The sequence below is a fragment of the Vigna umbellata genome, chromosome 4, assembly GCF_029865625.1.
Source record: "Vigna umbellata cultivar VRB3 chromosome 4, Vumbellata_1.0, whole genome shotgun sequence".
In the NCBI taxonomy this organism is placed as follows: domain Eukaryota; kingdom Viridiplantae; phylum Streptophyta; class Magnoliopsida; order Fabales; family Fabaceae; genus Vigna; species Vigna umbellata.
In genome coordinates, this window is record NC_142168.1 from 37,620,772 (window position 1) to 37,764,950 (window position 144,179).

Below are 144,179 nucleotides of genomic sequence, written 5' to 3' on the forward strand. Positions count from 1 at the left end.
CATTCACTATTTAAATATAGTATTTCACATTTGACAACTTGGGAGAAAACTTTTTGACGTTTTAAAAGAATTGTTCCTTATTCCAAATTCGAAAATGATATTTCTTATTATAGACCCCTAATTGTAAATCTGAACGGTCAGAGTGAAAAATATGTACAATGTTGAGTTGGATCTAACAGTTAACAAAGTTAGAATTGAATTGTTTCTAAAGTAATTTAAAACAGAACATAGGTGACTCTAGTTCAAACTATGTAAAGTGTTTTTCTAACCACCAACTTTTAAATGGAAATCTCGGCGTTCAAAATAAAATACTATATCTTATGAACTTGAGATAAAAATTTCATCTTGATCTAACCGTTAACAAAACACGAATAACATTTCTCAATTTACTTTTAAAAGTACATTTAAATAAAAAATTTAAATATAATTAAGTCATAAAACAAATGATGTATACATAAAATATTATTTATATTTTAATGTCTTAATGTTATAGTTATAAATTATTTATCTTATAAGATAACAATTATTTATATAATATAATTAAGTTCATTCGTAAGAAAAATATTTATTTTATTCAAGTATTCTTCAAAAGTTAAATTTTTTTTTATATTAAATATTTAATATAAAATTTAAGTATAATTAATAATCAATATGAAAATATATAAAATTATAATCGTAATTAAATATTATAAATATCATATAATTAGTTATTTTATTTTATATTTATGTTCAATTTATTTGTGTATTTACTATTATATAGACAATATATATATATATATATATATATATATATATATATATATATATATATATATATTGATTTAATAAATGTTTTATTTTTTATGTAATATAACCACTAGTGCAGCGAAGGGCTTTTACCGCGGTTCATTTTCACTATACGTCGCGGTTCTTGAACCGCGGCATATTCAGCCGCGGTAGTAAGTCAGACACTTTATACCGCGGTTCGAACCGCGGTATATAGGCTGCGGAATATGCCGCGGTTGTCTAGGGAACCGCTGCCTAAACCCTAAAAAAATTTAAAAAAAAAAATTAAAAAATGCACTATATGCCGCGGTTCAACCGCGGCATATAGGCCGATGAATATGCCGCGGTTAGTGTCAAAACCGCGGCCATATGTCTCGTTTGTAAAAAAAAACGAAGCACTATATGCCGCGGTTGTGGTTAGAACCGCGGCATATTCCCCTGCAGTTTTTTAAAATTGCAGGTCTGTTTTTGTGATATCCATTACCACAAAAACAGACCTGCATATAAAAACATTTTTTTCTATCTGACCATTATCTTCACTATTGTTTTTTGACTTGTATCGTGATAAGCCACATTTTGGACACTTTGTCAAAAATTCAAACTCTTTCCTATACAAAATGCAGTCATTGGGACAAGCATGTATCCTTTTATACTCCATACCCATTGGACAAAGAATTTTCTTCGCATCATAATTACGAGTGGGCAGTGTATTTCCATCTGGCAACATTTCATTCAACAACGTCAACAGTTCTGTAAAACTCTTATCAGTCCATCCATTGCTCGCCTTCAAATTCATGAGCCTTAACACCGCTGATAAACGTGTGAACTTAGTTGAACCGACATACAAAGGTGTTTCTGCATCAGTCGACATCGTCTCATACACATGAGCTTTGGCAAAATTTTCTGCTCCAACATCGCGGATCATGTCCTCCAATTTGTCTTCATCCGGTCGATCTTCTTCCATGGTGGAATCAGTAACATTTACACTTTGAGAGTCAGTGGGAAAATCCATTTCTTCGCCGTGCCAGATCCATGTTGTATAGCATCTTAGAAAACCATCACATATAAGATGTTCTCTAATTTGAGTTGCGTTCAACTTTCTCCCATTCAAACAGTTCACACAAGGACATCTAAACTTCACTTCATCATCAGTTCTCCCCTCATTACGTTGCGCAAATTGTATAAATTCCTCTACACCTCTCTCGTACTCAGCACTAATACGTGGTAAATTAATCCAATTTCGATCCATATTCCTAAATATTACATAAAAAGATAAGCTACTAAAAATCAAACTTCCAATTACATACAAGAACTACAACACACATTACCAAAACTATAGCAAAAATCATACCATACATTACCAAAACTATAACAATTTCATGCATTATCAAAATTAAAGCAAAAATTATACCATACATTACCAAAACTATAGAAACTTCATACATTACCAAAATTATAGCATTATGTAAAAACTAATGAAGAAACCACGTTAAAGATGCAAAAGGGCATAAATACCTGGAAGAGGAACGGCGAAAACGCTTGGTGCAAAAAAAACGAAATCGCAGCGGAGAGGGAATGACGCGTTTCAAACGATTTTGATCGGCTAAAACTGTTTTTTCTCGTCAAAAATCAATAATGACCGAACAATATGAAGTTTAAACGGTGAAAAATGATGAATCGGAGATGAACAGAGACGGAGGGAGCGAAAACGCGAAACAGAGACGCGAGGAAGACGACACTGTTCCAAGTTTTAATTTTTAACTCTGAACGGGGGAATCTACCGCGGTTCAATACTTAACCGCGGTATAAGAGGGGTATATGCCGCGGTTTAACTCCCAACCGCGGCATATACTAATTTAAAAAATTATCCTAAATGGCATTTTTGAAATTATTTTCAAACTATATGCCGCGGTTCAGCGGGCAACCGCGGCATATACCTCGAAATATTTCAAATTAATATTAAATTAATTTCAGATGGGAGAATATGCCGCGGTTGCTCGTAGAACCGCGGCATATACCCCTGTAACGTGCTCAACACAACTGCCCCCCAACTGCCTTCTGGGGAATTTCAGAAGTTACAGTGGGTATATGCCGCGGTTCTCTGGGGAACCGCGGCATATACCCCCTGTAACTTCTGAAATTCTCTGACTGGCAGAGAAGTTGAGACGTTACAGGGGTATATGCCGCGGTTCCCCAGAGAACCGCGGCATATACCCACTGTAACTTCTGAAATTCTCTGACCCAGTCAGCACCTGCAATAAATTGGCTGGGTATATGCCGCGGTTGTGCAGAGAACCGCGGCATATACTCTGTTATTTAATTTTTTATTCATACGTGGTGTCAAAGGCAATTGTTGACTGGGGTATATGCCGCGGTTCCCCGTAGAACCGCGGCATATAGGTTCGTTTTATTTACAAAACTGCCACCGCGCACCATTATGCTGCGGTTTTCGTTGAACCGTGGCATAATGTGCGCTGTAAAAACCCTATTTTTTACTAGTGAACTAATAATATACTATAAAAATGTATTATTATAAATGTGTAGAGAATATAGTTTTATATCATAGTACGTGGTCAAGATTGAATGAAAGACGTGTCAAATCATATATTTATTATATGTAAAACAGGTGTGGAATTGATAATCTAGATGTGACATATAATAATATTTATTTTCTTACTTTTATTATCTTTAACGTGTTGATTTTGTGCTTATTAGGAGGATATCGAAATAAGGCTCTTATTTCCTACCTTCTATAATTACTAGTAGATTTCATAAATTTTAAAATCATTATTCTCTCCTTCATGTTATATTTCAATTATGATTTCGAGATTATGTATTCTGAAAATCTTTTGAAACAAATTTTCAAAATAAGATTTTTGAAGTAAATTTTCTGAAAATGATTTATAGAATAAACTTCCAAAATATGATATTTTTTGGATTAAGTTTTTTAGAATAAGTTTTCTAGATTTATTAAATGCTTTATATAACAATTTTTGGAACAAAATTTTCAAAATATATTGGATATTTTCTTAAACGAGTTTTCTATCGAAATTAATGTTTCATTCTTTTTCATTTTCTCATTCTTTAGAGTATAACAAAGAAAGATTCATTAGCGACAATGGTGGTAACAAAACTTAAATATTCATTTGGTTTTTATTTTTGTTGATTTTATTTAAGTGGAACTTCTTTTTTTTTGGATATTCATTATGATGGTTCCAATTTTGATAATATATGTTCAATATGATCTTTTTCATGATGTCCTCTAAATTGTTAATGGTAGATTGTACATGTTGATAGTGTTTGAATGAAGTGTTCAATTTTTTCTTGTGTTGTCATGCCAACACAGTGTGAGTTGCTTACGTGCTTGACGAGACCGATTCAATAGAGGCCATGACAAGATTATTGGTAGCAAGCTCGGCCAACCGAAGCTCGGCCAGACAAGCTCAACCACAAGAACTTAACCACAAGAACTTAGTCACATGAGCTTGGTCACATGAGCTCGACCATAAGAGCTTGGTCGTCATGCACAATGTGAGTTGAAATTAATTTAATTAATCATGTTTGAATAAAAGTATATGTGTGGGGTTCACAACTTAAGGTTTAGAACGCTCATGAAAATCACATGGAGGTTGTTCAATTGAGCTCGTGTGACTGAGCTTCGATTGACCGAGCTTGCTACTCGTCATGGTCTGTTGAACTAGTCTCGTCAGTCGAGTAAGTAATTGTGCAGGATAGGTCATCTAAGCAGCAATCGAACAACTAATTCAAACATTGCTAAAATGTATAGTTTGTTGTTAACAATTTAAACGTCGTCATGAAAAATGACCAAATTAAACAAATTACCAAAAGTTGAACCACAATGAACACCCACAAAAAATGAATCTCACTTTGAATAAAGTCGAAGAAAATAGGAACCATAAGAATATTTAAGCCTAAAATGTTCTGGATTTTTTTCTCCTATCCTAGGCTTTTCTATAATGCTCTAAAATTTGCATTACATTTTAATAATTCTATCTTACACTTTTCTATATTGTTCTAGAATTTGCATTATACTTTAATAATTCTCAAGGGGGTAGAGTCATAAAATGACATGAGTGCATGAAAAGAAAATCTATGAATTGTATAAATAATCTTTTTGATGATTTCATACCCAAAGTAACAAAAATTAGAGCTTAAGTGTTGGTTAAAAATGAATTTGCTGAGGGCACAACAAAATCAAAAGAAGTATGTTGAAAAGAAAAGACAGGATGTGCAATTTGAAGTAAGTGATTGGGTGTTGGTTAAGTTGCAACCACATTAAATACATTCTTTGGCTCTAAGGAAGAATAAAAACTTGGTTTGAGATTTTGGCCCCTTTGAAGTTATGGAGAAAGTAGGGAAGGTTGCTTATATATTAAAGCCTTCGAATTTAGCTAGAATTCATCTAGTATCCCATGAATTGACGTTTCCACCACAAACCCTTCAAATACCTCTCATGTAGATTTTTAAATCAACATTACAACAATCATAATGAGATGCCAACCATTAAGTCTCAAACCACAATCGCCCATATTGATTAAACTATAATTGTATTGTATGTGGCCAAAGACTCTTTGACCTTATAACTATGACCTTAAGATGATTGACTAACTAAACATAACCAAGATACCTCATATTAGATACCTAATATTGAATAACTTGTGGCCAGAAGAGGTCAAGTTGCCTAGCGAAAACTGAGTACTACACACCAAAGGAGTAAGATGAATATGATTATATAAAGAATACGGATGGTTGAATGTCAGGTATTGTGTTCCCTATAACAAAAGATTACATGTCATTCGTTGATGGACGAGCTCCTCACTAAAGCCAAGTACCGCCTACCGGTACCTATCCCTACTTGCCGAGCACATCAATACACTTCATAACTTAGTCAAAGCTGTCTGCATATTGTTATAGGTAAAATTGCTATTAGGCTAATGGGTCAATGAGCCTCCTGTAATCTAGGTCCATCCAGGTAAGGGCCCATGGTTAGTAAAATACTTCTATAATGCCCATAATTCAGGTCCATCTAGGTAGGGGCCCATGGTTAGTAAAATACTCTTATAAATATTACTTTAATCGATTTTTGACGTCACATTTTCACATTAGTCATATTTTGATTAGAATCTCTGACCCAAAGTATTGACTTGAGCATCATAGAATAATATGCAAGACCCTACCCATTCATTCTCTAGAAGGCGAGTACCAGAAGGGCGAAGAGGTTTGGCGGATGAGTATATGACACATTCATGGAGTGGGAGAAGACTCTTTCCAAGGTATATTCGACTGTATAAGTACAATTGGGACCCACCGTGGGACCAAGAAGTATGATGTAAAGGAGTTCAGTGTTTGAAGAAGAGTAGCTCAAGCATGGTTTCCAAAAGGAGTAGAGTTGCTGAAGAGTTGGGCCCTTCTATGGTCAGCATAGCTGCAATCCTTGAGGCCCAAGTAAGGATGCAACAAGAGTTCACAGATTTCAAAAAAGAGAAGTGTTGAAAAGATTGACACGTTGAGGGAAGAGAACACTAGACTAAGAAGGAAGATTGAGGTTAACATTATGGCCAAGAAAGGCAAGGAGAAGGAAAACGAGAAGGAGATTGTTGATAATATAGCCTTAGTACTGAGAACTCATTATACCTGCAGTGCCTGCTGGAATGAAGAAAAGAGTGAGTGTCATCCTGTCTCGAGGTCTTACCATTCTTTGTTTGGTAGGGGGTGAGAGGCACCGTCATCCATTCATTGATGGCATTACTGATACCCCTCTTCCGAAGCACTGGAAGTTCCTAGCCCTGCACTGTTATGATGGTACCACAGATCCAAACGAACACATCTTTGTTTATGTTACCTAGGTCATCTTGTATTTCACCAACAATGTCGTCATGCGCAAGGCCTTTCCCACAACTCTTAAGGAGACAACCCTAGAGTGGTGGACCGCTCTCCCTCCTTACTCCATTAACTACTTCGATACCTTAATGAATATTTTCAATATCCAGTTTGCCACAACCTGTCGTCATGACCTCACCTCGCCAGCTCTCCTAAACATCAAGCAAAAAGAATGATGAATTGCTACAAGCCTTTATTGAGAGCTTCAACAAAGTTGCATTGAGAAGAAAATAGGTACATTGAATCTAGATCTTGACGTATGAAATTAATGATAAATTAAGGTAATTAGGAAACTAGAATTATTAACGTGAACAATTAGGAAATTAAGATAAAATATTCTAGAAACGAGAGGCACCAAGTTTAGGGTTACGATGGTGTGATCTTAATATTTGGTTAAGTTAGAGACCTAGCACCTTGAAGAAACAACATACCAATGAGTGAGTTGTGAGTTTTAGTAAAATTTTTGTTTTTTTTTTAAGTGAGGGAGCAAGGAACATTTGTTGTGGTGTTGGAAACGTAATGGAGCTAAAGAATATTTCTAGAAGAGAGGCAAGAGAAGGTGTAAGACTTTATGTTTTTTGTTTCATGTGAACCCCTTATTTTTCATGTGGGTGTTCAAATTTACTTTCTCTTGATGGTTACGGTTCTCTCAGGGTTTCGACATGAATTTTTGGTATAGAGTACACCATTTGTATATTTCACGTTTTTTGGTTATATGCTAAGTGTGTTGATTTGTTCCCTTTTTAAATTGTCATGCTAAGATATGGTGCAGGTTGTACCTAGGAACCTAGGTAAGTGTTAAACTGTTATAAACATTGCCATAATATATTATGCTATGTCGGGTTGTATGAATTGTTGCTATAGTGTACTATTGCGGTACCAATCTTTTTTCATATGATGTTGGGGGTTGTGTAGTATGTCTTCATATTGTGCCTAGTGTTTGTAGGTTTTTTCATGTTTTTTCAAAGTTTGGTCGGGTTGTTATATGTTGTCATGATGATTCTCGGGTTATGTCATGCTGTTTTAATTGCTTATACATAATTATGGATTGTTAAACTTGAGTTACCATGTTGTTTTTATACTCGTTGGGTTGGTTAAATGTGTTGCCATGATGTTTAAGGTTAGTGCCATGTTGTTTTAATTATTATGGTGATGTTTTAAGAAGCAAGTGTCGAGTTGCTTAATATGTTGCCAAGTTGTTTAGGGATTTACATAGTGCATTTTATGTTGTCATGTTACCTTATTGCTTGCCTTGATGTTTGGGTGTGTTTCCGGATTGTTGCCATGTTGCTTGGGTTTGTTGCCATGCTTATTTTTGTTTGTTGGTTGGACTAGGTTGGTTAAGTTATGTTGGCAAAACTGGGTTGACGAAGCTATTTATGACCGCGTTGTTCTAGACCTCAATTTTGGGGTTCTAAAGCACAACCTATGTGTTCTAGAGGCCAGCATGGAGGTTTATGACCTTGGTTGAGCTGTTTGTGATGGTTGACATGCTATTTGTGATGACTATCAAGGTCTTGGTGATGAATGTTGAGTTGTGTATATGTCGACTAAGTTGTGTGATTGATTGTTGATGTTCTTTTTGGACTGTATTGTTGTGGAATGATTTGTTGTGATGATGGTTGGTGTGATGTGACTCGTTAGTCCCAATTTGTATTGGGATACGATTTTGTGGGTTGTCTTGTCTGTCTCAATTGGTATTGGGATACAAGTTTGATGAATATGTCTTCTTGTCGTATATTGTAAAGTCGAGGTTGTTTTTTTCGCTTGTGTGAGAGAGTGGAAATGAGTTCTCTTCACCTATGTAAGGCAGTGGAAGAGGAGAGGTTTGAGTGCTGCACCTTTTTTCTTTTGAGGTAGTGGAGAAGGGAATAATATTTCACTCGTAGGTTTCCAGTTCATTATTGAGTATAATGCTCGATGTGTAACACATCAAAGTTTTTACTCGTAAGTCCTTGAGAAGTAGGGGAGACAAGGCCTTGCTATGACGGCAGGACGACACAAACTGTTTTGTTTCGGTAAATACATTTTGTACTGTAGGGTACGAGAGAATGACATATGGTTTAGTATCACTTGAAGGTGATACATTTTTTGTATGGTTTTAGATTTTATCACTTGGAGGTGATGTGAATCTTATGACATGTTTGTGATGTGAACTATATGCTTGTAACAAATGTTTGAGTAGAATGGGTGAGTATGATTATTGTATATTATCTGACTTTGTTCTGGTATCTCACCCTTGCTTGATTGTTTTGTGTTATGCAATGATTTTATAATTTGTATTGTTATGTGGGAACAAATATTATAGATGTTGCCGGTGTTGAGTAGAGTAAGGAGACGCGTGGAAAAATCTTATGGGGGAATTTCTAAAGGCATTTAAGAGAATGTTTATCTTTTATGTAATATAATGTTTTGGATTACTATTTTTGGTTTTAAATTTGGAATAAGGTGATTTTCAGCTTGGTTTGTTTTAGTATAGATAAATAATTAAAGATTTTATTAACTCACTTATTCACGATGGTATCAAAGTTTGAGATTTTCACTACCCTTTCCAATTGACGTGCAAATTATAATTATCCATTTAAATTTATTAAGAGCTTGTTTACCTTTAATTCCTTAGATAGGAAAAATTATCCATTGAATTCTAACCTCCAATTCCTTGGGCCACTTAAAAAATTTAATAAAATCGTGAAGAACAATTATTATCTCAATTGCAAACTAATTAGCTATGCCCAATTTCCACATTGTGACAACATCTAATCTATTCTATTTATAATCGCAAACAATCTCTAATTTCCCAATTGTGAAATTGCTTATATGATAGACATTAGAACATAAATAAAACACCAAGAGAATTAAAATTAACTAAACATCAAATGGAAAGGTTCAAAAATTATAATATAAAGTATTACATCAATCCTGTAACAAAAAGGAAAATTACTTCTGCATAAGGTAAAATTCACAAGAAACTAAAGGAAGAAGAAGTGTAGAATTCATTCCTTGCTCTGTGATCTCTATGTTGCCCTTCCTAATTGTCCAATCCCTCTTTTCCTCTAATTCCCCCTTTCCAGAGGAGTGGTTACTCTCTTCAAATAAGTGTCTTCAATTTCTATTTTTTTAAATCTCTTTAAATCCATGTAATATAAGAGGTTAGTAATTGCTTTGAAAATTTTCATTGTTGATAGAAAAAATCCACAATCTGCTTGTGCACTTCTCTGGTTTCAAGTTTGCGCTCCTAAAGTAAATTCACAAGTTGTGAAAAAAGTCACAACTCAATTGTTGAACTTGCTGGTTTTCATTTTTTGTTTTTCTCAAGACAAATCCATGGATTGTGGAAACTTTCACAGCTCAGATGTGAAAATCTCTGGTTTCAACTCTACCTTTTAGAGCAAAATCCACAGGTTGAGAAAACATTCACAGCTAAGTTATGATTTTAACACTTTAGAAACACAATCTACAAGAAAAAAAGATAATGCATGATAAAATCATTCAATTAATACAATGCAAATGGCCTATACTAAGATCTGAATGCAATTACATTTTATTCACACATTACCGACAGAGAAGGAGACGAAAAGATAGACTTGCAGGCAACAAGCCTCTCTTGAGGGGCACTATTAGCACTATATCTAGAGACTTTACAGGAGGAGGAGCGTAGTACCGCTTACCAGTACCTATCCCTTCTTCCCGAACACGTAAATATGCTTCGTAACTTAGCCAAAGCTACTGTACATTGTCATGGGTAAAATTTTCATGGCTGGCCGAACACATTAATACACTTCATAACTTAGCAAAAATTTCCTACATATCGTTATAGGTAAAATTGTCATTGGATCGCACATCGTCACAGGTAAAATTCCATTGGATGGTGCTCTTGAATTCTTTTATTCACGTCTCATATACACAACTTGCAATCTTTTACCTTAAATTTCATCCAGTTTCGTTTCTGCTCATGGAAAAGTCCATTGTTCAGTGTCATGCTGAGAATCCAGGGCCAGCTGAAGAGGCTGTTTTCTACTACCTCCAGGCATAAACACGGATAATGTAAACAAGAAAGCGATATTAGCACAGGGCTCTTCTGCTTCCATTTAAATCATTAACTTAAAAATCAAAACCCAACAAAAAGAATGAGCGGATCCATCAGCATACAAACTTTGTAGAGCTGCATGTTCAGATTTTTCCAATTAAATGGCGATGCTAAAGCTTCACAATGTCAACTGCCATGACAACAAGCTGCATGTTTAGATTAAAAATGTGAGATATTAAAAGACCAAAGATAAATTATTGTTCAGACATATCGATTTAACAGATAACAATAGCAAAAAGACAACTCTTAGAAACTGTTTGATTTGGAAAAGGAATTATACTATTGTCAATTAACAAATCATTCATTAAAACTCATCTCACCATTTCCTATAAAACTCGGTGTTTCTGTTGTTTTAGTAAATACCGATTAAGATTGAAATATTTGCAACTAAGAAAATTGTAATTGAAAAGGTAGAGAGATATTGTGGAGAATTAGCACCTCTTGAAGAGACAGACTATTGGGAATTATACACATCTAACTTTCTTCTACTTCATCTTATTATCCAATAATCAATTCTTCAATATGAGCAATCTTTACCCAGTCTTGGCCTTTTGGCTTCTGACAACGCAGTTGGAGCAATGGGCAACCCCGAATTGCGAGAGAAGAGATGGATTTGGGTAGACCCTCCACCGGTAAACATTGAAGGTTGTGGCAGTGAAGAAGTGTGAGAGAAGAAAGGTGACAGAGACCCTTGTAGTTCAGCTTTTTAAGATTTGGGCAATCAAGGATTTGTAAAGAGATGAGAGAGAGTGGCAGCAAACCTTCATTTGGAAAACACTCCACATCCACCTTTTCAATGCACAACCGTTCAAGACTTGTGTTCCCATCAAAGCTCTCTCTCAAGGATGCCATAAGTTTTAAACTTGAAAGAGACACATATTTTACATTTCTTGGCAAACCTTCGTCTGAGAGCATCTCCACTTGTGGACAATCAATTATCCGCAGGTTCTTAAGAGATTGAAGCAGGATTTTCATGCGTTTTGGCAACAACTTCAAATTCTCAGCTCCTTCAATTGCAATTATTTCTAGACACGGCGCAGATAATCCTTCACTGGGGAATGATTCAAATTGAGGGCAATCGGTAATTGTCAGTTCGTTGAGATGATCATGAGCGTGCTCTTGTGAAATTCTTCGCAAGTTTTGGCACCTTCGCAATCGAAGTAAACGGAGCTTTGGAAAGAAATCTAGCGGAAAGATTGTAAGAGAGTCGCAGCCACCAACAATCTGTATTACTTCAAGGAAATCATTATGCGTAGAGGGAATACTCACAAGAGGACATGAATAAATATGCAAGATTTCAAGCGACGATGTGTTCATACTATTTTCACTAATGATGAGCTCATCACAGGAATTAATAGTTAGTTGCTTTGAATGAAGAAGTTGGTCTGAGAGACCTTTCAGCTTAGGACATCTATCAATTGAAAGATGTTGAAGACGTGGAAAATTAGCAGTTTTACATTCCCATTCTTCCCATTCCATCATGTTGCAGAATACCAATGTTTTCAACGACTTGAATGAAGAAGAGCTGGTCCCATAAAATTCAGCACCAATGCTCACTATTCCATCAAACCCCATAATGGTGAGGCTCTTCAGAGATGACAGAAGTCCAAAGGGAGGCAAACATAGGCAATATTTACAGTTAGCCAACCATAAAGACCCCAAATTTGATAATGAATTATCGAATACCCAACTTGGGAATTGTGTACCACCATAGTTAATGATTGACAAATGTTCCAAGTGTTTGGAAGGATGTAGATTCTCAAGTACTTTATTTTCTTTTACTGGATCATCAGAGACATGATTCGAATTCCATTTTAACTCTAGTACCACAAGGTGTTTATTTTTCAAATTTGCTTCTAATGCATGCAAAGGATTCACAATATTTTGCACCTCCTTAATTGTTAGCCTTCCATGATGATTGAGTTTGAGTCTTCCTAAAAGCCTAGTACTGAATTCACTATTTCTATCGATACAAAACGTATTCAGTACTTGAAGATTCCTCAATTTTTCAAAATGCATTGGCATCTTAGTCACTTTTGTACTTTCAAATTCTAGGCAGCTCAATTTGGCGAGTTTATGCAAATTTGAGGGCAACTCCTCCAGATTTGAACAATGGTTCAATCTCAGTATTAGCAAGTTATAGAGCAAGCATATTGAGTCAGGCAGTTTCTGTATCGAAGTACCCGTAAGGTCCAACGAATGAAGATGTTTAAGATCACCAACAGAATCTGGGACCTGTCTAAGTCCTGAACAACAAGACAAAGATAACACACGTACAAACTTAATCTTGGAGAAGAAATCGTGTAAAGAAATCTTGAACTGCCAAGCAGAACAGGTAAGGTTCCAAATATGCCTAATCGGAACAAATGAACGCAGTCTTTTAGCATCAGTTAAACTCTCAAAACCATCAAAATATCTTACATCATTGAATGCAAATGAAAAATGACGGGTTGTTTTGGGTATACAGTTTCCTTTATCAAATTTCAGCCTGAAACAGAAGTCTCCACAAACATATTTTGCCAAATCGTTCAGAAGGTCATGCATGACGAATATCATCTCGAACCTTGATTGAAGAAAGAAAGACCTCGTTAATAAATTTCTTGTTCGGTTGAGAATGATGGAGAAAACCTTCAGCCATCCACAACAAAATCAATTCCTTCTTGTCAAATTCATAATCTTTCGGAAATAACGCACAATAAGCAAAGCACCTCTTAAGGTGAGAAGGAAGATGCTGATAACTCAATAATAGAGCAGGGATAATTTCAACTTCTTTCGGTAAGTCCCATATGTCGCTTTCCAATACGCTTTGCCAATCTAAAATGGATGACTTTGTATGGAGAAGACTTCCAATTGTTTTCAAAGCAAGAGGTAGTCCTTTGCACTTCTCAACTATCCTTCTACCAATCTCCTTTTTCTCGTCATTCAATTCAAGATCATCATCTTTCAAAGCTTGTTTGTTAAAAACTTTCCAGCATTCATCCTTTTCTAATTGCTTTAGGTGATGCACTTTAGATCTCATGTTAGAAGCAACTTTCTCAACACGTGTTGTGACAAGAATTCTACTTCCTGGAGCCCCATAGCTAAGAGGAGTTCGCACAGCTTCCCATTTTTCTCGCCTTTCGTTCCAAACATCATCCAAAACAAGAAGAAATTTCTTTCCAGATACGTTTCCTTTCAATCTTCCATGAACCATTTCTAGGTCTGCGCTATCATCTTTAGATTTAGTGATTGCCTCAAGAATTGTTTTTGTCACTGTGAAAACATCAAAATGATCGGAAACACACACCCAAGCTCTGATATCAAATTTAGCCTCCTCAATCTTTGGGTCATTGTATACATGTTGGGCGAGTGTGGTCTTACCCAGCCCACCCATTCCCACAATGGAAAGTATTGATGGATGGTTATGATCATCGGTTTCAGATGTGAGCCAATCAGAGATCTTTTCTTTGTCCGCATCTCTGCCATAAATAACACTTTCAACCACCAAAGAAGATGATGGCAATTTCTGTGACACTTTACTACCTGATCTATCATCAGAATAAGTACTCTCTTTCAAACCAAGAGCACCCTTTTGCTTTGCAAGATATTCTAGTTTTTCAAGGATTTCTTTCATCTCTGATTCAATTTTCTTGTTAAATGAACTGAAAGTAGAGGTGAAGAAATTTGATACCTTGTGAGTAAAGGTTTGAGGTTCGGATTCAGCTTCCACTTGGCATCTGGTGAGTTCATAATCTATTTCACCCAAGAGATCTTCTGCATCAAAGACAGTCTCTTTGACAGAAAAAAGTCATGCTTTAACGTTTGAATCAGTGAACTGCTTCTGTTCTGCATCTTGAGCGAGAGAATTGATGGAGTGCAGCATGATGTTCAAATTGCCGAGCAGCTTCTCATCAAGTTTTCTTCCACGAAAGAAGTCTACAAATTTAGGAGAAGCCAACTTGTCGAATGCAACCTGAAGAAAAGCAGAAAGAAGAGCACCACCAACAATTTCTGCTGCCATGGTATAGTTGTTGCAAAATGGTGAATGGAAATGTGTAATTTGAGATGGAAGTTTACCACAGGGATTCCATGCAGGGATGCTATAATGAAAGTATGAAATCCTAACATGGAAAGAGGGTTGTGGGCCCCAGTGAAACAATAATTGTTGAGTCTTTCTGATCATAAAAATGTTCACAGCTGTAATGCATAAATGGATGTCTGACAATAAGAAATCAGTAGTGACATCTGACTTGGTATACATTATTTTGAAACCAATGTTTGGATATTCTCAGACTTAAAGGTATAAAAGTAAGGAGACAAAAGCTGCTTCATCTCGTGACTGGTGTGAACCCTGTTGTCAATGAACAACATGCAAAGCTAAAGGAGATTCCTTTGATTCTGCAGAACGTAATTGTCTGTCTAAGACTCTTGTTGCATTACGTTCAACAGGAAATATGGGGCTACTGCCAGGTCTGAAATGTCCGCATCATGCCAGTTTTGACAAGGCAATAATGAGTCAATATGACGTTCATTGTATAATCTAAATCTTCCTAGATTATATTTCTAATATAGAGAGTCAGTCTATTAAGGGAAGAATCCAAATTATAAAATATACGAAGGTGATATGTTTTTAGATAAAGTTTATTTTGAAATATATTCACTCAATTGGGTTTTACCAAAATTACATCGACTTGAATGTCGAAGTATTTACAGATATTTCATGTCGAAGTAAGGATATCTCGGACAAAAAAGTCGAGACGTACCAGATCATGGTTTGTTGTTATTTTTATTGTATTGTTAATATATATTTTTTAATTTGGGTTTAATTTAATTTTTATCAAACTATGTAATCAATATTTTGAGTTTAATTACCTAATTAGGTTGATTAAGCTTTTAACTTTATTTGTTTTACGATCTTACAAATTAACTATATTGGTACAATAAATATGGTGTGAAAATTTTCAAAAAATAAAAATTAAGTCAACTTATGATAAAAATACAACATATTAAAAAATAAAAAGTACAAACAATCAAGTATTTTATATAAAGGAGGTTTTAATAGTCTTTTAGTATTTTTTTTAATCAACTTTATTTGATATAAGAGTCTTGAGTATTTATTATGATTTTAATTTTAGTAATTTATGTTTAATATGGTTTTTTTTATAAGGTTTAAATTGTTAACGACAGAATGTAAATGTTGACAGGAAACGTTTGATGACGTCCTCTATGGATGTAAGGAAGTCCTTCCACACTTGTGTTGAAGTTGCACAGAGCTGATATAAGTGGATGGGAGCGAGATTTTCAAAAAATAAAAAATAAGTCAACCTATAAGAAAAGTACATTGTTTTAAAAAATAAATAGTACAAACAATTAAACATTTCATATAAAGGAGGTTTACCTACTCCTTTGATATCTATTTTTATAGATTTCTCAGTGTGATCTCAATTTTAATAATTTATATTTAATTTGGTTTTCTTTATAACAATGTTTAAATTTTTAATATATATTGTATACATTGGTAGTATTTGAATGAGTTGTTGGATTGTTGCTTAAGTGAACTGTCCTGCACACTGAGAATTACATACGTGACTAGCAAGACTAAACCAATAAACCACAAGAACACGAGCATAAGGGTGTCTCAATTTTTATACAAATCATGATTTACATTGAAGTCTTCTTATTAACCAAATTCATCCTAATAAGTGTGTATAGCAAAATGTTTAAAAGTAAAAAGAGGTCTTTACATATTCAAAGTGCAACTAAATTAAAAGTACGAATATCCTTTCCATATAAAAAAAATACATTCTCCTATTCATGATGATATGGAAGCATACCTGAATTTGCCATTGAGAGTCATGAAGTTGATGAGATTAGAAATGAGTAGTCATCTTGCAAATGTAGAGTACCTTATATTCCTTTTTGGGTTTCTCTTTTGATGGAAAAGAAGCAAAAAATATTGGAATGATGTTATGTCTCCACAAATGGGGTCATAACCCTTTTACGTAACTTCTAAAAGTTACATTTAGAATTGTAATATTTCTAATTTTGCCCTCATCAAATTAAAAATAGTGCTTATGGTATTTACACTATTTGCCTTTCATGACATACATGTCCTTAACCATAATTTTTATATTAATTAGATTACTTTCATATTTTTGGCTAATAAAATAATGTCCCAAAAAAGTATTTTCAAAACAACAGTAACTATCAATGTCTGTTTTCAAATCTTCATCATCCACATCTTCTATCTTAGATCACAAATACACCTCAAATTTATCAAAAGAAGGATTGTGGGAAGAGTAATAATGGCGTTTTTAGGAAGAAGACTCTACAGATCTAACGAGAAAGAGAAAAAAAACTCATACAAACGATTTTTAGTTGTGGTTGTATAGAAAGAGTGAATAGATATAATACCTTTATCAATGCAACTTGGTGACCAATGGGTAAAGGAGCTTGAACAATGGAAGAAAAAAAGATGAAAATGACAATAGGACGTGGCAGAAGCGAAAAGCTTTGTATCCAAAACTCTAATGACAAGCTACGACAGCTATGATGAAAACCATGATTTGCAAGGAAGAAGAAGAAAACAAGACAATGTCTAGAAGAGAAAAGAACAATGGAGGACATGAAGGAGGAAGAAAAATCCCAAGATGTTGCTACAAAAAAGGAGGTATGTTCCAAAACTAAAAAGGAATCTGATTTCCATATAAGTGCTTTTGACTTTATGGTATATTCAACAAAGGTTGAGAATGTGTTGATGAAGGTGACAACAAGAGCTTCTGTAATTGCCAAAAGGTGATCGTGTTAATGGCTTATACATCTTCGATGAATCCACTATTATATCTCATGCAGTTATTGCAAGCCAGTCCATGGAAGACAAGAAAAGATTATGGCATTTGAGGTTGGGCCATACAAGTGAGAAAGGGCTAGTCGAATTTGAGAAACAACTGCTTATAGAAGATATAAACTTCATAAATTGGAGTTTTGTGACCAGTGTGTTTTGGGAAAAGCTCATAGAGGGAAATTTGGAGCAGGCAAGCACACTTCCTCAAGACCTTTTGAGTATGTTCATGCAAATTTATGGGGTCCATCTAGGACCTAAACTCATGGAGGAGGATCATAATTCTTGAGTATTAGTGATGATTACTTAAGAAGGATATATGCTTGAAAAAAAAAACAAAAAAATTTAAAGATTGGCATACTCAAACTAAAATGCAGCATGGATCCAAGTTAAAGGTATTAAGGACTGACAATGGTTGTGAATTTGTCTCTGATATCTTTAATACTATTGTGCTAAACATGGAATTAAGAGACATAAAAATGTAGCTGCAACCCCACAACAAAGTGGTCTTATTGAAAGGATGAATAAAACCATTCTTGAAAAGGTTAGGTGCATGATTTTAGGTTCTAGATTACCCAAGGTATTATGGGGTGAAGCTATTGACATAGTAGTGTACTTGATAAATAGGAGTCCATCTTTTGTAATGAAGAATAAAACACCAATAGAAGTCTAGAGTGGTAAACTTGTAGACTACTCAAATCTAAAGGCGTTTGGAGTTTTGGCTTATGCTCATGTAAAGAAAGACAGGCTATAAGTTAGAGATGAGAAATGTGTGTTTCTCGGGTATGCAAAAAGAGTTAAAGGATACATATTGTGGAGGCTGGATCCAAAATCATAATTAGTAGAGATGTGATCTTTGATGAAGCAAGGATGTGGATGCATACTTTAAACCAAGAATTTGAGAAAAAGAAAACATAATTCAAGGTGGACACTCTTATTGATAAATCTCAACAAGATCTTGATAATGACCCATAAAGTTCATCAAGTGACACTGAGAACCCAGTTTCGAATCCGAGGGATTTAAATCGAGCCACCAATGACTATCAACTTGTCTATGATAGGGAGAGAAGAATTTTCAAACCAACTGAAGGTTTGGTCAAGTGAGATTCTGAGGGTTCAAAAGGCTCGATTCAAGGTAAGATTAGTGGCAAAGGGGTTTAATTAAGTCAAAGGTATGGACTACAATGAGGTTTTTGCACCAATGGCTTTGATGATGCTTCTTCAACAAGAGATGCTCTCCAACGTGTGTTGATGAAGCTCTTCAAAGGATGGACTCCATGTGAGATGATGAATGTTGTAGAAGCTTTTCAAGATTAAGAGATGTGGTTGACGGTGTTGGATAGTCTAGGTAGAAGTCCTTCTAGGAGGTGAGGCCAAACTTGAAGTAGAAGGTAAGAAGAAGTCTAGAGAAAGACATTTCTTAAAGTAAGAACTAAAGATAAGGAGACTTGCAAATTTGGCAAAGAAACCCTAGCATTCAAAATAGTTCTAAAAATTTATACAAGGTTGTCTCTCCTTTTATATGTGAAGGAGTAGGATAGCATTCAATGCATTAGAAAGGAACTAGAAGCTTCCTATGGTAAGGGAGGAGAAATGGGAGCCTTCCCCCCTAACTATCATCCAAGTTCAACGTCTAGGAGCCTCCCTTGATGTTGACATGTTCCAAAGGCTTCCAAAGGCTTCCTATGACCCATTTTAGGTGCATATTCACCTATATCTAGGTTTATGGTGTGCTACTTTACTCTAAAAGCTACTAAGCTTCTAAAACAAAGTTAAACAAAGTGTTTTAGCCAAATACAAGGCCTTTAGAAACTATTTTACATATTTACAAAAAATGTTTTAAGATAAAGAAGAAGATTAAAATATGATCCTCCATAAGAGTAGAATCTTTCAAGCTCCATCTTTTTCTTCCATCTTCTTTGATCATTACTTTTTTGAGAGATCCAATGTCTTCTAAGACTTGAGGGAAAGCAATAACAAGTTTGAAAGTCTTTCTTCTTCTTCCAATCTCTTAGCATTAGTTTAAGTTCATGCTTCCTTCATGAATTTTCATTTAATTCCAAAATGGATTCCATCATGTCAAGACCAATTGGATGTCAAGACTATTTTCCTACATGGAGACTTGGAGGAAACAATATATATGAGCAACCGGAAGGATTTGCACTCGATGATAGTACTAAAGTCAGTTTTTTCTTCAAATAGTACTTCCACTTTTTTGACTGTTAAAGTTTGTTCTTTGTAGAATGATGTAGATAAACTGTACAAAAAGCTTACCAATCTGAAACAAAAGAATGATGCTCCTAAAAGGCACCGGCGAGATGGCTATTTGCGAATTTGTGGCCCCAAAGTCGATATTGTAGATCACTATGAAAGGAGATTGGGTGATATAAAAGATAATGTGAGACTGGAACAGTCCTCTCTAGAAGCAAGGTAAACTATCTTGTTCAGGCACTAAGAACCTACATTACTGGAATTCTGAGAAAATAATTATGTTTCCTCTTAAGTGTAAAGTTGTTTAATGTCTGGTTTGGATTGTAAGCTTCCTAATAGCGAACTGAAATGCTTGGATTATCATTTGCATAAACCAGATTGGCTCTCACAGCATATTTAACTTGATTTGTGATATTAAGACTTAGTTTTGTTTATTATTGGCAATCTGGTTAATAATACAATACAACGTGGCAGGAAGCTCAAACGAGATTGGCGAAAGAAAATATGGTAGGGAAAGAAACTCAAATGAAATTGTTTCCAGAATTCTCAACCATTTTAACTATGATTAACTATGTGCTGAACTAGAAAACATTTTGTTTTGTTAGATAAAAGAACATAGTATACCCATTTATTACTCAACACCAAAATAAACAACAAATATATTATTTGATTTACTAATGTAACAACGAATATGTTAACAACAGCAATAGAACAGTAGTTCCTGTAAACAATATATTCTCGTTTAGTAACACATCGTTTTATAAAGAATAATGTTTCGAATTCGTTCTAGATGGTTTTTACGATTAAACGCATTTTTAGTAAACATTGTTTATAGAAGAGTATATCATTTTACACATGCTTTTCCCGACGTTTTGTTTATAAGAAAACATTTCGTTTAGATATTTTATTTAGAAAATACTACTTCATTGAAATTTCGTTGGTTAAACTTCAAGAATTGTTAAACAATTTTGTCTAGATCTTGTCTTAACTAATGTAAATATCAAAAGACAAAACGAGTGATAAATAATTTAAAACATTTAAAAATAAAATTTAAACCATATATATATATATATATATATATATATATATATATATATATATAACAAAAAATCATCAAGAATATAAAGAGTTTTATTTTTTTCATTCTGTCACGCCCCAATAATTACTCCGCTGAGTCACCACTGTGCTCCCATAAATGCACCGTGACACGCACACCATCCCATTAAAACGCACTCACCCTCACACTGCATGCATGCTGACAAGTGTTACTTTGGAACGTTCTAAAACGTTAATGGACTCCAAGTGGCAGCAGGCGGTTGGACGATCGTCCTGTGTGGGGAAAGATTTGATTTTCTGAAAAACACTCTTCACATTCCTTTGCACGCTTCATCTTCTTCCTCAAACTTTTGATTTCCAGATTCTCTGCCTTCTCTCTAGAACCTCCACCTTCTCTCTACCATAACTCACTTTCTTCTTCTCCGATTACGTTTCAGAGACCACAGAAACGTTCCCTGCACCGTGAGCTTCACCTTGAACCGAACCATTTCCAGTTCTGGTAAGTTTCACTTGAACGCTCGTCTCTGGAATTTCTGCAAACCGTACTCATCTGCATGCATGGGCGTGAACTCAGTTCTTTCGTTTTCTTTTGTAAATTTTAGTTGAAGAGTTTAAGAGGAACGTTGAGAATAGAAAGTCACCTTGGACGAGTAGAAACCACTCATCTTAGAACGTTCACTACTGAATCCGGGTAAGGGAAGCTTATTGGTTTAATTCATGCGATTTCTGTACTGCATGTGCGTTATGTGATGCTTGAAATATGATTTATGATATTGGACTTCTGAGTTTATGAATATGATTCTGAGATGATATGAGAAAATGATGCATGTATGTACTGGAAATTATATGCTGAGTGAATGAATGTTCTGTAAAGTTGTATGCGGTATGATTTTGATATTAATGTTAGTATATGATGTTGATTAAAAGCTTGAGAAGTATGGAAAATACTATAGTATGATTGATTTAACACTACAAAAAAGTAGGGCATTACCGAAGGCCAAAAGCCCTCGGAAAATGCCATAAGCCGTCGATAAAGGGTGTTTACCGAAGGCTTATCGACGGCCAAAAATCCTTCGGTAAATCTCTTGTCGCTAACAATTACCGAGGGCTTTTGCCCTTCGGTAATTACCGAGGGTCAGAAGCCTTCGGTAATTACCGAGGGTCAGAAGCCTTCGGTAATTACCGAGGGCCATTAGCCTTCGGTAATTACCGAGGGCCAGAAGCCTTCGGTAATTACCGAAGGGCGGAAGCCTTCGGTAATGACCTTACGTGGGCATTTACCGAAGGGCAAAAGCCTTCGGTAAATTGCAAGGCAAGTTTTAGAGAAATGGTATTTCTTGTGCAACCCAGACCTGTATAACAAATTTCAGTTACAAATAAAAGTATACTAAACCATCAAAATTTAGTCAAAAATGGGAACTGGCAAGGTGTTTTTTAGTAACAGTTTGGATGGACCAACACTGGAAACTAATGTATATAATATGTGAGATAAACAATAATACATAACTTTAACTATATTTTAATGCTTGAGGGATTAAAGTAGTATAATATTATGAATAAAGGAAAATTCTGAAACATCACGTGAAAGTGGAAAAGCATGGAGAAATAATGGAATGCAAAATTATGAATAAAGGAAAAGGGTCCAGTACGTACATTAGAGGGAACCCAACTACCACCCAAATTAAAAGGTATGGCTTTCACGTGAAAAGCAAAGAGCAACGGTGTGCACGATTGGAAGACATTCACGACTGGAATAAAAATTAAATGCAGATGCCAATTCACTTAATACAATTATCATGGGCATCCATCATTCACATTATCAGCAACCACCGAGAAAGGAGAGCTGCTACACTTGAGAGGCAAGCATTCCAGCAAACATCACAAGACCAGAGAAGAAGGAAAAGCCGTGAAGCAGCAGCACATGAAGACCTGACGGCCTTGGCCCACATAAAAGGTGAAATTGTTTGTCACAGCTTGGAGTAAAATCAGCAAAGGCTATTGGAAGCAGCTCACGGATCCATTCTTCACCACCTCCTCACCAACCAGCAAACATCCATCCAATAATCCAGCAAGAATTTCCATCACTTGTTGAGCTGGAAAGAAGAAACAGCCACGGTAAAGCAAGGAAGAGCTGAAAAATGAAGGACCCTTCTTGTTCTTGTTTGGATTGAAGAAGGATGGAAGAAGTTGGGCACACCAGACGGAAAAGAAGGCAGCAAACACATATGTAGTAATGACAAACTTCAATCATCTTTTGGAAGTGAAGGGGGGAATATAGCAAAGTGTGTCACGGCCAGAGGAGGGTAGTTCAAGTTTTTAGAGTTCAGTTTTCTGTTCAGTTCTTTTTGGGTTTTTCTCTTTTTGGTTGTTGTCATTTCTTTTGGTACTAAGTTTGGATGTGAGGCAGAGAGTAGAGTTTGGAGAGGAAAGAGGCCGAGAGGTTCCTAGCTTGGAAGGAGGCCGTGAGCAACCAGGGAGAGTTGAAAGAAGGAAACCAATCACTGCTGGAAGGAATGGAGGATGATGTAGCTTGAACTCTTGCTGTTTTCTCATCTGGTTTTATCATCTTTTTATTAAGTTTTTGTTGATTTGCTGTTACATTCTTGTATGTATTTCATAAATTGTAATCTGGACTTTGTTTGTGCAAGTCAATTTTATTTTGGAAGCATTTTCTTTCCTTTGATTTGTGCTGGAAAAGATCACGGTTGTTTAGTTATCCTTTCTTCATTTACTTTTCTGTGATGAAACTTTGATTGAATCCTTGTATGGTTTGTTATTGAGTGTTCACGGCTGTTTAAGGGTGTAAGGAATAATTGTTCATGAGTTTCTTTTAATAATCTTAAGAGTAAAATGAGGCAAAGTAAAAGAGGATTAAAATTGGTAGAAGAAGAAGAAATTGATCTGTTTTGGATGTGTCTGGTTATCTGTGAGGTATATCCAAAGGTCACGTGGCTGCCGGTTATATGTGAGGTATATACATAAACTAAAAAAGTTAAGTACACTATCTAATATGTATTGCAGAAAGTGATTCTCCCATGATTGTTGAGCTTTCCAACTGCAACAACTTAACTTTTTATGGTGTGGTTCTCCCATGATTATTAACACACCAATGTAGGCTATACAGATTCACCAAGGATATAAAATATACCTATTACTGTTATCATTTTAAAGATAATTTATGTAGTTGTTCAAGTTTCAAACTGCAATACTTTGAATAAAATGTACCAAGTAATTAAAAGAACTTATCCATTGATCTAGAATAAACAAAAAAATTCTCTAATTTATTTAACAATTCAATTTTCTTCCAACTAAAGATTGAATCTTACTCTAATTTTGTGGCAGAGATACAATCTCTGAAGGGGCCTTAAGCTCTGGTTTTCTTCCGAAGCTCTTATGTAGTACAGTACTTCCAATTTTTCTTCCTAATCTTTGCTCGTCTCTCTCTTTTTGCTTTATCCTTGTGACTGGTATGCCAACATTGGAGAGCATCAACTGAAAAGAGAAAACGGTTTCATCATCTCTTTTACCTTGAGTTTATTCAGTGAAAAAAGGCATTTGGTTTCATTGTGGTGAGAAATTCCACCCTCTACTTAACTGTACTAATAAACAGTTTAAATTGATAATTCTAGAAGAAAATGACTGGCCTTGGTTGGAGAGAGGACAGGGAAAGTCAAACCTGTTCTACTGCTATCTCTTTAGGGTTGGCCAGGGAGATGTCCAGGACTTTGTGAGGTCCTGTGATGTTTGTGAAAAGAACAATTATGAGGCTACACGTGCTGGATTCATAGACTCGAGATTCCAACGGACACAAATTTCTTGGGTTTACATACTATTAGAGGCTTATACAACCTATTTGCGTTGATTATAGGGGTTTAGTTACAATATAGCTCTTTTTTGGTTGCTTAAGCCTCCTGGTACGGACAAGACAGTCACTGAGCTATTCTAAAGATATGCAATAAGGCTAAACGGTATTAAGAAATTGGTGGTTAGAGACTCATTCCTTTTTCATTAGCTATTCTTACAAATAATTGTTTAAGTTGAGGGACATTAGTTAGACGAGCTCTCTCATCATCCTGATTCAGATGGTCAAACCAAGTCTTAAATAGGGATTTGGAAACCAACTTGAGCTGCTTTAGCTCATTGATGAAGTGAGCTTAGCAATGATGAGAATCCAATAGTTAGTTGAGATAGGCACTGTTCAAAGCTTCCCAGACAATCATTCTGAGTGATGTCCTAACATAAATCAATTCACTATATTCAAATATCTTTCACCCAGTGTACTACACTCTCTGAAACATGAATAGAAGGTATAATCATTTTCTATCTCCTTTGAACGAGCTTTAATTTCAACTTACCTAGATCAGACCTAATAAACGAGATAATCTAACATCTTCCATCAAATTCAACCTAAGTAGTTAATCTTTGATAGCATCATGGAACTGTGACCCCTGCAAAACACTATAGTTGGGATCTCAAATGGCTGGATGGCCTCTATTGTGAAGTTTGGAAAACAATATGTATATTTAAAAATAATATATCACACACATGAATATTGAAAAAAGGGAACAAAACTCTTCACGTTCACACATTATCGTACAAAAGGGGGACTTAACAGGGGAGACTCAAAAGTGTTACACTTCAGAAAAAAAGAGAGGAAGAAAGAAACATTACAAGGGGCATTTTTCATTATCCTCTCTTCATTAATCTTATGTAATGGCTATTACATACAGGAGCCACTTTACAAAACAAACTACAAACACTACTCTATGCATCATGGCAGATTCATCAACAGAAAACATGAACATTTTGGTCTTATAACAAGGGCTAATAGAGTTCTCCCTCATGGAACAATTAATGTTGATGAGTTCATTTTTGAAGTATCCTATTTGCATACTGCTAGAACGAGACACTTACCAACTTTGCGAACGATCCTCTACGAGTCAATGGGTCTACCTCTACACGTGAGGGAAGGAGATGGACGCTCTGCTAATACCCTCCAACAAACCCTTAGTCTCGAACAAACCCTCCAACCAAGCGCCCCTGTGCGAATCAAGTGACGATCGTCAGCCCCTGCAACCTCAGAACGAAGTGCCACGGAAGACGGCGTATGCGAATGGCTGTGCGAAGGATGGAGACGGCGTCCGTGAATGAAAGTGTGCCAAGGAGCTTCGAAGCAACCAATTTGGGGGAAAACTGACAAGGGTTCAATTCCAATCGAAGAAGAAAGCAAAATTATTTGGCTCGAAAAATGAAACATGAGTGAGGGAAACCCGTTTTGGGGTTTAGTAATAGAGCATCTTACCGACGCTCATATATCCTTCGGTAACTTAATTTACCAAGCCAATACCGACGGCCTAAAAGCCTTCGGTAATTTTCCGCCGGAAATCACGTGTTTTCCTGTAGTGTAATGACTGTAAGTATTGCTGGAAAATGGGTTACTATAAAAGAAGATTTTATATAAAAAGGATATGAAATTGAACGTTCGTTATCGAAACGGTCTTTGACCGTTCGGTATTCGTAGTAAATCCTTGGAATGAGTCGAACCCTTTCATTCGGAAAGGATTATCCTTGAGGACGAACGCCCTCTATTATAACTTTACGTTTGTGCGTTCGGCTAGACGTAAACATCTTGAGTATTGTGTGAGAATTGAGAAGCCTGATAATATCCCTTTGAACACTTAGTCAAATTGTAAGACATAAATTTTAAGTATCCTATCTTATATAAATCCCAAACTTCTTTGATTTTGAATCAGTGAAAAGTCTTGACCTAAAAGCGTACGTCCTTAAGTGGCGCTAGGTATTATACCGAACGCTCGTCCCAAAGAGTAAGTAATAAGTAGCGCTCGGTCTTATACCGAACGCTCGTACAAATGAGTATGTGGTAAAAGAACGCTCTGTACTATACCGAACGTTCGTTCCTTCCTAAATTATCAACGAGCGGTAATAGCGTTCGTCCCAAATTTGAAATAGTGTTCGTCCTTAAAACCTAAATAGCGGTTGTCCAATAATCCTAGTAACGTTCGTCCAAGATTTCAGTGACGTTCGTCCAAAAGTTTCATTTTAACGCCCGGTCATTGACTGGCGGTTGACTCTTGAATTAAATCGTGTTCGGATCCTTTATCTAAACAATTTGTGATATATCTATCCATTTGATTCGTTCCAGAGTTATTGAATTTAAATTATTCTAAGTATTATCCGGGTCGTACTAAAGTCAGTTCATTTAACTGATTCAAAGGAGTCTTTCTCGATTTCGCTCTCGACGTTCGTCCTCGTTATGAAGGGGAGTGAACGTTCGTCTTTTTATGCAAGTGGAACATAGAATGAAAATGTATTTAAGAGGAAGAATTAAGATGTGCGAACACTATAAGAGTTGAAATTGTGATTATGGTTTTTGAACGAGCGTTCCAGGGAGGAACGACTCTTGAATGGAAATTGAGATTTGTTAGTATGAACGTGGTAAGCTTAGATGGTGGTTCATCCTGATATTCCGTGAGTGCTCGTTCTCAGGTAGAGATGAGTATGTCATGCGTGGGAATGGCAGGAGGTCTAGTCCATAACTGTAACTTGGACAGAACAGACTAACCTCAGGTGGCTACTGATGAGCATTCCAGTTACCCCACCTGAGTGCACAGACGCCTTAGCTACACAGGATTCATACAGTCCGGACGGTCGGTCTAGCATCAGGATTTGGATGGAATTATTGTATGAATTGAATGTATATGTTTGTGAATTTACTTGCTGTATTTGATAAGTATGAAATATACGTTTGATGGGAATTAAATTCAATAAGCTTACCCTTGCAATTTTCATTGTGTTGTCTTGTCTATGTATATCCGTCTTGTCAAATGCAATGATCATCCGTGTGGATGTGAGCAGAGGGTGATGCATCTTTGGAGCAAACACTTGAGGAGGAAATCATTGCTGAAGAAAACTTAGTAGAAGTCGAGGTGAAGGCCGAACCGTAAATGCGTTCGGTTTTAGTTAGTGTAGATAGGATATCGAGCGAATGTGAGCGAGCGTTCTTTTGTTACTGTACATATTTGGACGTTCGGTCAATTTTTGTAAACCGTTCGTCCTCATTCCTTTTGTAAACGCTCGTTAATTTATACATGAAAGGCCGTTCGGCCAATTATTTTAATCTGTTTCCTTCACTTTTAAAACTGTTTTGAGTTATTGATACGTGTAATTATTCTAAGTATATGGTTGATGACTGTATAATTTTGGGATGTTACACATTCAATTTAGAAAATTAGTTACTTATAGTTAATTATATTTCGTTATCTTTCCATTATATTTTTTCCTCAAAAAGTCCCATTACAATTACGTTAAAAAAAGTTTAATGTCTCTTTAAGTCCATATTTTCGTCCAGAATCTCAAATAGGTCTTCTTCTTTTTCGGTATCTCAATTGGGTCCTTATTTTTATAAAATTGAATCAAATAGGGGCTTTCCATCAAATTGAGAAGACGTCGTTAAAGAGGGCATTATGCTGACAGTGTCTTTTTAAATGATGTGACATTATAAACGTGTGTGAAGTGTATTTTTTCATTTTTAATTAAAAAATAGAGTGCAAAGAGGGAAAATAAAAGTTAGGTTTAATTGCTTGCATTGTCCACAGTTTGGCTGCAACGTGTCAAGTTAGTCCATCTTTTTAAAAAAGTTTCAATTACGTCCAAACTTGGTTTAAAAGTGTCAATTTTGTCCAAACGTATGTAAAATTTGCTTCAATCAAGTCCCTTCCGTTAAATCCCATAAACGGACGTTAATTTTTTTTTCTCTCTCCTCTGCTTCTCTGCTCTACTGCTCTGCTGCTATGCTCTGCTGCTCCTTTAGTAAAATGTTTTTCACTTATATTTAATATTTACATAAATTAAATCATGATCATGATGTAACTAAATGATTTTATCTAAATTATTATTCCACTTTTTTTTTACCAATATGCTACATATGATTTATTAATAGAGAATTGTGCCTGTTAATTGAAAGAAAAAATTAAAGTTATTAAGTATCTATTAATTAAAATATGTGTGTATTTTAAAGTAAAATAATTTTATTAATCTCAAATATAAATATCTATCTTATATTTTATTATCTTAAAACTATTTTAGTAAATAAATTAATTAATAAATTATTTTAAATATATATGATTTATCCTATTATCTTATATATATTTTTAATATACTTTTAATGAGGATAAATTATATATATATAATTAACACAAAACGTATAATTCTTTTTTAAAGAAAATGAAAATATGTAGAAACAGTTCAACCAATATTATACCAAAATAAATAATTTTGTAAATACCTTTTTAGTTAAAGAACAGAAAAATGAATTATTTGATTTTTAGATAATATTTTACTACGAATTATAATATTTTAATTATATTTATTGTTATTATTTTAATATAATATTTTACTACGAAAAACAATTATCGAATGAAGCAGAAAATGGGTGTGAAAAGAATACTTTTTGTTTAGATTTAGTTTTCATGTTTTTGTAAGATAAACTAAAACCAAGTATAAATATATGAGAAATGAGAGTTTCATCCACAATCATTACTCTGTGCAGAAGTTCTGTATAACTTAGTCCACGTATACTGTTTTTTTCATTTAATATATATGCATAATATTTTCAAATTTTCTAATAATTGTTTAATGTATTATTTTATATTTTATATTATCATTATATTATTTTATAATGTCCAGAGGAGCAGAGCAGAGAAGCAGAGGAGAGAGAACTAAAAAATTAACGTCCGTTTTGGTGAATTTAACGGAAGGGACTTGATTGAAGCAAATTTTACATACGTTTGGACGAAATTGACACTTTTAAACCAAGTTTGTACGTAATTGAAATTTTTTTAAAAAGATGGACTACTTTGACACGTTGCAGCCAAACTAGGGACAATGCAAGCAATTAAACCTAAAATTTAAATAAGGGCAAAGTAGTCATCTTATTTCAAAGAATGCACTGCCAGCACCAAACATTGCTCTTGGAATGTCATCCTTCATCTTCTCCGATAACCAAATCACGCATCCATGACAGCCACCGTAAACAGAACTACAAATTGCAAGAACCTAACCATTTTGGGTGTTGCCTCTACAGAAAAAAAAATATAGCTCTTGGAATCATTCAACTAATAGAAAAGAAGTATAAAAGTTCTATATTCTCTTCAAGATTTGATAATCAACAAATATATATTTTAAATACTCACTTTCTAGTCATGAAAACCTTCTACCTCCAAAAAGTTTTCCAGAATCTGAAACGAAGAACAACCAACTTCTCAAAAATTAAACTCTTGTACCTACCACAATCACATAGTTTGCGATTTACACCACCAGTAACAAACTAACATTATCATGAACACTAAATGAAAATAATTGATAATAAATAATTAAAACACGTATCAACATCCAAATGCTCCTAGAGAACAGCCAAAGACATTCAGCAAACAATAGCATTACATTTACAAGTACCACAACAAAAATTCAGAACCCCAACTTTTTACTTCTTTTGAAAGAAAAACATTTCATCAGACAAACGAAGCATGGATGCGATGAGGATAAGATGCCGCATCCAGAACAAATTCTAGTACTATACCTAAATTCATGTATCGACATTCATTTAGCAGTCAAATCCAGAACATAATTTCAGCACAACACAAAACTAGATCCAGAAATATTTCATCATCCGAGAACCCTTGAGAGAAGAAAAAAACTCATACCTGAAGAAAACCTGAAAACCTAATAAAGGGGAAGGACAGGAGTTTCAACATCGTCAGCGTGAGGCATCTTGCCTTTGCCTCGCCGTCGTGAACTCGACAGAGGAGATCAGATGAGCTTGCAGCGACGGGAAGAGAGATTGGAGATGAGCTTCGTTTCTCTTGAGGGGGGAGGCAATTCGTTCCTGTGCTCGGGTTGTGTTTGTTGCACCTTCCAGGACACCACTGAGCCCTCCCACGCACTCCTCAAGACCTTCTACCTTAACCTCCTTGCCTCCAAGCATGCCTCCTTCATCCCGCTCTTCCGCAACAACCTCTCAGAACACTTTGCTGACCTCGAGGACCAGCTCGCTGGAAGATTCTCTAAGGCCAACTCCAACTCCTCCGTCGGCTCCGCCTGCTCCGCCTCCTTCAAGCCGACCTTCAACTTTTTCTCACGAACCCTAATTTCGCATTCCTTAATTGCAGAGAGAGGGACTGATTTAATTTCTTTTTCCCAATTTACCCTCAATTTTTTAATTTAGAAATTATAAAATACACGTTAATCATGTATAAATTGTCACGTCATTTTAAATAATAGACTGACTATACCACATAATCCAAACTTAAACCCAGTTTGTCCAATTTGACGGAATGTCTCTAATTACTTCAATTTTACAAAAATAAGAATCCAATTGAGACGCCGAAAAAGAAAGAAACCTATTTGAGATTCTGGACGGAACCTAAAGACACGATAAATCTTAAAAAAAAATTCTTTTACATCATAAACATCTTTATTAGTTAAATTATCAATATTAAATGTCATTTTTGATCCTAATATATATCTTTCTTATAATAATAAAACTTTTATGTTACATATATAAAAAACAAAAAACAAATTATACTCTAGTATATAGGTTTGAAAATGTCATTTTTTTTCTTAATAAATCTTTCTTCAAAAGTTTCATTACAATCTAGGTTGAATATATTTTGTTTATATCATTCAAATCTATCTTTATTGGTTTTCAATTTTAATTTTTTCAATGACTTTTGTATGTATGTGATAATAGGTGGTTGACATGCATATAACATGTCTAGAAATGAGAATGTGAAATGTATGATGAGTTGATTTATAAGAAGTAAAACATTACAAAGTGGGATGAAGATTTCAACCAAAATGCAAGTTGAATTATAATCTCATTTAACTTATATACTTTTTTCTTAATGTTTTCTTATTATATAAGGTTTATTTTAATTTTTTTTCATTATTTCATTAATATTATATATTAAAAAATAAATTTATATATTTATTCTATATTTTTTATTATATACTTGTTTTTTTTAATTAATTTTTAAGTTTTTCTTTTATTATTTAAAAAAATCCTTATTGATATATTTTTTTATGAAATACTGGTTGATTATTTTTTTATTTTTTTTAAGTTGAATTATAAGAACGCAAAATCATTGCTTATACATATTAAATTGGACTTAATAATTTGCAAGTCCTATTTTCAATAATCATTTTAATAATATATAACTTACCTAATATAAGTTACACTCTTATATCTAACCTACAACACAGTTTTAATAAATTAAAAAATAAAATAAAATAAAACTTATATTTTAAAATAGGATTCTAGGAAAGAAAATATTTATATTTGATATTTATTTTAAATAATTATTATAATTTCTTTTTCAAAACCCTAAAATAAATGAAAAAATATCTTTAAAGCTATTTGAAATAAATCTTTTAATATGATAATATACTAAATTCAAAAAGATAAAAATAAAACCCATTACTCATACATTTTATAAAATATAAATTCTTAAATAATGTCTTTTTAAAAATCTTAACTTATTTTAATTTTAATCTCTTTTATAATTTTAATAAAGAGTTGAAAATGTCATCGAGAAATTATGGCTTTTTCACAGTCAACTAGGCATTATTCTATGGAATGTTAGTTTCGTTATTCTATGAAAAAAAAAACAAAGTTTCAAATAAGAAAAAGAAAGTTTCAAATAAGAAATTAAGAAAAAAAATAAAAATAAAATGGTGAAAACTGTTTTTGATCCAAAAAAAATTTAATGTCTATATCATTCATATTTTATTTTACATTTCTTTAACCCACTTTATTTTATTTTTATCTCAATACCCACTTTTTTATTTTTTTTATTATTTCACCCGCTAATAGTTGTGTTTTCTGAAATAATTGGAAATGCATGTTGAGATCGCCACTATTAATTTGCACACTTTGTATGAGGCACAAACACTCAAACATTCCAGTAATGAAAACTTGAATTAGTGACATTTCATAATAGCAAACAATAAAAGGAAAAGAAGAAAAAAAGAGTCTTAAAGTCTAATTTAACTTACACACTGCGTGATGAATATTGAAATAATGGCATTTGGATTATTTTGTATTACATAAATTATTACAGTGAGTAAAGAGTTTATTGAACTTCGTGGGTTTATATAAATATTTATCCACTTTAGAAGTAAATTGTATTAAATTGTTCCATTTAATAGTTTTGCTTATACTAGGGTGAAAGCAACCATCAATTAAATAATTAAAATCAAATCTCTATTAAATTTTGTGTTTATAACTTCAAGGCAAATACTTTTAATATTAAGAGTATGTCACTATGTATATAACAATTTAGGACTTGAATCAGGAAAACCTGATTTACAGTGGCTCTTACCTCCTTCAATTTCAATTAAAAAAAAGTATGTTAACTATTAAGGGATTAGGGTATAAATTAATCTCTAAAATTAATTTAAAATAAATAGTAAAAATTAGTTAAAATATTGATAATTAATGTTAAAGACCAATTTAAAATTTAATTTAAAAATTAATTATAATTTTTTTATTAGGCTTTCTTATATGTAAGAAACAATGAAGAAGGAAACATGATCCCAGAAGGTGATGACTTTTATTCCTTTTAATCCTCCAAACAATATAGTTTCTCTACCAAAACAACTAATTTAAGAAATCTAGAAAAAAAGACTTCTTCCTAAGTTGTAAATAGGTAGACTCATAAGAAAAGAAAACAAAGTAGAAAACCAGTTCATTCAAAACTTGTGTATTGAAGAAAATAGTTGCAAGATCATTGGATTGGTTGTCTTTGCTACAATAAAACTGTAAAACACAATGAATAGAAATCAATACACAAAAGTAATTAAAACAAAATGAGGCATCTCAAATGTTCGCTAGAAAGGAATTAAATTCAAAAGAATGTCTGTTCTAGCAGCACAAGCTATATGCCCTCTGTTTGACTTCATCACTTTCACAGTTTCATGCCTCCTTTTTTCAAAGGAATCTCCAGTGACATGCAGGGAGAGAAACCTCATTGGGTTTTCAGCCTTTTATTTTTTGTTTTGGTTGAGCCTCTTCATGTTTTTCTTTATCTTTGCGTCAAAGGACTCTAATTTTCTTTTGTCTAATAAATTTGTTCTTTTATAAAAAGAAAAGAAGACTACATGAAATATGATTTATCACAATAAGAAGTAAAAGCAAAGTGCTTTAGCGGTGTTTTAATCTCTCATTCCCTCCTACTTAGGTAGCACTGAAAACATGTTTGTTTAGTAAGAAGGAAAGAACTGGGTGAGAAATAAATGAGAAATAAAGCGAAAATAAATGTGAAGATTAGGATATAGATAATTAAAATTCAGTAAAAACAAAATAAATATGAATCACGTCTAGAGGACAAGGCTCTTACATTTACATAATTCCCATACATTCCAGGAGGTTGAGGACATTCAATACCAGTTATTAACACAGTAATGTACATGATAAATAGGACTAGTGCAGAAAAGACTTTAACGTCACCTTTTAGATGTCTAATCACCAAATATCCAACGTAAAAAATGATCGGTGACATTGTTGTAATTAAAATCACTATTTAGACGTTGGTTGGGGGATCCCCGACGTCTAAAGAATAATACACGTCGGCCCCTGCAATTGGACGCCAAAAATAGACGAATGAATAAAAAATATTAATATTTTAATTGGCTTTAGACGTTCAGGTTCAGGGTGCCCGACGTGTAAGACCTATTTCGGGCCCAACCACTGACACCAATGAGGTAGTAAGAATTCCAAAAGTTACCATTTAGATGTCTGATCCTGCCACATCGACGTTTAAAGTCTTATTTAGACGTCGGCCCCCATCCCCCTGAAGCCAAATTTCCTGAAAAAGTGATTGTTCTATTGTCCTTAGATGTTTGTCAGTCAACACCGACGTCTAAATAGGTCTTAGACGTCAGCCCCTCCTAACTCAGACGCCAAATGTGTCCACTAAAATTATATTTTAAACCATTTAGACGTCGGTTCGAGAGGGGGCCCGACGTCTAAACATCTGCTATTACAAACACCGCGAATGCGAGGCAACAGTTACACACAATCAGTGTTCATCATCTTTCTCACGTTTTCTCTCCACGGCCAAAGCTTTTGAGGTTCGTTTTCTCTCTTTTACACCGTTTAAAATTAGTTTTACTCCGATTACATTACTCTTTGATGAATTATCTTCCATTTGAACCGATTATAATGTGTTTTGGTGCAGTTTTGCGCGTGTCCTTGGCCGACGATTTTGAGAGTTTTTGGCCGACGATTCTTGCACTTTCTAACGGTGCACTCCTCCATTTCCCTCCACTGTGTTTTTGAACGGTGCACATGCAAACGACTAACGGATTACATAGCCAAGATTCATCGAGGACATTAAACGTCGGTCGCCCACAGTTTGATGTGTATATAGACGTCTGACCTGTACTATCCGACGTCTACATTGACGTCTCCCAGTAAGACTTCGGTGCGAGATCAGACGTTAAAAGCCTTAAATAACAGACGTTAAAATCCTTTTCTACACTAGTAGTCCATCTTCTGTAATGAAGAATTAAACACCAATGGAAGTCTAGAGTGGTAAACTTGTAGACTACTCAAATCTAAAGGTGTTTGGAGTTTAGGCTTATGCTCATGTAAAGAAAGATAGGCTAGAAGCCAAAGCTGAGAAATGCGTGTTTCTCGGGTATGCAAAAGGAGTTAAAGGATACATATTGTGGAGGCTGGATCCAAAACCATCTATACTCATAATTAGTAGAGATGTGATCTTTGATGAAGCAAAGATGAGGATGCATACTTTAAACCAGGAATATGAGAAGGAGAAAACACAATTCAATGTGGAGACTATTATTGATAAATCTCAACAAGATCTTGAAAATGACCCAGAAAGTTCATCAAGTAACACTGAGCACCCACTTTCAAATCCAAGGGATTTAAATCAAGCCATCAATGATTATCGACTTGTCTATGATAGGGAGAGAAGAATCTTCAAACTAATTGAAGGTTTGGTCAAGTTGATCTAATATACTATGCTTTAAATACAACTGAAGAGATAAATGAACCTGATGAACGAAGAAACTTCAAAAAGGCACTTCAGAGTGAACAAAGAAAGCTTTGGTTGTGTGCCATGTGTCGCAACCGAGATCGCGACGGGACGGCGACCCGAAAAACAAACGGGTTTGAGAAAAAGATTCGTGGAGTCGCCACCATAATTTATTATGGAAAAACTATGGAAAACCAAAAAAATAAGACATGGTCTGCGAAAAGAGATTTTCAGGTTCGGGAATCGGTTACGCGTAAGGAAGGTGTTAGCACCCTATCGCGCCTGCCCAAAGGCAGTACCTTTAATTAAATGTATAAAGATTGAAGTGGTTTTTTAAATGTTTAATTTTCCCTAAAAAAAAATAATATAAATAAACTATTGAGAGACAAAAATATATTTTTTGTTTTATGAACCCGACAAGAATTGATCTTGGTCCTACGTACATCCATTTAATGGACAATCAGGGATCACGTAGTTCTTTATCTAGAAAAAGGTTTGTGAGTTTGTTTAAAAAAATATTATAGATTGATTTGGATTTTTGGAGAGTGAACACGAAAAAAGATTTGGTTTAACAAGATTGATATTTTTTTGTTTTAAAGATTTTGTATTTTTTATTTTTAAGAACGGTGGGAAAAAAAGGAAAGAAACCGACCATATGTCGACGTGTATCTATACTTCAAAAATCATGATTTTTAAAAGAACGTCATTTGTATATAAAAAAATAAAACCTTTAGAAAAAACCTTCAAATTGCAACAAAAAGAAAAAAAAAAGAGGGTGTGAAGATGACGTACCTTTTCAGCTTTCAATACTCTCTAATTCTTCTTTGGTAATTTCTGTTGGCAGAGTTCCTCTAGCATGATAAATTACTTTTCTCTATACTCTCTTATACCTTTTCTATCTCGATTATTCCATAGTGTCTCTCTCTATTTTTTTCCTCTTTTTTTTATGGCAGAGTGCGTATTTATATACACACATTGCAATATTATGGAAACCTTGCCTTAATGGTGAATTAATTCACAATAAAACAAAATAGGGAAATAATTGCCATGGTTGCTAGAAAACAAATTAAATAATATTCAAAGCATTGATTATCATTATTGTCAGAAAATCATAATTTCCTCTTTAAAAGCACCTGATGCAACAAATTATGTTAAAATACTATTTTAATTATTGCTTATAATTATTAGCAGAATATTAATTCAAATTATTACCATATTAAACTAACAATTCAAAAATATTGTATTAAAGTCATTATTTTATCCCTTTTTACCCACCATTAATTATTATTATCTTATTTTTTTTATTATTTTTAAATATTTACTTACCCGGACGAAATTGGGTGTTGACAGCTGCCCCTCTTTATTTGGATTTTGCTGGATAACATGAACCTTAGAGTTTTTGTGTTATCACAGTAAAAGCTAAATAAAGATAAAGACGCTAATTTCGTTCGGGTCTAAAGAAAAGGAGAGAGGTTACCTCGAAGCTTACCTGGTAGAGCATGTGGCAACCTTGTGGACCTCGCTGAAAAAGCCGTGACACGTGCGGAGGGTGTGTCATACCCTATGAACTTTGTTCGTATAACTTGATGGTGAGGCGCAGGAACCTCGTAAAATTAAATGGTGAGGCGCAGGAACCTCATAAAATTAAATGGAGAGGGCAGGAACCTCGTAAAATTTGATGGTGAGGGCAGGAACCTCGTAAAATTAAATGGTGAGGGCAGGAACCTCGTAAAATTAAATGGTGAGGGCAGGAACCTCGTAAAATTAAATGGTGAGGGCAGGAACCTCGTAAAACTTAGATGGTGAGGGCAGGAACCTCGTATAACTTGATGGTGAGGCGCACGAACCTCGTAAAATTAAATGGTGAGGGCAGGAACCTCGTAAAACTTAGATGGTGAGGGCAGGAACCTCGTATAACTTGATGGTGAGGCGCACGAACCTCGTAAAATTAAATGGTGAGGGCAGGAACCTCGTAAAATTAAATGGTGAGGGCAGGAACCTCGTGGAGGGGGTACCACCTTTGATTTCGCTTAAGAGGTGTACTTGCCCTATGAATCTCGCTGTGGAGGGGGTATCACCTTTGATTTCGCTTAAGAGGTGTACTTGCCCTATGAATCTCGCTGTGGAGGGGGTATCACCTTTGATTTCGCTTAAGAGGTGTACTTGCCCTATGAATCTCGCTGTGGAGGGGGTATCACCTTTGATTTCGCTTAAGAGGTGTACTTGCCCTATGAATCTCGCTGTGGAGGGGGTATCACCTTTGATTTCGCTTAAGAGGTGTACTTGCCCTATGAATCTCGCTGTGGAGGGGGTATCACCTTTGATTTCGCTTAAGAGGTGTACTTGCCCTATGAATCTCGCTATGGAGGGGGTATCACCTTTGATTTCGCTTAAGAGGTGTACTTACCCTATGAATTTCGCTGAAGAGATGCATAAACCTTTTTTTTTTTTTGAGTTCTCTGGTGCCAGAAAGAAAACTGGGCTTTGACAATCTCGAAACAAATATTTTTTCCTTTTGTTCTTTTTTATTTGAAAATTCTGAATTTCGCCACTGATGTATTTTCCTTGAACTGTATGCTATCGAAAATACGAATTCCCGTTGAATGTTGGCGATGCATGGTGTGCCATGCTTTTCCTATGATGATGCCTACACTATGATGAATGTATGAATGTATGGGTGAAAAATCATGTGAGACCCAAATATTGTATTATATATTCTGTTTTTGTTTTAAATCCACGACATCCCTTAAGGACAAGCTCGCACCCTGTGAATGCCTGTGATGCTTATTATTTTCGGGAAGGATTTTGAAAAATGAAAAAAAGATTTATTGAATAATATAATATTGTCAATTCCACTTTAAAAGCATTCCCTATCATGGAATCATTAGAAATTTTTTACTGCGCCAGAATTAACTGGCAAAGGTAACCCCTTTCCATCCATTCTGGTGAGAATAAATGCACCACCACCAAGAGTCTTCTTTACTACATACGGACCTTCATAATTTGGAGTCCACTTGCCCCTATGATCCTTTAGTATTGGCAAAATCTTTTTTAGGACCAATTCACCTTCTTGGAATTCCCTTTGCTGGTATAGTTGCCCATGGCATGTTGCGGTCAATTTTTTTTCAATGAGATTGAGATGATCAAACCGGTTTTGAACTCCATCTGCTTCTTCTAACTGGTTTCCACTAACACTTGTAGGGATGGGATTTCTACCTCGAAGCGTAGTACTGCTTCTGTTCCACATGCCAAAGGTATTGCCCCAGTCGATATGCGTACCGATGTGAGGTAACTGAAGGTATATTCCTCTGGATATCCTTTTATTAGCGGCCTTGACTGTCCCATTCATCTTTGGACGACGATAGGAAGTTTGATTGTTCAAGTTTGCGGCAATGAGAAATTGTCTTTAAATCATGATAGTTGACATGCATTTGCTCATTATAGTCCTTCTTCAACACGATACTTGCCACCTATTGGGAGTATCTTGCCCCAGCTAGAAATCTCGCATCGAACTGCTTTTTGCACTTCATCTTTGATTCTGAAGACATTTTGGCTTGAGTAGTAACTCGAGTTGAACTCTTTCTTCGTGCTAGTGTCGACTTTTGCCTTTTTTCTCTCGCTTTCTTCTCTTACACTAAAGATTTCAACCTTTACTTGATGGGGTTTTATTTCTTTAGAATCTTGCTTCACAAATATCATTAATTTTGGAGAGGGTTCCGGGTCAGTCATAATCATCTTCCATGTTATTGATAGGGTGCTCAAAATTAGGAAAAACAACATTATTGTTTTCAAAACATTCATTGTCATATCCATGTTATTTGATAAAATATTTAAGACTCGAGAAAAAATGAAACAAACATGATTTAATATTAAACCAAATGCAAAAGAAAGTGTCAACCCTAAAATAGGAACCCCAAGGCTCCGGGCAAAGCAGTGAGGTTAATTAAAAATTATTACATTTCAATAAGCATCACAGGCAAATTCTTTATCTTTCAGTTCTTGGGTCTGTAGATACTTCTTCTTTATTCTCGTAGTATATTTGTAAGAAACTTCTGTCAATCAGATCTTGGAGAAAGCTCCTAAACCTGGTACACTCATTAATGATGTGTTCAGCTCCTGGACAAATTCCACATGCCTCACCGAGGCCATCTCCCCCCCTCGATGGCATTTGTTGAGGTATTTCCATGCTCGGCAAGGGGATTGACTTCAACACTAGGTTCGTCTTCTTGGAACTTCAGCCATCCTGCATCAATTAGAGATTGTACTTTGAATTTAAGAGAGGTGCATCCTTCGGTTGAATGGCCAGTGGCTCCCCCATGAAAATCGCATCTCGCATTTGCATCAAAACTTTTAGGGTATGGAGGTTGTAAGGGTTTCATTGGACGAATAGCGGCCAAACCCTTCTTAAGGAGTTGAGGTAACAAATCTGTATACGTCATAGGAATGGGAGTGAAAATTTTCAATTGGTTCCTCTTGGCATTAGCATTTTGACCAACATTCTGATCTGGACCTAAACCAGCTCCAGTGCCCCTGGCATTAGCCTGTTGTGGTTGATAATATCCTGGTTGTCGAGGTCTCATTTGGGGACCAGACACTGTATTATTCACATAAGGAGGATAACTCGGGCTTGGTTGATAGCTATGTGTGGGTGCATGACCTCCCCACATGGGTATTGCTGATGTTGCATGCACTCCCCCTTCTTTCTCTTTCCCTGGATTAAAAATAGATTTCTTTGGAGTGGTGGCTTGAGATATAATTTTCCCACTTTTCAGTCCGATTTCGATTCTTTCCCCTATGATGATGATATCAGCGAAATTGGAAGACACGTTGCCAATCATATGCTCATAAAAAGGTGGTTGTAGTGTGCTTACAAACATTGCAACCATCTCCTTGTCATATAGAGGTGGGTCAACCTGCGCTGCCAGCTCTCTCCATCGTTGTGCGTATTCTTTAAAAGACTCCTCATCTTTCTTTGCCATATGGTGCAATTGTAACCTGTCTGGCGCAACATGCATGTTGTATTTGTACTGTCTTACAAAGGCATTCGCCAAATCTGTCCAAGAACGGATATGAGAGGATTCCAGATGCGTATACCAACTCAACGCTGTTTCAACCAAACTATCTTGAAAGAAATGAATAAGTAGTTTATCGTCGTCTGCGTAGGCAGCCATTTTTCGACAATACATGGTCAAATGGTTCTTAGGGCATGTGTTTCCCTTGTATTTCTCAAATTCTGGCACCTTAAACTTGTGTGGAATGGTCACTCCTGGAGCCAAACTCAACTTTGCCATGTCACCAAACCCGTAACTTTCAAACCCTTCTATGGCTCTCAGTCTACCTTCTAGAACTTCAAGTTTATCCTTCGCTCCTTCTACATTCGCATGCAAAGTAGCATCTTGTGCGACAATTGTGTGGGGAAGCTTGGATGTTTCATTCAGTTTTGCCTCAGTTGTGAGGATAGGCCCCTGGGTACTAATGGGAAGTACATTGCTAGTTACGGGAACAACCAAAGAAGTATGCTCTGCCTCTGAATGATCTCCAATAGGCGGTGTGTAACCTGGTGGTAAACCATACATTGGAAATGTGAATTGTGTGCCCACAGCGTCATGTATTGGAGTGTGAGCATTATCATCAGCCTTTGCAAACAAAGTCTCTCCTGCGGTTTTCATGGCTTTCAACGCTTCTAAAATTTGACCAACCTGATCCTTTAGCTGACTAATATCGGCCTTTACAGTTTCACGTTCCTCTTCCCAATCTTCCATAGCTTTGGAGTTTGCTCGAGTCCTATAAGGATGTCGTGGAAGTTTCGCCGTTGTTTTTTTTTTTGTTTTAAACTTTATACTGTTTTTATTAACTTGGATTAGATGAAAACGAAATATGCGAAAATGCAAAAATGATGCCTGCTAAAAATAAACGGAAATCACAGAAAAGTTGAAAGTGGTAAGGATTTAAAGGACACCGGATAGCCACGTTGGCGTGTAATAAGTGAATGAGATATGTACCCATGAATGTCAAAGCTGCCCCAGTTTTTAGGCATGGGTTTTGAGTAATTTATTATCATTTTTTTGGCGAAATGAAAATGATAAAACTTTTTTTTTTTTGAAGTATATTTTTTTTTTTATATTTTCCTCTTATCGCATTCGTTTGTTTTTTTTTCAAGAAATTGAATTTGAAGAAAACTATCAACCAGGCCCAATGGGCTTAAAAAAAAGTTCTTGTTACAGTGAAATGAAAATAAAGTTTGCCATTTTCATTCTTTCCTTATGTTTTGAAATTTTGATTTTTTTTCAAAAAACAATTTTTTCTTAAATAACATGATGTCAACCTGACTTGTTCAAAAACATTTTTAATTTTTTTTTTTAAGACTCAAAATAGGTTACAAAGAATGATCATTTTTTTTATGAAGAAATATATCTTCCCATTAAATTATTTTCGAAAATCTTAACTTAAATAAGTTGCCCCTATTTTTTTTCATTTTCAATTTTTTATTTATTTTTATTTATTTTTTAGATAGTGTCCCTTATAAACTGATTTTTTTTGGATGAATTATAGAAAAAGATGAAGAAGAAAACTATTTTCATGATTTCATATTAATAAATGCTTCAAAAAAATGAAAGTTTTTATTAATTCATTTGACTAGAAAGTGCTTATTTTTCCTTATTAATTTATTCATTAAAGCATAATATTTTTGTTCTTGCTCTTTTATTTCAAGAAAAACATGACACATTTATTTATTGTTATTTATAAAGAAAATGAAGGAAAAAGGATGAAAATGTTGCTAACGGATGTGATGTATGAAGATGTCTATGCCAAAAAAATAATTAAGAAACATGTTTTTATTATGCTTCAAGGTAGGTCCGATGTCTTAAAGTCTAAGCACTGTATATGCAATCTCACAGGGAAAGCTTCCTAAACTTAAAATTAAGGCCACCAGAGCTATGGTCCTTTTCACAGCATCTTCCACAACAGTTGAGATGCAACTAGGTGTGAAATTACATGTGAAGAGAACAGACACTGGCTGGGATTCTCACGATAGCCAAACTGGAAGTAGTCCAGACGTGACACCGCTACGCAACCCCTCTAATTCTATGTTGCACTCAGACCCGGGTATAGGGTCCCACTCATGATATGCACAATGATAATAATAATAAAAAATGAATATAAATAAATTACCAAAATAAATAAAGACAATCATATATAATAAATAAAGGAAAAATAAATAAATAAAATAAAATAAAGAAAAACCACATCAATTTTGCACATTTAATTAAGAAGGCCTGATTCTCTAGCGTCCCCAGTGGAGTCGCCATCTGTCGCAACCGAGATCGCGACGGGACGGCGACCCGAAAAACAAACGGGTTTGAGAAAAAGATTCGTGGAGTCGCCACCATAATTTATTATGGAAAAACTATGGAAAACCAAAAAAATAAGACATGGTCTGCGAAAAGAGATTTTCAGGTTCGGGAATCGGTTACGCGTAAGGAAGGTGTTAGCACCCTATCGCGCCTGCCCAAAGGCAGTACCTTTAATTAAATGTATAAAGATTGAAGTGGTTTTTTAAATGTTTAATTTTCCCTAAAAAAAATAATATAAATAAACTATTGAGAGACAAAAATATATTTTTTGTTTTATGAACCCGACAAGAATTGATCTTGGTCCTACGTACATCCATTTAATGGACAATCAGGGATCACGTAGTTCTTTATCTAGAAAAAGGTTTGTGAGTTTGTTTAAAAAAATATTATAGATTGATTTGGATTTTTGGAGAGTGAACACGAAAAAAGATTTGGTTTAACAAGATTGATATTTTTTTGTTTTAAAGATTTTGTATTTTTTATTTTTAAGAACGGTGGGAAAAAAAGGAAAGAAACCGACCATATGTCGACGTGTATCTATACTTCAAAAATCATGATTTTTAAAAGAACGTCATTTGTATATAAAAAAATAAAACCTTTAGAAAAAACCTTCAAATTGCAACAAAAAGAAAAAAAAAAGAGGGTGTGAAGATGACGTACCTTTTCAGCTTTCAATACTCTCTAATTCTTCTTTGGTAATTTCTGTTGGCAGAGTTCCTCTAGCATGATAAATTACTTTTCTCTATACTCTCTTATACCTTTTCTATCTCGATTATTCCATAGTGTCTCTCTCTATTTTTTTCCTCTTTTTTTTATGGCAGAGTGCGTATTTATATACACACATTGCAATATTATGGAAACCTTGCCTTAATGGTGAATTAATTCACAATAAAACAAAATAGGGAAATAATTGCCATGGTTGCTAGAAAACAAATTAAATAATATTCAAAGCATTGATTATCATTATTGTCAGAAAATCATAATTTCCTCTTTAAAAGCACCTGATGCAACAAATTATGTTAAAATACTATTTTAATTATTGCTTATAATTATTAGCAGAATATTAATTCAAATTATTACCATATTAAACTAACAATTCAAAAATATTGTATTAAAGTCATTATTTTATCCCTTTTTACCCACCATTAATTATTATTATCTTATTTTTTTTATTATTTTTAAATATTTACTTACCCGGACGAAATTGGGTGTTGACACCATGGAAGAAGAACTTGGAGAACTCAAAAAGGATAACACCTGGAGACTTGTAAAGCTACCTAAGGGCCAGAAGGTGATTAAATGCAAATGGATCTTTAAGAAGAATGGTGAGATTCTAGGGGTTCAAAAGACTCGAATCAAGGTAAGATTAGTGGCACAGGGGTTTAAACAAGTCAAAGGTGTGGACTACAATGAGGTTTTTGCACCTGTGGTGAAACATTGCTCAATGAGAATTTTGATGTTAATTGTAAACCAATTTGATTTATATCTAAAGCAATTGGATGTCAAGACTGTTTTCCTACATGGAGATTTGGAGAAAACATTATATATGAGCCAATCGGAAGGATTTGCACTGATAAGGTATGCCTGTTGTAAAAATTCTTGTATGGCTTAAAGTAGAGTCACAGGTAGTGGTATAAGAAATTTGATGACTTCTTAATGAAATTAAATTTCAAGATATGTACCTATGATAGGGTTGTATACATACTTGAAAAAGAAGATTGGTTGTACCTATTGTTGTATGTAGATGATATTCTAGTGACAAGCAAAAACTAAAGGATGATTAATGATCTAAAGTTTACCCTGAATTCAAAATTGAAGATGAAGGATCTTGGAAAAGGTAGTTGGATCCTTGGAGTAGACATCATCTTGGATAAGCTACAAGGTACCATGTTTTTGTCTCAGCAAAATTATATGAAGAAGGTTGTGGAAAGGCTTAGAATGTATAAAGCTAAACTCGTGAGCACACCTCTAGTCCATCACATGAAACTCTTAAAGATTCAAGACGTCATGTTTGACGATGATAGGAAGAAGATGCAATCTATTCCTTATGCACGTGGAGTAAGTAGTCTTATGTATGAAATGATTTTCCCGAGAATAAACCTTGCACATAGTTCATGCATATTGGGAAGCCCTAAAGTGGATACTCAAATACTTGAATGGATCTCTAAATTCAAGACTTTTATATCATAGGAAGGATCATTTTAGATACATCATTGAAGTCTTTGTTGATGATGATTATGTCGGATGTCCTAATACTAGAAAATCTCTTGTAATATATGTGTTTACTCTCTTTGGAATAGTTGTGAATTGGAAGGCAAATCTCCAATTTGTCATATATTTGTCCACCACAAAAGAAAAATATAATGCATTGGTTGAAGAAGTAAAAGAAGGTTTATGGTTGAAGGGAGCTCTTTGAACTTGGATTCGAATAGAAGAGTGTCCAGATCTGCTGTAATAGTCAAAGTGTTATCTAGCTAACCATCAAATGTATCATTCGAGGACTAAGCATGTTGATGTTAAGCTACATTTCATTATATATGTGATTGATTCATGTGTCATAGAATTTTGCTACTAATGACAACCCAACATATATGTTAACCAAAGTGCTATCTAGGAATAAGTTTGAAAAATGATTAACTCTGATAAGTTTTAGTCATGTTTGAAATCATGAAAATAGTTATTTTGTACACCCTATGAAGTATCAAGGTAAAGAATTGTTGCAATTTCACTCTTTATATAGGTTCACCTCATAATCGTTTTAACGATTATGTTTGTACCTAGTGGCATTCTTTTGTAATACATATATATTCTCTTTTTGGTTAACAAATACAAATCAGTTTCTCTGTATATCTTTCTCTTGTCAGGGATTCCTGTTCTCTATGTTTTTGTGTCTTGTTTGTACATGAGACTTAACAAATTCCTATCACAATTCATTCACATGATAGAGAAAGCATATAAAAGCATACCATAAATTGGATTTCGCACTGGAAAGAAAAATAGTCAATACATAGGAAAATAATTTATAAGTTAAAATCATAATTATAGTCCTTTAGAAACTTAAGAAAAACAAAATAATACAATAAAATCATAAATCTAACTAGATTTTTGTAACAATTGTTAGAATATGCTTTTCATATATAAGAAAACAGATACGTTCTCCAATTCACAATGAAAATAGAATACAAATAGATACCTGAGTTTGTTATTAAAATAATGAAAGTGATGATATTAAGAATGGGTTTGTCATACATATTGTAATCACTATTTTTTTTTATTTTGGAGAGGATTTTATTTCATTATTATAATTATGTATTATAAAACAAAATTAAACGTGTATTTAGATATTTCTCTTCAACCTAATAAAAATTGATTTTTTTTTACATACATATAAATAGTTGATGGGAACTCTTTAAACAAAAAATGAATTATGAAATGTGTGACTTGAACTATTTATTTGTCTGTGTAGATATGACTTTTCAAATATAATCTTCAAATGTAGAGCATCTTAAATATTTTTGGAATTTTTATTATTAACTGCTTCTTCTTCTTTTTTTGAATATAGAATGAAACAACTTCTTGCTTCTATGAATACAGGTAATCATTTTTACCATCATTGTGTAACTCATATATATATATATATATATATATATATATATATATATATATATATATATATATATTATTTATTTTCTATACATTATATCACCTTTTTTTCTCTTTTTCAAATTCAAAAATGGAAACTTATAAAAAAATAATTTTATTTTAACCCAAATTATTCAAAATTGATTAATGAGGACCAAAATTGAATTTAAGAAATTTGGAATAATTTAAGGAAAATTGCAGGTGTTCTGAAATTGTTCATCCCAGAGAGAGTAAAATGGGTCACAAACTACAGAATGAAGGAGTTCAACAGTTTCTTAATCACAGCTTTATTGATTCAGAATCAGACAGATCCTCAAACAATGACTCACAGTATAGGTTACAATTTTAATTGAACTGTAATCTATATACTTTTATAAAATTATAAAAATGTTACTGCATTTTATAGAAATTATAAAAATATTATCATATTTTTATAGACTATCTTTTTCTTAAAATCGTAATCTATCATAAATATCTTAAAATTACAAATAGTTAAATGTAATTTTTACAACTAATGTAGCCTTCAACATTTCACATTTTGTTTAGAAATTGTTGAAGACATTCACTTAAAACAATTCTAAAGGTGTTATTATCTTAAGATAAATTTGAGAAAGTAGGTAGATGAACTTAAATAAATTTAAACATAAAGTTTGTTATTTCTTTTAAGAAATCTAGATGTGAAAGAAAATAAATTTGAAAGTGAAATTTATGGATGATTTAAGTAATGAGATGGATAAAAAAATTTAATAGATAAAAAAATTATAAAATTATTCTTGATATTAAAAGTAATATGAAACTATTTTTATGTTAGATTATTTTAAAAACAAACTATTAATGAATAATTTAAAAAAATTAAGAATAATAATAAATGAAAAATATAATTTATTTGATATAAACATAAAATTAAATATTTAGATATTAATTATTATTATAAAATCTCACATAACCCACCTCAAGCTACTGAAAGCAAAAACAACACAAAAACATGACACAGAACAATGCATATTACTAATCCTCGCATATAGATAGAATGGGAAAAAATTACAATGGCAAATCCGTCCTTTCCAATTTCTCTTAACACTAAATTCTAAATCCTTGAAAGTGTCATTTTCACTGTAGAAAGTGTCTAAGTAAAAGAACAAATATCTTGATTAATGACATTACTATGAGTGTTTGGTGATATAGCTATGAAAAGAAAGCAAATAAATTGTTTTTGCAAGTAATTTCAAGATAATAACAAGGGTTAAATATGTTTTTAGTCCCTTAACTATCAAGCGGTTTTGTTTTTAGTCCATCTTTCAAAGTAAGGTACATTTTAGTCCTCCTCCTTAGAAAAGTTTAATTTTTGGTCCTCCAAAACTAACACCGTTAAAAACCAGCTGATGTGGCTAACGATGGTGTGTCACGTGTTTTTTTTTTTGACACCCGTTAATATTTCTCAGCTCCTCTCCCTCCCTCTCCCTCCGACTCTACCATAGCCACCTCCGGCGCCACCTTAAACATCCCTGGTGCCACCATCAACCACGAAACCTCCATGCACAACCACCCTCCACCATGCTCACCTCCATAGCCAACATAAAACCTCCATCTCCACTGCCCAGAAAACCCCCAAACCGTGGTACATATGCTTCTCGAGGTTAACCTTTTTGGTAATTGTGTCGTAGATGTTTGTGGGAGAAGGCCAGGGAGGTTGAAGCAATTACGAGGGAAGTGTAGAGATCGAGGTCCTTTCTGAGCTGAACGTTGAGGGAGCTTACTACCCACCCATCGGAGTCCTCAAACCACCCTTCAAGCAAACCTTGTTCTTTCGAATCGAATCCAGAACCTCCTCCAGCACACGTCTCATGTCTCCGTGCACCTCGTACTTCTCAAAGTAAAGAGGGGCGTGCATGGCCTCCATCACCTGCTCCACTGCGTTCGTCACCAGAGACCCAATTCCGTCCCCCAGTATTAGCGTCACCCCCCGCGACGCTCCGTCCCCCGGTCGAGGCATGTACGTCACACTCCGTCTCATTTCCCTCATCGTCGCCTTCATCACTGATACTGACATTCTCACCTTACCTCTCACCCCTATCTCTCTCTCTCTCCTCTCCGATCTCACACACTCTTTCTCTCTCTAACAACAATCAAAACAAAAGATCCTCTTTGCAATTTCCACTCATGCCCCCCGAGATAAATAAATAAAAGGGAAGGATAATTTATTATTAACTTATTTATTATGAAATTAAAATAGGATTAAAATTAGGGGAAGAATATCAAATGTCAATTGCGAAGAACAGGTACTGGATTTCTGGGCAGTGGAGATGGATGTTTTATGTTGGCTAGGTGAGCGTGGTGGAGGGTGGTTGCAAATGGGGGTTTCGTGGTTGATGGTGGCACCAGAGATGTTTGAGGTGGCGCCGGAGGTGGCTATGGTAGAGTCGGAGGGAGAGGGAGGGAGAGGAGCTGAGAAATATTAATGGGTGTCAGAAAAAAAAACATGTGGTAGACCACCGTTAGCCAACTGGTTTTTAACGGTGTTAGTTTTTGAAGACCAAAAATTAAACTTTCCTAAGGAGGAAGACTAAAATGTACCTTACTTTAAAAGAGGGACTAAAAACAAAATAGTTTGATAGTTAAGGGACTAAAAACATATTTAACCCTAATAATAATAATTGACATGTAGAGTTGAACTGAACTGAATTCAATCACAAAAAGAATTGAATTATTTAAAATAAAAATTGTACTCAATTATGTTAATTTGGTTTTTAAAGTTTCAATTACTCTTAAATAGCACTAAATCGAACTATAGTTTAGGTGAAAAATATATAGTAAATAAGACGTCTAGAGGTAATAATAAAAATTCATATAGTTCAAACAATTTAGAATGGTTAAAAAAATTATGCTATAGTTCAATTCTTCCTTAAAATACTTTTGAAATTTGGTTCAATTTTACAATACTTTAATTCAATTAATCTATTTTATCCATTCCAATCAAATATATTGCTTAAAAATAGAATCTTAAATAATTGTATGGAATTATCATATACTTATATCAGTTTTTTTTTTCACAAATACTAATGAAATAAAAAAAAATACCATTTCTTTACAAGTTAAAATTGTAATTAAAAACAATTATTTAAAAATTATACAAGAATCTGTATAAATTAGTTTATACTCATTAATTTTAACTTTAAGAAAAGAAAATATTATTTTCTTGTGTTTGTTTTCTTTTAAATATGCAAAGTTCATTTAAATAGATCTTAACATAATGAGATTTTTTTATTGAATATTCGATTGTTTTTTACTCACGAGTGGTGGTTGATAATTTTAGAGTTAAATATGTTTTTAGTCCCTGAACTATCAAGCGTTTTTATTTTTCGTTCCTATTTCAAACTTTGCACGATTAGATCCCTGTCCTTAAGGAAACCATTATTTTTGGTCCTCCAATACAAACGGCGTTAAAATTCGGGTGATGTGGCTAACGTATAGGCACGTGGGATGACATGTATCGTTTGTAACATTTGCCACGTGTGTTTACATTTTAAATTGAAATTGATTAGTGATTAAATGAGCTGACGGAGATAAGGGCTTATATACTTACTAAGGGACTGGATCTTCTTAAGTGAATCAAAGACGAGGGTTGATAAGCACATAATTTCAGCTGGGAAGAAGGTTTCGGTGAACCGCAAAAGGTTGGATTTCATCTTCTTCAACATTGGTGTAAATGGTCACGTAAGTTGATTTTCGTCTTTCGTTTCGTCTGAATGGATGGATTTGGGATATAGGGTTTTTGTTGGGAGTAGTCGAAGTTGATTTACTTTGAAAATTACTGTATCAGGGAAATGGAAGCTGACAGAGGAGGAAATGGTTGCACGCGAAGGAGTATTGGTTCTGGAATGTCCCAAACATGTGGATCCTCCTCTGACTTAGCTGCAAGAAATTATGGTTGTGGGGAAAGATTGTTGCTGTTGAAGGCAACTACATTGAAGAACAAAGGGAGACTGTTTTATAGATGTAGAAATTGGGCAGTAAGTGAGATAATGTTTTACTTATTGTGATGAAGTTTGTATTCGTGATTTGTAATTTCTTTTGCAGAGTAATTCAAGTTGTAACTACTTTGAATGGGTTGATGAAGGAGACTCGAAAATTGAAGGAAGCTTACAAAGGAGGAGTGAAGAAGTTGAAGTCTGTATTGAAAATGTTGTGTTGGATCTAAGGAAGAAGAAGGACAAGTTGAAGAGGAAATTAGAGCAAGAGAGAAAAAAGTTCAAAATGATGTTGGTCTTGTTTGTATTGTCATTATGGGCATTAACAGTGATGTTTTGTTTTATGTTTGTGCTGAAGATAAATTGTAATTAGATTGGTAATGTTGTGTTGTGGATGTACTTTCAAGTTTTAAATTGAATAAAATGTGGACATCATACGTGATTACGTTGTGTTATGTGCATTTCTGTTATGTGATTATAGTTGTTATTTTAAATCAAAGAGTTTTATAGCATAGTTTATAAAAATCAGTTACACTCAAAATGTCAACTAGTAAAAGCATTATACTGGTATGCGTAATTGAACCAGTAAAAGCATTATAAAAATGAAGTCTTGTACCAGTAAAAGCATTATAAAAATGAAGTTGCCAAGACATGTGAATGAAGTCTTGAACCAGTAAAAGCATTATAAAGAATGACCAAGTATCATTGGATGTGGATGGTTTATATAAAAATGTGACAAAAATACTTATAACATCAGAAAGCACAATGTGACAGCAGAAAGCACCAGTGTTGAACCTGATAAGGTTTTTGACTTATAACATCAATCTTGCAAGATTATTATGAGATGCCAACACCCTACTGCTTTGAAAAAAACTAATCCAACAAAAGTAATTTAAAGCACAATGACTGAAATGGACAGGGGACAATGAAGTATTCATGTGCTTCACCAACATAACCATCTTCTTTATCCACTGCATCATCTTCTTCAGCCACATAAGCATGTGGTTCACCAACATAACCAACTTCTTTATCCACTACATGATCTTCTTCATCCACATAAGCATGTGCTTCACCAACATAACCAACTTCTTCATCCACAATAGCATCTTCTTCAACAACATATGCATGTATATCTTCCACCTCTTCTTCCACATTTACCTCTTCCTCCGTCTCCTGTACTGCCTCTTCACCAAAACACAAAAACTTAACTTCATTTGGCTGACTAGGTTGTACATGTTGGACATAGATTTCAACCTCATCATTATTTGCCTCTGCATAGTTAGCCAAGAACAGTGCTTCCCTGTCATCACTGAGTAATCTCAGGTTGTTCATCGCCTTTTGTTTTGCCCCCTTCCACCATAGCTTGAACTCTGCATCATACTTGAATTCTTTAACATATCCCACTACTTCAAAGTAAGACCACCTGTCCGGATCAATTCCTTTTATAACATGTATTTCTCCTCCCACATATTCTATTCCCTTATTCTTCACGAACTTCCCCATGTGATGCAGAGAAAAATCAAAAACCATTGCTAATCCTACATTGTAAAATGCAAATTTTACTCACACAATGCACAACAAGCAATGGAGTGACAGTAAACATAAACGAAAATAACAAAATTACCTTCTTCGAATCGCCTTCCTGACACACACAATGCAAACGAACACTGGAGCAACAAAGTTATCAACCCTAATCGCGACTCACGTTCAAGATAAAACAAAGTTATCAACCCTCGTCTTTGATTCACTTAAGAAGATCCAATCCCTTAGTAAGTATATAAGCCCTTATCTCCGTCAGCTCATTTAATCACTAATCAATTTCAATTTAAAATGTAAACACACGTGGCAAATGTTACAAACGATACATGTCATCCCACGTGCCTATACGTTAGCCACATCACCCGAATTTTAACGCCGTTTGTATTGGAGGACCAAAAATAATGGTTTCCTTAAGGACAGGGATCTAATCGTGCAAAGTTTGAAATAGGGACGAAAAATAAAAACGCTTGATAGTTCAGGGACTAAAAACATATTTAACCCATAATTTTATTTATGACATATGTTGGAAGTCCCACATTGATTAAAAATAAAGTTAATTTAAAATATATAAGTGGGTGCAAACTCCACTTTAAAGGCCGGTTTTATGGGTTTGAGTTAGGCTTAAAGTCCACTTCTTAATATGGTATCAAAGCCACGTTAGAGTCTATTCTAGCGATATCGGTTGTTGGAGTCTATCCTAGCAATATGTGTGGATATATTTCCACATCGATTAGAGATAAGGTCAATTTATAGTATATAAGTGGGGGCAAATCTCACCTTACAAGTCGATTTTGTGGGGTTAGAGTCTATCCTAGCGATATCGGTTGTTTGTTAGACATTTGTTCCTCGCTATCGGCTCCTATCGAACCACCCATTAATGTCTCGAGATGATGTCAAATCTCACCTTACAAGTCGATTTTGTGGGGTTAGAGTCTATCCTAGCGATATCGGTTGTTTGTTAGACATTTGTTCCTCGCTATCGGCTCCTATCGAACCACCCATTAATGTCTCGAGATGATGTCAAATCTCACCTTACAAGTCGATTTTGTGGGGTTAGAGTCTATCCTAGCGATATCGGTTGTTTGTTAGACATTTGTTCCTCGCTATCGGCTCCTATCGAACCACCCATTAATGTCTCGAGATGATGTCTCTATCTCGGCGTGAGGGAGATATGTTAGAAGTCCAACATCGATTAAAGATAAAATAACACTTTGATGTTCAACTCCTACTTATCAAAGGTCTTTCTTAGACTAATAAGATGATTTACTATGTATAAATTTGCTTTTGTACATTTGTTATGATTTCTTCGTACTACATTCTAAATAGATTGTATTCTTTTGAATCAATGCATTTGTAGAGTTTCACTTAAAACTCTAAAAAAATTCATCAAAACTTAATGCATATGCAATAATATTATTGGTTATATGATCATGTTGAGCTTTCTTATTTTCATCTTCAAACTAGGAAGACCAAGGTTTTTCAACATATTTATTATTAGGTTTAATGTCTCTTTAGGTCTCTATTTTCGTCTAGAATCTCAAATAGGTCCCCTACTTTTTTGGCGTCTCAATTGGGTCCTTATTTTTGTAAAATTGAATCAAATAGAGGCTTGCCGTCAAATTGAGAAGACGTCGTTAAGGAGGGTGTTATGTGACATGCTGATAGTATACTTGTGTAAGGGAACTTGACATGTTGACGTGGCATGCTGACACCCTGGTGGTCGGCCACTCAGCTTGGTGGTCGACCACTCGGCCTGGTGGTCGAGCTGGTGGTATTGAGACTAACCAAACAGAAACCAAACGGTCTTTAACACACGCCAAACGGTAATCAATGTCATCAATGTATTGTTGAGGAACAAATTGAACAGTCATTTAACACAAGTTGAACGATCATCAATGTCTTGTTAAGGAACAAACCATTAGGTCGACCACCAGACTGAGTGGCCGACCACCAGGCCGAGTGGCCGATCACCAGACTGAGTGGCCGATCACCAGGGTGTCAGTATGCCATGTCAACATACCAAATTCCCTTACACATGTATACTATCAGCATGCCACGTAACACCCTCCTTAACGGCGTTTGATCAATTTGACGTCAAGCCTTTATTTGATTCAATTTTACAAAAATAAAGACTCAATTGAGACACCGAAAAAGAAGGAGACCTATTTGAGATTCTTGACGAAAATAGAAACATAAAAAGACATTAAACCTTAGGTTTAATGTCTCGGTAGGTCCCTATTTTCGGCGTGAATTTCAAATAGGTCCCTTTTCTTTTCGGCGTCTCAATTGGGTTCTTTTTTGTGTAAAATTGGAGCAATTAGGGGTCTGCCGTCAAATTAAACAAACGACCGTTTAAATTTGGCCTACGTGGCATTAAAAATAAATTTTGTATTAAAAATATGGATTGCACAAATGTGGATTCAAATTTAGGGAAGGGCAAAGTGGGCAAAGCATATTGGTCGAAGCATGTTGGCCGAACGGATCTCCCTATTTTCTTCTCCCATTTCCCTCTTATCGTTTTCATTGTCGAATTAACAGGTTCCACACAGTTTTTCAGAGTTCTCAGCGTTCCGCTGCTATCGTCCTTCTCATCGTCGTTGGTGGGAATCTTTAGCTCAGTGGCTGCAGGCCTAAAACATCTTTGCTAGGTGTCGTGAAAGAAAGGGAAAGCAAAGCTGGCAGTCATGAGAGAGGAGAAGCAGACAGGGATGGCTGGAGCAGGAAGCAATGGAGTGTCAGGGTACAACCCTCAGACTTTAACCCCTTCACGCAAGGTAAAAGAAAAAAGAAAATTCAATTGCGAGAAGAGGCAGAGAGACTGATCAAGAAGACGAGGAAAGGAGGGGATAAGGGGATTCTCTCTAACACTGCTATGAATTCCTCTGTTGACTCAACATATTAACCTACTCAGAAACTCATCACTTCCTCCATTCTCTGTCAACACCGACCACCCATATCCAACCATCATCACCATCTTCATTCACTCATTTTTTTTCCCAGTCTCTGCCTACTGCAACCATACAAACTCCAACCTTTGACTCCTCTCATCCGTAACCACCTCAACGCCTTCATCATCTATCATACACTTCTCACACTACTCTCCACCCCTCACACTACTCACCTGTATTCACTAGGAACCATCAAGAACCACTCGGGCACAAACAAAACAAATTTTGAGTTTCTCTTCATGTCTCCAACAGTCAAAAAATAGGAACAGTGAGAAGCACGGTGAAGTTAGGTTGTCGGAGAAGAGCGAAGAAGGAGAAGGTCGCGTTGACGCTGGTAAATCTTCCTCCTATGGTGACCGTCATCGCCGGTGGCTGTCCTAGCTTGACGGAGCGTGGTCGCGCAACGGTCACCTGACTGGAGATCTCTAGGGGTCGCGACGGTTGTGGACGCTGGTGCAGGAGTGCTTTGCCCGAAGTGAAGCAGGGCGCTAGGAGAAGCCCTGGTGGTGACCGGCGTCGTCGCTGGCGGTCCTGATAGCGAATAGCATCGTGACCTCTTGTAAGTTCTTCATTCGGAAGGGATTTCCCCTCCGCGCTTCCAATCGAAGAAGAAAAGAAGAACCGCGCTTCCAATCGAAGAAGAAAAGAAGAAAAGGGGTTTGCCCCAGTTTGCCTTTTTTGCCCTTGAAGAACGTTTGCTCAATCCATTTTTTAATACAAAAATCAATTCAAAATCATTTTTAATAACACGTAGGCAAATTTAAACGGCCGTTTGTTTAATTTGACGGCAGACCCCTAATTACTCCAATTTTACACAAAAAAGAACCCAATTGAGACGCCGAAAAGAAAAGGGACCTATTTGAAATTCACGCCAAAAATAGGGACCTACCGAGACATTAAACCTAAACCTTATTATTAACATGTTTAGGAATGAATAACATCCTAAATCCCTTTATCAATTGACTCAATAAAGAATTTGACTCTAGCCTTCAAAAATTGATAATTGACACCTCCAAATGGGTTGCCTATTTATAAAAACACCTTCAACAAAAAGTAATTTGTTCTCAATCATTTTTAAAAGACATGATCACGTTTGGAGTATCTTTCAATAACTACCACTTGCTACAATTGTTAGAAAGAAAAGCTAAGTTCAAGAGGGGTTAAATGAATTACCACTATTGTTTGAAAAATTTAAAGCTATAGAATAAAAACCTTATGAATCGGATTGAATGATAAAATTCAATTGTTCTTTTAGGTAAGCTTTTCACGTCAAAATATTAGTACACTTTAACCACAAGACAATAAAGATCAAGATAGACAATAATATGCTAAACAAATTAAATTGAATACAGAAAGGAAAGAAGAAATTGCACAAAGAATTTTGCATTGATTCAAACACAAACCGACAAAGAACACAGATCTTGTATCTTACAAGATGAATACCTAACACCAATAATACCTTGTTATTGAACTACTACTATAAAAACTCTATCCAAAAATAACTACACAACACAAAAAGAAAATTTCAACGAACAAAATCACTTCATCAACAAATACAACCAATAACAACACAATCTTAAGTGAACAAAACTTGAGTTTCCCTTTTCGCAGCTAAATGATCTTCAAAACACCGACAAAATTACTCCAAGAACTTTGTTTTTTGATCAAGTGTTACTCTCTCAAAAGTAAAAGTGACTCGAAAAAACCTGTTCAAAAACAGTATTTAAAGGAAGCCAAAACGAGAGAAATATAAAAATTTAAAAATTCAGTTTTAATAGATTAAAACTGAATTTTAATTTATTATTTTAACTTACTTGCGAAATTCATTAAAACTACATTTTAACAGATCATAATAAAGTATCCTAAAACCTTATGAAATCATATAAAAGTTTAATCTAATAAAAAATTGTTTTAACATATTACAAACTTTTATTTAGAACTAATCATGATTGTAAAAAGTAATTTTAATTAATTAAAAAAATATATTTAATTAATTATAATATTATTTATAATTATATAATATATATATATATATATATATATATATATATATATATATATATATATATATATATATATATATATATATATATATATATATATGGATATAAGTAGCGGACCTTCAACAAAATTTTTAAGAGTGTTAAAATATTTATATAGATAGGTAAAAGATTTTGAGATACTGAATATATAAAATATATTAAAATTAAAAAAAAATAGTTTAAATTATATATGAATTTATATAAATATAAATAAAAAAAATTGGAGGGAGCGCCAAGGTCTTTCTATGTTATGAACATTTTAACAAATTAAAAAGATCTTTTAATTAAATAAAATTTTCTTAATACCATGTTAAGTTCTAAACCAAATTCAAGAAGTTTTCTAACAATAATGACAAGATCAAACTATGGAAAAAACTAATAAAAATACAATCTAATCAAAACACACTCCCTAATCAACCAAGTCTTTATAGTCTTCGAGGTGCGATAACATGATTGGATTATCAAATCTATATGCAACACAACAAAAATATCAAGAGTACTCATCCCTATTTTAAAACACTAAAAACATCATTAATTTATTAGATAAAAAAACAACTATTTATACTATTTTCCTTAGTCCTTGTCTCATTTCAGTTTAATAGCATTTTTTATGTAATTTTTTATTTTCTACGATTAATGTATTCACAAAATTTACTTGTATCTAAAGGCAATTACATTTTTTTTTTCACATTTGTGTAATTTTGTTTAAATAATGTATTACATTTCAAAAAAAAATACAAATCTTTGATTAAATCATTTTTAAAACACACATTTAATCATTTGTTTTTATTTAAATATTTTTATTTATTATTTATTTTTGTCACTAGGAAATATCTTAGTATTAAATTTAAGGATTCAATCGTGAAACTATTATTTAATACTTTATTTTAAAATTATACAATTATAATTTTTATCTTAAAATTTGAAATTAAAAAAAAATACAATAAACCTTTTACATTAAACTTTTTGTAATATATATTTTTATTGTAATTTTTATTTTTTAAATAATTTAATTGATATCCAAAACAATACAAGAATATATATATATATAACGGAAAGAAGTTTGGGGATCTAACTTAGAATTATTTCTTATATTGCATAGTATGAGTGGTACGCTAATAATGATGACTTTTGTCTGCTTGTTAACACATGTGTGTCAGATCATACTTTACCATTTTCGTTGTTGCCAACTCGCAAGAACACGCCATCACCTTATAAATAACCAAATTAGGGTTTCCCACAACACATATTTCCACTTCTGTTTGTTTAATAAGAAAATTAGTTATACCAATGTTAGATATAATCAATACAAAAACTGTTTCCTAACATTTAGGTAAGATATAGATATATGAATACGGAAACTGCCACATAACTTAGACATAACTTAGAGTGGTCATCACATTAGTTTGTAAATTTGGTAATTATTATTATTATTATTATTATTATTATTATTATTATTATTATTATTATTATTATTATTATTATTATTATTATTATTATTATTATTATTATTATTATTATTATTATTATTATTATTATTATTATTATTATTATTATTATTATTATTATTATTATTATTATTATTATTATTATTATTATTATTATTATTATTATTATTATTATTATTATTATTATTATTATTATTATTATTATTATTATTATTATTATTATTATTATTATTATTATTATTATTATTATTATTATTATTATTATTATTATTATTATTATTATTATTATTATTATTATTATTATTATTATTATTATTATTATTATTATTATTATTATTATTATTATTATTATTATTATTATTATTATTATTATTATTATTATTATTATTATTATTATTATTATTATTATTATTATTATTATTATTATTATTATTATTATTATTATTATTATTATTATTATTATTATTATTATTATTATTATTATTATTATTATTATTATTATTATTATTATTATTATTATTATTATTATTATTATTATTATTATTATTATTATTATTATTATTATTATTATTATTATTATTATTATTATTATTATTATTATTATTATTATTATTATTATTATTATTATTATTATTATTATTATTATTATTATTATTATTATTATTATTATTATTATTATTATTATTATTATTATTATTATTATTATTATTATTATTATTATTATTATTATTATTATTATTATTATTATTATTATTATTATTATTATTATTATTATTATTATTATTATTATTATTATTATTATTATTATTATTATTATTATTATTATTATTATTATTATTATTATTATTATTATTATTATTATTATTATTATTATTATTATTATTATTATTATTATTATTATTATTATTATTATTATTATTATTATTATTATTATTATTATTATTATTATTATTATTATTATTATTATTATTATTATTATTATTATTATTATTATTATTATTATTATTATTATTATTATTATTATTATTATTATTATTATTATTATTATTATTATTATTATTATTATTATTATTATTATTATTATTATTATTATTATTATTATTATTATTATTATTATTATTATTATTATTATTATTATTATTATTATTATTATTATTATTATTATTATTATTATTATTATTATTATTATTATTATTATTATTATTATTATTATTATTATTATTATTATTATTATTATTATTATTATTATTATTATTATTATTATTATTATTATTATTATTATTATTATTATTATTATTATTATTATTATTATTATTATTATTATTATTATTATTATTATTATTATTATTATTATTATTATTATTATTATTATTATTATTATTATTATTATTATTATTATTATTATTATTATTATTATTATTATTATTATTATTATTATTATTATTATTATTATTATTATTATTATTATTATTATTATTATTATTATTATTATTATTATTATTATTATTATTATTATTATTATTATTATTATTATTATTATTATTATTATTATTATTATTATTATTATTATTATTATTATTATTATTATTATTATTATTATTATTATTATTATTATTATTATTATTATTATTATTATTATTATTATTATTATTATTATTATTATTATTATTATTATTATTATTATTATTATTATTATTATTATTATTATTATTATTATTATTATTATTATTATTATTATTATTATTATTATTATTATTATTATTATTATTATTATTATTATTATTATTATTATTATTATTATTATTATTATTATTATTATTATTATTATTATTATTATTATTATTATTATTATTATTATTATTATTATTATTATTATTATTATTATTATTATTATTATTATTATTATTATTATTATTATTATTATTATTATTATTATTATTATTATTATTATTATTATTATTATTATTATTATTATTATTATTATTATTATTATTATTATTATTATTATTATTATTATTATTATTATTATTATTATTATTATTATTATTATTATTATTATTATTATTATTATTATTATTATATTATTATTATTATTATTATTATTATTATTATTATTATTATTATTATTATTATTATTATTATTATTATTATTATTATTATTATTATTATTATTATTATTATTATTATTATTATTATTATTATTATTATTATTATTATTATTATTATTATTATTATTATTATTATTATTATTATTATTATTATTATTATTATTATTATTATTATTATTATTATTATTATTATTATTATTATTATTATTATTATTATTATTATTATTATTATTATTATTATTATTATTATTATTATTATTATTATTATTATTATTATTATTATTATTATTATTATTATTATTATTATTATTATTATTATTATTATTATTATTATTATTATTATTATTATTATTATTATTATTATTATTATTATTATTATTATTATTATTATTATTATTATTATTATTATTATTATTATTATTATTATTATTATTATTATTATTATTATTATTATTATTATTATTATTATTATTATTATTATTATTATTATTATTATTATTATTATTATTATTATTATTATTATTATTATTATTATTATTATTATTATTATTATTATTATTATTATTATTATTATTATTATTATTATTATTATTATTATTATTATTATTATTATTATTATTATTATTATTATTATTATTATTATTATTATTATTATTATTATTATTATTATTATTATTATTATTATTATTATTATTATTATTATTATTATTATTATTATTATTATTATTATTATTATTATTATTATTATTATTATTATTATTATTATTATTATTATTATTATTATTATTATTATTATTATTATTATTATTATTATTATTATTATTATTATTATTATTATTATTATTATTATTATTATTATTATTATTATTATTATTATTATTATTATTATTATTATTATTATTATTATTATTATTATTATTATTATTATTATTATTATTATTATTATTATTATTATTATTATTATTATTATTATTATTATTATTATTATTATTATTATTATTATTATTATTATTATTATTATTATTATTATTATTATTATTATTATTATTATTATTATTATTATTATTATTATTATTATTATTATTATTATTATTATTATTATTATTATTATTATTATTATTATTATTATTATTATTATTATTATTATTATTATTATTATTATTATTATTATTATTATTATTATTATTAGTATTATTATTATTACTATTATTATTATTACTATTATTATTATTATTATTATTATTATTATTATTATTATTATTACTATTATTATTATTATTATTATTATTACTATTATTATTATTATTATTATTATTATTATTTGGTATTTGAAAAACAATAATTTAAGTAAGATCTTCTTATAAAGTGTAAAACCCAAGAAAATGGTATTTTTAGAAGTGGTGGTATTCTAAAAATAGTGAGACTCGATTATTTTAATATTAAACGGTTTTATTATGCATCTCCTACATGTTTTTTATTTATCTAGAGTTCTAAAAACTTTGTCCGTTTCTAATTTGGTGTTTCATAGGTTCGTCTAGGAATTCCTTGCAGTTCAAGTAATCGACGGAGCGTTTTGAGAAGTTTGGCAGTTGGTTTAGAGATAAGGAAAGCTAGATTTTTCTTTAATTAATGTTCTATATGAGTATTTAATTGTTTGGAGTGAAAAGTCTGTGATATGTTAGTTATAACCAAGTTAATTGAGTATTTTAGGTATGTGATGATGAAATGTTGTTGTGAATTGTATTGTAAGTTGATTTGAAGTGGAATTGAATGTTGATATGTTAAATTGTCTATTTGGAATGTGTACTATGAAGTTTAGAGATTAAAGAGTTGAACCGTAGGAGTTTTAATGGTGTTTTTGAAGAAAAGATGAGATCCTAGGTAGTGAAATTGTGAGGAAGAGGTGGTGAACTGGTTTGATGCAATTGAGAGTGTTTAGGAGATGTTTTGTGACTTGCTGAAACATTTAAAATGGAAAGAATCTGAGTTATGAGTATGTGGTGGTAATTAGGTAGAGTCAATGTTGGTTTATAACTAAATTCTTGGGATTGAACTAGTGAAAACTTGAATTGGGGGTTCTGTGAGTAATTGGTCATTTTGGTTGATGTTATTGAGTCTTATGGGACTTGTTAGATTCCCTAACTTGTTTAAAAACAAGCTAGAACTAGTAGAATCCAAGTTGGGTCTATAAAGTGAAATTTTGGTCAGTTATGGAGTAGAACCTTATAGTAGTCACTTAAAATGAGTTGAGGATGGATTGTATGAAGTTGTCTAAGTTTAATTGATGGTATAATACAATCCATGAGTGTTAGAAGTTGGGAAAGGTGCATAAAAGTGGTCAGGAGTGGTTGAGATGCGCAAATTCTGCAGTTTTGGTGCTGCAGAATTATGCAGTCTCGTTGAGTGAACGAACTTGGTGTGCTGAGCGAATGGGTTTTAGCTAAGCGAACATATTTGTTGCGCTGAGAGAGAGGTGAGTGATCAAAACCCACTGTTTGTTTTCGCACAACAAGTTTGGTGCGTTGAGCGATTAATCCAGAACCTGTTTTAAGTATTTCTTTCTTTATGTTATGAGAACTTTAAGCTATGTTTTGAGTTTGAGGATGGTGTAGAAATATCTACAGTATTTTATGATGATTTATTCTTGAAGTTATGTATGTATTTGATGTATGATTAAAGATGATATATCTTGGTATTCAATGTAAAAGTAAAGTGACATATGTACATGGTTTCAAAGGTGTTCAAAGTTATGTGTTGTGATTCAAAGTGAAAGTATGTGATTTTCAAAGTATGGTTTCAAAGTTGTGGAAAGAGTTCCTGAATATCTTATTGGTGATTTTATGGGAGACTAGTATAAGTTGTAAGAAGCCGATATGCTGGTTATCCTGAATCTCTAATGATCATCTGTGCTTAATTAGAGAGTGATGAGTCATGTCGTGAGAGGAGCATGAGGTCCTAGTCTGGGGCCATTCTTCATGGTGGCAAAGGGCATTTTTAAGGACTAACCCTGTGTGGCAACTTTGAGTGAGTCTGTTGTTTCACCACACAGGTGCACAACTATTCATGGTTTGATAGTTATACTAGAGGCTAAAGGGTTTGGCCAAGCCTGAGACAGTATGGGTGAAGAGAAATAATGTGAAAAATTTTGGTGTGCTTGAACTTGTATATTGTGTTTACTTTAATATGAATGATTATTTTTCAACTAGCTTACCCTTGCTTTTGTTTGTCTGTCTTTGTGTGTTTTCTCTTTTGCAATGATCGCCTTAATGGGTGTGAGCTTAGGGATGGCATATTTCAGGGGATCCATCAGTTTGTTGAGAGAGAAGCAACCAGATGGAGAGTTTTACTCTTCAAGGATATAATCTTCTACTCTAGTAGTTTGTAGTTTTCTGGTACGTTATCATCCATGTAATGTTTTATTTTGGTAGTTTTATTCTACTAAAATGGGATGGTACATAAAGTGGATCTTAAAATAAATTGGATAGTCTTAATCTCTCAATCTCATCGGATTTATATTTCTTAATGTTTTTCTTAGGATAAAGACAAAGGCTGGAATGTTAATGAGAATAACATGGTTTTTTTATTTTTTATTTTCACTACAAGATGAGAATAATTTTAAAATATAGGAAAATATTAGAAATCACTAGTACAAAAATAGCTTATAACGTCACGCGTTCAACGTCCAGCCATTGAATAGCCAACTTAAAAATGACCGGTGACATTTTTGAAAATAAATGCAAGTATTAAACATCGTTTAGAATTGTAATTCGACGTAAAAGGATATAAAACGTCGAATGCCCTAGCGTTAGACGTCAAAAGGTTAGTGAATTCAATAAAAATTTGTGCGGGAGATTGAAAATTCATTACTTTATCTTAGCGCGCGAGACCCTTTTCTTCTCTCAAACTTTTCTCAAACGAAGTCTGAAGACCATCACATGTAATCTTTCTTTCATTTGATACAAATGTATGTTAATTAATTAATTTATGTATGATTTTAGTTTGTTTTGACCGATTATTTTCGTGCTCTTATCCTTCATAGGCGCATTCTGTTTTCTCTCTCACATGTGATGACACTTTATTCTGACGAACCCACCTTTTGAAGGTTAGCTTTCATTTTCGTTTTGAAGAACTTATTTGTTGAACTTGTTTGCTGTTTTTTTTTGTTGAACTTGTTTGTTGTTGTTGTTTGGTTGAACTTGTTTTTTGTTGTTATTTGATTGAACTTGTTTGTTGTTGGTTCTTGTTGTTTGTTGTTGATACTACAGTATACATTCATAGTTCATGCTTTATAAAATACCAAAAAATGAAATTTGTTGTTTTTTTGCTTTTCAGGTCTCGTAGAGTTATAAAAAAGGATCACAATTAATTTTAAAAAAGCAAAAAAAATTGATTAATGTCGTATATTGACAAAATTCGACGTTAAGTTAACGTCGTATATCGACAAAATTCAACGTTAATTTAATGTCGAATTTTTTAAATTCGATGTCAATTTAACGTCTCTTGATATGACGTCGTTCGCGAATTCGTCGTTAAAAGCCCAAAATATACAACGTTGTACGCGATTTTTGTACTAGTAAATGGGAGTTTGAATAATGTTTTAAAATCTTTTGCAAACTAATGTTTAATAACTATAGTAGGAGTTGGACAATCTGCAATAATTATTAGATGTATGTTTTAATAAAATATTTAGAAAAACGTTTTAAGCAAGAAAAACAATAGCATAATATTTTTGTACGAGTTTGTTTAACCTGAACTATGTATGACCTCTTAAGGGGTTTTTACTAATCTTTTACAAAGATTATAACGAGTACATACCACTACTGGTATATACCGAGTATTATCAACAGCTCATGGTTCCAACCCTAGTCAACCTAACTAGAACATATCCACACTAGACAACTCCATCTAGAACATTTAACTTCACTGAGTTAAACAATACAAGTATTTGAATTCACTTCTAAATATAACACAACAAGTGTTTTTAGTTTCCTTACAAGACAGAATACAACTCTCGTAGAGAGGATATATGAATAATACAATGAACTTCTAAAATCTTGTAAAAGTTCTTTCTCTTTAAACGAAGGTTTTAGACGATATGAACTTAGAGATAGAGCAGTGTAATGATTCAAGGACTTGTTCTCTTTTCTTTCTTTTTCTTGTATTTTTTTCTCTTCTGCGAGTCCTCTTTATATAGTCTTTCTCGAGAGACGATCGTTACTCAGAGCTTTGACTTTCTTCTAGGTATGTAGTCTTTATGATAGAGTCAAAAGCTATATTGTTTTCTTGTACAACAATTGTGCTATGTACGAATGAGACAGACAAAAGGCATGTATGAAACTTTCTTTGAATATACTTATGTCTCTAAACATTCTTTTAATTATGAGTAGGTTTTGAATAAAGTTGATAATCTACACAGAAAAAGATAGCACAACACAACAAACAAAAAGTACTTGAACATACATGCATTCAAACTGTTTGGATAATAAATCTTGATATTCAGTATTAAGTTAAATATTTACTTAAATGTTTTCGTTATATCAGACATTGTATGTTAAACAATATATATGTTAAAGTGCTATATTTATAAAAACATTGTAAATTATTATTTCGTTCAAAACACTTTAAATAAACAATTGTATTGATAAATATTTCATTTACTATTATTCTTTAGCTAATACAATTTGTTAAATACTTCATTTAATAAATAATATTTCATTGAATTGTACGTTAAATTTTAAAATATAATTTAGTCTCGATTTTGTTTAACAAATTTAATATGTATATGAACATAAGAAGAAAAAAAGTTGTAGTTTTAATCTATTAGTTTCACGAATAAGTGAAAATAATAAATTAAAATGAAGTTTTAATTATACGTAACTTTTCATATTTTTTTGTGGAGAAATTTGCTATGTTAATAAATTAATTAATTTGATTTTTATTCAAGTGGATTAATGTTTTATTTTTATGAATTATTTATATCTTTTCCTAATAAATATAGTTTACATATCTTTCACATGTAATTTTTTTTATTAAAGGCTTGTTGTGATTTTCATGCTTTGTATTTATATTTTTATTTTAATAAATTTTTATATAAATAAATTTTAAAATATAAATATATCTCACACATCAAAATTTATTATAATGTTTAACAAAAATTTATCTGGAATGGTAAACATAATACTCTGTAATATGTGAAAAATAAATTCTAATGTATATAAATTTAACATTAAAATTATATTTATTTTTAAAATAATAGTATATTCATTTCAAAATTATTAATTAAAATTCGTCCATATCCTTAATAATATATATTACAATCAGAATTTTATAAAAATTATAATAATTTTGCTTATACAAAATAGGGTATGTGGTCCAAATTTGGGAAGATATTTGAAAGCTAACGACGATCTACCAATCTTGCAAGCTTTTGTTACCATTCTAGCAAAGGTACGCGATCCCTTAACCAACCCGTAAGTAATTCTGAAAAGTCTTCGTTTACATTTTATTTTCTAGTGTTCAAGTCACAAACTCTGAATATATATAATCATTTAATCTGTATGAAATAATATATACGAAAAAAAGTTTATTTCTCTAATTACATCTTATTATTTTTACAAATAAATTATTAATTTGGTCAATAAAATTGTATTTCTTTGTTATATTAAATTTTTAAACTAATAAAAAGGGTTATTAACTCTGTAAATTAATAAGAAGGTCTTTCGAGTCAGAAATCAAACATTGACAAATTTCATGAAATTATTGTTTTAGTTTTAAAGAAGAATAAGGTCAGTAGGATAAAACTAATATTATTTTCAAAAACATGTTATTAGCACCAACTTGTTGAATCATTTTTAATAAATCAAAAAAATTAAATAAATCATATTAAATAAATCTCACAAGATCAAAATACCAATTAAATTTTAAATTATTATTTTATTTTAAAAGAGTTAATATATCTATTTTCATTCATTTTGTTTATTGTAATTATATTTTAAATGTTTAATATAGTTCTAATTTTGATAATTTATGTTTAATTTTATAATATTTATGGTAACAAAATTCAAGTAAGTAACCTTGTGATCAAAGCATAAAAGAGTTCTGGTAAAGAAAATTAAGAATGTTAGTTGTTGAAGTGTAATGACCGACAATTATAACTAATTTCCTTATACCATCTATTATTAACAATTTAAATAACATTATAAAAATATTAAATTAAATATAAATTATCAAAATTAAACATTAAGAAAAATCTCGTCTTAAACAAAATTAAATATAAAATATAAGTTAAATTTCTTTAGTGGTCTCTGTTTATTTAAATTTTTAGTTTGATTTCTATTTTTTTAGTTTGATTTCTGTATTTTTAAAATTTCTAATTAAGTTCTAAATAGTACTAATTGAACATTAGTAACAATTCAAATTAACACTGTTTAAAACACAATTCAAGATTTTAAATGAACTAATATCAAACTGAAAAAACCTACTAAGAAGGACAACTAGTTTAACCTAAAATATATCCAATTATTTAATACTGTATATTAATATATGAGTGCAACTTGGCGGCACATGTTCCCAAAAAGGAAAAATTATCGTACTACGCCTGAGATAACACGTGATTTGTACGTAAGGATGACAACGGGTCGGGTTGGGTACGGATAGTGCCTATCCGCAATCCGATCCGACAAAAAAAATTCATCCGTTATCCGCACGGATACCCGCTTAAAAAATATCCGCGGATATTTTAAAACCCGCGAATACCTGTGGATATTCGTGGATACCCGCAAATATTAAAAAATTATATATTTTAATAAATTATTAAAATAAAATTTAAATAGAATTACAAAAAATATATAAAATATAATATAAATTAAATTAAATTTAAATTTAAATTCAATTTTAATTAAATTTAATGTTGTAAAATATAAATTAATGTTAACTTTAATTAAATTTAACTTAATAAAATATAAATTAAATTTTTATTTTTATTTTTTGCGGGTAGCGGGTATCCGCAGGTACGGATAGTATAATACCCGCACCCGACCCGTTTATAAGCGGATATTAAAATATCCGTTACCCACGGGTTGCGGATAGTAAATATCCGCGGATATCAACTATCCGTCGCAGATTTTATCAGCGGATATCCGCGGGCGCGAAATTTTTTGCCATCCCTATTTGTATGCAAGGAGGGTCAGTTTCACTTTTCTTTTTTTGTTTTAAAGTAAAATTTCATAATAATCCTTTTAATTATGAACTAAATAAAGCTTCATATTTATTTTCATTTGTGTCTTATTTCAATTTTCTTGAATAGTGGTTACATTTATAGTTTGATCCTTATCCACTTAAACATTCATTAAATGATATTTAAAAGAACAACAAATAAATATAATACTACCAAACGTTCAATATTAAAAAAATACGTCTCTTCTTCTCTAAACGTTAAATAATAATATGAAAGAATTATAATTATATAAACTTCAAAATAAAATATAAAAAATTAAAAATATGTTAATAACTTAAAAAAAAGCAAGATAAATATATAAATATCCATTCCTACTAAAGTTAGGTAGACAAATTGAAACCACTCCATGTACATAAATACCATTATGTGTGTACACACATCAACAAAGGCAAAGAGTGTAAAATAGAGAATACTTTGCTGTGTTGAAGAGACATCATCTGATATATATATAAAGCTTCATTTATTCATTCATTGTGTGAAGTCATCATCGTTATGGCAACCCTTTTCATGGTTCCTTGCCAGCATCAATTGCTGAAGAAGTTGCAGAGCCATTGCCATCCAAAGCCAGCAGCACCATCAAACTCCATTATTAGGAGTGAGAAAAGTTCTTCATTCAGTTTCAGAAGCAATGCCAATGTTCCTTTTCATGAACTTCCTGGGGTGACATATATATTCTCACAACTATATGAACATGAATTTTTAATTTTTTTGTTGGGTTTTTCTGTACTATGTTTCTCCTATATCTTTAAAATATACTGATAGATACTGAATTTGGTATATATTTTAAAATAATATATCAGTATTTTTAATGTTCAGCCAGGACAACATTAAAAGATTCAACAAAAACTTTCATGATGAATCTAACAGGAAAGTGGCAATGTTCTTTGCAGGCTTCCTTTGATCAATACATGGATGACAAGCACAGAGTTCTGAGAGCTGTGTTTTCTGGTGACAAAGGAACAACTATACAGATAAATGAGGTACTTGGGCAAGTTTCGTTTCAGATGAACTTTTGAAAAAACAATGTAAGAAACATGAATGAGATGGAAAAATGGATTTGAGTGATGATGATGATGAGAAAGTGTTTATGGTGTTATACATGTATGCAGGAAGAATGGAGGATAAACATGCCTACCATACAATGCCTATTTCTGAGTGTGAAACCAGTAGCAGATGTGAGATTAACATTCAAGTCTAAAGGGGAAGATTATCCCCCTCACATTCCTCATCATGTCACCAAAGTTCTTGAGCTTCACTTTGTAAGCCCTTTTCTAGATCAACTTCTTCTCAAAAAGTACTTACAAACAAAAGAAACAAGTTTTAGATCAACTTTTCAATTAAGTTTATACACATTATTATTATTGTTGGAAATTTCAAATCGATCAAAAATAAGACTAATTTATAATATATAACGTAAATCTTAACTCACAATTCGTATTTATCGGTTGAGTTAGACTTAAAATTTAGTTCTTTTACTAGTCAGAAAGTTTGTAATTAACTAATTTTGGCTTGATTCATTCTTGTTAGCTATTTTCTTGTTCTTCTGTGTAAGTATTTATGTAGAAGTTTATTGAAATGCAGACAAGGTGGAAGCTAGAGGGTCTGAGTGCCCTTTACAAGGACCCTTACCAGATAAACCTTGATGTTAGAGGCACCATATACCCAGAAAGGAAGGGAAAATATAGTTGGCTCAAGAATCAGATGGAGATGGAGATAGCATTTATTGTTTCTCCAGCAACAGCTTTCATTCCTGAAAGCGTCTTGCATAATGCCATAGAGCTGGTTAGATTTACGTTTAAGATTTTGATCAATTAAAAAAATGATTCCAATCTTTAATATGAATTATGAATTGAATTAAATATTTTTAGGAGGTGTTGTTGATTAATCAATTGATTAACAGGTTTTCAAAACAGTGTGGGATGAAATGAAGAAGGAATTCCATGGTAGATTACTGCAAGATTATAACAAGTTCAAGATAAACAAGAACAAGAAGATTTCTGTATAAACTTAGTGTTCTATCTTTGTAATTCTGATAAACTGTCATGAATCTCTGTAAAGGAAAAAGAGAGATTCAGATTTCTCTGTCTAGCTTTCAACATTTTCAGTCTGCACTTTGTACATATGCATGGATTATTTTTTCCAAATCATTTTTCAATAAAATAAGTAAATATGCTATTAAAATTACTCTATTAAATTGAATTTCTTTTCTCATTTCTTATTTTAACAAATAAGAATACGATTATTTTGTTAGAACAACTTAGGAGTTCAAATGAAATGAAATACTTATTTAGTGATAGTCCTTTTGTTTTTCTTTCCCTCAAGTTCAAGCATACAAGCAACATATTTTGGTAGGTACTTTCAAAGAAAAATTTTCATATACTAAAATAATAAAATAATTTGGTATTATCATTTAATCATAATTTATTATGTATTAAGTTTTATAATAACTATTTTAAAAATTAAATAAAAAATTATATGTAATTAAATGAATATATATAATTGATTAACTCTGTTTTTTCTTACTTAATACAGTTTGGCAAGCAAGAAATTTAATTAGTTGATTTTGTCTAAATATTTGTGATATAATCGTTGGATAATAAACAAAGAACATGGATATATACCAAATGGTCCAAGACGTGTCGGCAGATAGATAGATATTGCGTGTGGTTTTAACAAATCACATTCACAACGCGTTTTTGTTTTGTTTTGTTTTCTTCCTAACATGTTTTTGTTTTTATTTTCTATTTCGTATTAATTTTAATTTCGGCGTAAGTACTTTTTGTTCGTGTCAACACGCAATTTTATCCCGTATAATACTTCAATTACACCTTTTATTTTCTAGGTTTTAAAATTATGAAACTTTAATCTTTTGCTAATATATCATTAGTTTGGATATATATATATATATATATATATATATATATATATATATATATATATATATATATATATATATATATATATATACGTCGTATGTTGATTACTTAAATTAAAGAGACTAAAAAGTGAGTTAATAGATTCTTTATGAATTATGTAACATCCCAAAATATAGTATAAACTACATAATATAATATTTACATAAATTGATATATCCACTTAGTAATAAAGAGTTATTAATACAGTTATCCCAAAATATTTATAAAATTTAAAACTTTGAATTAGAGACCTATTCTACTCAAAACTATATACAAGATCGAACGGTCTGTACTAAACTTTTGCTCACATCCAACGGATGATCATTGCAAAGGATAAGTTGAACGGTAATCATGGCAAAAACAGAAAAGTATGGTAAGCTAGTGTAATTTAAAAATCAGGTTAACATATAATTCAATAAACAATTCCAACACTTATACATATGCATAAAACACATACAGACAATATTGACCGAGCCCTCTACTTTGACTGTCCGAACTAGTATGAATATGTAGTTATGGTCGTTCATGCACTCGTGGGTGTAATAACTGGAAATCCATCAGCTGCCACACGAGGTTAGCCCGTTATACCTCACCTAAGGTCTTCTCCCTTAGACTAGGACCTCATGCTATTCTCACGACCTGAATTACCCATCTCTAATTGAGATTTGGTAACCATTAGAATGTCAGGATGAACGCCGTGGATTTCACTATCCATATTCATACCATACTATTACCTTGAAAAACCGACCACCGGGACATTCCTCCTTGGAATTCTCTTTCATATCTACCTTTAAAAATCTCATGCCAGATTACAATATCAACATTATTTCTCATGCATAATACATTTAAACACTGAAATAAACACTCACAATACAATATAACCATAATCCTTTACAGACCGAAAACTTATTATTAATATCAAACCGAACGATGACTACTACCACCCATGAATATGACCAAACGGTCAATTGGAAGCATAAGGCTCAACCTGAGCCAAATATGATTTGAGATGCAAACACTATGTTAACGGACACTTAGAGGTTAGAACAAATGCTTATAACTCAAATCAAACACTTAGTGTAAGACCGAACGATCTTTCACTGTCTAGGACCTAACGGTCCATACTAGATAATGTTGAAGAAGTGGTCGATGTAACATCCCAATATCTCACACTAGATAATTCATAATTTATATATTGTAACATTACATTTACGGTAACATCCTGTAATCTCACACTTAAAATTTCATAGTTGATATATGTCTATACATATTTTAAACTCAGATTTCAACTATAAACTCCTAAATATAACTTGAATTCTTCTAACTTATTCTTCGATCTCTTTCTTCATTGGTACTGGATCAGACGACATTCCTTCATCTACTCCCGTATAACGAATTATACGATCATCGTACATACCCAAACACAAACAAGTAGGGTGAGCTAACATGCAACAAATCATTTATAAAACATGCATAATTGCTTTGATACTAACATCATATAATAATTATGTCATACACCCTCAAACCATCATACCACAATTCCTATTAGACACTCGTTCCACAATACCCAATGAACACCACAATGCCCAAAAGACACTCATCCGGATGATACGTTGATGAGCGGTCACGGGAGGTTATGCACTTGTGATGACTTCTACTTTTTCTTACAAATATACTTCCAAAATACTTCATACCATTCACAAGGTAAATCCTCAACACTATGTCCAAAACCGGCACATAGACCAGGACCTCCTGCTCCTCTCACCACATAATTCATCACTCTCTACTTGAGACTAGATGATTATTAGAGTATCAGGATAACCTCCAACTACAGGACCCTCAACATCAACATATACACAATTACCACATCATTACAGAATCTCTCCACGAGATTCATACAATGCTCACATTCCTCAACTCATCTTATACCATTACGAAATCTCCCCATAATACTCATATCATGTTCAAATCCAATATAATAAATCACAATTAAAATTCATAAATTTCATATCTACCACAATAACATGAATTCATTCCAACGAGATATATTGCACAATAGTTTAACAGTACATAATCTGTTCAACAAGAATTAAGTTAAAAGTTTGTCGAGTAGGCTTCCAGGAAAGAGAGGTGCGTCACAATGGACAACTTAAGTACCAAGTCTTTCCTTAGCCAAAGTGTTCCTCAACTAGTTTTAACAAATTTCTTATTTACAGATTCAAAATAACAGCATATAATATTGACACAGAAATTCAATATAAATAAATAGTAAGCATTAACAGTATTTACACAGAATTTCAAGACATGAATAGTAATAAAACAATATTAAATCAGAACATAAAAGCTTAGAAAAGTTAGCTCCCCTACCTCTATTCCAGACTTCTCTTGCTCTGAATTTGTTTTCCCGAAAACTCTTCAGAACCTCTACTCTAAAATTTCTTCCTACTCCAAAAACTTCCTAATTTCTTCTTTTCTCATAATTCTCTCTACTTCTTGGTGCAAAAATTTCATTTCCCAAGCTTGCTATTTATAGGCAAAAATTTGACACTATTTAAGTTTTTTTTTTTCTATTCAAAAAATAATATTTTAATCATCCACCACCAAATCTTCTTATCTGCTTCATCAATGCACCGTAGGAAGCCTTATCCACTGAACACTATTCATTTTATTATTATTATTATTTTTTTTTTATTTTACTATTCACTTTTTACTATTCACTATTTACTATTCCCTTTTTACTATTCATTTTTTTTTCAAAATCTTCTAAAATAAATTTTCAAAATTTTAAACTCCTTCCTCTGAAATTATTATAATTATCTCATAAATTTTAATTTTTCTTGCCATAATTTTATTAATTTTATTTTTATCCGTAAAAATTAAAAATTACTACTATTTATTAAATCTAAATATTTTTCATGAGTCTTACAGTCGAACATGCTTACTGACCGACTACTAGAAGTTAGATATAATACTATACTATTCCGATTCTACAGCAGGGCCAAAATAAATACTATTAAACCAAACACCCCCAACGAAAATCGAGTATTAATGTAGACCGAATTCTAAAAGGAAGTCGAGCTACACTAAGGGTCGAACTCTAATGTAGAACCAAACAGTACAACAATATAACCGAACGATATAGTAAGACGAACACCAACTCAAACCGAACGGTCATTAACTGGTACGGCCCATAAGAGACCGAACATAGTTAAGACCGAATACCCATATTGAGACTAGACCGAACACTATTTTAAAATCAACTACCAGTACAAGACCGATCGGTCATTAACTGAAGTTTCACATAAGCAGAACTTAGTTAAGACCGGACACAAGGAGAAGGTCGAACGGTCAACGAAGGACCCTCAATGAACTGCATAATTCTGCAAAACAACTGCAGAATTATGATCAACACCAAATCTTTACCAATTTCTTTCATTCTTCTTAACTTCTAATCCTCCCAATTTATATTATCCAAACCTATACACTTCTAAAGAATATCTAAACATTTCTCATATAGATCAAACTCATACCGAACACACAATTTCCCTTTTTACTACCACACTTCCTCCCAATATCACTTGGCCACTGAACCAGAATTATGCAAAATCACAATCAACATGATTACAACACTTAATAGTCTTTAATAATAATACCGAACACACAATCATTCAGTTTCACACACATGCAGTACCATCAAACATCAATTTCATACATCATTAATCAAGCAATTAAATTAACTAGTTTCCCTTACATTTTTTACCGAATTGAACTATAAACACAGCAGAACCCGATCACCACCAAAATTCCTAAGAACCTAAAATTTACCGACTCATAAGAATAAACCCACCAAAAGATCAGATTTATGATCAAAAATGGGAAGAGGAAGTGGATAAACACATGCAACTAGAAAATTGACTTGCATGTGTCAAAAGTTTTGGAATTTCACAAGAACTCGAAATAGAAACTTACCAGCTCTAAACAGGACTTTGATCGATGGAAAATGTTGTTTTGGACTCCAAGATGACTTAAATTTGGTCTGATTAGAAAGTAGATGAAGTAAGATGACAGATGTTTAGAGAGAAGGAGGAGAAAAGAAGATATCAGAACTTTGGGGAGAGAGATAGTGCATGCAAAGAATGGAGCAAAATTTTGAAACTTTCACTTATATACTACCGTCAAAAACCGATCCTCCACTCAAATGCATACACCTGTCTTTTCACTTTCTATGAATTTCTCAGTTCTGACAAATTGAACTAAAAATAAATTATTTTTGACTTATTTTGTGTGAAACATAAATTTTATAATTCAGTTTTATTTATTGTGAGTTTGTGAATTAGTTAATTGAAGTAATTAAGGATATTTTGTTTTTTACTTATTTTATATTTAGTATATTTACTTTATTTATTATTTTATAGCATTTTAAATCATTAAATATTATTAAAAGATAGTAGTTAAAAACTAAAATATCATTTTACATAACTTATCTACGTAACTTAAGACAAATAAATAAATCAAATATCAAAATTATTTAAATATTATTAACAACATTCTACTGCTTAAAAAATTTAATATTTATAATTATAATAAAAGACTTATAAAAAAAATAAAACTTAGGAAAAGATGATAAAAAACTAATAGAGATGATTGTGGTTGGTGGATTACATATCAATACACCTTCAATCTTGTTCGAAATCGTTGCAGATTAAATAAATCGTGTTTAGTTTAACTCACATTCAAAGAATTTAATTTTTGTCAATTCAACTTTACTCAAATTCGTGTGGGAAGTTGAGTTAGCTCATAAGTTATCTCTATTTAAATGTTTAAAATTTATTAATTTTAATGTTTTTTCTACAATTAAAATTTAATAAATGATTAAATTCTACAAACCTATTAGAACTAGAAGTAGATATAAGAATTTAATTTTTTTTTTCTCTCCTAAATATGAATTATATATAGAGAGAGATTTTGTTTGAAGAAAATTACCCGCACTAAAAATATATTGACTTTGCAAATTAATAAGAAGCTCTTTCGAGGCATAAATCAAACATTGACAAATTTCATGAAATTATTGTTTTAGTTTTAAAGAATAATAAGGTGAGTAGGATAAAACTAATATTACTTTCAAAAACATGTTAACACCAACTTACCAGGCATTGAATCAATTTTAATTAATAAATTGAAAAAAAAATCATATTAAATAAATCTCCTAAGATCAAAATACCAATTAAATTTTAAATTAATTATTTTATTTTAAAAGTGTTAATATATCACATGTTCCCACAAGAAAATGAATAATTGTACTACATGTCAGATCACACGTTATTAAAGTAAAATTTCATAATAATCCAAGGACAATTTTTTGTGTGGTAGTAGCCTATACCTTCCCTACAACCCCGTACAATATAAGTGCTTCGGTAGAGATTTTATGGGATCGAGACACTAACTTTTCAATGCTTGAATTACGTGTTTCACTTGCTCCTTCCGTCTGGACCATTCGACTTTCATAGTCTGACCGCTCGGTTGCTTTCTTTGTAGAGAGGGAAGGTACCTGCAAAAGGCACTCTGACGCCCAAGTTAGGCATGTGATTGAATAGCCTTGGCTCTTGATTGAATATTTAGTAAATGATTATCACTATTTGAATATTTGAGGATATGAGTTGAGTGTGAGTAGACCCTCAATGGAACGTACCTGACTTTTGGCCCTGCTGTTGTATTTATAAGTACATAATCAAATAAAAACAAACTTACCTGAAGATTCGATCAGTTACTCATAAATGATTTTATCAATATCTTCAACCAGATATCTTTGGTTATGAATATCTCTAATGAGATATTTTTGGTTATTTTAACCGTTTGCTGGACCTGTGGCCTAATAATAATATCTTAAATGTTAGCCCAATTATGACCTAACATTGATATAGCGATTTGGACCGAACGGTTCCCAGTGTTGACCGTTTGGACCTGGGCCTATACCATACATATGCCTCTCAAGTCCGAGTTAACCCTAGTTAACTATAGGACTTATGATGAGGTATTTGGGGAGGCTGTGTTCAATGCTCCTTAAGCTTTCATTTCTCCTTGGGCGATGGCAGACTCTAGGGGTTAACTTAGAACATTATGTAGATCAATGAAACTTGAGTGAGAGTTCACGGAGAACGTTCCTCACGGAGAACGTTCCTCACTGAGCAGTTGCTCAAAGTTTATAGTGGTTCGACCGTTTAGTTTGGCACTAGGAGTTCCCGGAGAACATCCTAGTTAGAGGGCTTACTTCTCGGCTTTGAGCTAGGAATTCTTGCTAGTGAACGGGCTTTACTGTTTAGTTGTACGACCTAGGAGTTACGGAGAACTTCCTAGTGGACGAGAGTGACCGTCCATCGGGGACTGTCTTCACCGCTCGGTTTTACGACCTAGGAGTTACGGAGAACTTTCTAGTGGACGAGAGTGATCGTCCATCGGAAACTGCCTTCACCGCTCGGTTTTACGACCTAGGAGTTACGGAGAACATCCTAGTGGACGAGAGTGACCGCCCATCGGGGACTGCCTTCACCGCTCGGTTTTATGACCTAGGAGTTACGGAGAACTTCATAGTGGATGAGAGTGACCGCCCATCGGAGACTGCCTTCACCGCTCGATTTTACGACCTAGGAGTTACATAGAACTTCCTAGTGCGCGAGAGTGATTGTCCATTGGGGACTGCCTTCACCGCTCGATTTTACGACCTAGGAGTTACGGAGAACTTCCTAGTGGACGAGAGTGACCGTCCATCGGGGACTGCCTTCACCGCTCGATTTTATGACCTAGGGGTTCCTAGAGAACATTCCCTAGAGTAGGGGTTCCTGGAGAATGTCCCTAGGTTTCTTTCGATGGTAAGCTCTCGTTTGATCAAGAAGTCAGTACATCGGATATTTGAGGCCGAATGGTCGAATGCCTATGAGACCCAATGGCAGAATACCTGTGAGGCCGATTGGCCGAGCATTTGTGAGGCCAAGTGACCGAATATCTGTAAGGCCGAATACCTGTGAGGCCGAAGGGGCCGAACATTTGTGAGGCCGAGTGGCCGAGTACTTGTAAGGCCGAATGGCCGAGCAGTTGAGGCCAAAGGTGCCGAACATCTGAGGCCGAGTTCCCGAGTACTTGTAAGGTCGAATGACCAGGTTCTTGATCGCTTGATTAAACAAAAATTGTTCGATATTATTTATTCTAACAAAAGAATTTAAACAATAAAAGTCTATGTTTTAAAAAATTGAAATAAAACGTGATAGTAATTGTTTCGGCTGAAGTAAAATTTGAGATGAATCGCTTTCCGAGTGTTAGGGCCAGCTTTCCCATTAAGTAACTCAAGCCAATGAATTCCTTTGACAAGGTGTCGAGATTATCCTGTAGTTGTTTCTGCTTCTCTATTCTTTTCAGGGGGAATGAAATGTGTGACTTTTAAGCTATCGATGTAGCATTTTCGAGCTGTTTGTTGATCCATCCGCACAATACATATGGTTCCTTTGCCGGATGGAAACTTCATGGTCAAATGAGGAGTGGAAACCACAGCTCCGAAGGCGTTCAAACAGGGTCGTACTAAAACGGCATTATACGGAGTAGGTGCTTCTACTAATAAGAATCTTAGTCTGAGCTCTTTCGCTTCTTCGCCCATTCCAAGCCGAGTCTTCAAATCTAAATATCCACGAGTATCGACTTTTTCCCCTGAAAAACCCATAATCTATTCATTAAATGGGGCTATTACATTCGCGGACAAATCCATTCTCAAGAATGTCTTCCAGTATAGGATATTGACCGAGCTGCCTTGGTCAATCAAGATCTTGGTGATACTGTACCGAGCTATCTCGGCTGTGATGACCATGGGATCATCCTGATCAGGGTCCGGAGCATGAAAGTCAGCATCAGTAAAGGTAATGGGTGGCCAGGATTGGGGCTTTCTCTCCACCACGTGCACTGTTTTCAAATTCCTTTGGTGTTTTTTGTGGACCGAGGATGATGCACTTGCTCCAGCAAAACCTCGAGAAATGGTATCTATACACCCACGGACCGAGCGGTCATGCTCATGATTGCGACTGTGGCTACGATAACGACTCTAACCTCGGTCGTCCCTCTGATATGACCGCTCGGGGCTTCTTATTCGGCCGCTCTCCTGTTGTACATATTTTTAGAGGTGGTCTACTCGAACGAGTCTTTCTATTTCATCCTTTAATGTGTAGCACTCATTTGTGGTGTGACCACGGTTCAGATGAAACCGGCACGTATTTCTCTCATCGACGTTCTTGGGAGTATGCTTTTTTCGTACGGTAAGAAGTTCGATACTAAGGGCTTCCTCAAGAACCTTTGTCCTGGGTGCATTAAGGGTGGTGTAATGATCATACCTAGGCGTTCGAACGAAATCCCTCTGAGGAGGACCTTCACTTTTCTTGTTATTGTTGAACGGTTGTTTTCCTTCCTTTTTGTTCCCGTTCGCATTCCTCGAGCATCTTATATCTTCAATACGAATAAACTCAACCACCCTTTCTTGGAGCTCGTCCATAGTTTTAGGAGGACGTGCATATAAATTTTCAACAAAGGATCCTAACCTAAGGCAGGAAGGCAAATTGCTAATGATGAAAGTATAATTGACATCCTTAACTCGCCGAGTGATTTCGTTGTACCTCTTCATAAAGGCTTTCAAAGATTCATCTTTCTCTTGTTTAGTATTTACCAGTTCCGCGGGCGTTAACTCCTGTATTCGACTAGATGCATACTGCCTCCCAAAAAGGGTTTGTACAGTGGCAAAACAATCTACTGTATTTGGAGGAAGAGTGTTGTACCATGACAATGCCTCTCCCTTGAGTGACAATGAAAAGGCTTTACACAAGACTGGGTCATTGTTGGAGTAAAATGACATTGCATTAACGAATGCTCTCATGTGATCATCCGGATCAGTCGAGCCGTCATACTTGTCAAATGTGGGTGGAGCTTTATCTGGAATGGGTTCCCACATGATTGATGTCGTGAAAGGCGGTAGACCGATCGGTCTTACGGTCTGTAGAAGTGGTGGCTCTCTTCTTCATTGGTTGTCATTCGGATTCCCATTCGGATTATCGTTGGGATTGGTATTACCATTGGTATTACCGTTCGGGTCGGTGTGGTGAGACTGCTCCTGGTTATGACGGGTTCCATGGTTATTTTCACCATTATGACCCCGTTGGGCTAACGACGCCGAGTGTTGTTCGGATTGTACCCGACGATCCTGCTTAGTTCTTAGCATTGCGATCTCTTTTTCATGCTTTCGCTGCATCTTCTGCTGAGCTCGCGTTTGAGCTTGCAGTTGTTCTTGCGCTTGAGCCTGCATTTGTTCTTGCATTTGTGCTATCAGATCTCTGGTGTTATGCTACTTGTCCATGCTCCTTGTGGTCACCATTTAGGCTTTGTTTGCTTGCTCTTGGCCCCACGGTAGATGCCAAAATGTTTCGGTAGGGATTTTATGGGACCGAGACACTAACATTTCCAAAACTTGAATCACGTGCTCTATCTGCTCCTTCCGCCTGGACCGCTCGGTTGCCTCATTGAGTGAGGGGGGGAGGTACATGCAAAAGGTACTCTGATGCCCAAGTTAGGCATGTGATTGAAGAGCCTTGGCTCTTGATTGAATATTTAGTGAATGGTTATCACTATTTGAATATTTGAGGATATGAGTTGAGTGTGAGTAGACCCTAATAATATCTTAAATACTGGTCCAATTATGACTCGAGATTGATATAGCGGTTTGGACCGAACAATTCCCAGTGTTGACAGTTCGAACATGGGCTATACCATACAATAAGTATTTAAATTAATTTTAAATTATGAATAAATTTATTGTATTATTTCTTATTTATATTTAGGATAAGTGTTTCAACATATGTATTATACACCAACTGCTGAAAGCTGCATGTTAATTAAGCGAAATTGAAGCTTTAAAATAAATTATATGTTTTGAAAAACATTGAACAAAAATATGATATACATTTGTCAAATTTTCCACACTTTTGTTTCTTAACACGTTGGTCTTGTTTATAATAATTACGAAAAATTGGAGATGCGGGGGATCGAACCCCGTGCCTCTCGCATGCAAAGCGAGCGCTCTACCATTTGAGCTACATCCCCAGTTGAAATTATCTTTACCCTACACTTAGTTAATGTTAGTTTAAAGTTAATTATGAGAGATTAGAATTTGAAAATGGATTTGATGTATGATTTCGAATCTGTTTCTTACCATCAACCTGTTTTGTTTTAATATTTTCTAAAAATTATAAGTTTGTTGAACTATTTTGTATTGATAAAAAATTATTCAATAAAAATATTTTATTCAAAGAAAGAAAGAAATAGAAAATTATAAAAATATGTATAACATATCATTGACAAAATTACAGAAAACATTGCCCAGAAACTGTCATTCTTAGTCCTGATCGATAAGACTTAAATTTCCTGATCCAAATGGTGGCTTCAAGTTAAAAGTGTAATTCACCAATAGTCAGAGCAAGAACAAGAGCCTTGCTTGAAACTATGAAAACGATAACGATCTCGAACAACAATTTCACGTTTATATACATGAGAAGCAATCTTAATAGCAGAATGACAGTCCTGGCATATCCTCAGGTTCTTGAAAATACAGAGGGGAGAACCGAGTGGTGTGGTCATTAGGCCAAAACAAAGTGCAAGCTTCTCACTATGAGTGAACAACACTTGTTCTACCTCCTCCAATGCTTCCATGCAATCATCTCCATTGGAACAACCAAACAACACTTGACAATTCGTGTTGGGAACATAGCCAGCCAACCTCAGCTTGCAAATCATGTCATCAAGCTTCATGTAAATATTTGCAGTTCTTGGGTGAGATTTATCCCCAGCAATGAACCGATGAAGTTGGCCATCAACATATATAGAACTCATTCCTGGCACCTTTTTGATACCCCTATTCTTAAGAACCTTTCTAAGGGAATTTGCCTTGTCTGCTTTCCCACTCAATGCAAACATGTTTGAAAGCAGGATATGATATTCTGTGTTGAGGGGATCCATCTGAACCAATTCCCTCATAATCTTCTCCCCCAGGTTCAACTTACCGTGTGCATAACAAGCACCCAAAAGGGACCCCAAAACAACTTCATTTGGAGGAATTGGCATCTTCCTCACGAAAACATGAGCTTCTTCCAACAGTCCAGCTCGACCAAGAAGATCTACCATGCAAGCATAATGCTCTATTTCCCGTCGCACCCGATAAACAGACTCCATATCATGAAAACACTGCCAACCCTGTTGAACGAGACCCGAATGGCTGCAAGCACTTAACAAAGCCATGAAAGTCACAGCATCAGGCTTCACCTCTTCCACCATGGAATCGAACATCTCAACTACAACTTTCCCCATCCCATGCATGGCCAACCCACCAAGTATGGCATTCCATGCCACCACATTCCTCCGTGGCATGTACCTAAACACCATCAACGCAGCACTTACCCTCCCACATTTGGCATACATGTCAACCAAACTTGTCCCCACCATAACACCCAAATCCCACCCCATAGCCTTAACAGCATAACAATGAACCCACCTTCCCACACTCACATCGCCAGACTGAGAGCAAGCAGATAAAACAGAACACAAAGTAACCCAATTCAACCCAAGTCCACAACAATAAACCGTCCCCTTTTCGTTTTGGTTTTCCATAAGTATCTTTCTACGAAAGGAATCACGTTCAACATATTGTCGAATACTACAAGTAGACATCTTTTCCCGCAAGAATTCAATTCTTGATTCGCTACATCGTAGGAGGCTAGCTCTTTCCACATGACAAAATGCATCTTGGTTATCAAAAACCCGCTCTTTATCTTCTTCAAGCCATTGCCTGGCATTATCTGTGGTTACCTCTCTCAAAGGAGATTTAAACTTCGGTTCACCACGTTGTGAGAGACTAGCTCCTTCTGCTAGACCCAACCCATGTTGATTACCAAAAACCATTTCTCTGAGAAGCATAAAAGCTTCCTTTGTAAAGCCATTTCCAACATAACCCTTTATCATAACAGTCCAAGCAACCTCATTTCTCTCAGGCATTCCATCAAACACCACTCTCCCACTCTCCACGCCCTCCCATTTCACTACACCTCCCAACACCACAGTCCAAGAAACAACACTGGGTTCCTCAATCTCCTCAAACACCCTTCTAGCCTCACCCAAAAGTCCACACTTAACATAACCATCCATCACAGCATTGCACACCTTGGTGTGCCTCAAAAACCCGAATTTCACCACACCCACGTGCATCTGAGCCACGGGGTTGTCCTCCTCAAGCCTGGCACACGCGCCAAGAGCACAGATTAGCGTGACCCCATCCACGGGGAGGGCGCGTTGGCGCATTTCGAGGAAGAAACGGAGCGAATCGAGGGGGTAGGAGCAGCGGATGAGGGCGGTGTAGTCCACAGAGTCCTTGTGAGTTTGGGGAATTTGGTCGAACAGTTTCTGCGCATGGAGGGGGAGAGAGCAAGCAGCATAGAGGTGCAGGAGGGCGTTAAGGAGGAAGTGGGAGGGGGAGGATAGGAGGCCGGCAACGGTGGCGGCAGCGTGGAGCTGCTTGCCGGGACGAAGGGCAGAGGCGCGGGCGCATCTCCGGAGAATAGAACGGAAGAAGACAGGACAGTGATGTCTGATGAGTGAGTGTGACCATCTCATACCATACTATTACAATGACCAGAGTTAAGGCAAAGGAAATTATATGCATACTCGCTCTCTCGTCAATTTCTTTCAAAATATTTAGATTTTAAACCAAAATTAAGGAAATTCAGCCAACAAAATTAGGTGCAATAATTATAATAATGTATGGTTAAAGCAGTTTTAATCGTATTCAATTCGATTAGAATAGTTTGGATTAGATGGAATATATATCGTCATTTTACTGAATTTTAATCTAATCTATTGATTAAGTTAATGAACAGTAAAAAATATTGTTTTATTGTTTAAAGAATATTTCTTTTTCCCTTTACCAAAATATTTATTTTGATTAAATTATAGATGGGAACAAGTTTAATTCTATCTTAAATTAAAAAGAAAATCTGATGCAAAAATAAGAAATTCATTTTGATAAATCAAATTAAGGGAGAACATATATCCTTTAGGCAATTAATACGCATGATGATTATTTAACATTGTTTCCATTCACATTTCACATCATCCTTCTAATTAAACTTCCGTAATAGTTCTGAAGTTTTTATTATACAGGATGGTAAAATTGTAGTTACATACTTTACTCCAATGGATTAGAACCAAAATTAGTCTATATTTGAAGACCAAAACCACACAAAATTTGGTTTCATGATTAAAATCATGCAACAACTGACCATAAAATAAATCAAAATCAATACTCCATACATGCCAAACCCATCATTAGAGAGATACATACATTGAAAGAAGCTAACACAGTATGAAGCTGTATGCAACACTGCACAATGCATCATCTTTGACCAAAAACACTCACAAATCACAATCAGACGAGAAGGGGGCACAATGGGAAATAATAGTAATCATTGTATCTTAGTGACCTTTATGACCATTACAAGGAAAAGTCTGTGATTGGCTATTTAGAAAGTTTGAAGTACAGGATCACGATGATCGCAATAACCAGAACCAAAACAATGCCACCAATAATCCATTTGTTCTTGCTCATCCTTCTTGACATGTTGGTCAAAATTTTCTTGCTCTTGCCTATGTTATCATCTACTCCATGGAGCTGCATGATGGAATACAACCATTAATAGATCAATGGATATGTACTTTTGTGGTCTTAACACTACTGTTACTACGCATTTGACTCAAGGAAAAGAACATTTTATATTTGACTTGAAATTCCTTTTAATAGAAAAGTAAAAATTCCATGTCACTAATAGTAAAACAATTATAAATATATGATCTTTTTAACAAGAATGAAAAAAGATTACCGTGTTATGTGCATGCAATAGAGATTGGCGCTGTGAATGCAAATCTTGAAGAATCGAGACACCAAGCTCTTCTGTTTCCAACATTGTTCTCCTACTATCCTTAACTCTATCACTGGTCTTATTCAACCTCTCAGTTGACACCATTAATCTTGTTCTCTGGTCAGCAGATGCCTAACGTATTTGCATTACAAGTTGATGTCAGCTTTAGGGTTGGTTCAGAAATGAAGATTGAATTCAAATCTGGATATCAGAAAATAGGAATGCAATTTGGCCCTGGATGTAGCCCAGCAAATTTATAATCTAACATATATTAATCTTGGAGGTCCCACCACCAGTTCACCACAAATTTTATTAATATCAAAACATCTAGTAGAAGAAAAGTTAATTAGATTAAAAATCTATTTATCCATTAATGATCAGATTAAACCTTTAATGCTTAACCTAATATAGTAATAAATCAGATAAATATGAATCTTATCAATAATTTAAATTGGTTTAAATTAGTTAAATATAATTTCTAAAAAATACATTAACATTTCAAATTTTCAATTAGTATATAGTTATCTTAGTATTTCACGGGTAACAAACTAATATTGCCAAATGTTAATACACTAGTTTACACTGTACTTGAAAATGAACTAGATTGGTCATGGCAATGGAACAACCAATACTCAAAGAATCAATAAGATAAAAATTGCTATGGTCATCCGATACTCAGAAAGAGTCAACTGGATACATATTGCTTGGCCGTTTCTTGATAATTAACCTTGTATTTAACCTTAAAAAGGTCTAATATTAAGGTTGTATTTGATATATAATAACTATCTGCCAACAAAATTATAACCTACTCTTCACAATTTATCTACCATTAAAGGTATAGTACTCTTCATGCAGTTTGAAAAGATACTGCCTAAACTTCATTCGCTTAGTTTGAAAATAAGATGGATGCATCTCATAAATGACGGGTTATTATCAAGTACATACATAATCAACCCAGTCAATGTATGAAATAATAATATAAACACTGTGTTGAAGAATAATGAATAAGGGTCATATACAATTTTGGTCTACATAATTTGGTCTTAATTGCATCGCTATCTCTAGTGTTTAAATAGCTTCAAAGAAGTCCGTCAATTGATAATTGGTGTAACAGATCCAGTGTAATCTAAACTCAACTTTTACTTGAATTGCCTAGAGAAACAAAAATGACTACTGAGGGAGGTACATGGCTTGCTTGAAAGGGAAAAGCAATATCACCAACAAGGCATTGCTTAACCCATTGATTTGACTAGAGAAGTATATATAAACAGAGGGAAAAGATAATGAAATTGCATACTTCTTATAGCTTCGTAACAAAATTAATCATCTTCAAGTATCAAAAGAGGATGTTAAAATAAATTAATCATACCGTCATAGCATCTGCCATGCCTGATTCCAACAATTCATCCCGTGCCGAAGGGTTTAAGTTACCAGATACAATTTTCTTCACTTCAGTTTTAAGATTGTTTAGATCTGATTTATACTCCCGCAACTTAGCAAGAAGCACACCCTTGACGTTTGGCTGCAAACTTCTTGCCTCGAGGTCCATTTTTCGAATCTACAGATTCATTAAATAAACCATATCTGAACCAGACTACAGAGAAAATAAATACAGCTTTCCAATGCAGAAGAAAAAGAAGTACCAAAGCTTCAGCTTCATCAATTCCAGTCTTTATTTCAGAAACTTTTTGTTTCTTTTGCTCTGAAAATAAACAGAAAGTTCAAAAAAATTATAATGAAATGTGCGTTGCTCCAAAATAAACATAAGATTCAACACTTCATCCTGATAAAAACTTTCAATAGTTTGACATTCCTATAGTTCATTACTCAAGAATTAAGATAATCTTCTATGAATATGTTAAGATCCGTAAGAATTTATATTTATAGAGTAAAAAACTGTTGGCATACCAAATGTGTACAAGAATTCACTTTATTCTAATATGCATACTGTAGAATGCACTCCCCGCACCCATTCAACTGACAAAAAGTGCAAAAAAGAAATGCAGCAACAAACATAGAAGGGAGAAAAACAAGTTCTGAAGTATCTGTTCCAAAACACAGCTTACATCATCAAGAAATGAAGAAATTGAAGATTGCAATTATGAAACGCTAGCAAGATCTTCGAAGTTGTCTCTCCAAAATTTATGAGACATTTCTAAAATGACATATAGAAGATACAAATAAAAGAGTGTCCCTAGTCATGACCAAAGGAAAACAATACTAGCTGTGACATCTTGGAAACTGTTGAGAGGAGAAATTTTCTGGACAGAATTTCAACTACCAGGAGAGAGACAACGGGTCCAAAGGAGCTATACACACCAATAAGTGAAACGATCCTAATTCATGATATGTGCCATCATCCAAATTCAATCAATGTAACTGAATTCAGTAATAAAGGAGTTTGGATCATATCTTTTTAGAAAAACTAAGATCTTGTAAATTTTTAGATCATATTCTAAAATAGAAAGAAAAACCTATAAACAAAATAAGCAAATGAACTAGACAAATTAACTGTGCACACAACAATAACTTAAATGATCCTAATTCATGCTAAATGTCATTATCTAAATTAAAGCAATGTAACTGAATTCTACAATAAATGAGTTTCAATCATATCTTAACAAATGCAAAATTAAGAACTCAAACTTTTGGACTATATCCTACAAAAGAAAGGAATACCAGTACACAAAAATACACTTTAAAACCAAGCAAATTAACTAAATTTATACATTAAAAACACAACAACACAAGACGGCTGGAAATTTTTTTAAAAAAGGAAGAATCAAGTTAGAATTTTCCAGTACCTCCATTAAGAGCACCAGCAGCAGTGCACTTTTTCGTAAGATTCGCCGAGAGCTCGCAGTATTGGCGTTCGTATCCCTCGAACACGTTGCTCATCGTCCACGACCTTCTTCACTCGCTGCTTCAATTCACGATCAAGAAAACGACAGGTTATAAAACTGAGAGACCGTGGAAACGAAAATAGAGAAACGAAATTAGAGAAACGAAATCGGAACCCAGGGATCAAGAACCCGGCACCGAAACCCTATTCGAAGGCGTAACGTAAGAAAATCGACGATGATCGGCGAAGCGAAAAGAGAAAAGCGTGTGTAGGAGCGTGAGATCCGAAGCGAAGGGGGTACCTGTGGTGGCCGGAGATAGCGTCGGAGGTTCGGAAACGCGAGAAATTGGGCGGATAAAGGGTGGCGAAGTATGGAGAAAAGGGGAGAAGGTGCGTTTTGTTTGAGGGAATGGTCAAAACGACAAGGTAGCGGAAAGTAGTGGAAGAGAATGATGAGAATTTGTCTGTCAGAGTCAGAGGGTTCAATTACTTTAGTATTAAACCAATTTTGAGTTTAGCGAGAAAAATTGATTTATGGAGGATCATTAGGAGAAATTCTTGACTTTTTCTTATTATTTTATTAATTTATTTATTATTTAATCAGTAAATAGTGTGTAAAAGGTTTATAGTTTCATTCTTAAAAATTCCTACAAAGTTATAAATATAGCGGTTCCAGTATTTTATTATTTAATAAAAAAAATTAAATATATTTTTAATTCACAAATTTAACGCAAAATTATAATTTTTATGAAAGCTTAATACATTAATTTTCAAATTTTAGAAATAATTAAATTTTTTTTTAAAATTTAACTTTAAATTAATTTTTTTAAAATAAAAAACTATATTAATTTTTTTAAAATTTTGAAATTAAAATATATTTAAAGTTTTGAACAAATACAAATTTTAAATTTGCACTAAAAATTTGGATTAAAGTTCAAACACTAAAATCATATTTAATCTGTACAAATATGGTTTTATATTTATCATACATAAAAAAATATTTTTTTTCTTTATTATTATATTTGTAAGACCCTTGATATTTAGCAAAGATAATTTCTGACATCCTCACCATTAATGCACGCCACATCATTTCTCAGCCATTAAAACCCACTACCTAATCTGATCCCCTCCCTCTCTGGCATACACGGAAAGCCACGCCCATCATTTCTCTGAAACATTAAAAACGTACCAAACACTGCATGCACACACGCAACCTGTCGCGGGAGAAGCTTCCCATTTCAGAGTTGGTGTGCAGGTGTCAACTTGGGAGACGTTCGTTCGAACGAACGTGAGTTTAACACAACTAGAATTTTTGAAAACTCTCTCTCACCTGCACCATTCATCTTCTTCCCCAGAACCCAACCTTTCGTTTTCTCCAACTTCTCTCTAGAAACCCTCACCTTCTCTTTACTGTAACTCATCACCTTCTTCTCCGATCACGTTTCAGAACCGTAGGAACGTTCCTGGCACCGTGAGCTTCAATCCGAACCGAACAGATCCTAGTTCTGTAACCGGTAAGTCACTCGACTCTGGACGTTGATCTGAACGTTTGTTCTGTAGTACATGCAAACTAAGATTCAGTTGCAGGCATGGGGTATAGGTCTGAGTTGTTTCTGATTTCTGGTGTTTTAGATTTAGGGAAAGTTGTTGAGCGAAACCTGAGGGTAGAACGCTGTTAGAGGTCGAACAAAACCTTGCTTTTCGGGAGTACACTGCTATCCAGGTAAGGGAAGCTTAGTAATTTAATTTATACTTGTATGTTGTATGTAAACATGATATGAACTGAATGTATGAGATGTATGTCGATTGAGTATGCATGGTCGAACGTTGCTTTACTGAATGAATATGATATATGTTGGTTGAAATGTATGATATGAGTGATACGTATGAATACGAAATATACATGCTTAGGAACGAGAGAATGTAAGTGAAACTTGAATATCAACTTCCCTATGATAACGTATGTCCGACATTAAACGGTTCTCGACCGTTTGGTGTTCTAGTAAACTTCTTTGAATTGGAATACTTTCATTGGGAAGGATTCTGGTCGAGCACCCTTGTAATTCAGATCATTCATCTGTGTCGACCGACAGTGTCGAACCCCCTTGTAATACAGATCATTCATCTGTGTCGACCGACAGTGTCGAACCCCCTTGTAATACAGATCATTCATCTGTGTCGATCGACAGTGTCGAGCACCCTTGTAATTCAGATCATTCATCTGTGTCGACCGACAGTGTCGAACCCCCTTGTAATACAGATCATTCATCTGTGTCGACCGACAGTGTCGAACCCCCTTGTAATACAGATCATTCATCTGTGTCGATCGACAGTGTCGAACACCCTTGTAATTCAGATCATTCATCTGTGTCGACCGACAGTGTCGAACCCCCTTGTAATACAGATCATTCATCTGTGTCGACCGACATTGTCGAGCACCGTGTTAATACAGGTCGTTCATCTATCTGGTAGTCAGTATTACTTTATTCGGGAACGGGGTAAATTCTTCAGTCTCGTTCCTCACGGTTGTCCTCGTTATAAAGAGGGCTGAAAGTTTAATTATTTACATACTCGGACTGAAAGACAAAAATGAAAATAAAAGTGAAAGATTTTGAATGATGAACATTATATGGGATGATTAAACGTTTATGAATGTTGTACGAGCGTTCCAGGGAGGAACGACTCACATATGTTGAATGTGGAATTTGGTAAAGTATGACTGTGGTTAGCTAATGCTGGCTTGGTCCATCCTGATATTCCGTGACACTCGTCTTCACTTAGAGGAGAGTGGTTCATGTGTGGGAATGGCAGGAGGTCCTTAGTCCATAAGTTAACATGGGCGACGTAAGAACGGACTAACCTCGAGTGGCAGCTGTTGAGTGTATCCCAGTTACTACACCACTCGGGTGCAAGGACGCCTGTAGCTACACAGATCATACAGTCCGGACGGTCCGTCTAGAAATAGTTGTTGGATATTTGTTTATTTATTTATGTTGAATCATTCTGGTATGTTTGACTGGATTGAATTGATACTTTAATGTATGAATTAAATTACATAAGCTTACCCTGTGTTCTCTTCTTTGTGTTGTCGATTGTCTTTGTACGTCCGTCTTGTCCTTGCGATGATCATCCATGTGGATGGGAGCAGATGGAAGTGAGCTGCTGGAAGAGGCGCTGGCAGAAGAAATTTCGGAAGATGTTGAACCGGTTGAAGTAGGGATTAAGGTCGAGCCCTAGAGTGCTCGACATGTAGTAGCTGATAGTATTTTTTTGTTTAGTCTTAGAATTTGGATACCGTCGGCTACATTACTTTTTTTTATTATTTTAAAACGTTCGACGTTTTGGACCTCGTATCTTTTTGTAAAGACTGCACTGTTTTAATGATTAATGTAATTAATTCTGATTATGGTTATCACTATATTTTGGGATGTTACAATATTACTTTTGAAACTTTGAGATTCTTGAAAAAAAAAATCACTATTTATTTATGCTTGAAAAAGATAGAAATCAAATTATTGTAATTTTTTACACTCAATCCTTTTGGTTTTTTCCTGTCTTCAAGAATACTTTTTATATTTGTATATTGATTTAATAGTTTTATATTTATAAATACAAAATTTGTATATTGTCATCTAATAAAAACTATTGTGAGTTGGGATGTTTGATAAGCACACAAAAATTATAATTTTTAGAAATAATTAAATTTTATTCTGTTTATAAAAAATACAGTTGAAAATATAATCATATATTTAGGGGGTGAGGTTTTATTTTTGTTTTTTTAGAAATATATTATATTAAAGGTTTAATATCTCGGTAGGTCCCCATTTTGGTCAGGAATTTCAAATAGGTCCCTTTTCTTTTTTTCGTCTTCAATTGGGTCTTTTTTTATGTAAAATTTGAGCAATTAAAGGTTTGCCGTCAAATTGGGCAAACGGCCGTTTAAATGTTGGTTACGTGGCATGGTCAGAGTTCACATTAATGAGACGTGGCATTATAAACTAATTTTGTATTAAAAATTATGAATGCATAGTGGTGTAATTAGTTTTTTGGAAGGGTAAAGTTGGAATAATAAAAAACTTTAAGTGCAGCCATCACCGCAACCTCCATGACCGCCACGCAAAGCCTCCCTCGTCCTCGACCTCCCTAATGCCGCAAGCCAAGTTCGCATCTTTGTCATCTCCACCAGAAACGTAGATCTGCAATGCCTCCATGGCAGTCACCAGGGAGCGAAATCTTCTCCATCCACCATCGCACTGCCACTTTCTCCTTCGTCTCCATCAACCTGTGAATAAAAAACACACAGAATCCAATTCGCGGTGCAGGCAGGAAAGCCTTCTTCCAACTTCCAAAGCTAATTTGTTCCTCACACGAACCCTACCCCCAATTTTTTCCCCAATCTCAATTACATTTGTCAATTAAAGGGGTCTGCACTTAAAGTTTTTTATTATTCCCACTTTACCCTTCCAAAAAGCTGATTACACCACCACTATGCATTCATAATTTTTAATACAAAATTAGTTTATAATGCCACGTCTCATTAATGTGAACTCTGACCATGCCACGTAACCAACATTTAAACGGTCGTTTGCCCAATTTGACGGTAGACCTTTAATTGCTCAAATTTTACATAAAAAAGGACCCAATTAAGACGAAAAAAAGAAAAGGGACCTATTTCAAATTTCTGACCAAAATAGGGACCTACCGAGACATTAAACCTATATTAAAAGATTTATTTAAAATAACATGACATTTTTTAGTAGAATTTTTATTTTAAGGTTAGATTCTCATAGACATCTCATATTAAGAATCTTGTGACAAAAAACATTACAAAAAAATTATTAAAAAGGTTGTTTTAAAATGTAAAAATGTCAATCCTAACATTCAAAATAAGTAGTCCAATTGCATAGATAATAATATTTTAATAATATTTTAATAGAAACATATACACGTAACATATACGTATTTATTTTTTCTTAGAATTTTTTTTATTAAACTATAAAATAATAAATTTATATGTCATTAATTGGGTAATCATATATTATATTTTTATACCACTCTCAAATTTCTTTTACTACTTTTCCTTATATGAGATCGAGATTGAATACAAACTTATTAACAACATTTTTGTTTTTTTTTTCCTTTATAATTTCTTCATGCAATTCTATATTAAAAAGCTTTTAGAGTTACAAGTTCTGGAAGCTATATAGAAAAGGTATTTTAGAATACCATTTTAGAGTACTTTTTGTTATTTTAAAGCGATTTTAAATATTAATTATGGTAGAAAATTTAATAAAATCACGAACAAAATTTTTTGAATTATATAAATTATTGTTCTTAAGGATTTATTCGTAATATATTATGTAAGTTTCTCATAATACAACAAGAATTTTTCATAAATCTTTTCAAAAACTTATGAGAAGTTTAGAATTAGAAAAAAAACTCTAAAGAGAGTAAAAGAATAAACCTATACTAGAAAAAGGATAAGAAAAGAAAAACTAAAAAGATGACTTAAGGAATAAAGTTTTGACTATTGGCATTTATAAACTTTAATGAGAGAAAAAAAAAATTGTTGGTCAACATTTAAATATTAGTGTTTCTTTCACAATTATTATTATTTTATAACATTAATCGCCAAATAAAAGTTTATTTAAAGATTCTCATTCATTAGTAAAGTTAAAGAACCTTTTTTTCATCTTTAAGTTTACAAGTTGAGTATTCAACAAATGAGATTATTGAGTAGAGAGAACTATTTTCTAAAGTATTATATTATGTAGTGTTTCGGTGTAGATATTTTCCGGTGTGTTTTCGTTGCTCCTGGCTGTCTGGGACGCTGTCTGGGACACTGTCTGGGACGCTTGCTCTTCTCCAAGTGTTGTTGTTCATACTCGCCAAAGGAGGGGGAGGTACCTGCAAAGATATTTATATTACATGTAGCAATTACCCACGTACGCAGGCACTGTCGAGCATTCAAATCCGAAGGGTGAGGCAGAACGGCCGACTATTTGACATCGATGTTGAGCGAAGCGATGAACGCTCTAAGCCGACTGTCCGTTAGATCTGATGGGCGAACGATTGGCCCCAAGAGAACGAACGTCGTTGGCGTCGAGTGGCCGAATCCAAATGGAGTGTCGAGCGGTTGAACGTGAGGGCGGTTTGGACGCTCGACACGTAGATTGAACGCGTGGACGGTTTGAACGCTCGTCACATGGCTTGTCGAGCGGTGTTTGAACGTCAGTGGCGCTCGAACGCTGACATGCTCGTGTTGAAGTATGGTCGAGCGGTAGAGACCAAGACGCCGAACGTCATTGAGGACCAATGTGCGAGCATCAGATGTAGTTGAATGAGCGAACGCTTGCGGATTCGAGTGGACGAACGTTACTGAGGCGGGTGGCCGAATGGTCGAGGCCAAGCATGGTCGAACGTTTGGGACCCAGTGGACAAACGTTATGGAGACGGGTGGCCGAACATGAGTGAGGCGGAATGGTTGATCGCCAGGGATGAACGTTGGGGCCACTCGGTCTTGTCGTCGATCAAGGTGGACGACCTTGGTGGTGGCTCATTCTTGATGGTCGACAAGAAAATGGTCGATCGGCAATGAAGAAGGTTTTGTCGATCGGTCACGGTTGACGCTCTGTCTTGCTGTCGACCAAGGTGGACGACCTAGGTGGTGGCTAATTCGTGATGGTCGACCAGAAAATGGTCGCTCGGTCTTGCTGTCGACCAAGGTGGACGACCTAGCTGGCGGCTTATTCGAGATGGCTGACCAGGAAATGGTCGAACGGCCTCGTTGTCGTTCGGTCGAGTGTCTTAGATATTATATTACATGTAGCAATTAGACTATAGTCTTAATATGGATGCTTTAGAAATGAGTATCTACATAAGTCTTCAAATTTGAAATTTGAATTATTTCTATAGTATTGGTTGCACACTTCTTACTCTGTGATGTCTTGATCTTCATGTTGCTTCTATTTTCTGTTTGTTTAGTGTAAAGAATTTTCCGATCTTCTCAAATTGTTTGGGATGTATATGTAGAAAATACTCTAATGCTTAAGTCGATAGATGTTAGAGTACAAAGTATATTATTATAACCCACCTACCTTACCTACTTTATATTCATATTATTTGTAACAAGTTTTTACTTACCATCGACTTAACCACAGCCCAATCATGTTTTAATTACAATTATTTGGCTTATTTATGTTAAGCTAGATTTAGATTAGTTGACTGTGATAAACATCTACAGATCGGAATAATCTTATTTATGTTTTTAGGAATAAGTTTTTGTTATTTTAAAGTGATTTTGAGTATTAAGTATGAAATGAGAAATGATTGAGAGAATATTCTCATACACTTAAATTAACATATATTTTTTGAATTTTTGAATTAATAATATGGCCAAAAGAGAAATTAATATGTATTTTCCTTAGGTTGTGTTCGTTTTTGTAGATTCATTATTGGGAGAGATTACCAGAGACAAATATGTATGTAAATATTGTGTTTCTATCAAACGATTCCAAGAGAGTGAAAGGAAATATTTGTGAGATGGAGGAGGAATGAGATCTTCACATATAGGAGAGGATTTGAGGGTGAAACATTTGCATTTACGTTTATACCCCACATACGAGTGAAGTTTGTATGGGAGAATGTTTTTCATTCTCAGCAAATCATGACAAACAAGAAGGGTGAAATAAACATTATGAGGTTTTGGAACCAATTCCGTGAATTATGGAACCGATTATGTCATTTGATGTGTGAGGAATCAATTATCTTATGCATGGAACTGATTCCCATATACCTTATTATGTTTAAAATTTGAGATAGGTTCTTTGGATTAGTAGGATATTTACTTTGAAGTAAAAGTTTTCACTTTTTATTATTTAATAACTTTCCATTTTCATTCTATAGAATAATGCTTATAATACTTGTTCTCTTTATTAGTACAATAGTAAGTGATAGCAATCTCCTTAAACTAGGTTGGGTCAAAACCTAAAAGGATGCAAGGTGATGGTCCCTATGGTGGATATGATTGCGGAAAAGTGGTGGAATGAACTAATATGATGCGCAATGGTGGTAGTGGTGAAGATAGGTCAAGGTTTTGAGCTAGGTGGTGAAGATAAAGTGTAGTTTGATGGTTCAAAGAGAGGTTAGGCCAACTCCATGAGGTAGGTGACTAGAAGGACCTTTATGGATGTTCTAGTCTTGACCAAGGAAGTGTATGGCTACAATTTGGTAGCATAACATTACTTAAATCCAAAATAAAATACAAGGGTGGAGACACCTCTATTTATAGGTCAAGGATGTCTCCTTCTAATCCTAAAAGCATGATCTTCCACCTTTGCTATCATTGGCCAAAAATGAAGCCTTTTAAGGAGTGGACAAATGTCTACGAATCCTCTCTAATGATGGGAGGACATGTCCAATGGCCAATTCCTAGAGTGTCATGTGGTCACTAATAAAAGCAAATCTTTTCCAATGGTAGAGAGACATGTGGTCACTATCAAAAGAAATCCTCTCCACTCTTAGGATGTCATGTGACCACTTCTAAAAAGTAATTTCTCTCCAATGGAAGCATGACACATGGAACACACTTTCCACTTGGTTTGAATATCTAACTTAAGGAAAATTTTATTCTACTTAGGCCTTAATACAACCCTTAAACAAACCTACACTACATGGCCGAATACAATGGCCTAAATTCCTATACTACTCTTCAATCCATGCTTCATGATTGCTCCAATGGTGGTTCACAAGGTAGAGTTGACACCATCTTCGAGGATTACTTTCACTCTCTTGAAAGTGTTTGACCATGATTAAGGGATTTGCCATTAGTAAGACAGAAAATTATTTTTTTTACTAAAGATTCAAAACTTGTATTTAAGACTATTTATTAAGTGAGAATAAATTAATAGATATTTACTCATTCAATGGTTTAAATTAATTAAGGTAAAAGAGTGAAAATGAGCTTTTCTACATGTGCCTTGTCTTTTTCCTTCCTAATTAATTTCAACCTTTGTTAATGTCAATTTTAAATTTTTAATATTTATATAAACTATTCTTCAACGTTTTTTTTAAAATTAATTTAAGCTATTCCAAAAGTAATTTTATATTACTTTTAGCAATAGGGGTAATTTTGTAATTTTCTTTTTTTATCTGTTAAAACTTTTTTTATGTATCATATCAATCAAGTTATTCACAAACTTCACATTCAAATCTAATTACATTCACATCCAAATCTCTTAAAAAACACAATACAAACTTTAGCTTCAAATCCACTCAAATCCATCCATTTACTCTCTTCCAAATTCATCCTTGGATAAGAACACAACCTTAATATTTGTGTTTGGATGAGGTAATTTAGAAGGGTGATGAATTTATTTGAAGAATTTAAATTTTTTATACTAAATGATTTGTTTGGATAAAGTAAGTAGAAAGAAATTGAATTATAAGAAAATTTGGAAAGTATTTCAAATGAATAAAATAGAGGAATTTCAAATATCCTAAAAAAAAAAATTGGAATTCACTCCTTTTCACTCTTGTCACTCCACTCACGAAGGTTAAGTCATGTAGGCTAAAACTAAAGACTCAATCGAGTCAGCTTAGGCAAAAGGTTTAGTTTAATCGACTTGGATCAAAGGTCGAGCTAAATCAATATGGGTCGAAGGATAAGACGAAATGGTTCGGTTCGAAGTTCGAGATGGGTTGGCTACGACTGAAGGTCTTACTAGGTTGGGTTGGGTTGGGTTGTAGGTCTTATCAAGTTAGTTGTACCAAAGGTTGAGATAAGCTGGCTTGAGTCGAACGTCATGTTATGTTGATTTAGGTTGAAGGGTAGAGTCGAGTTATCAAAATATTTTAAAAATAGACTTTTTGTTAGAAGAGAAGTTAAATTGCTTTATCCAAACAAGAAAATTAAAATCTAATATATTTCAACTACTCCATCAAAACAAACTATTTAAGAAGTGAAGAGAATTTAATTTTAAGTATTTCAAATAACATGTATTTCAATTTCTTTGCATTGTTAAAATTTCTTATCCAAACTCAAGATAATAGTGTTATGGGGACATTCACTAGTAAGTTAAAGAGCACATTGCAACCTTTGCATCATTGAGTTTACAAGTTTAGTTTTCAACAGATAAAATTATTAAGTACTGAACTATCCTTTAAAGTACTATTTTTCGCAATAATTAAACTATAGTCTCAATATGAATACTTTATAAGTGAGAACGTATACAAGTCTCTAAATTCGAAATTCGAATAGCTAATTTAAATAAATATGATTTTAAGTTCTTATTAATTTATCAAATTGGATATGCAAAATATTAGCAAGTTAAGGTGAGTTTGAAGTTTTATCTTGGGTAAAAATGAGTAAAGATGAACAATATATAAACAGAAAAATCTATAGAGTTATTGCCTTAAAGTTTTGGATTGAAATTGATAATGTGTTATCTTATATAGGCTTGTTTACGTTTCACTGAAATTGGACCTTCTTTGTGTCTTCCTTCAAAAAATTAATAATGGTATCAAAGCTGATTGTTCGTTTTGGAAGTTTTGCATTAAGTAAAGTGAGTAAGATGGTAGTATCAAATGATACATCACCTTATAGGAAGTAATTGATTATTTTGATGATAACAAAACAATGTCATATTGTTATTATATTTACATGTTTCATGTTGCAAAAATTATGCATCTTTATCATAAGCACTCTAGTAATATGAAAAGATCCAAAGATAGAACTTGAAGAATTCATATGATACAGATTAAATCATTAGACGACATGTGGTCTAAAGAAATAAACCATCAAATGATACAAGTTACATTAATAAGACAAAAGAAAGATATGATAATTAGACAAAAGGAAGTTGCATTAATAAGACGTACGAAGAATTATACACATCAAACGATACAAGTTGAACATGTGAAGCTTACACTGATCAAATAATATGTACTTTAGTTCATTCAACTAATTTTCATATGTTTATAAGATCTTATACATATATTGATTGATAATATGTTATGAATATTTATGATTCTCATTTTGCATATTAAAGAAGTTGATAAGCATAGATTAAAGAAGTTGATAAGCTTAGTTATTAAGATGAACTTTAGAAAAAAATTAATTTTGTTAAGCAAACATCTTGTGATTGAGTTAACAAAACCATTAATTGTCAACAATCATTTATCTCTATATATGAAGATGATCTATGTACTCTTATTCATGACCTATATTAAATTGTTGTAATTTGACTTTTGACTCTAACTCAATAAAATTTGTAATTTTCCTTTTGCAATGAGAAAAGTGAACGTTGGAGAGTTTATAGATGATCATTGAAGACTAGAAGTTATGTGATTTTGAAGCATTCAATTGTCAAATTCTTAAAAGCAAATATATATTCAAATAATTCTAACAACATGATACATGAAAAACATAAATAACAACTAAATTATGTTTGGAGAGATTGTACTCGTAGCTGAAGAGGTTGATACTCATGTTATAATCAATTTATTTGATTAATGATCTTTTAAGCAGAGTACTTAAAAGAGAACTAGACATAGCCTCTAATATTTGGGTGAACCTAATATAAAAATTTGTTTTATGCTTGATTTGTTTTCTATTGAGTATTTTAGATTTATTTAAGCAAAAGGTTTTTAAAACTCTATTCATCCAATCTTCTAAAACCATTTGCACCTATATCAGATACGGGTGGGAGAGAGTTGTTTCTCATAATGAAAAGAAAGATACGTGACAATGCAACAAGGACAATTTTACGCATTTGTTATTTACTCATATTTGGTGTACTAGCAACTCTTATGTATTGTTAGGGTTGACATTGTCTTAATTTAATTGCATACCACTTTTAAATAAGACAACATAAACTTTGTTTAATCAATTTTGTTCGAGTTATGATATAAATATATAGCATAATTATGATGTTGCCAAGTTTATATATAAATTATGGTTCAATAATACATTTTAGTTGTGCTATTAACACTCATATTTAACTATGAACATGTATATACATGAAAAACATAATCATGTAACTTGTATAATCAATTATACTAATTAATATACCTAATGAATTACATGGTTATACTATTTGAATGATCAAATAAGACAAATACTATTTTTTTTAAAATTTTCTTGGTATCACACATTAATGTTAACGTATGATATGGAAACCAATAATTTTAATTAGTCATTCATTTACCTACAAATCAATGAATTTTGACAATTAGTATACCAACACACTATAAACATAACGAAAAAATTATTTTATTAAATCAAATTAAAAATATTACATTTTCACGTTTTTTTCATATAATCACATGACTAAACAAATTTTAACTTTATTTCCAATTCATTATATATAAATAATTTAACATTTTAAATATTTTTTTCTAAGTTATTTATTATTCAAAATATCACTTATATTCTTTCTAAATAAAATACACTGATTACTGATTGACATAGTAACAATTTTTTAAACACCATTAATTTTTTTCTCCTTATACTTACATTAATAATGTATATTAAAAGAAATTTACCTATTTTTTCTACATATTTTCTCTCAATTCATTTTTTTTTCTTTTGCTTTCACACTGTTCAAATAAAAGCTTAAAAGGGTTTCATAGAAAACAAAGTCTACCCTTAACATTTTACTATAAACAACTATTATAATTTTAAAATCAGTTTAAACTCTCATTTGGTATTTGTGTGTTAATCTTAACTTGATCATTATTTTTTTTTCGATTTCAATCAAATTTAAAAACTTTTTAAAATAAGCCAATTAAACCCTCGTTATTAAGTTTTTACTCACACCACGCGGTGCAAACATTATTATTAGCTCAGTTACAATAGGATTAAATTACGTGGATATTTATATTTAAAAAAACAGTTTTTGACGAGGGAAGGAATTAGGGATTTTTTTCTGTCTCGGCAGTTGTCTCGGAGCTCCTTTTGCTTCCTCTGTTTTTTCTCAAATGCTTTATTGGCTTTTTCAAGACACAACAACCCATGTTCCATTAACCTACAAATTGAGGGATATATAGCTTAATATTTGTCATTCCTGAGCAACATTGAGTCATTATTTCAATCCAAATTTGGCTCTCAGAAGAATGAATAAGTTACCTCGTCATTGGCGTTGGGCTGCTTCTGAAACTTTAAACTCTACCAGGGGAAGAGTAGCTGGTTATGGCTTGAACAATTTCGTGAAGTTTATCGGAAAAATTCTTCCTTTAGAGTGCTCACAAATAAATAAATGACACTGATATTTATGTGTCTGCAAAATTTGGAAGCTAAAAGGGGGAGAGTTTCGAGTTACTTAATTTGAGGTAAACCTATTGTTGTCTCAGTGCAAGATATTAGGGGAAACATATTTTCAGTATGTGACCTTTTTGGTATGCCGGATGCCTGCACCCATGATTATACCTCTCCTCCAACGCCCACGCCCTCGCCGGCGAAATTCCTTCCTCCATCGGAGACCTAATTTTAACAGTTGGATTTGCATATCTCTGTGATAAATATCAAACCACTAGACTAGGAATCCGATTCGATTTGTGGACAAACGATATACAACCAGTAAACCCAGATAAACAATTTCCCCAAATTTCTTTGCATGATTAAAACCGAAACCCATTTCCTTCGATAAAATATGTATTCAGATGTGAAACATACTATGGGAAAATTCAAATACCGAGGCCCCAAACTAGAAGAAGAACAAAATTAAAAACAATGTAAACGAAAAACATAAATCAATGACAGGAAAACATAATCAAAATTCACAAAAATCATCAGTGGAATGAGGGTTTGGCGCAATGGCCAGCCCGAGAGTCACCGGCGGAGAAGGACAACCTCCTTCCATGTCCAGGCCGCCGTGTCCGTCATTCAGGTCCGTCGTCGGAGTACGGTTTCCGACCTCCAGTCCCTCACGAGCATCGTCGGATCGGCGCCGGATTGTCCTCTGAGACAGTCGCCCAAGATGCTGCTAAAGGTAGCCGTGCCGAGAAGCCTCTCGCCCGCGCAGGTGCCGTTGACGTACCGTCGCCGACCTCATATAAACGGCAAGGATGACGAAGACTCTGGATTCCTAATATTTCCAATTAAATTTTAAACCATGTCACCTAAAAAAAATTAAACATAATATAATAATGTTATGTATCATTTTAAGTGTATACCACGTCATCATAGTAGTTTTCCTGTATTCTAGCCTCTGAATCTCCTCTTTCGAACTCTAACGCTCAAGTTGAACGTTGTTTAAAGAATTTTATCTCACAATGAGTATTGGGATTTTAGTAACATGTCTTTACTTTTGCATTTTAACCTTGTATTTATAAGTTATTTTATGAACCTTAAGTTCACAGTCAAATAAAACGAATTTACCTTTAAATTCGGTGAGCTACAACTTCTTTATTCTGTAATCTATTATTAATATCATCAATCAATATCTTTAATTAATATCTTTAATCATTTTGTTATTATTTTATTAACTATTAAACTATTGCTCCAATATTAATAATAATTTAAACCCTAACCCAGCTATAATCCATCATAAACAACTTACACGCTGATCTTGTTGTATCCCAATGCTAAAGACTTAAACACTGATCCAACATCAATAAAACCGTTTACTCTAGCTGCCTCTGCCTCTGTTGACTGACAGAGTAGACCGAAAGGTTGCAAGTGTTAACCATTCGGCTACCCTCTGTACCATACACAATTTTTTATATATCTTAATTTTTTGTTTAAAAACTTAACTTATTTTAATTTTAATCTTTTCACTTTCACAGTCGAAATTGAGCGTTGAAAATGTGATTTCCAATTATATTTGCACCAAGACTATGTAATACATTTTATAATATATTGTGTTATTAAAAAATGAAAGTTAATTCATTACTAACATAGGAAGAATCATAAAAATAAACAAATAAGTTTTCACATGCAAGCATTAATTACCTTCTTGAGTTGAAAGCCATAACATACCGAAAATGCAATAAACAAAGTACAAAAAGAAAGAAAACCAACCGTAAAGAAAGAAATGAGATGGCTGCACGTGTCAGTTGGCTTTCCATGCAAGAGTGACACGAAACACTTTGTGTTGAGTTCAGTGATTTCCTATTACTTTCCTACTTGTGTTTTTTTCATCAACTCACTGCACACACGTTTCTCTCTTTTGCTTCATTTCCAGGTTCTCTTTCTCTCTTTCTCGAGTCTATTTTTCTATTCTCATATGCATATGATATTTGTTTGATAATAGACATAGAATTAGCAAATTTGCATGCTGCACATTGAATTCTGAAAGCAATAGCGTTTCTGGGTTGTTCTTGATTTTACCTTTTACACTCGATGCCGATGAATTGTAAGTTTATGCCTATATAAAAAATAATAGGAGCATTAGAAAGGAAACATATTTTACCTTTTGAAATTGAAACTACTGCAATTCATGAATCCGGAAATTGCATTCACTGGAATCTGAACTACTTGGGAAGAAAAACAGAGGTGTTGGATGAAGTATAGTACATTTAATTAGATTCTATTCCATTTTTATAGTTGTACTATGGTGACAACAACGTTTTAAACCTAGGACCTGGTGCAAACTACCCAAACCCTTCACTGCTATGTTGACTCTGGTGGGTTCAATTCTATTCCACTTCAACCTATCATAAATAACTCAAATAATGGGAGCTAATGTTATTCTTTGTTGTCTCTTTCCTTGAATCCAAAATTAGTCTAAAAGTCTTCCGATAAATCCAACCAAATATACCAATTAGCAGGTAACAAGCACATTGCTGCCAGATCTGTCTCTGTTGTTTTTCCCCAAACCCTTTCCTTTCAAGGATGAATGGACAAATTTACAATTACCAAAAATAACACTGGGCCAAAACCCTTCTACCCGTTGATAATGAAATTGATCCGATAAATGAAACAAGAAAAGAACCTGGTTTTAAACTTCTACATCATTGAGATATGAGGAGCACTAGAATCTGGGAAGTGTAAAATATACCTTTGAAGTTTGCTGTTTGGAGGAAATACAATGTAGACACCTGAAACCCGAGGAAGAAATATATCAGCATGCAGTTCTTCACAAACTTTATGCAAGAATCCATCACCTAGCTTTAATCCAACCAAGTAAAGTAGTGTACTTGAGAGTTTAATTTTTATAAGATTGAGGAATTTTCAATTACTTCAGGCATATAAACTCTCCAACTATGTAATATACAATGCTTGTCTTTTTTTGTCAGGTGCTGGTGCTGAAGTAGTGACCTTTCTATATGGTTGTTGGTTGGTTGCTATGTTTGATTTCCAAATTGTCAGTAGTTTGCATTTTGCACATCATATACACACTAATTACAGAAGAACCTTATGTTGATTCTGTTCCAACTATTAATGGTTTATTATTCTTGCAGATTCAACCATGAAGGGATCCAATTTGTTTGATTTCTTCTAGCGTACAGTGGTGTTATTGGGTGTAAAAGTCAATCTGCTGGTTCCAAACCAAGTTTCAACAATGATTCTTTCTGCCCTTTTAACTTCTGTGGGAATTAATCTTGGCCTCTGTTTTTTATTTTTCACCCTATATTCCGTATTGAGAAGGCAGCCTGGTAATATCACTGTCTATGCACCACGCCTAGTTGCTGAAGGAAAAGTTAAAGAGGGTGGCCATTTTAACTTGGAAAGATTGTTACCTACTGCTGGTTGGGTGAAGCAGGCATGGGAGCCTTCCGAGGACGATTTTTTATCATCTTCAGGCCTAGATGCTTTTGTTTTCATGCGCATATTTATCTTTAGGTGATAATACGTTTGGTTGTTTCTAAATTTGAAGATGTATCATGACATTTCTTATCAAACCGAAATCTGCTAGATAACTTAGGTTTTTGAGGTTTTAATAACTTTTTATGGAAATTCCTGCATTACATGTGTCAATGATCTATCTTTAAGCTTAAGTTTATATATATTTTTATGCATACGTAAATGAGCATAGATGATTTTCCATCAGAAGAGGATTTTCTATATTATACTATTATTGGTATACACTGCTGTATATTCAATTCAATTGTCTTAATTTTTTTCACCTGATTGGCACCAAGTTTTGCTGCTTGTATTCTTGAATGTCTAACTGAATGTAAATAGTAATGTTTTCAAGATGATACACATTCATATGCAACCAATTATTTTAAGTGACAGCTAACTTTTATCTTATTTTGGAGCCAATCGTATGTTCATTACAACTACTTGTTTTGCTGTAAAATATGTGCAAGTCTTTCTATTTTCTGTGACCTTATTCTGTTTATTTGAAGAACATTTTTACTTGTTTCAGCTAATTTTTTTCCATCTTTTTATTGTATTGTACAGTTTGAAAGTATTTGCTGTTGGTGGAGTTATTGGTATGTTTGTTCTTCTTCCAATAAATTATGCGGGGAGTCAACTTAGTGATGATTCGGATTTTCAACACAAGTCTCTGGATTCATTCAGTATTTCTAATGTTAATAATGGTTCAAACAGGTGAATGTAATGGATCAAAATGGTCTGAACTGTTGGGAATTAGTTATTCATGATGCAGAACATGTATAAAATATTGATTTGTAATTCTTGAGTTAGTTTCATTTCATTTTCTCCAATGTTGACCAACTTTTATGTGAGAGAGGAGTTAGTTTTGTGTATGGTTGGCATTGACCTTATAGTGAATGAAACTGATGAAATCTGGAGCTGATGACCTTTTTGTCATCTTTAAGTCAATTAAATCCAAGTGTGCTCTCACTTGAGACGTATCTTCTGCTTTCATGGAACTGGATTTCCTGTGCTCACAAAAAAATAGTGAGGAATTCGTTTTGGAAAACTTTTCCTCTAGAACTATTGTGAGCAATGTAACTACTATATGGATTCAACTCAGTCATTATGTATTATTACCTACAAACATGATGGAAGATATTGTTCATTGTGTAAAACTCTATCTTTAAAGTTTGTAAAAATCAAAATTTATGCTAGAAATCTTATTTTTCACCTCTATAGCAAGTAGCTGGGACTGAAAGTGAAAATTTAGTTATTTCATGCATCAAATGAAATACCCTGTCAAGGATCCTATATTAACCAGGCATTTCAAAACTGTTAGGATTTATGTAATCTCATGCATAATTTTTGGTTCCCATGTACATATAAATTCTGAAAGCAAGTCAATATAGTATAACATTCTGCACATTAAATTGCTTGCCTAGGGGTGGTGATTTCTATATAGTTCTATTAAATTGTCTTATTTGATGACTTTGGATTATTGGATATTTTCTCGAGTATCTTTTTCACTATTTGTTGTTTACATTTTCAATAGATAATATGATTTTCTTGAATTCATCATATCTTCATTTGATCTCTCCATTGTCTACCATGAGTGGGGCAGGAAGCTTTGACTAGATTAAGAAGCCTGAATTTTCATTGTCATACATTTACTTTGTAAAGTCGGGGTTTCTAAATAATTCATTTCTTCACCCAAAGCCTGAACATGTAAACAATATATTGTCATTTACGTGTTCATTTGGTCTTTATCCAGGTTATGGGTCCACTTTTCTGCTGCATATGTTTTCACTGGAATTGTTTGCTATCTTCTTTATTGTGTAAGTTTTATTGTTCAAGTTAGCTTTTATTTTTTCTCTTCTTTTATGAAGTTAGGGACATAATTTTCATGTTTAATGTTAATTCCTTATGCAGGAGTATTTGTACATTTCATCCAAAAGAATTGCTTATTTCTATTCATCCAAGCCTCAACCTCAGCAGTTTACCTTATTAGTCCGTGGTATTCCTATTCCACCTGGAAGTACATGTCATGATACTGTTGAGCGTTTTTTCCTAGAGTATCACCCTTCCACATATCTCTCACATTCGGTGATCCGCCGAAACAACAAACTTCAAAGTCTTGTTGTAAGTGTTTTTCTAGAGCTCCAACTGATTCAATCTTTTTCTCTCGATTGTTGTTTTCATAGTAAATCATTGGCATGTAATGCATCACTTTGAAAAGGAAGAGTATATCTTCCAAATACTTGCATGTCTAGTGTGAAAGATTCATATTTTACCCTCTTAAAGAAATCATTAAGAGAGAAGAATTACAATGGAGGAGGATCAGTGAAAAAGAACATTTGTGAGAGCAAACTAGTCCTGGGAAAATAACTTACAATCCTACTTGTTGTGGTTTTTTTTATCAGCAAAGAAAAAATAAATAGAAATAGAGCACTTGTGGGGTACTCTAACCCTTTTACAAAAAATGTGCATGTTAGCCCTCTACATAAGATGTTTAAAGAGCCCAAAAGAGAAGCTTGCTTCAAACAAATAGCTTCCCACATGTGCCAGGTCAACGTATATACCTGATTATGATTCAAAATATAAACCCTGCTCATGATTCAATACCCACCAAAGATACAGGAATGCAAAAAGGTGCCTAGTATGCAACTCACTAAACAAAACAAAAAGGGATAACCAAACTACACCCCAGATTCCTTGTGTTTTATGCTTGCCTTTCATAGTAACCAGACTTGGTGTTTCCTGTGCTTTCTCTTGGCTTACTTGTTGTGTATTGTATTGCATATGCGAAAAATCTATATCTTATTGTATTATCCTTAATGCTTTGGATAACTACCTTAATATAATGGTTTTCATACTGAATAATGAAAATAGCATTGCAGATTAAAAGCAATTATTGATATATTAGATAACAGCTTAAACTTTGAAGTTGAAAGGTTTCTTGAAAAGATAAAACCTCTTTCCAATATTGTTGAGATTAGACATTGACCTATTCTTAAAATATTTGAATTTCTATTGATATGCTGGAGACTAGACAACATGTTCTTTTTTCTTGTTTTATCCCATTGTTTTTACTTCCAAATAGCCTCTCTTTTATGAGAGGGGAGGAATGGTGCATATTTTGTTTGACTTAGGGATTATGTTTCTTCAGGAGTGAAGTTGAACTTCCAATAAATTTTTTTTCTTGTTATTAACTCAGTTTTTTCTTCAAATATTCCACTTTTTTGACTATTAAAGTTCGTTCTTTGAAGAATGATGCAGATAAACTGTACAAAAAGCTCACCAATCTGAAACAAAAGAATGATGCTCCTAAAAGGCATCGGCGAGATGGCTGTTTGGGAATTTGTGGCCGCAAAGTCGATATTGTAGATCACTATGAGAGGAGATTGGGTGATATAGAAGATAATGTGAGACTGGAACAGTCCTCTCTAGAAGCAAAGGTAAACTATCTTGTTCAGGCACTACGAACCTACATTACTGGAATTCTGAGAAAATAATTATGTTTCCTCTTAAGTGTAAAGTTGTTTAATATCTGGTTTGGATTGTAAGCTGCCTAATAGCGAACTGAAATGCTTGGATTATCATTTGCATAAACCAGATTGGCTCTTACAGGATATTTAACTTGATTTGTGATATTAAGACTTGGTTTTGTTTATTATTGGCAATCTGATTAATAATACTATACAACGCGGCAGGAAGCCAAAGGAGATTGGAGAAAGAAAATATGCTAGGGAAAGAAACTCAAATGAAATTGTTTCCAGAATTCTCAACCATTAACTATGATTAACTATGTGCTGAACTAGAAAACATTTTGTTTTGTTAGATAAAAGAACATAGTATACCCATTTATTACTCAACACCAAAATAAACAACAAATATATTATCTGATATACTAATGTAACAATGAATATGTTAACAACAGCAGTAGAACTGTAGTTCCGGTAAACAATATGTTGATTACGGGATTTGGATCTTAAAAAGTTCTGCCGTACTCTTGGATATTTTTTCCTACGATGGATATCATTTGTTAATACCTAGGTTTTTATGGTTCTTTTGGTGATGTCTAATACACCCTTATTCTGTAATCACTTTCAACTTAAAGGAAGTTCAAGCTGCCTTTGTCTCATTTAAGACACGGTTTGGTGCTGCAATAGCTTCGCACATTCAAGAAAGTGTCAATCCCACAGAATGGGTTACTGAGAAAGCTCCTGAGCCTCATGATGTTTATTGGCCTTTCTTTACCGTTTCATTCCTCAAAAGATGGATCGGCAAGGTGGTAGTTTTTGTTGCCTGTACTTCTATTACTTTTCTCTTTTTGATCCCAGTTGCAATAGTACAAGGTCTTACCCATCTTGATCAATTGGAGACGTGGTTCCCCTTTTTGAAAGGCATACTAAGACTGTAAGTGGGGAATTTTACCTTGATTTATCTTTCTCAATAAGGACATACATCGGAGTCATAATATAATATGGTACTCTTGCTTGCAGTTCCTTTTCTATTTCATGAAATATCTGGTTATATGTCATTGATAAACTAGTAATATGAAGCAAATGTTTCCAGCTTTTGAAATTAGGATTTCTCCTCTTCATTATTTAGAATATAGTTACTTGCTGAATTCCTTTGTAATTTTTAACAGACTTATATTTTGATCACCTGGGTTTGTCATTTTGTCTTAGTTTGAATTCTTACTTTAAATATGGTAACATGTTTTCATCTTTCATCTCCGGTGGTAGATTATCTTCGTTTTTTGTTTGTTATGAAGAAGGGCTAGTTAGATTTTAATGTTTCTTTAATTTTCTCGGGCCTTTTATCTTGAATTAATTTTTGTATTTTTGCATTCTAAACAATCTCCATTTAGTAGCTCTCTGTTGCTTCCAGGCTTTTCCAGATTGAGAAATTAATTAGGTGCATGCTGGCTGACGTTTGGTTTCCATTGAATCATATACTATGATTTACAATTTCAGGCAAATATTAGGCATAAATATCTACTATTATAGTTCAGAAAGAATTGTTAACTCTGGTGATGTCAAGCAACATATTAGGTAAAAACCTATGTCCCGCATCAACTAAATATTGTGTCAAGATACAATATTAAGTGATGCTATTTTTATCTTACAAACTAGTTTTGTAAGGTTGAATTTATTAACTCAGAGGGTAGGATAGAGCTGTTGGCCGAAAAAAAGATTGTAAGTTGTTATGGAATTATTCTCTCTGTTGCTCTGTGGTGTATTTACCTTGAGCCCATATGCCACAATTTGTTCTTCAGCTTTTATAGATTACAAAATTATAGATTACTGTAGAGGTTCTGTTTCTATTATTTTCAGCATAAAAGTAATGTACACAGTAGACTTATAGGAATCTTAGGTGAACCACATCACAAAAACTAGCCATTGTATTTCGAGAGCCCAAGGCATTATAAGCTCCACAATAAAATCCTACACTTCTAATGTTGGACTCTCATATCTTTTAATTGGATCCTGAGACAGAATCCAAGCCTTATGTACAATGTAGGACTTGACTTGAATTCCCACCTAGTTGTGTTTGGCACTCATCATATTCCTATTCTACCCTAGAATAAGCTATTCTAGGAAGCACTAGCCTGTGCCACTTTTCAAACAGTACTTTTACATGGAAGGCTTTCTATTGTATTTTTCACACACTTATACTCTTCAACTTGTCTTCTAGGAATTTCTTTTCCAATTTCTTCTTGAGGTGAAGACTTAATTTCCAAGATCCCATCAGAGTGTGAAGCTAGGAATTATACATTTAATGACATAATATGCATTACATGTTTGTTTTAAGCAAAGTGATATAAGATTGGAGGAATTTGACTGGTTAGAGTTGAAAGGAAGAAAAAGGGAGAAAAGGGAAGAATTACATGCTTTCTTTGTTTGGTTTGATAAATTTGAGAATGTTAAGCATGCATTTAACAGCTTGAGTTTTTCATTAAAATGATTATCACCTTTGTGAAATTGGTTGATGACTTAAAACCTTGTTATTCCTGTTCTCATAAAGTAAATTAAACTGCTCACCAAATTATTCGTGCTACCTTGCGTAGATGCTTTCCTTAATAATTTGCTCATTTATCCTTTTATTTCATTATAACTGTTTATAAATCCTTAATACCCAATATATGTGCAGAGTTTTCTAGAAATGTATGATTTTATTTTCTTTTCTTGAACAGGTGACTCTGTGTTTGTGTAAAAGAGTATTGTTTTCTTTTAGCATTGATAATTTCAATGTTTTTCAACTTAAGTTTCCCGATATTTGTTTTCAGGTCAGTTGTGAGCCAAGTTATAACAGGATACCTTCCTAGTTTGATTCTTCAGCTGTTTCTGTCATTTGTTCCACCTATTATGATTATGCTTTCATCCATGCAAGGATACATTTCATGGAGTCAAATACAAAAGAGTGCATGCACTAAAGTATTATGGTTTACGATCTGGAACATTTTCTTTGCAAATGTACTATCAGGGTCAGCTCTCTATCGAGTGAACGTCTTTCTTGAGCCAAAAGAGATTCCTAGAATACTAGCGGAAGCTGTACCATCCCAGGTGAGAATAGCTATTGTATCCCCATGAGACAAGTGCATGAACTTCCCAAAGCTATCCAATATTATATTAATTGAGATTGAATTATCAGCAGTTTTGTTTCTTAATTTTATTGAATTTTATGTTTTTATATTTGTCTATACCCAAAAGTGTAGCTTTAGGAATGATGTTTCATGTAATTTCTGTATGCATCGTGTAGGATATAGATCCCATGAAAAGGTGTTGCAGATAAATCATTGTTATCATAATTTTCAAGTTTGATGGTTAAGACCTGCCATTTTTTTCTAAAGAAATGCAAATATGTGGTTTATATGCACCATGTAGTTTGTTGTCTCTGGCTGCTTAGTCTGGTTGTCTTGGAATTTTGATACTTTTTTAAAGCAGGTTTTCATAAGGTGTTTAAAAATGGAGGAATCCACTGGTGCTGAAGTTTTGGGGTTGATATGCTATTATTGAGATGGTTTCTCTTTTCTACGTGACTATGTACTTGTAATAGTTCATTAACATTGTATTAGCAGTGATAAAGCTGATAAAACAGTGAGACGAGCTTCCTTGTTGTTAGAGAAACTTATGAAAGAGAGAATATATTGTTCTATCGAAATCAATGATCAATTATAATCAATGCTCACTATCTAATATATAACTTTTGATTTCAAAAATACTTTTACGGGAAAGCACATATATTATGATATTTATTAGATATTATTCCACAAATTTGAGGACATCAAGTTCATTTTTTAATAATTTATATATTTGGTGCAGGCATCCTTCTTCATAGCATATGTTGTAACTTCTGGATGGACCACTATAGCATCAGAACTGTTTCAATTGACTACACTTCTTTCCAATTTTATGAGCAGAACTTTTTGTAGAAATAGTGATGGTGATTTTGGTCCCCCTTCAATACCTTACCATAGTGAAATTCCCAGGATTCGTCTCTTTGGTCTTCTTGGTGTAACATACTTCATCCTTGCTCCTTTGATACTGCCATTTCTCTTAGTCTACTTTTGTATGGGATACATCATTTTCCGTAACCAGGTCTGCAAATTACTTCTTTATCCCTCTTAATATGTTTCTCCTACAAATAGTAACTTTATTGTTTTTTCTACTTTTGGAAACTGTTGATGGGAAATATGAATTTGGTGATCATATTGCCATCTGGTGTTGAGAGTTTCATCCATAAAATTTAAACAATTTAATATTATTTGCAGCACTCTTTGATCTATACGACTTTAGAGTGTAAAAAGGTCAGCTGATGGCCTTTTAGAGTTCAAAGTTGGAAGCAGGAATTCATGGTGTCATGGACAAATTAATGAATTAATTAATTACATATATATATATATATATATATATATATATATATATATATATATATTTAACTCTAATGATGTCTTAAATATCTTTTGATGACAGCTGTTGAAAGTTTATGTGCCAAAGTTTGAGACTGGAGGAGAGTTTTGGCCTACAGTGCACAACTCCACAATTTTTTCTTTGGTACTGATGCATATAATAGGCATTGGTATTTTTGGCTTGAAGAAACTTCCCCTTGCATCCATATTGACTATTCCTCTTCCAATTCTCACACTCCTATTCAATGAGTATTGCCAGAAACGGTTTTTCCCTATATTCAAGGATTATCCTGTAGAGGTATGTTAACCTTTGATAGTTAATGATAATTTATCTGATTCTCCCTTATGATAATGTAACCTATATGCATTCCAACTGCCCCTAAAGATTAGTAGACATGTTACTTCCAATGGTTTTTCATTTTCTTGTTTGGTTGGTTTCATTTCAACTATGTTAACCTTGACAAATCATTGCCATTTCTTTCTGCTTCAAAGGGGCATGTTTTTCTATTGAGTTATTGTCTTCTATTTCCACTTCTGTGTTCTTATGAATGGATGTCTTGCCACATGCAGTGTTTGATTAAGAAGGACAGAGCAGACCAGAACCAGCATAATATGATAGAATTTTATGATGAATTGACCAATGCATACAATGATCCAGCTCTGATGCCAAAGAAGTATTCTGAGAGATCTGATAGTCAGAGATCTCCACTTCTGAATAGTTCATAGCTACATTCCTATGGCCTTGGCTAAAACTCCTAACAAGTTTATTTGATTGTCTTTTGGATGTCTGTAGTATTCTTTGTAAAATGTTGGAGTTGATAATGTTTGCAGTGTTCTTGTAATTTGTTAGAGTTGATAATGTGTGTTTGTAACGAGTGCAGAAACTTGTAAAATCAGTATAAGCAATTGCAAGACCTGTGAGTTTGTAATACTATGAGTTTTGATTTTAGTCTCTAAACAAAATTCTTTGGTTTTTGTTTTAAGAAAATTTTATGGTATCATCTATTTTTAGAATTACCAATATCTATCGTATGTTCCAGTTTAGAATTAGAATTATGAATTTCTGACAAAGCTAAGTTTGTAAAGTGCTTGAATTATTATAAGATATGGCATTAAATCTGCCTAAATAAGATCTTGAACAGAGATATAAAAAGTGATTCTTGGAATAGATCTTATTAAATATATTAAAGTACTTAAAGTAAATTTTAATATATTAATTATCTATGAAATAATGAATTAGAAGATAATATTTATGAAAAAACAAAATTTAATAAGTTTTATAAAGGTGGCAAAGTCATAATCCTATTGCAGAGATATGTTAGCCATCAACCCATAAATAATTAAGATCAAGTTATTTTCAATTTCGTATCTATAAATTATTTAATTAGTTTTATTTAGTTTATATACTTCAAATATTATTTATAAAGGCATAAAAAGATATATACAGCTATTTAATTACAAATTTACAACTAATAATTACGTTGATCAAGGTATGGTGAATTCTTGTTCAAAGCAGCTTCCATGTGGCAGAAGATAAGTATAGCAGAAAGAACATCTTCTAGAAACAACATCATGTAATAATTACATCTAACATTTTTCCTTCAAATCCTTGCAAAATTGAATAATAAACAGTTGTGAATGACACAAATGGAAAATAATAAGAGCAAAAAAACAAAAATATATTATAAATTTAACATAGTTTTACACTTATATTCAATAAAAATATTATTATTGTACATTTGAACTCCAACATAAACAATTGTTAATTCGTCATTGAATGCTAAGCAAGATGAAGCATATTCCATATTATGCTGCCAATTAGTCATTCTACCGTTCAGAATATGAAAAGAATAATGCAGAGAAGAAATTGTGTGCAACTTGAGTTTTGATATCAAATGAATATACTATTTTCTTACTCTTCATATGTCATGCACTTATTTTCTTCCGTTCGTATGAAGAGATTTTCATACAAAATAAATTAATCTGCATAAAGCAAAATTTTGTCAACACTATGATTGATATGTTGTAGACTTCTCAACACTATGTCTTGTCATTTTATATTATCATTTTCATGGTTTTTTTCATCTCATGTATGTTTCAATAAGTTTAAAACTCTCACTTTAATTCGGATTAAAATAATTTATAAACATTTTTTTTTATAATTTCTTAAGATGTATTTTAAAAACAAAATTGTGATGAAAATATCAAATTTCACAACTGATAAGTTAATGCTAGATGAAAATTTCCCTTTATTAACTATCTCATAATTATATATATATATATATATATATATATATATATATATATATATATATATATATATATATATATATATATATATGTATGTATATATGTATATATATCTTCTTGATTTATCTAATAAAGGTATTATGAATTCTATGTATTACTTATAATGTGTCAGATGTTTTTGGTGAAGTAATGATTCAGAATTCAAATAACATATTTGATTCTATTTAGTAATTTATTCTTATGTTATTTTATTTATTTTCAGTTTAATATTAATTTTTTGGATACTTTATATTTATATTATTTAATTTAAGTTTAGATAATGATCTTCTTTCTTAATTTTATATTTTTCATTTAATTTATTTACATACTTGTTCTTTGCTGCTTTAATTATATTTATGTTTGATTTATTTCAAATCATCACTCCTCTTTTATTTATTTACCCTTTTATCATTTAATTTACCTGACTCTTGTAGATTATTTTATGTTGGTATTATTCATCAATAGCATGTTGTCTTTTTTTCTTCAATTCATTTACATTTTTGTTATTTCATTTGTTTTCTCGTATTAACTAGAACTTCTAATTCAAGTAAAATAAGACTATTAAAATATAATTTCCTCTCCAGAAAATAATCAGTTAAATTACCACTAATTAAATTTCGAAATATGATGTCGTATTCTTTTTTAGATTTTTACCCTATCTTTGCAATAATAATTTATGACTATGTGAATAACATAAGTCAAACTAATAGTTAGAAATATTAATGGTAGGATTGAAAAGCAAAATTAAAACGTTAATAAATAGCAAAAAAGGTAAAGTTTGTATGTTTGTGCACATCATCATGAAATTTATTATTATTTCTTCTTCATACACAGTAAAATATAATAAACATTTTATTTAACAGATTTTAACTAAGTCTATAGGTTCAAAAGTTATTATTTGTATATATTTGATATCTTCTTAAAACAAGAAAGTGATAGATAAATCTTCAAAATATATAATAACTTAACTTGTGGAACACATTTATATAATAGAATTGCATGTGTATGGAATTTAATTGATCAAACAATGAACATGATTCATATTCAAACGTTATTTTCAGCAACAAAATTTTGAAACATTGTCAATTTTTACGAAGTTCGTAAACAATTAAATGGAGACAATTCATTCGTTAAGAGGCTGCCACGTGGAAGAAGAAGGGAGAGGATGGACTGGTCAATGTTTGAATACAGTCACCGTTTGGTTATAAATTTAGGGTTTAATTTGATATGTAAGCATCATTTATATTATATCCATAAAATAATTTATCACTCACTTAATTATAGGTTTCGTCACTTCTATTTTTAATATGTAGTTTTTTATTTTTTCTGATTTTAGTAATCACATTTTAGAGTATTTGAAATTTTAGTTCAGAACACGTTATTTTTATGTTTTAATTAATTAAATTATTGCTTAATGGTATTTTAAATTGTCGTAGTTTAATAATATCAATTTGAATTAATAAAACGCACTTAAAAGTGAAGATTAAATCAAAATTACAAATTTTTAAAATTTACGGACTAAAATCTCAAACGAAAAATAGGGAGATCAATTCCTAAATTAAAAATTTAAAGAACCCGAAATATTCAATTTATTCTTTTATCATTTCATTATTAAAAAGTTTCAACTATTCATATAGCTTTTTTTTTTCAGATAGGGTATATTTATTCATCTTTTACAAGAAACAGACCTCATTAAATTCATAGAATACAAAAATATAAAAATAATTAACTTCTCCTCATACATAAACTAACTTGTAAAATATATTTCATTCCATTGTATGAAAATTGTAGTTATAATTTGTATATAAGCTAATTTTAGCTTTTTTTTCTTTTTAATAAAATTCTCGTTAGGTATATATCAAGCTAATTTTAGTTTATAAATAGGTTAATTTTAATTTTTGTCATTAATACTTTTCTCTTTATATCTTAGTATATATTTTTTAAAATATTTTTGTCGTCATTAGGAACAATGATAATGTAAAAATTTATTTTATAAAATTAAAACAGAAGTTTAAATTAAATAAAGAATGAATATTTTGTTATTTTAAAGTCATAAAGGTTATATATATAAAATAAAACCATTTTTTTTTGTTTATTTAAAAACCTTTTATCCTTTTATACTCTAAAATAAAGCCAAATTACTTTTTTGTTAGATTGTTTCTTATTATTTCCTTCAAGCAAACCCTAAAATCCTGAAACATAAATTATAAACCCTAAACCCTAAACCCCAAACTCCAAACCTCAAACCCCAAACCCCAAATCATAAACCCTAAACCATAAATCCTAAACCATAAACCTTAAACCCTAAACCATAAATCCTAAACCCTAAATCATAAATTATTGGATATTCAAGCGACAAGTTTAGGCAATCATTCCACCATTTGAATGAGAAAAATATCATTTTTATTGATAAAACTTGTCTTTTTTTTCTTTTTTTAATTAAGGTTAAATGAATATATGTTATAATAAATTGTGATGTTCATTATGTTTGATATGAGGTGTGATGCTTATAGAAGTTTTACCTAATGTTTGATGAACATGGAATGATTTATTTAGGATGAAAATGAGATTTAGGATAATCACAAATTAACAAATTCAACCCGGCTCATTTATTAGCAAGCTGAAAAAATTTGAACTCAACCTGACCCATCACGGGTTGGCTCACTAACTCATTTAATTATAAGTTTTTTTAAATAAAAAATTACAATTCTTTTTAATTCAAATCTAAATAAACGTCACACTAAAATGATGTTAAAGTCCAAAGACAATTCAAAATAAAAATAAAAAGTATCATGTAATTCAAACGTAATCCAAAAACATGTACAAAGTTTTTAATATTGATAATTTTTGTATCACTTATCCACGGTTTCGACCCGGTGAGCCAAGTTCTAAGTGAACCGGGTTGAAAACTAGTCCGCATAAAAAAATTACATTTTTTCAAACTCAACCCGCGACTCAAACCTGTGGTGAGCCAGATTGACTCGCGGGTTACAACCCATTTTGACAACACTATCATTACTTATCTTATACGTATGTGATTTTAATTATCCTATATATGATCATCATAGAACATGTAGAGTTGTCCATATATTTATACTTTCAAATATTTTGAAATTTTTTTTTCAGTTAGTTTGAATGTAATATATTAGAAAAGTTATATAAATGTTAAAAACAATGAAGTTATATGTTTGTAAATATTTTGAATGGCTTATTTTTATGTATGCTATACATGGTTTTGGCTTTTAAAAAATCAATATTTTGTTTTTCAAATTACAAATATAAACAAAACAATTAAACACTTCTTAATTAATCATTAGAAATGACATTAGAATCGGTGGAGACAAGTTTTGCTATTCATCCTCAGATAAAAAAATATCAACCACATTCTTAGAGCAAAAATTATCTCCATTTTTATATTCAAATCCAACGGATATCAACTTTTGTTTTATCTTCATTCCTACCAAGTAACATATATATATATATATATATATATATATTCAGACATGTACTCGTAGCCTTTCCTTACTATTTCAAAATCTATTAATTAATTTTTATAAAATAATAAAAAAATACGGTAAAGAACATAATATTATCAAATATTTAAAATTAAAATAGCGTATTCTCATTTCTTCAAACATTTAAAAGGAAATTATAATTGTATACCTTTCTAATTAAAATATTAAATAAAAAACATTAACATTTATTAAATTTGCGTTAATAAAACCTAATTGATAAAATTTAAGAATATTTTTAAAAAATAAAAAAGGAAAACAAATATTTAAATTAAATAATATTTTCAATGTCTCTTTACTACAATTTTTTTAATTTATTGAATTTTTATTTATACACTAACAAAAATCATAATACATCACTTGATCAAAATCATATAAAAAATAAAGATTAAATTAATAATAATTAAAATTTAATATAAATATTTCATTTTTTAAACTTCAATATATATTGGATGATGATAAAAAATTTCATAACAATTACATTAAATTATTATATTATAATAAATAAAATTTACTTATACAATTATATTGATAAAATTACATTTATGATAATGAGTTAAAAATTAAAAATAATTATATAAAAATATTAAAATAATAGTCTACATGATAAAACTAAACAATAATAAAAATATTAATAAAAGTGATCAAACATACGTCTTAGAAACAATTTAATACACAATTAAATGAAATTGCATAAAGAAAAAATAAATGTATAATGAAGAATAAGATGAAAAATAACTTAAAAATCTAAGAAAATTTTTCAAATATCAACTTAGTTGACAGATAACAAAAATTGTTTTAGTAAAACAGAAACTAATAATAAGAGAATGAACATAAGTTTTTTATATTATTAGTAAAATGAAAACTTTATTATAAGAGGTACATGGACACAAGACAAATATTTATATATTCGTACTTATTTTTATACTCAATTGAAAAAAATCGAATGTTATTCATATGATTAATAGAGAACTTTTTTTTGTCATCCATAATTTACTAATATATGTATTAGGTCTATCGAGGAGGCGTTTTCCAAGACAATGAGGCCAACTATCCAAATCCTTAAGACAATAAGTTAATGGTCTTCCATCTTTATATACTGTTCTACTTTCTTATTTTTATCCAATGTGAGACTTGGACTCACAATTGGATTTCCAACATATATTTTCTTCATTTTCAAGGAAAAGTAAAAAGAGAAAAAAATTGGTGCTCTCTTAGAAAAATTGTTACCCATAGTTTACTAATATATAGTATATGAAAATCTATTCCTTCAATTATTTTATCAACATACACTTTTTTTTTTTTGTGATTGAGATTTGTGATCAATTCAAAATTTATGAATAAAAAAAATAGGATGATTATGTAGAGGGAGAGGAAGAAAGTGATGTTAGTTAATATCAAAGGGTTGATCATAGAAAACTCAAATAAAAGACATAAAGGCACAATTTGTTGTTTTGTGAAGGACTTTGTCTCATTCTTTGGTTGTTGGTCACACCAAATCTTAAAATAATTCTATGCATTGTTTTTCTTTTTCGTGTCTGTGTTTTTTCCTCTGACTTGCAAATTGGTTGCTACTATTTCTTAATCTCAAGACAATTAATATTAACCAAATTGGTATTAATTTCTTTTAGAATTTTATTTTGTCCATGAAGTGTTTGTGAAAAAAAAAGAGAGAAGAAAATATATAAAAATAGAAATTCATGAACGAAAAGTGCTTTTTTATTTGAACATAGCTCAATTTTTTTTTCATATAACTACATAAATATAGATAAAAGTTTATATAATTTTATTTTCTTGTTAGAATTTAGTTTCAGGACTGTTATTTTTTGTAATTTATTTTTCCAAAATCTCTTTTTCTTTTTTTTAAAATGAAAAAAGAATTAAAAATTCAGCCCAGAATTTTTCCAAATCACAGTTTAGAATTTGATTTTTGAAGAATTGGATTTTAATTTATTTTCAACTAGTTTTCTTTCAATCATAGTTCGGAATTTAGTTTTCAGAAGACCAGATTCTGCCTAAAAAAATATTGTATTATTTATGTAAATATTTAACACAATATCATATATTTAGATAATTTTGTAATCCATATATATTGTTTGGATAATAATAAGAAAGTGTTATTAATAATCTCTAATACTTTTTTATTAGTTAAAATTCCTTATAATTATGTAAATTAGTCAAATCAATATCTTGAATTTGCTAGAAAAGTTCTTCCAATTATGCGAATGCTATTTTTTTTTCATTTGAAGATATATGACGAAACCTCTAAACTTGCTCTAGGGAGTTTTCTCTTCTTTGTATGAAATTAGGTATTCTAGAATGATGTATGTGATGGCTAATTAAAAATAGTATAATTAGATTTTTTTAAAGCAATGATATTAGAGTTTTTTTAACCAATGATATTATTAGTTAATATCAATGTGATGATAAAATAAAAACTAGTAAACAGGGAAAAGGCCAAATTTGTCTCATTCGCACGTCATTTTAATATATATTTTTTTAAAATTTGTTTGCTTATTATTTTAAGTAATAACACAGTGCGATTCTTTTTCTCACAAGTCACCATCATTCATTTTAATTAATTAATTAAATTATCATCATTATTATAAGACTATTAGCATTTTTCTTCAACGTTTCGTGTTTGTTCTTATCAAGACAATGCAAGATTCCTAGAAAGTCAAACCAAATGAAATGAACCCAAATGGAGAAGAAAAACAATTGTTCAGTTATGAAAATCCGAAAATTTTTCAGTTTGATTTTGTTAGATGTTAATTTCAAAAGTTTTTTTATATATATCTTAATCAAATTAGAGGTTTCTCTGAACGTGATTTTAAAATCATTTTCGTAATAATCAATCGACCAATTTAACTAAAATATGACAAATTTAATATACTTGTAAGCAATTTTGATTCTTACCGATATAACATAATATATAAGTCTTACAATTATTAAAAATAAAATAATCTAAATCTCATCTTATAATACAATAAATTTTATGAGATTAAGTTAAGTATGTGAAAGTTGAATTAGAATTAAAATTAATTTTTTAATCTCATATTAGAATAATGAATTAAAAAGTTTATTCAGTGAAATTTGTTATTTGTTTATTTATTATTGAGAAAAGTTTGTTGGTTGTTGAGTTAATTGTTTTATTTTTGACAAAAGAGAAAAAAAAAGGTAAAATGCATTTTAATAAAAAAAATATTCTTACTTTTTATTTATTTTTTTATTGAAAAAATACAAAAATTTATATTTTTATAAACATTTTATTTTTGTATTGTGTCTGAAATGAATGCGAAAGTATGTATTATTACTCTATGAATAAAAAGTAAAGAAGAGAGGGATTAGAAGTGTGAAATGTATAATTAGAACTTGGTTTTCACTTTAACAGGATCTGATGTATGTTATGAGCAAGATTCGAAAATGTTTGAGAGGAAGATGATTCCTAAGTTGGTCCAGAAATGTCACTATCTGCAGTGGCTGCATGACGAAAATCCCATAAAAGCTTTGCATATTCAAGCACTTGATCATCACAAAAATAATTCATCAATCAATGCTTGATGACGACATTACAAAAAGTTTTTCAAGAAAATCACTTTATTTTTTGTTGAGTTTTCAAGTGGGTTAGGCTTGGCATGATGTCCATGGTGGGGCATTGGGGGAATCGCATTTATTGACACTCATCAGCAATGACGAACACAAAACATCAGTTAACTTTTTTGTGTGTTTCTGATTCGTTAAGGATAATGCCAGAGTCCTTGTTTTGCTTGAAAGAGACTTCTCCTACCCACTCTTATTAACTTGAGTAAATGTTTCTTTGATACTTAACAACTATCCAAGAATCAACCCATCATTCTGCAGTGGTTTTGTTAGGGAATAACTTCCAATGAAACATCTTTCACTAAAAGTTGATCCGCTTCATTCAATAATCTCACGTCGCTTAGGAGTAAAAGTAAAAAACAAGTTAAATATATATTTTTTCTTCGACTGTCTTTTGAGGACAAAACTGTGATAGAATCTTAAATTTCAAAACAGACAATACATGAGATGTAATGATTAACTATAACGATGTTGTCTAGCAAACTTGTTATACCATGTACATTACTACTATGAAACTCTAAATCTATTTAGATAACATCAACCATACTTGTAAATTTACCTGAAAAGAAAGCTAACAAATATTGATAACCTTGATTTCCTAAACAAAGATTGGTAGTATCACCTGTACTTACCATATCTACAATGTACTTTTTTATTTTACTCTCACTCTATTCCCTACACAAAACATATGTGACTGGATCTATAGAAGAAGTTCATAAAGTATCAAAGTTGATGATGGAATGATAAACCAAGCTATATAATATGTGAGGTAAAATCCAAATATCAACTGCAGCTTGTAAAATAGTCTAGTTTCTGCTGTACAAGCACATAGGTTTTGGCTACTCAGGTTGTTTTACATGCTGTTTTTGTTTCTGGCAGCTGAGTGTGAAACCCTCTGTCTCACATTTAACTTCTTGCCTTGGACAAAGTGAAAATGAAGAAGGACAAGAAAATGGTAATTAAAAAATATCACAGATCACAGTATTTTAGTTTGTAGCTTTGGATCACGGGGGAAGATTATATGAAGTGGTAAATGACCAACTAAGGCTTGCACTGTGAAATAGAATATGCTGAACTGAAGTTCTATCATACAATACAAATAATCTATTTGCCCTTTGTCCAAGTCAAACAATCTTCACCAATTACAAAGCCTGAGAAACTGCCAAATGTTTGGATATAGAACCGGAAATGATAAAGAATCAAATATGTGGAACTAATAACTGTGACTCGGTCAGATCTAAAACTAAACCAGTTCAAAGAGCCACACACTTTGCACATATAAAAGCACAAACCAGCTAAGGCAAAAAACATAGCAACCAAACTTCAGTTCCTTCTAACACTCACCCTTTAGTATAAGCTTAACCAAAGTACCAAACCAAGCAAGCATAGTAGTTATTGCTCTCAAAGAATCACCCTTTAAGCCTAATCAATTCAGGAAACAGAAAAAGCTCAAAAGGGGTAGATGGCAAGGAAGAGAAAGGTTGGTGAAGTTGTGGAAGAGAGAAACATATGTGAGGGAACCATGGCTTGGGATGAGATGATGAAACAAGCTGCAGCACTTGGAGGAGTCCAAAGAGCCAGAAAGAGATTTGTTGGGGTGAGGCAAAGGCCATCAGGTAGATGGGTGGCTGAGATCAAAGACACCATTCAGAAGATCAGAGTGTGGTTGGGGACTTTTGACACTGCTGAGGAGGCTGCAAGAGCCTATGATGAGGCTGCATGCTTGCTTAGAGGTGCAAACACAAGGACAAACTTCTGGCCATGTTCTCAATCTTCCACAAGTCCAGCACTTTCATCAAAAATCACAAATCTCCTCCTTCAAAGGCTTAAAGAAAGGAACAACAACACTTGCTCCTCTTCCTCATCCTCCACCTCCACCTCACTTCTCATCAACCACCAACATATGCAACAAGAGGTTGATGCATATGGTGATGGATCAACACAATTCTCAATTGACCAATTCACTGACTTTCTCAATGACCCTGAAGATTATAGCACCAGCAGCAATGACTTCATCAACAACAGTGCACAGATTGACTACATTACTAGCAGTTTTGAATCATGTTTGTCTGAAGATGCAAAAGTGGATGTGCAATACACAAGCAGCATTGTGACACCACAGACTTCAAGTACTGATGACAGCAACTCAGGAGTGGAGGACAGTGAAGAAGAAGGCACTGATTTCAGGTTTCTAGACAACATTGCTCCACCTGGTTACTATTCTCCTTTTGAGATGGCTGAAGAGATGGAGGAGCCTGTGGAGGCAGAGAACTATGGTGGTGATGAGCCTTCAATGCTCAGAGCTATGATGAAGAGAATGACATATGAGAGGAAGTTCTCAGCTTCTCTCTATGCCTTCAATGGAATACCTGAATGCTTGAAGTTGAAACTTGAATCAGCAAACATGAAGGGAAGAGGAATAATAACTGATCAATTAACCAGCCTCCAAATGGCCTGCAGCAAAAACAGGCTTGAGAAGAATGAAGAGGAGAAAGAGTACATGGCAACAATGGATGGGAAACAGGAAGAACAACACCAACAACAAACAACAACAACTGACATGGATTCTTCTAGTGTTGATGGAGAACTGTTACTTTGGAATTCACTAGATCTTCCTCCAATTTGCTTTGTTAACTTGCTAGAAAACGGTTCATTCAATTAGCAATATCATTCATTTTGTGCAACATTATTTATGCTGAGAACAATTATATTGTAACATTAGGCTTTGTAGTAAGCATGAAGTAATATCTTCTGCTCATTGAAATGCTTTATATTTTCTTATTTTATTCATAGTTCTTAGTATCGATGAGTAACATTGAATTTTATTCTGTAACAGAAGCTAGTATTGACAATGAATTTGAGACTAGTATAACATGACTATGTCTTATCTTTGCAATGTATTCCAATTTAGTTGAAAAGGGTTTTGGCTTATGCCATGCCTTATTATACATTATTGTTGATAAAAAGAATTAGAAAAATGTAAATTATTATCTTTGTTTCTTTATTTTTTTTGTCCAAATACAAATTTTATTCAATAAATTCATTCCTGGAAGTTATATGTGAACTCCTAATGCCACATTCATATAATTTGAAATTACTTCATTTTTATTTTTGAGCTTAATTTTGATTTTTTTTCTTTTTGTTAAACAGTGAAATATTTTACAGGTTAAGCTTAATAGCTAATGAATATTAATATATTTGGACATCTTTTACTGTGATAAAATTATGCATATGAAGTTGTTAGTGCGTGTGATTATGAAGTTTTTAGCAAGGTTTCAATTTCAATAAACTTGTAGATTAAGAAGAATATGGTGAGAATAGAAGATTCAGTAAAGCTAACTGGTTAAGTTCTTTCGATGAAGATTATTCATCTGAAAAATTACACTTTATAGCCTTAAGTGTTGTAAAGCTTATGAATGAAACACTCTTTCTATGTACAAGAAAATTCATGGATTGGCCAATTAATAATATAAGCAGAATTTATCAATGAAAAATTATTCTTCAAATTAAGAGTATAATGTTATATCCTTCAAATTATCCTTCAAATTAAGAGTATAATAAAACGTAAATTAATAATATTTTAATTAAAGTTAAATAATTTTCATGGGGTTTAATAAATTAACTATTTATATAAAAATCTGGAAGTAGTATATCTGTCTGTCCTGGTCTTTGTTAATGGTCCACCGTTTGCTGAAATCTAGTTTAGTTTTAAAGTTCTTTTTAAAATATAAGATTTTAAATCAATTGTGTACTAGTAATAAAACTTTTTTATTGATTAAAAAACATTTGTACAACACGATTGATAGTAAATTTATTTGTTTTAAAATACTCATTATAAAGTATAACTTAATGTAGGTTTTATATTTATTTTACCCTTGCGTTTAGGCGTACATATATTGTAGTATATGACTAGGGTGATCAAGATTCTTCTCACTTTATTTTAATATTGATTATGTAGGATTTAAATATCAACTAAATAGTTTCATGACAATTAAAAACTTTAACGACTCTTTCTCATCCTTACAAGTGATACTTTGTTTAGTGTGCCTGACATCACCACAATTATCATAATTCAATTATCAAGCAAATAACCGTTTTACTTTCTGTCTTTGCTAAATTAGTTAATTTTTATTTTAGTTTTGACAATAAAGAATAAAAAGTAATTTGGAATAAATTTATGTGATCAAAATTAAATTACTTTACAAAATAGCAAATTAGAAACCCGAGAAATTTGAGTCATCAATGCAAATAGACCATTTTAAAATTGAAAGAAAATTAATTAAATTAAATTCTCATTCATTTTACATTCCATAAAATATTAAAATTCTTTATCAAAACCCTGACCTGACTAGTGAAAACTGTGTAAAAATGCACGAGAAATGACCACAAATAAAACATTTAAGCATTTGAAAAGGTTTACAAACATCAAAACTACCGTTTGGCGAAGTTAACCATATCTGGGGATTATTAAATCAACCCAAGAATTTTCAATGAAATTCTCTACAAAAGCAACATCCAACCCTATGCTTCAAACAACACATTACAGAACAAATCCATGGAAAACCATATAAAACATGTCATCACTCACCATGTGAACACTTGTGGACCAATATTGTAAAATCCCAAACAGGCCTCTAAGGCAACCATTCCTACCCTGCATTTAGTTCATGACTCTATTGACAAATGTTTTGCACAAGTTAGTTAATGTATAAAAAAATAAAAGATGTAGAAAATCACATCTTTAAGAAGCCAGATTACTTGTTGACATTTATACTAATTCATTTCTAACATGTCTCACTACCATGGAAATGCAACTCAACATGAAGGTAGAAAAGAGAAAGGGGCGTGGAAAAGGATAATATAATCAACATAGCAATATATAAAACAAGCATCAAGCAACCTGATTAATCATAACTAATTATGAATGCCCGAAAAAATATGGTTTACACAGATTCTAAAATACATAAGCCATGATTTACCAAATAAAATGCATCCATAAAAGGAGCAGTAATTGAGTAGGGAAGCGGGGAGAAAATGCTTATCTGCAAGCTCATGTTCGATGCAGCCTAGGCAAACAACCCCTCGGCTTCCGAGCAACAGACATAAGCAGTCAATTACAACAATAAGTTCAATACCATAAACAGATGTCTCTGTTGGAGGAGAAAGCTTTCATTAAAATCTCAGGGATTTGGGGGGATAGTGAACATTAAATTAACTGGTAAAAAGACGGACCTAGTCAGACACCATGATTTCCGAAGCAAATGCCATATGTAGGTTGCCTCAATCATGATAACCCATAAAAACTGGGGGTAGGCTAAAAGTACCGACAAATAGATATACCCATACTGAACGGGTACTGGTATGTACAATGTAAGCTTATTCACATGCAGCACGAGGGCTCCTTTGTGACTTATGAGCTTTATGCTAGAGAACACGAAGCTGTGAAAGGAAAGCAGCACAGAGATCCAAGAAAAGAAACTGTGGGCCCTGGACCCTCTGAAGATCAAGTAGATACTTCTCCTCACGAGCTTTGTAAAGCTGCCAAAGAAATTATCAGACTCTGAGAACGTTCAAATAAAAAAAAAAATGTGACAATAGTTCTATCCAATAACGACAGAAGAATAAGTATACAAGAAAATCTCATTTACCAAATTATGGACCACTAGCATACTAGTCATTGCAATGAAAGTATTATTATACTGTACACCCAAAGAACAAGTCTAATTTTCTAATATTAAAAACAAAAGAGGTCGGAGGAAGGGAAATACTAAGGCTCTTAACAAACGAAAAAAATACCACCAACCTTGTCAATAAACATCCACATTTAAATCCAAGCACAACGGATATTATGGTTGTCAAGATAAATTACCTGCACTTCAAACTTGACCACATTTGACTTAGAAACAGCCTCATCTTCAACAATGCTGGAATCATTTCCAAAGTAATGATTACTATGCACAGAATTGTTAATCATTCCTTCATGATGACTGGGAATGCTAGCAACCCATCTGCACTTCATGTTATAGTGTCCAATCTTCTTCCAACAAACATTTAATTCTTGCAGAGCTTTAAGGACCTCGGTCATTATTTCACGTGGTTGTGCTCGAGACTGTCACAAGTTAACAAACATAACCAACAAAGGCCTCAATCACAAGTCACCGCCAAACAAGTACATCAGAACTTCAATATTTCTTATAGAAACTATCAATAACAGAGAACGCTAGCAGTTTAGTACCACATTCTATTATTGACTGAAATTGATTGAAAGTGACAAATTTGAGTCTCAAATTTTATATAATGACTCACGATGTAATTTCCAATAAATTTAAACTAATAATACAGAATGTATTAGAAAGAGTCTGTTGCTAGAACTCATTAAAAATGACAATTTGAGAAAACTTGCACGCTTAACACCTTCAATCAATTTAGTACCACATTTTATTATTGATGGAAATTGATTGAAAGTGACAAAAATTTGAGTATCAAATTTTATATAATATAACTCACGATTTTGTAATTTCCAATAAATATAAACATAGAATACAGAATGCATTAGAAAGTCTGTTGCTAGAACTCATTAAAAATGACAATTTGCAAACAAGTTGCACATAACACCTTCAATCAACAGATATGATGCCTCACTCACAAGATAGATGGAACCAGTTCAGGACAATTGACATAATTATTTCATTATAAGGCTGGGAACCATCTTGGTGATAGTAGTATAAATTAGATACACTAAGCATGAAAAAATAAACTTGATATCTAATCCGGTTCAGTATGAAACAGCTAGTAAGTAAAATATTACACCTGAAGCCCAAGGGCCCATTTTCTCTCAGCAGGGAACTGTTGCCGCATTCCTACTCCCTGGTAATCCATATACCCTGTGCTTTGGTGTCCAACAACTGGAGAAGGAACTTCACTGGAATGTATCCGATTGAAACCAGAATCCTATGCAGTCACATTACAAAAGAAAAACTTATAAGCCTATCCCGTTTTAAAAGAAACAAATGTAATATCAAGAATAGAAAACCTACAATGGTTATATCACAAACCCACCATTGTCTCTTGAAATTCAGCTCCAAGATAACCACTAGATACACGGAACCGGTTGTCCAATAACAAATAGTATGTTACAGTACCCTGAAATTCATAGACAGAGATAAGAGACAATCTGGCAGGTACACACTTAAGGTGAAAATGAAGATCACAAACCTTATTTTGTATTCTGTTTGCAAGAGATTCAACCAATTGATTCCTTTCAAATCCCATATTAACCACTTCTTGAAGAATCTCCTCGTCAATCTACAAAACCAGGATATTCATTGATTTTCTTTTCTTTGATTGAAAAGAACAAATCAAGTAACAAACAATCTGTAATACTTTGTGTTTGATGTTGAACTATGAAAAAAAAAAATACATACAAAGTCCACTGAAACATTTAGTATGCTACAGAAATGCAAAAAGAAACGAAAACCATAAAAGGTATATCGTGATAGGATACTATGTTATGGGCCTAAATAAGATGACCTAAAAGTTGGGTTAGACAATTATTGCATTTGGACACGGCCCAAAGAAACATGTGATCCAAATACTGCATCTCAGAAGGCAATGGAATGGCATAAGGAAAGGGAATTATGATGAATTGGCAATTTGATTAGGAGAGAGGTAGGAACATAGAAAAGATGTGTGAAGCAAGTCAGGTTATTTTTTCTTTTTACAGAAGTAGAGATAGCTTTCTTGAAGGACCTGAGGGATTTGTTGTGAACTTAAAAGAGCTTTGGCTCAGTTCTTTACAATTCAATAACACTCATACACTGGCTTCTGTTCTTGAGTTGAGTGTCCTAACAGATGGCTTGCAAATATACTCAACGCTTGTATCTAAGCACTTTAATATAAAGGTAGTGTATTTAGACAACATAGAATTAACAAATAATGATGCAAGCAGACTATTTTCACGAACCAAGGTCATTTGCAAAAGGAAAATGAAGTTGACAAATCTAATGAAGCACATAACTCTTTGGGCTCAGCTTATATGATTCAGCAAATGCAACATTTTACTTCACCTCCAACACAACTGGAGTAACTTACACATAGTTCAAAATACATTGACAAAAGCATAAGCTTTTTCCACCAAAATTTTGGAAAGTGACAATCATGTAAAATTAAGTATACAAAAAAACTATTTGTGACAGTAATAGAATAAAACATCTGTTTTTGTAAAACTGAGTGACATTTGTCACATTAGCAAAGCGGTTATTTCTGTTGCATATTGTTGAATTTAGTCCCACATCAGTGAAGGCTGCTTCCCAAGCATCATGTTTGTACTATATAAATTGTATCTCTCATTTTGAGAAATTAAAAAGGAACAACAGAATTGGTATTTTTCAGATTTAAATTTTCTGTTTTTCCTTAGATCTAAGTTTTCTTTAGTATGGAACATAACCTATGATGCATCAATACTTTAATTTGTGTTACGACTTATCTATAAAATATCTAATTTATAAAGTACTGATACTTTTATAACGATAATAATTTATAATTTTTTTGTTTTGACAACATTTTAATACATGTTATTTTAATTTGGATCACATAATAACAATCACATGTTTATTATGTTTTTAAAAAATTTAGTATATTTTTCAAAATGCATATATCACGTACAATTCAGATACACATATTGTATCCGTGTATCATAGGCCACAACCTAATAAAGAAGAAACCCAAAAACAAGTAAAATCCAAACCTTTTTGGCTTGTTGCAGTGTATCTGGTGGTGGCACTGCTAAATAGCGTGGCAGACGAACTTGGAACCATGGGTGATGACGTATCTCAGGTATGGTCATCCTCTTCATGGGATCCACCACAAGCATCCTTAGTATCAAATCTCTAGCACCAGGTGAAAGATGACTAGGAAGAGTATATATCCCACCCTACAAGAAAGGGTAATTAGTAAGGTGTGCACACAAGAAAAACTAAATCTGTTTACAGATAACATCATTTACTGTATGAATATGCAATGGATAAATCCAAAATCATCATCACATTTTAACATACAAGATTAGACAAACTAAATGAAATAATATAAATCTTTTTTTAGTGAGTCACCGAGAATTTTTAACTGTTGCAGGTTACTAATGCCTTTAGTAAGTATTATAAAGATAATTTACTGATTTTCCGAGGAGTGTTTCATAAATAGAAGTGTTATCGATAACCAACTAGTTTTTGCAATGTAGGAGGAACAATATCAACCTTCCTTTAAACAAAGACAGCAAAAGATATAATAAGCATTGACCTAAAGGTGTTAAACCACTCTAGATTTGTCAAAATCTCCATCAGCAACAATGTCAGAAAATAACTTGACCTGAAAGTGGCAGGAAATTTGACCACCAATCTTTTGAACATAGACAGAAAAAGGAAAACTGAGAGCAATATTACCTTTATCTTTTTGAAAAGATTGGGAATGTTTTCATCATCAAAAGGAAGAGTGCCACAGAGAAGAGCATACAAAATTACACCACAGCTCCAGACATCTACTTCAGGTCCAGCATACAATTTCCCAGAGATAACCTATTAAAAATAGTTTATTCTTGGATAGATTAATCACAAAAGGAGGTAAAATTCTCAGAAATAGTGGTGTAGTAATAATTTTAATATCTTATTCAATTACAATCCAATTATTTACAAACCTCTGGAGCCGCATAGTTAGGGCTTCCACAACTTGTCTTAAGGAAGTGACCATCACGCATGATATTGCTCAAGCCAAAATCAGCAATCTTGATATTAAATTTGGAGTCCAAAAGTAAATTCTCAGGCTTCAAGTCTCTATGAACAACCATATTCCTGTGACAGTACTCCACACCAGAAATTATCTGCTTCGAATGTTCCATAACACAAGTTAGATTATATAATCAGCAACAAGCACAAACTTCTGAAGTGCAAAAAAATATTAAAAATTAAACCTGCTGAAAAAAATGGCGGGCTTCATCCTCTTGCAACCTACCCTTCTCCACTATGTAATCAAAGAGCTCTCCAGATTTCACGTACTCCATAACAACAAATATGTCTGTTGGGGTTTCTATGACCTCGTAAAGTCGTATAATGTGATGATGCATAAACAATCTTAAAATTTTGATTTCCCTTCTAACTGCAACAAATTGAAGTAAAAAACACTGAGAAGAAAAACATTACAACGTCTAAGCATATTTGAGAAGAAAAGCATTACAACTTGTAAGTATATTCAACCATTTGCTAGTTACCAATAGCAAACATGCAAAATATGAAAACCATAAGTAAACTGATTCAGCTATTAACTCTACAACAAATTAAAGGTAAGAAAAATATAGATAAAATATTTAATTCTTAACCCCCCATCCCCACACACAAACAGTCAATGTCCGGCCACACAAGAACATTTCATTCAATTTTCAATGATTTCAACCAACTCTAATTGGCCGGAGTTAAGGCAGGCTATGGATCACAACAATTAAGGAAAATTTTCAACAATATCCAACCAAAACATAGTGGTATAAACATGCAGAATTTTAAAACTAATGATATAGGAAAGCAGCTATACATGTACATATACATATAAACTTGACTGAAAAGTATTGGAAGACTGAAAACAATTAAAACCAGGTCCCACAGTTAGACAAACAGTAAATATTAAATCTATGCAAATGACTCAGACCTTTTTCTTCCATTTCCATGTTTCTTATCTTGTGGCGGTTAAGGATCTTTATAGCGACTTTATGACCAGTCAGTACGTGTTCGGCAATTTTCACCTTGCCAAAGGATCCAATGCCAAGTGTTTTCCCCAACTTATAATTTGGTAGAAACATGTCCACACTTCCACCACCACTGCGGCCAGTTGACCTGTCCATTTTTATAATCTAGAGACAAATTCAGAAAAAAAGAAAAAAAATAGAACATGAGAAATCAGACACATAAAAGTATACAATCACAGATTCACAAATGAAAATTAGATTGAAGAATTTCATCAAATGAAACAAAAATACTGGTACCACGAATGAAATGGTCAAAAAATGCTAAGAGCTTTTGTAATAATTGTACAAATTCCATTGGCATAACAAGCACAGCTTTACAGTGAGTTAGTAAAACTTCAACAAGGTCTCACATAGTGGCATGCGGCAGCTAAGAATAAAAATACTATAGCAAGCTGTGAAGCATAGACACGCCTCCTCCAAACGAGGTGTTAGACACTCTTCATGCATGACATTTGACAAGCACATGTCAGTTTCTGAGTTAGATTCCTGATAGCTTTGACTCATTAAGGTATATAGATCTTTATTTTCCATGAAGGATTGATCCCTACCCTTCCATATAAATCAAAACTCATATTGATAGAAACTGTAGGAAGTACGGACTAAAATCTGATTCAAAATTTTAGCGGCATTGTTTTAACTCATTAAGGTTCTCATTTGCTTTAGTCCCCATAAGCTATGGACAGTGATGTTAAAAAGCAGCCAATGTGGATTTCTCACTGGCAGCCATTAAATGGCACCGGCATGGCAGGTTTCACATGGTTATGGAATCCAATTTTCATGCAGTGACTAACACAAAAATCAACAGTCATGGCAGAATCTAAGACAAAGATGGGAAAGGAGTGATGAGAGAAAAAAAACAGTCTTAGATTAAAAAACAGAAGCCCGATCCTAAGCCCAAATTTAGAAGACCCTAAACTCCCAACCCACGACCACCCACCTAAAACCCAAACTAATTGTATTTTCTCAAACAATGAGCCCAAGCCGCAAGCAATGACTCTGCTTTTCAATGAAATGTATCACTAATCCCTTATACATACCTTTCAAGTGCAAGTAAGGCACTCACCTTTAGCACCTGCCAATTAGATCTGTTTCCAAATAATTGTCACTGTAAGGTTTTTCAGAGGATTAAGAAAGTTATAACTATTTAGAATTTTAAGACAAAAATAAGTTCCATTTTACTACATTACTATCTCATTTCATAAGTGTTTTCTCATTCCAAAAGTAAAATACCAAAAAGAACAAGGATAAGTTGAAAAAAGTAATGAATAATTTGGGAAACCTGAAAACTAACAATTATTTTGATATGGACAGAGTAATTGATAGCCATAAATAACACAGTATGCCCAATCGTCTAAAGTGTTGAATGTTACACTGAAGAACTGACAAATGGTCTAAATAAATTACCATCAATGAGGCTCTGATTTCATGGAAAACACTGCTTAATTGCAAGCATATGGTGTACAACTAAGGATATAATTTTTCCGGCATTTAGTTGGTGTAAAAAATTTCACTTATCATAGAAGAGTTGACAGAGGAAAAACACAAAACATATGCATCATAAGGCACATCTAATTTGTCGCCTCATGCTAATTGAGGTACTACCCAGCCAATCCCTGTGGCCCCTTCGGCAAGCCCTTTTGGTTCATCGACGGCACACCCTACCAGTAGCGGGAGAAAAAAATCTCAAACTGTACAGCCATCTAATATGCTAACTTTGATGCTAATTGGGACAAAATAAAATCAACAAAATTGTCCCAAACTCGACGCCTTATTTCTGTTAGCCAAGCAACCCATTGGCACCTTTCTTCCGTTACAAATGCAAGCTAGTTCTGTGAGGTGGCAGATTGGATCGCGTTTCCTCATTACCGCTGATTGAGATGCTGCCCCAGCCCACACCCGTGGCACCTTTAGCAAGCCTTGTCAGCTCAAACAAAGCACACTCTACTAGGAGGTGTTAAAAAAGATTCAAAATATCCAGACATCTAACGAATTGTCAGGTCTTTGGCAATCTTCTTTACGTCACACACAAGCTACTGGCACCTCTAGACATGCAATGCAACCTACTGGCACATACCTCTCTTCTGTTAGACATGCAATGCAACCTGCTGGTGCCTCTCAGGTCAAGGCAATCGAAACCCCTCAGGGCCTCAAGTCAACCTCAAGCCAAGACAAAAGAACCCCTCTTCTCAAAAACCTACCTCCTTATATATCATACCTTAATCAAATCCTTTCCGGTTTCCACCAAATATAACATTTTTTTCTCAAGTGTTCCACACTAGCATCAAATCAAAGGAATCAAACATTCAACAGACGCGAAATGCCGCAATCTACCATATCCTAATCCCCCCGTTTCAAGAAATTCCAAACGAAAACACACAATCAGGCGTGCAAAATGTATTGAAACCGACGCACAACAACAAACAACACGAACTCAATCAAAAACAAAAACAAAAAATCTGGAAAAAAAAACATTTTAGAAGTTGAGTCGAACAGATTGAAAAGGAAACGGCAAATCGAGGAAACGAAACAGAAGAGAAAATCGGAATGAAGTGATCTGAGGGGAAGGGAATGCAGAGAGAGGAGACAAGGCATGAGAATTAAGATCCGAGAAAGGAATAAGAGAAAAGGCGAAATTGGAAAGAGGGAAGGCACGCTCACCGAAGCAAAACGAAGGTTAGAGTGGTGGATTGTGAAAGAAGATACAAGAGAGCATTGTTTGCACTCTTCGTTCGTGCGCTGTTGCTATTATTACGGTAAGATGCTGCGTTTCTCTTACCCCCTCTCTTCCCTTCGCCACGCAATTCATCTCTTTGTCTCTTTCCTTTTTCTTTAACTCTCCATAAATAAATAAATAATAATAATATAAATAATTTGTGTTTTTTCTAAAAGTATAAAAAAAATACTAATTAAATTTTATTAAAATGATATTTTTATCATTTAATTTTTGTGTCCAAGCATATTGTTATTCAATTTAAGTTCAATGACATATGATCAATATTTTTACTTTTTGGTCTTCCATTTACCAATTTATTTGTTTTTTCCTTTCTAATATTTTATAATTTATCGTTCAATTTTGTGAAAATAAAATAATAAATACATAAAAAAAGTTGAATTATAATTTTAAATTTGTTTATTCTTTTTACAAATATCATCTATTTAGATAGTTATTATCTTTTATATATCTATGATTCATTTATTGTGTTTGATGAAGAATTAAGCTTTTAGCTAATTTACTTAGGAATATTTTTGTTAACTTCTTTTTCAGCTTCTTTCTCTAAATTCATATAATAATATGTAAAGTAAAACATTAAAAAAAATATACAATATTTTATATTGATTCATCTAATCACACGTTACTTCGAATTTTCAATCATTTAATTAAGTTTAACTAAATAAATTTGAATATCATTTGTACTTGTAATTACTTTTAGCTAAGTCCTTAAGTATTATTTCGACAAGTCACTCTCAATTCAACAAAGTATTCTCTTTTAAACTACTTGTAACTCAATTAAGTATTCCTTTTCAAGTCACTTATAGTTTAGCAAAAATATTTTTTTTATTCTCAACCACTCTTAGTCAACTTCGTTTAAGTACTATTTTACGTAACTCAAGAGGGTATTTTATCACAAAGAACTTCTAGTTTAATAAACATTTTCTACAAAACAATTCTTCTTACTAACATGTAAATATTGTAAAATTTGTGATCACTTATCACACATTTATTTTATAAAAAAGTTAATAATTTCTTGATATATGTAAGTTTAATATTCACTTCCTTCTAACTTACCGAAATAAACACTAGAATGTTTCTCTTTAAACTTTTGTTGGCTTTTTGTAATGTATTTACAAAAGACAATATGGTCTTTTTTTTATTTTTCTTCTTAAATGACTTTATATGAACTCTTGAAAAAAGTAATCCTTGCAAAACTCTTTTGACAGATGAGTATCTTCACTTTTTTTTTAATGAATTTTTCTTGGATGGAAGAACTTGATATTAATGGATCCATTTAATGCAACAATAAATGTTTCTTTCTTCTTTATTCAGCATTTCAATAGCTAGATGTACTTAGTGTGCATTTCTTGATTCATCTTAAAAATAGATAATTTTTTATGAAATATTTAGTGAAGAAAAATAACTTCAGCACTTTGTATTCTTCTTATGTGACTTGCCCTTTACCTAACTCAAGAGAGTATTTTGTCACAAAGAACTGCTAGTTTAATAAGTATTCTTTACAAAACAATTCTTCTTACTAACATATAAAGATTGTAAAACTTTTTATCACTTATCACACATTTGTTTTATAAAGAAGATAATAATTTCTTGATATATGTAAGTTTGATGTTCGCTTTCTTCTAATTTGTCTAAATGAACACTAGTAATTTGTCTAAATGAACACTAGTAATATTTCTCTTTAAACTTTTGTTGGCTTAAAACTTTTTTGTAATGTTTTTACAAAAGACAATATGGTCTTTTTCTTCTTAAATGACTTTATATGGACTCTTCGAAAAAAGTAATCCTTGCAGAACTCTTTTGACAGTTGAGTAGCTTCACTTTTTTTTAATGAATTTTTCTTGATTTGAAGAACTTGATATTAATGGATCAATTTAATGCACTTCATGCAACAATAAATGTTTCTTTCTTCTTTACTCAGTATTTCAATAGCTAGATGTACTTAGTGTGCATTTCTTGATCCATCTTAAAAATAGATAATTTTTTATGAAAAATTTGGTGAAGAAAAATAACTTCAGCTCTTTGTATTCTTCTTATGTGACTTGCCCTTTACCTAATTCAAGAGAGTATTTTGTCACAAAGAACTTCTAGTTTAATAAGTATTCTCTACAAAACAATTATTCTTACTAACATGTAATGATTGTAAAATTTGTGATCACTTATCACACATTTGTTTTATAAAGAAGATAATAATTTCTTATATGTAAGTTTGACGTTCACTTTCTTCTAACTTACCGAAATGAACACTAGTAATGTTTCTTTTTAAACTTTTGTTGGCTTAATATTTTTTTTGTAATGTTTTTACAAAAGACAAATGGTATTTTTCTTTCTTTTTCTTCTTAAATGACTTTATATGGATTCTTGAAAAAAGCAATCTTTGTAGAATTATTTTTGACAGTTGAGTAGCTTCACTTTTTTTAATGAATTTTTCTTGGATGGAAGAACTTGATATTAATGGATCCATTTAATACACTTCATGCAAAGCATTTCAATAGCTAGATGTACTTAGTGTATATTTCTTGATTCATTTTAAAAATAGACAATTTTTGATGAAAAATTTGGTGAAGAAAAATAACTTCAGCGCTTTGTATTCTTCTTATGTGACTTGCCATTTGTCTAATGATTTTTTTCTTAGATGAAAGAGATAGATATTCTTTACAACCTAGAATAACATTTTTGTGTTTTTTATTTTGGTACTAAGTTAGTTAACATCTATACATCTTATCATCTAAAATTATTTATCTTTTATCAAGGATAAAGAAAGACTACACAGTATCATATCGTTTATCAAACCAAAACATTTTCATCTTTCATTATTTGTCGTGTATTAAAATCGCATATTAAAATAAAATAAAGTTCAAAATCTAATAGCTTGAAAAGCTATTAAGGAAAAAAAGACTATTAAAGTGTGGTGTGTTTAAAAAAATAAAAGAAAATAATTGGTTTAATAGATCAACATATTTCGTTTTTATTATAATAAAAATAAATTATAATCTTAATATAAAAAGTTAATTTTATTAGTTTTATTTGAATTTCCTAAATAATAATTTAGGTAATTAAACATATATTTAATCTTTAGTATATAATATTAATTGATAATTATTAATATTAATATTTTTTTAATTAAAAATTATTTATTATTTAAATATTTGGTTTTTTATTTAGTCGTAATTAAAATATTGTATTCTAATGAGAAAATTAAAATTCCTTAACTTCAAATTACCTTAGAAAAACAAAATGTTAGAAAATGAAATTATACATTATATCAATTTAAATTGAATGCATTTGAATGTCTTAAAATTTGTGAAATTTATATCCAAATGCAATCATACTTTTATGAATGTGAAATAAACTCTTCTATACAAGTTTTGTATAAAGTTATTGAAATTGTGAGAAAACATAGGTGTTGAATAATGTTTTCTAAATCTTTTCGTGACTGAAGATTTAAATATGATGTACGTAGTATTTGACAGTTAGTAATACTTCGTCTATAAACATTATTCCTGCAAAGATTTTTTACAGGACTAACTCAACTTTCTCCAAAGATATACAAACAATAAGTTGTTGAAGATGTAAATGGTAGTTGATAACTTTAGGCTAACTCGAGCACTTAAGGAGATTGCTTTCAACAACAACCAATAGTTTACCTAGAGGACTACAACACACAAATCAATTTTATACTGGTTCACCTATTAGGGCTATATCCAATTCTCCTCTAAGTTAACTTAGAGGATTTCATTAAATATTCAATGAAGTACAATTGAGTGTTTTAAACCATTCCTGGTATTCCTAGTTCTATTAAGTAATCATCGTTACTTCTTACTAGTTGAGTTTAACTCACTCCTGATTGTATAGTACTATTAACCACTTCTAGTATCCCTAGACGATTCTAGTATCATTGTGATACATCGTCTAGTTGAGTTTTACCCTACTTCTGATTTTCCTTAGACGGTTCCAATATCATTGTGATGCATTGTCTAGTTGAGTTTCACCCACTCTTGGTTGTGAAGTATTTCACCACTTCTGGAATCCCTAATCAGCGAATAACATCCAATTACCCTAGACCAGTTGAGTATTTGCACCACTCCCTGATTTCCCTAATCAACAAGTAGTTGTTAATTACCTTTGACTGGTTGAGTATTCCCACTACTGCTGGTCTCAGTCAACGAATAACCTCCTGTTACCCTAAACTGGATGAGTATTTGCACCACTCTTGGTCTCAGTCAATGAATAACCTCCTGTTGCCCTAGACTTGATGAGTATTCGTACCACTCTTGGTACTAAACAACCTTGCCTAGATTTCCTTAACTCTCTAGAGTTAAGTTGTAAGTGTTTTGATTCTCTCTAGAATTGCAATCAACTGATTGCTTACAAGTCATTTAAATTATTACTCTGGTAGAGAGGATGTGATTACAATACAAAGTAGTGTAAACCCTCGTAGGTGTTTCTCTCCTTACTCTTTTCTCTCATCTTACAAAAGTAAGCAAATAATACAATGAAGCTCAAGAGAATTTCTTAACTTTTTCCTTTTTCTTTTTCTCTCTTCTCTTCGCTCACAAGGTGAGTGGATATGACAATGAGGCTTGAGAGAATTTCTAGGTGTTTCACTCAATTTCTCTTTTCTTCCTTCAAGTGGATATTATGATGAAGCATGAGAGTATCTTTCTTTTCTTGAGCTCTTCTCTCCTACTGTTTCCTTGGTTAGAGGAATTTTGCTTTTAGTAGCTCCAAGAGATTTCCTTGCTCAATTGATGATGGTATATCTTCATACTTATCTCATCTTCCCCATCATCACTTTCTTCTTCTTCTTATCTTCTATTTATACACCTTGATGATATAGCCTGTTATGACGAAACTTTTCTTGAGATTTGGCAATATGATCGTTTGACAAAGCTTGTCTTGAGATCTGTTCTTTTCTAGCTATTGGTGTGGATGTTTGTCAAAGGATGAAGTCTTTTTTATACATGCTTTTCAAAGCTTTTATCAAAAGCAAACTTGACTTCTCATTTGGCACAACTTTTGATAAACTGATCAGTTCTTGTTTTATCTTCAACTTTTATTTTGATACTTACAAGAAGAGGTAATTGATCATTTGTAACAATTGTCCTGCACAAGATAAAACAGAAGTTTGTATAACAAGTATGCCTTATTTCCTATTTATTTTGGTGTTTTCAAAAACTTTCACCGTTGGTACAAGATTCTATGTTTTCCATTGTTTTGTTTGTGTGTTTGACTGATATCATATAGTCTATAAGATACTTCTTCTTGGTTAGTGTTTTACTTATTGTCTTCATGTTTTGTTTAGGAATAGGTATTGTATCATGATTTCCTAGGATACGAATATTTCGTGAATGTCTTTCTTGTTACTGACACTTACTACTAATTGTGTAGACTACTTATCAGATATCACTTTTGTTGTTTTTTAACGTTGAGTATTTAAAGTCATTCAATGGTTGTTCAAAACAATAAAGTGCTTTTTGATTTCCTACCATTGAGGTAGCATTTGACAATCAAGCTTTTTCTCTTAATTGTCGAAGTAAAGCATTTGATTAAAGACTTCATCGTTTAACGAAGTAAGGTTTTAGCTCATGGTATCGTTTAGACCGAGTAAATGCTTCTTGTGATTTTGTCTTTTTAGACAGACAATGTTAGCTTTGTTTGCGTTTTCTCTAGTGTCTTAAGTTTTAGTCTTTTAGTGTGTTTTATCAATGACATCGTCTTTACATTGTTTTGTTTTTCCTGAGAGCTAAACTGAACAACCTTTAGGTATGATAAGCTTTACACATTTAGCTTCAACTCTCTTAGACGCTTTTGACTTGATAGTCGTTTAACATTGTGTTTGGGTGTTTTGACTTAATTATTTTTCTATTTCCTAAGATCCTAAATGTTTACTTTGTTTGGCCTGACTTTAATATTTTGTTTATGTTTTCCTATTGTTCCTGAGTGTTTTCTTAAGCTAGTTTAATCTTATTTCTCCTATGTTGTATTCAATTAGTGTTTTAGTTTTCTACTTGTCCTATTCTCCTAATTTTGATAGCCTAGTTTGACTTTCTCATGATTTTTTGTTGTGTTAGACTTCTTTCAGATGATCGTCTATTTCTTTTCTTCTTAGTGTTTTAAGGTATGTTGTGTGGATACGTGTACTTTCCAATTTTAGGGTTTTATATTCTATCGTTTAAGGTTTGTTTTCTATTCTTCTATTCTATGAGGCTTTCTATTGTGTGGTTATTTGTTCTTCTTAATTTCATATTTTCTATAGCTTTAATGTTCTTTCTCACTTAGGGTTTTCTATCCTGAGTTTTCCTATTCTTCTATGGAACTTTTTCGTTGCCTTTTCTAACTTAAGGTTTTATATCCTATGAGTTCTTTTGTGGAACTTCTTCGTGGTTTTATATCCTATAAGTTCTCTTATTCTCTTATGGAACTTCTTCGTTATCATTGTTAGTTAACTTCAGCGTGTTGTTAGTTAAACTTCAACGTGTTGTTTAGTTAAACTTCAAAATTAGATTCTTATAAACGAGTTTGTCTTATCATCCAAAGTTCCTATACACAAGCTTGTTTTATCCTAACAATTATACTAACTTTGACTAGAAATCTCTATATTAATTAAATGTGAGTATATGTATTACCTAGTTCTTTAATCGGATATAAGGACAAGAATAAATCTATACATATTTGTCATGTCCCCTACCTTTTTGCGTCCTATTTTAAATTCCTAAAATCCCAGGTAGCTTAAAACAATTATATTCTTGTTCCCTTTGGTCAGTTATTAAACTTGTTTAAAATTTACAAAGTTTACTATGAAGAAACTAACACTCTTTTCGTAATTTTGATAACATATTTTTATTTGTGTGATTTTGTTCAAATGGTATACATTTTAGGAAATACAGACCTCAAGTTTAATCAAATCAATGCTTAATTATTTCTAATTGTTTTAGTATTTTTATTTATTTTTAGATGAAAATGTTTGACTTTCAATTGTATGGGTCAATTCAACCACGTAAACCTTTGGTTTAGTATGTAATATTAAAAATTAGTTTTACTTTGTTCTCTTTTCACTCATAACTTTGTTTTATTTAAAAAAACCTTTATTTCACTAAAAAAATTCAATATCTTTCAACACTTCAACTGATTTGATATACACCAAATCTATTTAAATATCCAAGATGTTTGTTTTCTTGTTACAACTTTAATTATATTGTGTGATTTCATTCAAATGATTAAGAAATATTATTATCAATTTCATTAAATCAACACATTTGATTATTTTCATTTTTTTATAATTATTTACCTTATAATTATAATTTCTTTCTTAATATTTGACATTAAAAAGAATATATATATATATATATATATATATATATATATATATATACTTTTTTACATTACATCTCAATAATTTTGTTTATTTTTATTTTTTTGTAAAAAAACTATTTAATTAGTAGTTGAAATAGTAAAAGAGAAAATACAAGTATACTCATTACCTAATAATAGACATGATGATGAAACATAAATTTATTACTTATTAAATATGATGAAAAATGAATTTTTATTTTAGAGATAAAGATAGAGATAATAAAACACACTAAGGTATAAAGTATTTGTTTATATTGCTTTTCTTTTCTTAAAACCAATCTTA

At 32.1% G+C, this 144,179-nt stretch overlaps 9 protein-coding genes, 2 long non-coding RNA genes, 1 other non-coding gene and 1 pseudogene across 17 annotated transcripts; 3 read left to right on the forward strand and 10 right to left on the reverse strand.

The window, feature by feature from the left end:
• Nucleotides 1-11,546: 11,546 nt before the first annotated feature.
• On the reverse strand, nucleotides 11,547-15,315 carry LOC124821193 (putative disease resistance RPP13-like protein 1; annotated as a pseudogene).
• Nucleotides 15,316-22,438: 7,123 nt separating this feature from the next.
• Nucleotides 22,439-26,240, reverse strand: LOC148200086 (uncharacterized). Its single transcript, XR_015785712.1, has 3 exons — nucleotides 25,755-26,240; nucleotides 24,167-24,332; nucleotides 22,439-22,933 (listed from the first exon to the last, which is right to left on the reverse strand). It is a non-coding gene; the product is annotated as an uncharacterized LOC148200086 (long non-coding RNA).
• Nucleotides 26,241-38,798: 12,558 nt separating this feature from the next.
• On the reverse strand, nucleotides 38,799-39,263 carry LOC148200087 (uncharacterized). The gene has a single exon (XM_088112843.1). The coding sequence runs from the start codon at nucleotides 39,261-39,263 to the stop codon at nucleotides 38,799-38,801; it is 465 nt and encodes a 154-aa protein (XP_087968969.1).
• Nucleotides 39,264-40,050: 787 nt separating this feature from the next.
• Nucleotides 40,051-41,676, reverse strand: LOC148200088 (uncharacterized). Its single transcript, XM_088112844.1, has one exon. The coding sequence runs from the start codon at nucleotides 41,674-41,676 to the stop codon at nucleotides 40,051-40,053; it is 1,626 nt and encodes a 541-aa protein (XP_087968970.1).
• Nucleotides 41,677-69,620: 27,944 nt separating this feature from the next.
• LOC148200089 (uncharacterized) lies at nucleotides 69,621-71,384 on the forward strand. Its single transcript, XM_088114363.1, has 5 exons — nucleotides 69,621-69,860; nucleotides 70,091-70,180; nucleotides 70,310-70,459; nucleotides 70,782-70,982; nucleotides 71,101-71,384. Exons 1-5 carry the CDS (start codon nucleotides 69,693-69,695, stop codon nucleotides 71,203-71,205), a joined length of 714 nt encoding a protein of 237 aa, XP_087970489.1. The 5' UTR covers nucleotides 69,621-69,692; the 3' UTR covers nucleotides 71,206-71,384.
• A 7,621-nt stretch (nucleotides 71,385-79,005) lies between these two features.
• Nucleotides 79,006-81,095, reverse strand: LOC148200090 (uncharacterized). Its single transcript, XM_088112845.1, has 4 exons — nucleotides 80,286-81,095; nucleotides 79,910-79,976; nucleotides 79,601-79,810; nucleotides 79,006-79,280 (listed from the first exon to the last, which is right to left on the reverse strand). The coding sequence occupies exons 1-4, from the start codon at nucleotides 81,093-81,095 to the stop codon at nucleotides 79,006-79,008; spliced, it is 1,362 nt and encodes a 453-aa protein (XP_087968971.1).
• Nucleotides 81,096-82,167: 1,072 nt separating this feature from the next.
• TRNAA-UGC (transfer RNA alanine (anticodon UGC)) lies at nucleotides 82,168-82,240 on the reverse strand. Its single transcript has one exon. It is a non-coding gene; the product is annotated as a tRNA-Ala (tRNA).
• A 219-nt stretch (nucleotides 82,241-82,459) lies between these two features.
• LOC148200092 (pentatricopeptide repeat-containing protein At5g15340, mitochondrial-like) lies at nucleotides 82,460-84,835 on the reverse strand. The gene has a single exon (XM_088111960.1). The coding sequence runs from the start codon at nucleotides 84,797-84,799 to the stop codon at nucleotides 82,598-82,600; it is 2,202 nt and encodes a 733-aa protein (XP_087968086.1). The 5' UTR covers nucleotides 84,800-84,835; the 3' UTR covers nucleotides 82,460-82,597.
• Nucleotides 84,836-85,471: 636 nt separating this feature from the next.
• On the reverse strand, nucleotides 85,472-89,428 carry LOC148200093 (vesicle transport v-SNARE 13-like). Of its 2 annotated transcripts, none has more exons than XM_088114031.1 (6): nucleotides 89,244-89,428; nucleotides 88,905-89,020; nucleotides 87,744-87,802; nucleotides 87,470-87,658; nucleotides 86,062-86,232; nucleotides 85,472-85,853 (listed from the first exon to the last, which is right to left on the reverse strand). In XM_088114031.1, the coding sequence occupies exons 2-6, from the start codon at nucleotides 88,996-88,998 to the stop codon at nucleotides 85,701-85,703; spliced, it is 666 nt and encodes a 221-aa protein (XP_087970157.1). In that variant the 5' UTR covers nucleotides 88,999-89,020; nucleotides 89,244-89,428; the 3' UTR covers nucleotides 85,472-85,700. The 2 variants fall into 2 exon arrangements, with proteins under 2 accessions (XP_087970157.1, XP_087970159.1); XM_088114033.1 differs by lacking the exon at nucleotides 89,244-89,428 and adding an exon at nucleotides 89,118-89,141.
• A 13,044-nt stretch (nucleotides 89,429-102,472) lies between these two features.
• On the reverse strand, nucleotides 102,473-103,253 carry LOC148200094 (uncharacterized). Its single transcript, XR_015786296.1, has 2 exons — nucleotides 103,115-103,253; nucleotides 102,473-103,026 (listed from the first exon to the last, which is right to left on the reverse strand). It is a non-coding gene; the product is annotated as an uncharacterized LOC148200094 (long non-coding RNA).
• A 717-nt stretch (nucleotides 103,254-103,970) lies between these two features.
• LOC124821077 (hyperosmolality-gated Ca2+ permeable channel 2.3-like) lies at nucleotides 103,971-114,571 on the forward strand. 4 transcript variants are annotated; one of them, XM_088113672.1, is made up of 12 exons: nucleotides 104,055-104,124; nucleotides 105,179-105,246; nucleotides 105,344-105,725; nucleotides 106,290-106,439; nucleotides 107,479-107,542; nucleotides 107,637-107,846; nucleotides 108,974-109,162; nucleotides 109,825-110,123; nucleotides 112,000-112,276; nucleotides 113,036-113,311; nucleotides 113,687-113,920; nucleotides 114,193-114,571. In XM_088113672.1, exons 3-12 carry the CDS (start codon nucleotides 105,445-105,447, stop codon nucleotides 114,346-114,348), a joined length of 2,136 nt encoding a protein of 711 aa, XP_087969798.1. In that variant the 5' UTR covers nucleotides 104,055-104,124; nucleotides 105,179-105,246; nucleotides 105,344-105,444; the 3' UTR covers nucleotides 114,349-114,571. The 4 variants fall into 4 exon arrangements, with proteins under 4 accessions (XP_087969801.1, XP_087969798.1, XP_087969802.1 ...); XM_088113676.1 differs by having other exon boundaries at nucleotides 104,086-104,124; nucleotides 105,179-105,218; XM_088113673.1 differs by lacking the exon at nucleotides 104,055-104,124 and adding an exon at nucleotides 104,199-105,065.
• A 9,487-nt stretch (nucleotides 114,572-124,058) lies between these two features.
• On the forward strand, nucleotides 124,059-125,895 carry LOC148200095 (uncharacterized). The gene has a single exon (XM_088113984.1). It carries the CDS (start codon nucleotides 124,486-124,488, stop codon nucleotides 125,683-125,685), a length of 1,200 nt encoding a protein of 399 aa, XP_087970110.1. The 5' UTR covers nucleotides 124,059-124,485; the 3' UTR covers nucleotides 125,686-125,895.
• A 2,006-nt stretch (nucleotides 125,896-127,901) lies between these two features.
• LOC148200096 (SNF1-related protein kinase catalytic subunit alpha KIN10-like) lies at nucleotides 127,902-136,616 on the reverse strand. 2 transcript variants are annotated; one of them, XM_088113254.1, is made up of 11 exons: nucleotides 136,468-136,616; nucleotides 133,713-133,914; nucleotides 132,985-133,169; nucleotides 132,712-132,894; nucleotides 132,461-132,592; nucleotides 131,770-131,955; nucleotides 130,239-130,328; nucleotides 130,083-130,166; nucleotides 129,834-129,974; nucleotides 128,893-129,132; nucleotides 127,902-128,561 (listed from the first exon to the last, which is right to left on the reverse strand). In XM_088113254.1, the coding sequence occupies exons 2-11, from the start codon at nucleotides 133,903-133,905 to the stop codon at nucleotides 128,448-128,450; spliced, it is 1,548 nt and encodes a 515-aa protein (XP_087969380.1). In that variant the 5' UTR covers nucleotides 133,906-133,914; nucleotides 136,468-136,616; the 3' UTR covers nucleotides 127,902-128,447. The 2 variants fall into 2 exon arrangements, with proteins under 2 accessions (XP_087969380.1, XP_087969379.1); XM_088113253.1 differs by having other exon boundaries at nucleotides 130,083-130,328.
• Nucleotides 136,617-144,179: the final 7,563 nt, after the last annotated feature.

What these genes read in the sequence shown, in the direction of transcription:
- LOC148200087 (XM_088112843.1), bottom strand. Translation starts at nt 39,263, where the DNA reads ATGAATGGGACAGTCAAGGCCGCTAATAAAAGGATATCCAGAGGAATA.
- LOC148200088 (XM_088112844.1), bottom strand. Translation starts at nt 41,676, where the DNA reads ATGGAAGATTGGGAAGAGGAACGTGAAACTGTAAAGGCCGATATTAGT.
- LOC148200089 (XM_088114363.1), top strand. Translation starts at nt 69,693, where the DNA reads ATGGCAACCCTTTTCATGGTTCCTTGCCAGCATCAATTGCTGAAGAAG. An exon ending in CTTTTCATGAACTTCCTGGG is followed by an intron (nt 69,861 to 70,090) that starts GTGACATATATA and finishes TGTTCTTTGCAG; the next exon opens with GCTTCCTTTGATCAATACAT. An exon ending in TGCATAATGCCATAGAGCTG is followed by an intron (nt 70,983 to 71,100) that starts GTTAGATTTACG and finishes ATTGATTAACAG; the next exon opens with GTTTTCAAAACAGTGTGGGA.
- LOC148200090 (XM_088112845.1), bottom strand. Translation starts at nt 81,095, where the DNA reads ATGTGGGAACCCATTCCAGATAAAGCTCCACCCACATTTGACAAGTAT. An exon ending in AAATAGAAAGACTCGTTCGA is followed by an intron (nt 79,977 to 80,285) that starts GTAGACCACCTC and finishes GACCCTGATCAG; the next exon opens with GATGATCCCATGGTCATCAC. An exon ending in ATCCGGCAAAGGAACCATAT is followed by an intron (nt 79,281 to 79,600) that starts GTATTGTGCGGA and finishes TGTTTAATCAAG; the next exon opens with CGATCAAGAACCTGGTCATT.
- LOC148200092 (XM_088111960.1), bottom strand. Translation starts at nt 84,799, where the DNA reads ATGAGATGGTCACACTCACTCATCAGACATCACTGTCCTGTCTTCTTC.
- LOC148200093 (XM_088114031.1), bottom strand. Translation starts at nt 88,998, where the DNA reads ATGAGCAACGTGTTCGAGGGATACGAACGCCAATACTGCGAGCTCTCG. An exon ending in TGCTGGTGCTCTTAATGGAG is followed by an intron (nt 87,803 to 88,904) that starts GTACTGGAAAAT and finishes GTTTATTTTCAG; the next exon opens with AGCAAAAGAAACAAAAAGTT. An exon ending in GCATGGCAGATGCTATGACG is followed by an intron (nt 86,233 to 87,469) that starts GTATGATTAATT and finishes CAAATACGTTAG; the next exon opens with GCATCTGCTGACCAGAGAAC.
- LOC124821077 (XM_088113675.1), top strand. Translation starts at nt 105,445, where the DNA reads ATGATTCTTTCTGCCCTTTTAACTTCTGTGGGAATTAATCTTGGCCTC. An exon ending in TTTGCTATCTTCTTTATTGT is followed by an intron (nt 107,543 to 107,636) that starts GTAAGTTTTATT and finishes TTCCTTATGCAG; the next exon opens with GAGTATTTGTACATTTCATC. An exon ending in TTGAAAGGCATACTAAGACT is followed by an intron (nt 110,124 to 111,999) that starts GTAAGTGGGGAA and finishes ATTTGTTTTCAG; the next exon opens with GTCAGTTGTGAGCCAAGTTA.
- LOC148200095 (XM_088113984.1), top strand. Translation starts at nt 124,486, where the DNA reads ATGGCAAGGAAGAGAAAGGTTGGTGAAGTTGTGGAAGAGAGAAACATA.
- LOC148200096 (XM_088113253.1), bottom strand. Translation starts at nt 133,905, where the DNA reads ATGGACAGGTCAACTGGCCGCAGTGGTGGTGGAAGTGTGGACATGTTT. An exon ending in CATGGAAATGGAAGAAAAAG is followed by an intron (nt 133,170 to 133,712) that starts GTCTGAGTCATT and finishes AATTTGTTGCAG; the next exon opens with TTAGAAGGGAAATCAAAATT. An exon ending in AATGGGCCCTTGGGCTTCAG is followed by an intron (nt 129,133 to 129,833) that starts GTGTAATATTTT and finishes AACTTGTGACAG; the next exon opens with TCTCGAGCACAACCACGTGA.